The sequence below is a fragment of the Cynocephalus volans genome, chromosome 3 (genome assembly GCF_027409185.1).
Source record: "Cynocephalus volans isolate mCynVol1 chromosome 3, mCynVol1.pri, whole genome shotgun sequence".
NCBI classification, from domain to species: Eukaryota; Metazoa; Chordata; class Mammalia; order Dermoptera; family Cynocephalidae; genus Cynocephalus; species Cynocephalus volans.
This window is the reverse complement of record NC_084462.1, coordinates 176,072,375-176,216,553: the sequence shown is the minus strand read 5'-3', so window position 1 is coordinate 176,216,553 and position 144,179 is coordinate 176,072,375. Positions and strand designations below refer to the sequence as shown.

General features: G+C 38.6%; 1 protein-coding gene across 5 annotated transcripts; it reads right to left on the bottom strand.

Moving 5' to 3' along the window:
* Positions 1 to 43,232: 43,232 nt before the first annotated feature.
* Positions 43,233 to 142,185, bottom strand: VRK1 (VRK serine/threonine kinase 1). Of its 5 annotated transcripts, none has more exons than XM_063090852.1 (14): positions 142,104 to 142,185; positions 94,137 to 94,301; positions 89,665 to 89,720; positions 82,196 to 82,265; positions 81,201 to 81,288; positions 75,976 to 76,084; positions 75,750 to 75,842; positions 73,354 to 73,486; positions 72,409 to 72,529; positions 72,050 to 72,108; positions 64,396 to 64,574; positions 48,255 to 48,345; positions 46,966 to 47,037; positions 43,233 to 43,643 (listed from the first exon to the last, which is right to left on the bottom strand). In XM_063090852.1, exons 2-14 carry the CDS (start codon positions 94,294 to 94,296, stop codon positions 43,612 to 43,614), a joined length of 1,263 nt encoding a protein of 420 aa, XP_062946922.1. In that variant the 5' UTR covers positions 94,297 to 94,301; positions 142,104 to 142,185; the 3' UTR covers positions 43,233 to 43,611. The 5 variants fall into 5 exon arrangements, with proteins under 5 accessions (XP_062946922.1, XP_062946923.1, XP_062946924.1 ...); XM_063090853.1 differs by having other exon boundaries at positions 48,255 to 48,342; XM_063090854.1 differs by having other exon boundaries at positions 75,976 to 76,078.
* Between the last annotated feature and the right edge of the window lie 1,994 nt (positions 142,186 to 144,179).

Genomic DNA, 144,179 nt, shown 5'->3' with positions numbered 1-144,179 from the left:
CTAAACAAGATTTGGATGCAGAACCAGACTTCTGAATGGTTCTTAAGAGGTGGGCTGGGGAGGGGGGTTATACGTTAAGTACAGACCATGATGGCCTTTAGATAATGGACCTTAATCTGAAGGCATGAGGGAGCCACAGAAGGCTTTAGAGTGGAGAAGTGGCACCATCAGTGCTGTGAATGTAGGGTGTAGGATGGATTTGGGGAGGGAAGAAACTGGAGGCAAGAAGACCTCCTAGGGTGCTATTGCTATAGTTCAGGCATGAAGTAATGATGGCCAAAACCAGGGCAGAGGTGGTAGTGATAGAAAGAAGGGGATGGAATTGAGAAACATTTTGAAATAGAACTGACAGGACTCAGCAACTGGATGTGGGGGAATGAGGGCAGTCAAAGATGACTTATTCAAGATACCTTTGTTGTTTTAATGTAAAATATAAATATGAACACACAAGATCTTATATTCTTTAATACTTATCTGATTGGAAGAAACAGCCTGCTATCTCTCAGCTCCCAAAGACTTACAAGGGCTCAAGACAATATTAATAATGATGTATTTTATAGTATATGAACTTTGCCATCTGCGGTGCAGTCATCAAAAAGTCAATATGAGTACATTGACAAGCTTGTCAATGGTGAAATTAATTTTCTTTTCTGCTGCATCACTAAACATAATTCCAGAATGTCATGGTAATATTCACTGTCCATTATCATGGCTGTGAGACAGAGACAGTCAAGTTAAAATATGGAAAGAAACGACTATGTCACAGCACCTAACACGCAGGAAGCACACGCGCTTGCTGTAACAGGCATGTATCCCGGCGGGTACACAGCCCCCGATATCCTGCCTCAGAATTTGTCACATTTGCAGCCAAGACACCTCTGTCCTTTGAACATGAGAAAATGCCTGGTTTTAACCTATACCCAAGTGTTCTCTACTAGAACAGATGGTCAGGCCTAAGATGAGACCTTAGGGATCAGAAAGTCCAGCCTCCTTGTTTGAAAAACGGAGATAAAGAGGGTTACAGAGGATGCCACACAGCAGAGCCAAGATTCAAACCCCAGATTTCCCAAGTCTGGAATCTGGTCGCAATGAGCAGGCCTCACTGTGGAGGAGAGGGGAAAAGGGCCACCGTCTTGCTGAAAGAAACCATAGGTGCTTGGTCAGTCCAAAACGTGCAGAAAGGGGGCGGGCTCATTCAGTCAGTCACTGGACAACTGACCATTGAGCATCTGCTATGGACAAACACTGTCATAAGCCTTAGGGACACAGCAGAGAACCAAACTCATAAAGCCCTGCCCTTGCAGAGCGTACCCTCTGGTGGGGAGAGACCAACAGTGTGTAGTGAATAAATAAATAAACAAGGAAGCGCAGGTTGTGATGAACATGCTGACGGAAATCAGCAGAGTGATGAGGGACAGGGCAGCTGGAAGGGTGGCCCAGTGTGGACAGGGGGACCTCTCTGAAGAAGGGACTCTCAGTTTTGGGTCCTCTGAGCCACTCCTCCCCAATGAACAGTGAAGGAAGGACAGCTACCATTTCCAGGACACTCCCTGTTTCCCTTGGCTTCATGTGAGCTTGTTTAGACCTCACAACAGCCCAATAGGGTAGGTCCTGCTGTCCCCATGGTACTGTCGAGGCCGCTGAGGCTTAGAGAAGAACCAGGACAGTCCAAAGCCAGATGCCAAGTAAGAGGTGGGTCCAGGACCCACATTCAGTCTGTCTGACCCAAGGCCTCTATCCTTAACCCTGCCTCACAGGCAATTTTGCTGCTAAGTTCAACATCTCCCTGTCTGGGTCGTGTTTTTCTCTCAGCTCTTGACTTTCCAGAATCCAGGCCTTCTGAAACCCCTTGCAGTTGTGAGGGAAGGGCTGGCAGATTCTCTCACAAGCATGCATCAGCCATGAGAATCCACGGGGACTGCAGAGCCTCGCAAAGACACCGCTGTGACCTCGTGAGGCTTCAGTAACCCCATGGCCTTTGCTGAGCCTCCCTCACTTCACCTCTAGAATGGGAACAAGAACACGCACCCTGCCCATGTCACAGGATACTGGGACAATGGGACAGATGGGAAGTGTATTAATGCTAACTCATGCATAGCCTTTGCCACAGCATGCTCTTGGGGTGTGCATGTATGTGTAAAGCACCTGCAGTGTGCCAAACACCAACGCTCTTATTCTGAAGATGGCCACATGGAGACCCAGAACGGTTAATGACTCATCTATGCTAAAGCCAAAGCTAGAAGTCAGGCCCTTCTGAGATCAAAGCCCATGCTGTACCTCCCCAGGGAGAAATCTCCTCCTTGACCAAGGCACACACCCCCACGCCACCTCTCTGCCAGGAGTCACAGAGCCTTCCCTGGTGCCCATGGGGGCTTTGCTGGGTTGCTCAGGCAGAATGAATAGCAGCAGCCACTGATGCACAGAGCCTTTAGAAGACATGCTTTATTCCAAAACTGGACTCCCGTGGCTTCTTCATACACGCCAACACAAGGACATCTGGTGCTGGGCTGCACCTACCTGGCTTTTTCTTTCCTTGTCGACAAAGGAAATTGCCTCTTAAAAGCGAGTGGCCTTTCTTATTTTCTCACAATGTTTGGAAGGGTTTTTGGCCTTCTGGTTGACAACGTGGGTGACAAAGATAGATTTTCTGAGCAAATATTTTTGTTGTTTGTGCAGCGGGAAGCAGGCAGCTGGGTAATGGAGCCCCTTTGGGAGAAAAGCTGAGGACCGTTCTTTTTTGCACCTTAGTCCTTTTGGGCCATGCCACTAATTGGAACTTACTGTCCCATTAATGAGTTTTCTCTCCAGAGATTCATATGACCATTTCGACTCTAAAGTCCCTGCCTAATGAACTATTGAACAAGAGAGAGCCCACACAGCTTTGTCTCAGAGGACCCCTGTTCAACATACAGCAGTCCCCAATTAACCCCTGGTTTAAAAAACAGAGTGGCAAAGCAACTCTCAGGCCAGTCCCTGAAAAAAGGGATAAATTGGTATGATGTAATTTCTCTCCCTCCCTGAAAAAGGCCAGCATGGCCACCATCTGAGCAGTGGATCAAGGGCTCCTCAGTGGCCAAGAGTCAGTTTCCATCCTCAAGATGCCACATCTCCATTTCAAGTCATTAGGGGCCTGACAGTGACCCCAGTGGGCGAGGCTTGCAGGACCAAGTCTTCCAACATCTCCTTGGCTGCCTGGAAAATGGGAGCATGGTAAGAGTGGAGTCAGCAAAAAAGGTCAGTCCCTAGGGATGCCCAAGAGGAGATGCACATAAACGAGCTCCTCCCAACTGGAATGGAATAAGGATTTCTTCTCCTGAACCTCCTTGTTTTACCTTATGTACAGCCCGCTAAGGTTCATAAAACCTCTCAGTCTAACTGAAATGCAAATCTGATCAGTCCTTCCCAGCTTATGATCATTCAATGGCTGCCTATTGCCCTCTGAGTGAAGCCCAAGCTCCTTAGGGTGTAACACTAGGTCTCAGTCTGCATCTCCAGTCTCACCTCCTCCCATGCACCTCCTCACACTCAATTTCTAGAAACACTGCACTGCTTACAGTGCCCATGTGCCCCTGCCGTTTCACACCTGGGCTGTGGCCACAGCTGTGCCCCTCCTCAGAGGTCCTCTGCTCACTCCTTTCCATCGTTCAGTCTCACTTAAGGAAAACTTTATCTCCATGAGGAAAAATTCTCATACTAAGCCCTCCACTCCCCCAACTCATGCCCGGGCTCAGTTTATGTTCTCTGGCTCCCTTTCCACAGGAGTCTACACTGGCCATGGACACCACAGTGGCTGCAGAGACCAGAAACCATTTGCTTTGGTGTCTCTCCAACTAGACCAGGGTTTCTCAACCTCAGCAATACTGACATTTGGGGCCTGTTAACAGTTTGTTGAGAGGGGACTTACTGTGCATTGTGACAACCAAAAATATCTCCGGACATTGCCAGATACCCCCAGGGGGCAGAACGGCCCCCAGTGGAGCACCACTGGGGCAGACTGTAAGCTCTTGAGGATACTCAGAGCAAGAGTGTGGGTCAGAGATTTGTGAATATGGTCCTTGCTGCCCTCTTCACCAGCCAAGTGTGTCCACAAGAAAGTTGCTTTCCCTCCCTGAGCCTCAGTTTCCTCACCTGTCAAAGTGACAGGGCTGCCAACATGAACTGCAGTGATTGATTCTGACAGTCAATACACATTGCTCTACCACTGGCTGGATGTCTTTCTTTAAATACACAGGAAGTTGAGTGTTAGATTCAGAATCACCTAACCATTGTTAATCCCTGCCAAGTACCAGACTCTTTTTCACATTGCCATCTCATTCAATTCTCACCCTTACTACTGTCAACATTTTACAGGTAAGGAAACTGAGGCACAGCATCAACTGATGCACTCAAGATCTGAGTCATTACCTGTTGGAGCTTGGGTTGGAACCCCATCTCTGGCTCCAAGAATTGTGGGGTCTTTCCATCCCATCCTGAGTGGTGACCCCTGTCCATCCTGAGGCCTCGGCTTCATGCCAGTTCCTACAGGAGCTTGTGCCCATAGCACTTGCATTTCTCATTATGACCCCATCCCACATCCCCACTAAGCCATTAGCTACAGCAGTGCTGAGATCGTGCCTGAGTGTTCACCACTTTGTCTGGTGCCTGACACAGCACTGACACTCACTGTATGTGTAATGAATAAACGAATGAATGAATGAATGAGTAACGAATAAAGAGAAGAAAGGTGAGCTAATGGGACTGAACTCTAACCAGGAACACAGTGGCCAGCAGGCCAGAGAGAGTCTCCTCAGCTTCCAAATGGGCTTTTTCTATTCAGGTGTCTCCAACCTCTTCCAGAGTGTATGAGTCAGTTTTCTGCTACTGATAACAGAATACCTGAAACTGGGTAATGTACAAAGAGCAGAGGTTTATTTTGGAGCTTGGGAAGTCCAAGGTCCAGGGGGCACAGCTGGTGAGGGCCATCTTCTTGGTGGGGGCTCTGTACAAAGTCCCACAGCAACGCATGGTATCACATGGCAAGGGCTGAGATGCACGAGAGGACTCCCTGACATGCCTACTTGCTCTCCTTATAAAGCTCCCAGTCTGCTTTCTGATAACCCATTAAATCATTAACACATTAATCCATAAATGAACACTGTTAAAATGGGGACCAAGCTTCAGTGAATTTGGGGGGAACATTCAGACCATAGCACAGAGACACTGCTGCTTTATAGTAAAAGCAATGCACCACATCAAATAGGGACGAGCATTAGAGGCAATATCCAAGCCTGAGTTTTTTCAGAAGTGTGGCTGAAGCCTATTGACGTACAGTCAGGCCAAGGCCACAGCCCAGCCAGAAACCTGCCAATGGTCAGCTCCATTGGCAAAGCCATCCAATAGCCCATCAGGTCAGTGGATGAAGAGAAGCTTCGCCTGGATGCCTAGTCCCTCTGACTCCTTCCAGCTCCTCCACTCCCTCTGGGCACTCTGAGCACTAAGCCTGGCCTCCCACTGTTCCATCTCCCCAAACGCCACCAGGCCCTGACCACTGCATTCAAATCAACTATGTGCTCCTGCCTGGGCTCTAAGCCTCTGCCTACATGTGGCTTCCTGGAAAGGCCATCCTTCCCCCCACCTCTGACTAGGCTTCATCACGCCTGCATCTCCCTGGCATAAGCCTCCTTTGTCTGCACCACTATTGATGACCATCAAACCCATTCAATTCTGAGCTCTTTCACAGCAGCATCCCTGTGGCCTGGCACATCACAGATGCTCAGTAAATACATGATGAAGGAATAAACGCATTTTACGCAGGTGCCTACTTTTGGCTATGGTGACCTGGTGCCACTGGACACTGGCATTTCTGTAAGCCCCTCACCTGGCTCCATGATCACCAAGCAACCTCCAATAATGACTGCCCCTCTCATGAGGTCCACCCATGGATAAGAACACCTCAGTCCTAACTCAGGAATTCTGAACAACACAGTGCTCATAATTCTCACTGTCATCAAGCAAATTGGATTCTGGTTTCATAAAAATAAAACCACATACCAGGGTGACTCCCTTGGAGAGGATTATCTACACACATTTGCCAGCGACTGTCCTCTATCCTGGGACAAATATTGCGATGGCTGTCCCTTTGTCTCCTCCCCTCCCCGAGAAAGTCAAGGAGGGCGGGAAGAGGAGGAATATCTATGCTAACCTCACATCTGAGTCTCATCTCTTTGCAAAACAAAAGCAGTGTTTACTGAAAAATATTTTACAAAAGAATCTCTTCCCACAGGAAGAAAAAATACAATCATCCTTTTAGAGAAAAAAAATACATAGTTCCTTAAAAACACAGCCATACCCCACTTACGGTCTGTTTAAATGCATTTTATTAAGATTTATAGCACTTAATGAAGGTTTAAAGAATAGCACCATAAAAAATACCATTTTAGTGTAAAAGGGTTGGAATATTTCTAATCCAAGCCAGTAAAAACTCACCCTTCAGTGGTTTATGAAACTTGAGTTCGTTGATGTGGCAGCGCTCAATTAATGTCAGGCCGTATGGATTTCAATCTGGCTTGAAATATATTTAAACAAATGAAGTAGATACAAATGTTGGCTCTTTGGCCAGCCAGAGCTAAAAAATCCATTTTCTATCCCATTTATAATAAGAGCTAATTTGAATGTAATTTATCTAAAGCACAATGTTTCCTAATTTTTACGTGCAACCATTACTTATAGTTTAAGTAATAGTTATATCCATGGATCTCAGTGCACTTAATTGAAAATGCATGTTATTTAAATGCAAGACTTAATCCTTCAAAAATAAAAGCATTATCCTAAAGAATAATTGAATACTCAGACTCAGAGCAAGAAAGAACTGGGGGGAAAAGCTTTTTTAAAAAAAAAAAAAAACCCTCCCCTTTAAATACAGCACTTCTCTTTGCGTGATATTAGAATTATGTCAGAGTGAAATTAGCCACTCTCGACCCGTTATTTCAATTCAGATTACCTCTGCCTCTCATCCAAGTGTCAGACTTGGCACTGGAGTCAAATCCGTCTGCCGAGGAGTGACATGTCAAGGGTGACAGTGACAAATTGTCACTAAGTGAGGAATAACACATGACAGGGCATGTGTCCGTAATGAGGCATACGCATGCCAGTGAGCCTTGGGACGCGCGAGGCTGAGGGCGAATGCTGGAAGCGCTCCTGGTGCTGCAAGTTCTCATTAGGGCCTAGTGCCTCTGTGGATGAGGGTTTCCACCATTAAAATAAATAAATAATAAATAAGCTCCTAAATGAACAACACACGGACAAAGCCCTATCTTTTTTAAAAAAAAAAAAAAAGGAAATCTAAATATTTGTGAAGGTGGGGTACTTAAAATAAAATAAAGCCTTTCTTCCTGACTTCTTCCATCTTAATGATTTGTTTCTTCATGTCCTCTTTTAACTTCACAAGATCAATGAAATGCAAACTCCAGAATGAAATGATTCTTCGTTTGTGTTTGCACACATATTTCTATGAGCACTTCGACAGATGGTCCAATTTACCAAGTGGAGGCCATCACAGAGACATTTCCCAAAGAGCATGTTTCTTACTGGTCTCCAGTGCAAATGACTGCATTTTTACCCTAAGCAAAATGCAAACTGTGGGGGGGGGAATAAAGACAGGTAAGTTATGTCATTATGAAAAATTAACTCAAGAGGCCAAAAAATAGGAAGGATAATGAAAGGGAGATAAAATCCAAACCCCTATTGTTTCATTTTGTTATCCTTAATTTCTCATATGGGATCTCTGAAATTGGTTGTCCCAATGAACAGTGAGGTTTTTGAATCCAAGTCACATGGATGCATAAAGAACTGTTGGATTTTATTGGATGGATAGATAGCTGGATGGATGGATGGATGGATGGATGGATAGGTGTACAGAGGGATGGGCACAGAGGTAAGTCAGGAAGTGATGTCTCACAGGTATGGCTATGGCAAGTCCTCCAGGGAATCTATGTCAGGTTAAGAGCTTAGATGGTGCCCAAGGTGGAGGTTTGAAGGTGGGAGTGACATGGCTAGGTCTGCATGGTAGAGAGATCATGCTGGCTTCAGGGTGTGCAATCAATGGAGGCAGATGAGCATGGAAGCAAAGGGACCAGGGAGGAGTCCACAGCAAACTTCCACATATGAAATAATAAGGCCAAGAGAAAGTGCTGAAAGAGACCAAGAGAAATGTACAGATTTAAGGGATTTTAGAGAGAAATAATCAACAGGAATAGGTTAACTGGTTAGATTTGTAAAGGGGGGAGACAAATTCTGGATGATTCCCAGGTTTCTAGTAGATAAGTGGGACCATTGATCGAGACAGCAATACAGAGAAAGAGCAAATTTTAGAAGACAGTGGTAAACTGACCATTTGGAAAATGTTGAAATCTTAGGAAAAAATATAAATTTGGGAGCCCTCGGCACACGGTGGAAATTGAAGATGCAATGGTGGAAGAGAGAACTCTCTGATCAAACATGCCTTTTAGCAAACTTGGAGAGGATTCCAGGGGCAACATCTGCATGTTTTTATAGTACACATTATCAACATGCAGCTCTATATTTTTTAAGTGGCTGCACCAAACTGGGACGACAAAATAAGGTCACTCTCCCATCAAATGCCCACTGCAGAATAGCAAAAGATTAGAAACAGCCTAAATGTCCACCAATGGGTACTTACTAAATTAAATATGTTACACTCATCAATAGAATACATTTGAATCATAAAGAAAGAGAACGTGTATATGTATCAACATGAAATAACCTCAAAATATATTATGAAGTGAACAAATTAAGGGCAGAACAGAACTGGTGTCATTGGTTGTCTTTAGGAAGGGGACAAATGGCTGCAAAATAGGGGTGTGTAGGACAATGTTCACTGCTACCCTTTCCTACCTTTTGAATGTCCAACCATGTCCTATTCAAAAGAAATGCATGATCTATTCCAAAAAAAAATTCATAAAATAATTTTGTAAAAATCTTCATTAATATTGACTCAGAGCCTCCACATACCCATGCAGGAACTTACACACACACACACACACACACACACACAGTGCGTCCCAGCATTACTGAGAAGCTCCAGGCTGCCGTCTTGTTTCTCTTTGGACTTTATGTGGCAATGGTGGCTGCCAGTAGCCCTAAGAAGGTCACGTTCCTCCAGGCAGAGCCTTTTCCCCATGGTGGCCACTGCTAACACTGCCCTCTGGCCTCGGGGAGGTGCTGCTGCTTTGATTCCCTGACAAAGCTGAGACGAGGTTTTAAGATCTTTTAAGACAACGGGGAAGCCTCAAGCCTAACGAAGCAAACTGAACATCTGCTTCTAAATAGGGAGACCTCGGAGGCCACAGACCCTGCTGAAAGCTGCTTTACCTTCCAGTCCAGGGACCACTTGGCTCACACCATGGGAGTCCACCTCCAAGTCCAGGCTATGTCCCAGGAGGCCCAGAGAGAGGAAATGGTTAGTGGGAGTCCCACCACCCAGCAAGCATTTCCTATCCAAGGGTGGGCCTCTTGCAAGATGACTGACAGTGAAAATAGCCACTCCCAGTGGGGCACGGCCTTGCCTTTGGCCCAAGAAGGACAGGAGCCCCAGGCACATTTGGCAGATGTGTGAATGCACAAAGACTTCTATGTGAGCCTCTCTCCAACTAAGCAGCAGTGCAGTAAGGAGCAGGCGGGAGCACAGAGCAGTTCAGGGCAGCACGAGGATCCTGTGCCAAACTCAGCCCTGGCAGGAATAAGATTCCAACCAAAAGAGAGGCTCATGAAGGCGCCAGTCCACCTAACTAATTTCAAGTGTTTGGGGAAATCAGAGAAAATTTGCTGAAGACAAATCCTAGACCTCCAATTGGACAACTGCTCTTCCTGCTCAGGGCCTCTTAAGTCTAGTTCTCATGCAAATGTGTCCCCAGCCAGCCCTGCTCCTCCAGTGATCTGCCCTCCCTGCACCAGCCCTCACCAAGGGGACCTCAGACAATAGCACCACGCGGACCCCCCGCCCCCCGGCTGTCCCTCACCCTCAGCAATGGGTGAGTCTTCTGAGTTTATAGATTTCAGTTGTGCGGCTGGGGGTGAGCTGTGAGTTGTGGGTCTGGCCGCTGAGACACCTGCCTGACTGCAGAGGTCCCAACGGAGGGATACCCACTCCAGGGGCATGGGGCGGACACTGACTATGTCCCACACCAGGGTCTGGGTACTGGGGAAAGAGCTGTGAGCAGCCCAAAAACCCTCCGTGTTCTGGAGCCAGCATTGGAGATAGACTGCATAAAACAAGTCAACAAGCAAGAATGACAGAGAAAATGATTACAAATTATAATACACAAACCCCTGGAGCCATACAGGGGCCACAGGAGGGTGATGTCTAGAGTTGGTTACAGGATGGGTGGTCAGAGCCTGAACTCCCGGGAGGGAACACCCAAAAGCAGAGGGAGAGAAAGGGGAGAGAGGCTCGCAGGAGAGGGTGGCTAGTGATCCAGGCAAGGAAGGAGCGTGGTTTAAAGGGGCCAGAGAGGAAAATGAGGCTGGTGTGTTCCACAAACTGAAAGAAAACAGTGTGCCTGATGCAGAGTGAGCCAGAAGGAGAGAGGAACCGAAGAGTGGAGGACCCGACATGCAGCCTTACGGTAGCCTGGGTGGGATTTTACTCCAAGGCCAGTGGGAAGCCCTGGAAGGGTTTTAGCAGAGGGACAACCTGCTCACTGGCTGCAAGGGTGGGAAAAACAAGCTCAGCTTGCATTCAAATTTAAAATTTTCAATCATCACAATGTGAAAAAGATAAGCCACAAACTGAGAGAAGATGTTGCCACTCATATCAGCAGCAGAGGGAAAGAATCCAGAACATATATAAAGAACGTCTACAAATCAATCAGAAAGACAAAAAAAAAAAAAAAAAAACCAAGCAGAGAGACTTTGAACAGGCTTTTCACAGAAGAAACACCAATAGCCCAAAACATACGGAAACACAAATAGCTCACCAAAAAAAAGATGTCCTGTCTCAAACATACTTGGGAGATGCAAATTTGTTGCCCATAGGTTTGAGAAGTTGTGGAGGGCCCGACAGGGACACACAGCCCATCAAAAGCAGTTGTGGTTAAGAATAGAAAAATAACGTATTGTTGAATGTATTTATATTATGTCTTTCAAATGGCTACCAAGTCGTTAGGACATAACGGGTATTTTTTTTGGATGAGGGGTGTGTGGAAAAATTTCTGAAACAGGAAGAGGGCCGAAACTGAGAATGTTTAGGTACCTGTGAGTAAGAGCAGACAGGACTGTCCTAGAACGAGCCCATGAGGCCACCCCCTGTACCAGGAGGTGTAGAGAAAGCAGAACTAGACAAATCAGGGACAGCATTTTGCTAAGGGGTGTGATAGAAGAACAGACAGTCTTTTTCCTTGGGGGCCATGAGAGTGCCTCTAAGTGATTTTGTCAAGCTCACTCCAGCCCGTTTCAGGAGGGTGCGGGCACAGTGTGGCTGGAAAGCCAATGGGGTACAGAGAAAATGGCCCAAATCCCGAGTAGTGGGTTGAACTGTGTCTCCCAAAAGAGATATGTCCCAGCCCTAATCCCTGGAATCTATGAATGGGGCCTTACTTAGAATTAGGAGTCTTCGCAGACATAATTAAGTTGAGAATATGAATACGAGATCATCCGGGATTTAGGGTGGGCCTTCAATCCATGACTGAGATTCGTATAAGAGAAAGGCAGAGGGCAACTGGAGACACAGAGACACACAGAGGAGAAGGCCATGATGTGAAGACAGAGGCAGAGACTGGAGTGATGCTGCCGCAAGCCAAGACACACCAGGAGAGATAAGGAAGGTCCTTCCTGGATCCTTCAGAGGGAGTGTGGCCCTGCCCACACATTGATTTCGGTCTTCTGGCCCCCAGAACTGTGTGAGAACAAATTTTCATTTTTGTAAGCCACCCAGTTTGTGGTCATTTGTTATGGCACCCCCAGGAAACTAACCCACCCTGTTTGGCCACCTCAGAGGAGAAAGCAACAGAGCCAGCCAATACGTGGATCCACCTGCCACCAGGAGGCGGGGACTGGGCTTTGTTCAGAACTCAGGATGGGGCCGTGACATCATAATGCCAGGCAAGGAAACCAACCAACCGAATCCAGCCGTCTCTCAGCATCATTACCAACTCCGGGCCTCTATGTAGTGGCCTCCTGATGCAGGCTCACTTTGTTTCTCCAAGGTCAGCAGTTTATTTGGGGGATGTGACAGGCATGCACATAGCCAGGTTAGGCACGAGGAGGCATGAGAAGCAGTGGGAGGTCCCTGTGCTGGGTTCTGCTCCCAGCTCCCCCGTCTGTGCTGCGTGGTTGGTGTGTCGTTGCCCTCTCTGAGCACCTGTGGACCCCGTGGGCCAGTAGCCTTGAGAAGTGAACCTTAAACACCTTAGTTTTTAAGTGGAACATTAAAACCCCCAGCACAGGGCCCTAGTGTGTTTCTGTTAGCCTCAGACTGCTCTAAGTGGAGTCACCGCGTTGATGGTATCCCTACCCCAGCTGAGAGTCAGGAGGTGGGGGCGGGTTTCCTGGATGCATTGCCAGGGCTGCCATAACAAAGCACCACACTCCAGGCAGCTTACGCAGCTGATGTCTGTTGTCTCACAGTTCTGGGGGCTGACCTCTAAAATCCAGGTGTCGGCAGCGTAGGCCCTTTCTGGGTCTGAGGAAGAACCTGCTGCATTCTCTGTCCTAGCTTCTGGCAGCCTCAGGTACTCATCGTCCTGTAAATGGCCAAATTCTCCCTGGGTCTTCACGCCATCCTCCCTCTGGATGTGTCTGTATCCAAACTCTTCCCCTACTTTTTTTTTTTTTTTTTTTTTGGCGCTGGCCAATACAGAGATCTAAACCCTTGACCTTGGTGTTAGCAACACCATGCTCTAACCAACCAAGCTAACCAGCCAGCCCCAAATTTCCCCTTTTTATAAGGACACCAGTCATATTGGGTTAGGACCCACACTAATGATCTCGTTTTAACATGGAAGACCTCTGTGAAGACCCTTTCTTCCAATAAGGTCACATTTTGAGGTACTGGGGGACTTCAGCATATCTTTTTGGGGGACATCAATTCAACCCATAAAACTGGAACCATCACCACTGAAAGAATGTGGTGATCCAGCTCTTCCTCACCTGTAACCAACTAGAGGGCACGGATCCTTGCAGAAGTCAGTCAGCCATTTATTGCTTAGGGAGGTAGGGAGGAGGATCAAGAAGAATCTGGGGTGACGATTGTTGAGCCATCATAGCAAGAGGTGAAGTGCATGGCCACACTGCCTGGGTTTGAATCCTCTGCTTTGTTCTTTACTAGTCTGTGACCCGAGGCAATTTTCTTATACCCCATAAGCCTCAGTTCCTTCTTCTGTAAAATGAGAATAAAAAATAGTACCTATCCAACAGGGCGCCGTGAGAATTAAATGAGAGGAGGTAGTGACATGCCCAGCACAGTGCCAGCACACAGTTAGCCCCCAATAAACGGTAACTATCACTAGTCTTTACGTGCCCAGTTTCTGGCACATCATGAATGTTTAATTCACGTGTGGTGAGTGAGAGAATAAGGGAATATAAACAGATAAACCAATAAATGGACATCATTTTACAGGCTTGGAAATGACCACTAATGTTACCTGCCCATGGAAAAAGCAAACGTGCCTGCTGAGTTGAAAAGATCGCCCATGTCATCGTTCACCTCCTCCCATGAGTCCTCCGTGGGCGAAAGGAGGTTCATGGCTGCTCCCACTGTCGACTGGTAAATGTTTTACACTTATTTATGAGGCAGAGCAATTATGTATAATTATTCCATAATGCAAATACATTATGAATACTTGCAGCACCGTTTTTCCCCCTCCTCCTAAGGAATCTGGTTGAACTCTGTGTTAAAGATATTTCATGCAATTGAAATTTGTGCAGGAAGGTAAAAAGAGCTTTCGTGACTGGAGGTGAAGGAAATTGCAATAAGCTTTCTTGTTAAAGTAGGAATGCTGTTCTAGGAAGGACTGGGAGGGGCTATGCCACGGCAGAATCATGCATGTCAGAGCATCAAGCACAGCTGTGCTGTGAAATCAGGACCCCAGTGATGAGGTCCCCACATACCCAGTCCCTCTCTAACATGCTACCTTTTTATACCTTCACAGCACTTGCCACTTCTGAAATTATCTTTACTTGTTCATGTGCCTGTGGCTTGTCTCCCCCACCAGAAGACAGAATTGTTGGTCCAGCTCACCAGTGTGTCCCCGTAGCCACAGCACCTAGAAGAGGGCCGAGCACACAGTAGGCACTCAACAAATATTTGTTGAATAAGCAAGAAAATAAACGAATAAGTCACACCCTGAAGGGAAGAAAAGGAGAGAGGAATTTTTGTTAAATGAGCACTTGCTATATGGTGGTTACATGATCTCATTTAATCCTCACTAGCCCTTCTGGGGTTCAGCATTTTACCCCCCACACACAGATGAGGAAACCAAGGTTTAGAAACATTAAGTGATTTGCCTAAGATCACACGGGTCCAAAGTTGTGGAGATGAGATTCTCAACCCAGGCTGTAGCTTTTTCCCTCTATAGACTGTCTTCTGCATCAAACATCAGATGCCCCAATGAAAGGAACATTTTGTATGGGCAGCCAGAGCATCATAAATCACCCAATCGAACAGTCCTGCTGTAATAGAAAAGGAGAGATCAGATACAAAAGCCGTTTTCAACAAGGAAATGAGGATCCGAGTAGCTGGGGGAGGCCATTCATTAAGGGAGCTCATTTTCCTGACAGCTGAATGGAAACTTGAGCCATAGACTCTCAATCTGAACTTCGACTTGGCCTAATTCCCTATCGAGTGACGACAGTTTGCCATCTGTCCTGGGTCTGGCCCTCAGAGGACCCCAAAGGGCAGATCTGATCTCCCCCAGCTTGGCCTTGACATATACACCCTATCTGTTCCTACTTAAGAAACAATAACAGCATTTATTCTACTGTTTCTCTCACAGATGGCAGGACAGTTGCCGGTTCCCTTATCCACCACTGCACCCAAGAGTGTTGGAGTTGGGGGGTCACTTTACAGTGAGGATAAAGCTGATAAAAGCACTCATAGGCAGAGAGTATTTTAACTGGGCTGTGACAGATGAAACTCACCCATGTCTGCCCTAAGTGTTGGCTGATGGGGCCATGCACAGAGAAGGTGGACTTGGAAATCAAGCAGATTGTGTGGCTTGGATCCTCGCTCCCTCACATACTGGCTGTGTGACCTGGAGCCAGACACTTTACTTCTCTGCTCAGCTGTCTTCACTATAAAAATAATTTCTTCCCTGTGGAGTTACTATGAAGGCTTAATTTAATGGGGTAATGCATGGAAATTGGCTTGGATATGACATTGAAAATGAGCATCATAAACAGTAGATATTATTATTATCACATTACACAGACTATCAGCAAATGTCTCTTAAATGCAAGAAGTCTCTGCAAATCCTTTTCTTTGTTGAACTAACCTATTCCCAGAACTCATTCAAAAAGTCGGTTTAACATAGAGCTGTGAGAGCCTTTAGATGTCATTTGATCTGCCCGTTTTACAGATGAGGACAATAAGTCCCAAAAAGGAGAAAAGAGTAGGCCAAGGCCACCCAGTAAGTCAGCGGCAGAGCTAGTAGTAGAACCACAGATCCCAGAATTTTTCCTCTTAACTTCCCAACCTCTACACATTTTGTGTCAGTTACTATTGCTGCATAACAAATATCTCCAAAACGTAATGGCTTAAAACAACAACAATCACTTTATTATCTGTATTAGCTTACTGGGACTGCCATAATGAAATACCACAAGCTTGATGGCTTGAACAACAGAAATTTATTTTTTCTCACAGCTCTGGAGGCTGGAAGTCCAAGATCAAGGGGCTAGCAGGGTCGGTTTCTTCTGAGGCCTCTCTCCTTGGCTTGTAGATGGTGCCTTCTCACTGTGTCCTCACATGGCCTTTTCTCTGTGCACGAACATCCCTGATGTCTCTTTGTCTTCTTATTAAGACAACAGACCTATTGATACTAATTCCATTCATGAAGGCTTGTGACCTAATCACCTCCCAAAGGCCCCACCTTCAAATACCATCACATTGGGGATTAGGTTTCACCTATGAATTTTGGGGGACACAAATATTCAGACCATAGCAGGGCTACAATAAACCAAAGTTCTGCCTTGAACTGCCTTGATCTCAAAGGAAATGTTTTACTTCCTAAAACTATGAGACTAAAACTCCAGGCATATCATATTAGTTAAAGAATCCCTAGCAGCAAGCAAAAGAAAACTCACAAGTGATTAAGTGTTGGGCTCTAAGCACAACAGAGGTTTATTTTGCACTCATGTAAAGCCCAAGGCAGGGTTCTGATTGGCAGGTGTCCCTTCTCCAAGGGGAGAGTCATGGATGCAAGTTCCTTCCATCCTGTGGCTCCTTCACCTTCAACACATGGCTTCTAACATTACCATGCTCGACTGCATCACATTTGCAAAACGGGGAAAAGCATAAAGGATGGGAAGGAGCTGGGGCTGTGGTGGGGGCAGGCAGAGCATGGGCCAGGACTGGAAGAGGAACCCATCACCACCTGCAACTCATTGTCTAAAACCCAGTCACATGTCCACACCTAACCACAAAGGGAGGCTGAAAGCAGAGTCCAGCTGCATGCCCAGAGGAAAGGGAAATGGGACTGGGGAAGAGCTAGTCGGCATCTGCCCAGGGGAAGATTGGGAGCTCCAGCAGCTCAGTTATGTCATCCAGCACCCAGGCTCTCCCCCTTTCCCTCCTCTGCCCACACAGACACTCTGCCAGTGGTCCAGGCCAGCCCACTGGAGTCACCCTTGACTCTTCAAGCTCCGCACCCTACAACTAGTCCATTAGCAAATACTGCATCTCCAGGCCCTGTCCCTTCTCCCAGCTTCCCTCACCCTGGTCCAAATCACCACTGTCTCTCACCTTTGTGATCACTGTCTTCTCCTCACTGGGTTTTCACCTGCTCCTGCTCCCTCCTCCAGCCCTTTCTCATCACAACAGAGTGAATAATCTTTTAAAATAGAAGTCAGAGATTTGGTCCACTCCAAAACTGTCTACTGGCTCCACACCTCACCCAGAGCAAAGGCCAAGGTCTTCAGAGTGACCCAGAGGTCACTTCCCCCCAACCCACTCTCCATCACCTCTCAGACCTCATCTCCTCCCTGATCCTTCCTCCATGCACTGTGCTCCAGCCATTCAGCCCCCTCACCACCCCTCTGACATGACAAGCATGGTCCTGCCTGAGGACCCTTCCACGTGCTGCTCTCTCTCTCTTCAAAGCATGGCTACATCCCTCTCACTTCCTTTGGGTCTTTATTCCAAAGTCATTTTCTCAGGGAGGCCCACCCTAGCAAACTCATCTGAAATTTCAATGCCCCTTCACTGGTTTAATTTTTCTCCTTGGCACTTACCACCATTGAACAAACTACAATCTTGCTTACTTCTTGTCCTCCCCTACAAGAATGCAAAACTCCATATGAGCAGAACATTGTGTCTATTTTATGCTCTAATGTATCACCAATGCTATGAACACTGTCTAGAACATTGCAGTCCCTCAATAATGTCTTAGTTGAATGAATTAATAAAAGGCCTGCCAGGGCAGTTAGGACTGTGTATCACTACTTCCTCCCAACTCATGCCTAGCATGACAAAGAAAAGGGATTTTTTAAAAATGTTCCTCTAGCCATGAAATATAGGCTCTCTTCTTCTGGATCTTTATCTGACTGGGCCAATTTGGGAGACATGTCTACACTAGACTAAGATCCACTATCTTCAGTGAGTTGGCTCTTGTTTATAGGCTCATCCCTTATGGTTGCAAAATGGCTGCCACAGCCCCAAGCCTTATAGCACACTGCAGCATCCAAAGCAAGAAGCAAGAAGGACTCTAGCAAAAGGAACTCCCCATATACAACTTCTTTTTTTTTTTTTTTTATCAAAGACAGAAATCTTTCCCATAAGCTTTCTTATGCATCTGATAATCCAAAACTGGAACACATGACTACTCCTAGCTGCAAGGGAGCCTGGCAAAGGACCTATCAGGCTCTTTGAGCCTCTAAAGCTGAAGGTGGGTGAAGGTGAGGGGTGTTTGGGATGGGTGCCTGGTAGGCAGCCTTACTTAAGACCATATCAGAAGTAGGACACTACAGGGCCTGCACGGTGGGGATGCCCAGGCCAACCTGAGATGTGCCAGGAAGAGCCAGAGCTAGCATGACCTGCCCAAGTTACATTAGTTAGTTAGGGCAGATATGGGACTTCTGCTGAAGGCTCCCGTGGCCCAGCCCAGCTTCCTTAATCCAGTTCGAATAAGTCCTACTCCATGAGAAGTAAGGTGGAAAGTTCTGCAAACAGTCTATAAGGCAAATGTAACAGGGTCACAGGTACTACTCACCCCTTCAATAAAAAGAGGTGCAAAAATGGAGATAAAACACTTGACTATGAATAATAATGGCTTTTTTTGGGTCAAATCCTGCATTTCTGCAATGACTCTGTGGTCCTCTCTGAAGTTAGCAGCACATTGACCAAGGCAGAAAGGCTAAGGCACCGTTCACCCACCCATGACATCCACCCAAGGCTATTTCCTTCCTATTCAATTTCCCTTCTTTTCACCACTTGATATACTATAGTACAATATTTTTTTCCTGTAAAGTACAGCTATTTTATCAGTATTACAAAGCACCTTCAATTTAAACTCAACTTGTAACCACAGCCAAAGACTATTTTGCTTTTAGTCACTATTATGTGGAATGTTATTCATTACTTTTTTTTATTTCCAGCAATACATTTTCTATCAATCTGTATTTTTGTGACTTTTTTTTTTTAATATGAATGAATTTCTCTACACCACAGTGTTACATGAGTAGACAACACACATGCTGAACTCCAGAATGTCTTTGACTTCTCGGGAAAGGAAAAGCAAAATAGAATTGAACAAACTCTCTATTTCCTGGCCCATCCCCAGGACCTACAGAGACCCGACTTCCTCCATCCCTTCTCCTACCTCCTGCTTAATGTGAACGAGAATGTATGGTTCCCACAGGGAAGGATCAGTCTTTGTGGATGTCCAAAAGCTTTTAGGTGCTTAGGTCTAAGATAGACAGGAGTTTGTGACTCTGGATGGCACCAGGTGTCACCCCCATCAAGTGAAGGCCTGATCCCGCCAAGCAAGCAGTTACAAGCGTGAGGAGCCTCAGCAGGTGGGAGTCAGGATTCAGGTGCAGATCTTCATTTTCCAAGCCTCGATGAGTCTCAGAGAGCCTCCATGTCTGCCTCTGCAGAGTGGGAATCATCTGTGGTGCTGAGCCAGGGCCACAGTCTCTCCTTGTCAGGGTGCTTGGACAGCTGTGAAAGGCTCTGCACATGAGAGCTGTAGTTGTTCTCCAAGAGAAGCAGAACCCTCCCCACCCCCTGACAGGGTCGTTGCTCTCAGGACATTAGAGTTTGGGAAGGAAGGCAAGAAATGCCTCCTGTCCTTCATGTCCAATTCCAATGCTGCTGCCTCCAGGAAGCCCGCCTCCCCCAGGAAGGTGTCCTCATCCCCCACACCTGCCCTGTGCACCAGGAGCACCTGGAAAGCAACCTCCTGCTGCTCTTCTCACATCAAGCTTTGTTTCAGTCATTGGTGTGGGGGTCTGAGTGCCTCTGCCATGACCAAGCTTCCCTCATTCATCTGCAAAAGCCCAGAGCCTAACATCTACTCAATGCTCAGAAAACACTAGTTGGCTTGATTGAGACACCCAGCAGTGCAAACACAGACGGTTGTCACTGAACAAACGATGTAGATTTAAACAGCCCCACCATCAGGTACAGCAACTGCAGAGCTGAAAAGGGGTCTTCTGAGCGCAGTGTGAAAGCTCCCTCAAAACACAGCTCTTTGAAGAACTGCTTTAGAGGAAGGCAAGGCAACAGGACATGGCAGAGATCATTTGGCAAAGCTAAATTTTGTCATATCCACATCACACTGAGAATTTGTAATTAACTAGCACCAGGAAGACACATGACAGTTTACAAAGAGCTTTAGGGGACAGAAAAGAAAAATGTATTTAAAACGTCTAAGGCAGCAATGGATTCATATCTAGAATGTGCAAGAAATTCCTGCAAATAGATAAGAGAGCAGACCTAACAGAAAAATGGTCAAAAGAAGAGAACAGGCAACTTATAAAGGAAGAAAATGAAAGAACCAATGAGTGCCCAGATGCTCAAGTGTGCTAATCAGAGAAATGCTATTTAAAACAAACATCACTTCACACATATTAGATTGGCAAAAATTAGAAAGCTGAGCTATGCCAAGTGTTGGTGAAGATGTGGGATATGGCACTGCCTATCAAATTAGACACCTTCTGCCACAAGCAATTCCACTTCTGGGTTTACAGCCCACAGGGATTCCCAGACTGGCCCCTAAGGAAACACATGAGGGCCATCTCTGAAGCGTTGCCCTATTTCACTGAAACCAAGGCTCACTCCACCACGAGACCCAACGGTACTGTATGTATCACTAAGAAAGGAAAATGTGCTGCCAATTACACAATGACAAAACACTTTTTTATCATTTCGAATTTTTTACACTCACTGAAAGGGCTCTTTTAGCCTGGTTTAGATGATTAGATTCTTAAAATTATTTTTCACCATTTGGCACCTATGTAAAGGAAAATATAAGTGGAACAAATTGCGAGAGGCCTTCCCAGCCCTCCTTCCCACCCCAAGCCCAGATCTTCTGAACCACCTTCTGACTCAGCATCGTCAGCAACTGTCCTTTTCCACATAGCGTTGCCTTAGAGGCATTAATCACAAAACGTTTCTTAAGAGAGCTCCACTATCGTCTCCCAATCTTGTTCTAATCTACAGGCGCCCCTTGCAGCAGTCCCAGCACTGGTGCTGATAATGTGTGGAAGCAGGCAGCCAGTGGCAGCTGAACCACCACTGCAGATAGCACACCTAAGAGGTCACCCAGTTTGAGAAAATAACCAAAAACTGTAAATCTTAGAATCTCTGAGAAATGGTACTTGTGGATTTGGTGGCCATCTGGCAACAGTAGGAAAGTGAGGTGGGGATGCCCCATGGAGCACTATGCCACAGCTAGAAGCACTGGACAGGAGGTACAAACACAACCACTTATGTACAAAAAATGTAGATAAACAAGAATTCCTGTTACACTCATTGGAACAGTTGCCTACGCAGAGGGGAGGATACAAGGACAGGGGAGTGGGGAGAAAGTGGAGAGATGACGTAAGCAATTCAAAACAAGAACAGTAATGACAAAAGCAAGACAGGGGTCACGAAAACACACAGCGAGAGGTACACGTTCGGCTCACTTCAGCCTCAGAACGCTTACCATCCACCATTCATTGGTGGGAAAACTGAGGCTCTGAGAGAGAGGGCTGAAGAACTAGGTCCAAGAAAGGGAGAAATCACAATTAGTAAGCACCTACTGTATGCCATTTAGGCTCACAACATTCTGCTAAGGCAGCCATGATTCCCTGCACTTTACAGAGGTGGAAACTGAGGCTTGGAGAGGGAAACTCTCCTGCTTGAGGACACACAGCTCATGAGGACCAGGCTGAGATTTGACCCTGGGTGTGAGGCTCCAGAACTTCAGAGTCTGTCCACAATTTGCCTTTTTCTCTATGTACCCATCAATTGCTCAGGCCAGAAAAGGGAGGCAAAAGAAATTTCAAGGAATTAGAACCCAAGGCCATGTAGTGAATAGAAAGACTCTGTACACTGGGAGAGCATGGGGAGGGTGTGCACCCATCAGTGAGGAGGAAGGGAAATCCCATCTCATGCCATGGAACTAAATGTGTGGACAAAGAGGCCTGGCCAGGGAGGGCTGCAGCCACAGGGGCAGGCTTGCTGGAAACATCTGTCCTCCAAGCCCCCGTCCGTGTGTCCTTCTTCCAGCCACCCAGGAACACTGTTATGCCCAGTCTGGGAGGAAAAGACCAATGCCCTAAGGGATGGCTCTGATACAACATGGTTAGTATTAAATTACCTGGAAACTGAAAGTCAGGGAGGCACCTCAGAAGAAGTGATCTTTGAAAGAGATTCGAAAAGAGCAGTAGCAGCAGCCTTAGCAAGGTGGAAAGGAACATTTTTGGAGCATGAGCAACAAATGTAGAAGCACTGTGCCAGGTCCTTCCTCGCGCTTAGTAGTCCCACAGCCATCCTATGCCATAGAGACAGGCACTGCCTGCCTTTCACTGACAAGAGATCCGAGGTTCTGAGACATATAAACACTCTCTCAGGCCTGTCCAACTTTCTGTTACATCACAATGCCCTGAAGACATTCAAGCCGAAAGTAACAGCTGGGGCAAATGGGGCTGTCAGAAGCAAGGCAGGCTGGGAGAATCTGTAACAGCCCCATGCAACTGGAGCCCACAGGGCAGAGCGGGGCAGGTAGGTGGTAGTGAGGTGGCAGGTGACTCCAACTCCTCTGCAGCATCTCTCCCTTTCCAACATATTATTTATTTTACCTATTCACTTGTTCTTTCTGTTTCTCTCCCATTGGACTGGAGGCTCTGTGAGGGCAGGGATTTTATCTGCTTTCTTCTCTGCCACACCCCCAGAACCTGCACACAGTAGGTAGACCTCAGTGAAAGCTTTGTCCAATGAATAAAATCACAAAAGGCTTTACATCCCATGCCATAGGAGTGTAGCTTCCTTCCTGAGGTCTTGGGGTGGCTATTGGAGGCTCCAAGCAGGGCTGTGACATGCTTGGATCTGCCTGGGAGCAGCAGTGGGTGCAATGATTAGGAACGTGGACTCAAGCCCAGCTGCCGCGGTGAGCCCTGCCCCTACAACAGACCAGCCTTGTAACCCTGCATAAGCCACTCAATCTCAGCTTCCTCATCTGCAAAATGGGTACAAAAATATCTCCTTCTCAGGGGTTTTTGAGGATGAAATGAGTTGATGCATGTGGTGTTTAGAACAGCACCTGGCACGACAGTAAATCTACCTAAGTATCAGCCATTTATCAGTGTTTGCTGCATAATAAACCCACCAAAATTAGTGACTTAAAATATTAATAATTTATTTAACTCGTGATCACGTAGTTTGGCAATCTGAACTTACCTCAGCAGAGAGATTCTTCTGCTCGTCTTGGCTGGCAATCAATGACCTCAACTGCATGTCAGAGAGCTTTCCAGGTGCAGCTGCAGTTATGGGGGTAACTGAGCCATGTGTCTCTCCCACCTTCCCACAGGTCGTCTCAAGCTTGCTCACGTACTGGCAGTCGCAGTGTTCCCAAGAGCAGAAAGAGAAAGCAAACCATAGTGTGCAAGAGCAATTCATGCTTTTGCTCACAGCATCTTGCTAATATCCCACTAACCAAAATATGTCACGTGGCCAACCCAGCTTCAAGGAATAGAGAAAAGACTCTACCTCTTGATGGAAGGGGAAGCATTTGTGGCCATTTGTGCAATCTACCACTGCCCTTATTATTTCAGAAATGCCAAAAGCATCTAAAGAGAACTCGGGAAGACTGCCAATGGCCAGATTTGATGGAAGACTGGAAGGAAGCCCTACCAGGTATGAGAAACAGGAAACCAGCCATCCAAGCCCTATTCCTACTTCCCAGCCCTCGGTGATAAAAACCAGTTATTTTGAGTAGTAAATGGACTAATGCCAGAAATTGGTTTCTGCCCTGTCTCAAATGGCCCTTAAACTTTGGAGATAGAGGATGAAGCGCAGGCTCAGAGCAGATGTCCCGGGGAGTGCTCAGAGCCCTCTGTCTGAGGCATCTTTCCGAGGGTGGCATTCCCATGCTTCAGCCTCCACAATCCAGTCAGTAACAGCCTGATCTCACTTATCTCCTTCTCAAACAATAATTTTAAATCAACGAATCCTCCTCTGACATACTCCTCCCCCATGATTACTGAGCTCTAGACATGGGGAAACAGGCATTTCTCAACTAAGCCCTCGATCAGTGATTACCATTATTGCATAATTGGGGACATCAGAAGCAACAGAGTGCTGCAAGCTGCCAGGCCCAAGCTCCCTCTCAGATGACACTGTGAGTTCAGCTGCTAGAAGATAGGGAAATGTGGCTAATTGAGACTAAAGACTGCTCTGCGTAGCTTTCTAATTTTCCACAGTTCCTTTTTATTCTGCAGTGGTCTCCTTTTGGTAATTGACTTTCAAATACTACTTGTTACATATCACACTTAAACAGGAGTATTCCTGGCAGGGTTGAGCTGCACAATGGATCTAGAAGTGGATTTCATTAGGGGAATCAGCTCTACATAACTTAGGCATCCCCCACAGTGCCAGGCACACACTGATGCTCAGGAAACATGAGCCCATGAGATACGTTCACACGGTTATCTGTGCACAGAAATCATGGCATCACCTGTGTGTACATACAGCAACCATGAACATGATCACAGAATTCCCACATCATTTTTCTCACTTTACATGACCCTGTGAGTTTAGAAGGACAACTGATAAATGAAGAAACTGAGCTCCGTCAAAGTTGGATCGGTCATTCACAATGCGTGTTATTGCACATCTACTCTGCCAAGCACTGGAAATACAGACTTGAATAAGGCAACCTCTGCCTTCCAGATGTTCAAAACATGAGGGCATGGGCAGGGGGAGATAAAAAGGAAACAAATTATAATAATGCAGTGGGAAAGTCTACAACTCAGGGATTTATACACATGTGAAACGGGGCTGGGAGTAACCCTGTGGGGATTGAGGAGATGAAAGTCAAGTTGAGTCTTGAAGAATGCCTGGTGGACAGGGGCTAAGACACACCTGTTAGAGCAGTAGACAAACACTGCCTATCGCTGGAAAGAGAAGAGGTTCTCCAAGACCCATCTATCATGCTGAGGACGTGCAGATTGTGACCTCAAGTCGCTGGCCTTGACTCAACACCTATTGCTCCTGTGGCTGTGTGCTATCCAACTGTTTGGCAATATCTAGTACGTCTACTTCTGTGCTGCCACGGAAGCTTTCACAATATCCCCTTGGGAAGCTGCACACTCATTCCATTGGGGCTGTCATTGCTCCAATCTCATTTGGATTCTTATTTTAGAATTGCCGCTGGAGTCCATTTACAAGCCATATGACAGTTTTGCCTTTATAGCAATACATTATAGCACTATATTCCCCAGCTCGACTATTCATTTTGTCACTAGGTCTGGCTCCAAAGAATCTGAAATATTTCCAAACGTTAAGTCTACCTTCAAAGGCTGACGATGGTCACTGCACTGAGCCTGTTTAAAGACATGTGCTCTTGGAGGAGGAGTCTGCCACTTTCTTCATCCCTGCCCAGGGGAAAGAACCCTCATCTGATTAGTCAGCTACCAGAAGTGACTGGGCTGCTCTGGGCAGGGTTCCTGGTGCTGCAAGACACAGGACCTGTGTATCTACGGGTGACACTTGCCCTCCATTCGTGGGATTATTAAGCTGACCCCATCCCCACCTGACCTTGGGGACTGAGCCAAGGTGTGCGCTCTCCTCTCAAAATGCTCATTTTCACTTCACATTCTTACGGCACCAGGCCTGCCAGAGGAGCCTCAGACTTGGGTTTCGGGAGCAGCAGGAGGCTCTGCTTACTTTGATAGACAACATATTTACTAAGATACAAACAATGTGGAATGTTTGTTTTAAAAATTCTGGACATTGATTAAAAGCCACACCTTGTATACAGTCGAGTCTGGGGAGGGTAACAAAGCATTTTCCATTAAAAATGTTTGTAAAATCCTTTTTAAGAAAGGTGCATGATTCTGAACCCAGAGAGGTGATAGGGACCAAGAGCCCATTTCTAGACCAGAGTACTAGTCACAAGCATCTCCGCCTTTGGGCGGTTGGCACCTATCTTCATGCACAAGGGAGTCTCCCGCCATCCCCAGACTGGTGTGTAAGCTCCCAGGCCAAAACCATCACCTCAAGGAGGAAACTTGGTCATTCTGTGATGCTCACTTTGACTCTCAGAATTCCATGCCATGAACTATTGAAAACAAAACCTCAGAACCATACAGGCATCAGAGAGAAGGACTGGCATTTCTGGGCTAGGAATTACAGATTGAGGCGCCCTGGTGAGGTCTGCGGGTCCTGCTCCTGAAGACAACCAGGCGGCTGACTGACCTGCTTTCCATGAGAGCTGGTGAGCAGCGTGACACCGTCACTCACCAGGAAAAGTCACTTCCCAGAATACCACATGCTGCAGGTAAGCGGAAGAAAGGTCAGAATGATGTAGGTACGCTTCTCATAAACCATTTCGTACATAAAAATTGCCTAATTACTGGGACTACTTGGAAGAGCGTGTAACATTCCTCTGAGCAGCCAACCCACAGGGCTGGGTAAGGGGCAGAGCACAGCTCAGAGGAGTGTAAACACAGCCGACCTCAGGCTTGTTCCAGCTGCAGAGAAAATACCAGAATTCTTTATGGCCCACCCCAGCCACGTTATTACATATAAAGCAATAGCTATAAAAACAGCACGAAAACGTTATATATATGAGTCTTTGTATTCATCTCATATTTAAATAATGTGATTAATAATTTTTTACCCTTTGTCCTTGAATTTTCATTATGAAGATTCAAAAAATATAAACCCATCCATCAGGTTTGGAAGCATACATAGTATATTATTTGAATGAATTGAATTTTGTTGACTTCTGTCTGTTCAATCAGATTTTGAAATAAGATGGGTGAACATCACATCCCTCATTGTCTCTTTTTATTTTGCTTGGTGTCTAATCTTTGCCCCGACTCTGCAAATATGGGTTCCTGATCATTCAAACAACAAATCCCTTTTGAAGCGATACAATCCTTCTTTTAAAATCACTTCGTAGTTCATTTATCCACCCCCCAAAAATCATATGTTGAGTGCCTATTATGTTCTCCACAGTGGGTATCAAGAACGAAGTCAGCAGACAATGATCGTTCCTGTATTTCTATGAGCTTCTTAGGAAATGACAACATATAGATATAATTATGAAAACAGCTGTTTATAAATGTAAAACAGGGAGCAAAGAGGAGTGATATTATAGCCAGATTGATGGGATCAGGTAAGGCTTCCCAGAGGCAGTGGGGCCAGACTCAGAGAATCCATATGAATTAGTTAAGTGGAAGAAGAGAAAGGGCTTTGGGGGCAGAGGGAGGGCCACATGCAGAGACGTAGAGGCTGGACCGAGGGAGTGGCCCATCTGAAGACCTGCAAGTAGTCTCTTTAAGACACATCACATCCACATGAACTGTGAGCAGCAAGCCCTTCATTTCCTGGGACTGGAGGGGGCCCTCCCTGTGCCTGCAGCATAGTGCAGCTCTCTCCCGGCCCAGCGCTGCCCCTCATGGCCCCATAACTGTGGTGTGCTGGGGCTGACTGGTATTAGCTGGCAGTGCTGATTCCAGGCACCTGTTTCCAATGCTTCATTCCTTGACGTCAAGTCGTAGATAGAAATCAGTCATGGTGGGAAAATTTACACCACAGAAATCAGCAAACTACAAATCAGGATTCTCACCCCTACCCCGGAGAATTGTTGTCCACAGCTGTCAATCATCACTCAGTAGACTTCCTGAACACAAGACTCCTTCCCATCTCAGGGTCTATTTCCCCAGGACCCAAGTTAAGACACTAGGTGACCTTAAGTGGGGTGCATCTGCAAACCAATCCTGCCATGGCCACTGTGACTTTGTGCATTTCACCTAATCTCACTGAGCCTCAGTTTCTTCATCTCAAAGTGAGAGGTTTGGCCTAGATCTATGAGTTTTGGGCTGTGTTACAAGAAGCGCTGGAGTGCTCAGATGTCTGTAAGGTCGTAGAAAGGATGTCACATCCCTGGGTGGCCTGAGATACGAGCACTAGAGGCCTCATCTATAAAATGAGGACAAGTCTCTCAGGCTGTAAGGAGGAGTAAATGAAATGAGTGAACAAAAAGTTCCTAGTCCGGTGCCCAGCCCAGAAAAATATCTCTGCATCTGAATGAAAGGTTACTATACAGTGCTCCTGGACTGCAGTCCCACGACAGCAGAATTCATTACTGACCCAGAGCCGACCTAGCAGCTCAGAAATGTGTCAAATGATCAGATGAAACAGCCGAGGTGTCTTTGCATAGCAGAACATAGCACGGAGAGAAATGATCACCAACCAATACAAAAAGATTTTCACTCACACTTTTTCTTTTCTGTTGCCAACATAAACAGAAGACAATTAAGAGGATCCTAGGAGAAGCTTTTAATGGCCAAACAACTAAATAAAACCACTGCTTTAGGCCTACTTCATTTTTCTTCCCAAGGTAAGGCTACTGGCTGGTGCACAGAAGAGGGTCTGCCCTGGGTTTGGTCATCCTTCTCTTGCTCCAGAGAGATTAGTTTTACCTTCGTCCAGCTACAGTTGAGAGCTGATTGTTACTTGGAGTGTGTTTGCTGCTGCGGTTCTCTCCTTGTGGAGGCTAATGAAGAGGATTTCTAGTAACCCGAGACACAGAAGCATGCCTTTCTTGGAAGCAGATGAAAGCCTTTTATCTTTAGCATTCTGTTGTTCTCCTTACTGATTCCCAAATTATGTGTTCAGGAATACAATCTAAGATATTGCTACTGTGTAGCTGTTTGGCAATGCACTTTCCTGAGCTACTTTCTCATATTATTTGAAAATTAGCAACAGTTGCATTTCAGGTGGGGTTTAGCAAGTAAACATACAGAATGCCCAGCTGAATTTGAATTTCAGATAATGAATAATGCCTTTAGTATAAACATGTCCTAGGCAATATTGAGACATATTTATACTAAAAAATATTTATCTGAAATTTGAATTTAACCAGGCATCTGCTATGATTTGAATGTGTCCCTCCAAAATTCATGTTGAAATTTAATCCCCATTGTGGTGTTATTAAGAGGTGGGGCCTTTTGGAAAGTGATTAAGTCAGAGCCCTCATGAATGGGATTAAATGCTCTTATAAAAGAGGCTTCAGAGAGCTGCCTAACCCTTTCGCCCTTCTTGCTGTGAGGTACCTTCAAGCTAGAAGGTACCGTCTATGAAGCGGATAGCAAGCCCTCATCAGACCCCAAATCTGCTGGTGCCTCGATCTTGGACTTCCCAGCCTCCAGAGCTGTGACAAATACATTTCTATTATTTATGCAGTCTAAGGTGTTTTGCTATAGCAATAGGAACGGACTAAACATCCTATATTTTATTTGGCAACTGTAATTTTAGGTGACTTCAAGAAATCAATTTACTCTTTGTAAATTTGTGACTCAGCTTGAAGGAGCTTTGGTCATTCTTCTGATTTTGTTATGGGGGACATGCATCATTGTAAGCCGTCTCCTCTTGCCAACTCTAGTTGTTCCTGTGTAGTGGCTAGCAGAGGGCCATATAAGACAGGATGGAGTGTGGCAACATGACTTGAAATGAGAACTTGCTAGCTTTAAAACATCATGAATTTCAGAGGTATTCCTATAGTAGGAAAAAAAGCAAAGAAAAAAAGTCCACCCCAAATTCACACACATTGAACACAACTTCTGCCACCTGGAATGTCTTCTAATTGATCTCAATTACTGCCCCATCAGTACTTCCTGCTGCTTTGTCTATCATATCCACGTTCTTCTGAAAATGGAGGGTATCTGAGTTGAGAAGAACCTCTGCCTTTTCACGTACTGCTTTATTTCTGAATTTGGTGGCTGACTTTCCAAACAAGGACAGAGAATTATGTTACATGTGAGAAAGGAGGGGGCAGGGAGGGAAGGAAGAGAGAGATTGAGAGATCTGAAACTGTGCAGCACAGGACTCACACCCTCGGCTGTAGACAGAAGATGCTTAATGGATTCCCACCTGCATTCCTGGACCAAACACCAGAAGAGAAATATGGGGGCATCCAAAAGTTTCAATGTTTCTGTTGACTGTGGTAGCCGTGCTATCACAGGTCACATTTCTATCACTAAGGCTTGCACCCAAGGGAGTTGCTGAATGAGAAAGTCCATTGGTATTTATAAAGCAAGATATCTTTCCACAAACTACAAGGAAATTCAAGTCTCATTACTCAAAATTCATGATTTATTGTTACTTTTAACTCCCTATTGTATAGGTGTGAGAGCCACTCATGTTGGTCACCATGTATATCTGGTTCTCCTTCCTGGTGCAGCTTGGGTCATGGAAAATGGGAAGAAGCAAATCCCTATAATTATTTTTTAAAAGATTGGACAATTTTTTAAAGCAATTTCAGGTTTGCAACAAAGTTGAGAGGAAAGTATAGGGATTTCCCATATATCTCCTCCCCAACCCCATGCACAGCTTCCCTCATTATCAGCATCCCCCACCACAGTGTTTCATTTGTTACAACTGACAAACTGCCACTTACACATCATTGTCATGAAAGTCCATAGTTTACATTAGCGTTCACTCTTGGTGGTGTACGGTCAGTGGGTCTGGACCATTATGGTATCATCCCTGTGATTTTTAAGCCAGTGAGATTATGGAATTGCATGTTACTGCAGTATGACTTAGCCTACACTGACTAATACAGTCAGAGTTGAAAATATTTGGGGGGAGCGGTGCAAGGACCAGGTTAAAACAGCTGATATAGTATCAAGTTACTCACAGAGATTGTGGCCGCAGAGGACAGCGGCTCTGGAGCCAGACAGGTTTGGGCTCAGATGCCATCGTACAACTCATTAACTGTGACTTTGGGCAAGTCACCTGACTCCTTTAAGCATCAGATTCCTGGAAAACCATAGCACCTTTGTCACAGCGATGTTATAAAGATTAAATGAAAAAAAATGCATGTAAAATAGCACAGTCCAAGGAACACAATAAGCACTCAATAAGACAGTTAATATTAATAACTTTTTATTTGATTATCAGAAGATTGAGGTTCTAATGTAAGAATCCCCACAACAGTATATCTAGCCATCTCTGCTTGAAGTTTCCAGAGGTGAGGAACTCGCAGCCTCGGGTCCGCTGGTTCCATCTGGACTCAAATAGCTAGCAGTCACTTCTCTGTATTGGACAACCTCCCTTCAATTTCCACCTCACTGGGCCTAATTCTGCCTTCTCCAGTGACTCTGAAGAGCCTTATTCTCCTTTCCCATGACAGACTTTCAAATATTTGTAGACACTGACCTTCTCTACCGCGCTTCCCATCACCACCTCTGTCCTCCTCTCCATTTAGTGTAAATGGTCCAGTTTCTCCTTCTCTGTGTATAACATGGTTTCTTAACCATGCCCCCACGCTACCCAACCTCATTTGGAAGCACTCCAGTTTTGGAGGTGGTGGTAAACTGAAGCCTCCCGTTCTTTTCCCTGTGATCTGCTGTTGAGCCATGCTTTCTTCAGCCTATTCTTAGGTATTTGATTTTTTTCCCCTTCATATAAATAGCTGAAAGATTAATTTCAATTCCTAGTTTTCCTCATCTTCCAACCATTCATTCATTCATTCAACAAATATTTCTCCCACACCAACCACATGCCACTGTACTTGGTACTGAAGCTAACAAGATCAAGACAATTTTCACAGGCTGCTGAGGGAGACTGACTGATAAGTGGAAAAACTGTTCGGATTCTTCTGTCTCTTGATACCATCCAAAGTATCAATTGTTTCACCTGCAAACATGATAAGCCTGACATCTATGTCTCCATGTAAAACAGGATTGAAATGTGGACAGGACTGAGCACCACAGCAGGACAGTAATGACTCCTCTGAGTGAGAGGCATAAGCCAGCTACAGCTCCACCTGAGGGTACCATGTGTGTTTTTGCACTTTTCCCAGGCCCCTTTGCCTTCTTAAAATAAAGTTTCACTCTTTTTATTCCTCCTAAGTATTACCAAAGTAAATACACAAAGAAAGGAGGGAGAGAGAGAAGGAGGGAGGGAGGAAAGGAGAGAGGGAAAATAAAACTTAAAAAGTGAAGGGAAGAGAAAGAAAAGATTTAACTTAGCATTATCTATTTAAACAAGTCCAGAATGAGACAGGATGTAGACATTTGAAGACGAGTGCAATATTCACCCATTTCAGGTCTCTGGCACTTTTTTACTTTTTCTCAGATTACTCAGAAATCCCCATCAGTGCTTCTGTCATCACACACCAGCACATTCTAGCTGTCCCCTGGTATGCAACAGGTCAATGCTTGGACACTTGGGTCTTTTTGAAGTGTGGGACTATTCCTCCTGACTTCATACTTCCCTAAGCTTTGAGCACCCCATAGGGAAGTATTTTCCTTATTAGGAAAACTGAAACAAATTAACAGGTAAACAGTTCTGCTTGTTCTTTCATCTGCCAGCATTAACACAGTGCCTGATAGTGGGTACCCACTAAACATGTTAGGTGAGGAGGAGAGGGTGGAAGAGTGCTAACTGGCCCAATAGAGCAGAAGATGCCACTGGGAGGCTCCCCTGAGCAGCACGGCACTCAGATTCCTCTCAGAGCTGGGGAGAGGCACAGGGTTGAAAACAAAGGGGTTCATTTGGACCCAGCCTTCCTTCCCCATTCAGCATGGCCTAACAGTTTCAAAAAAATGTAAAAGCATCGCTAAAAATGTTGGAGGATAAAATAAAGGGAAACTCTAAAAAAAATAGAACAAAAAAATAAAGACGAAGAATAGGAGAGAGGTCCAACAAATAACAGCTAAAAGTTCCAGAAACATAAGTCAGAGAAATTGCAGGGGAGGAATTAATAAATAATACAAGGCACTCTCAATCTTCTCTAGGGAAACTGAACAACCTGAGAAAAGACCTTATGATATTCATATGGCAATACAAGATTTCTCTGGTGCACTGCTTCAAATCCTCTCATTCCAGCCCAAGCAGCAGTGACCAACTCTGCACAGGGTTCCACCAGCTTACTGTGTGCAACCTGATGACCCCTCTCCATTCCTTCTCTGGGGATTGCATGGGATGCCTACCAGGAACAGTGGGCATTCCACATGTGCAACTCAGAAGTGTGGGAAAGTTAGCACCCAGAGACGATTGTGAGATGCATTTCATATGCTCTTTGGAAGGTCCTGCAGGATGAGTGCCAGTCACTCTTAGCTGTGCCCAAGTTAATGATGCATCCATGTCAGTTCTCCCTTCTTCCCTGTCTTTCCTCCCTTGTCCCTCACTTCTCCTTCCTGGGATCACATTCATAAATAAACTAACTGCATGTGAGCCTTTGTCTCAGGCTCAGCTTTCTGAAGATCCCAGGTTAAGAGACAGGGTTCTTTTAAAAATGGCCCACCTGAGAAGCTAAAAAATGACAGCTTCAAACCACCTCCCCTTCACACGGACTCAGAACTCCCAATCACATGCTCAACGTCTCACTCCTATATATGAACAGCCAGCCAACAATCACCACACATTTGGGAAAACCATCTAAAATGAAAGACAAAAACCAAATGGTGTAACTCAGAGAAATAGAGACTATGTAGGAACAGGAAAGCTTCCAAATATTATAATTAAAATCCTTACGATTTTAACCAGGATGGTTTAAAACCAGGATAATCCTAAACCAGGACTTAAACCAGGATATTAAAAAAATTTTTTTAAAATTTCAAAAGGGAGGGGGACATTAAGCAAACAAAGAGCTCCTGAAAATTAAAAATGTGATAGTAGAAATTTTTTTAAAAATCAGAGTCAGAAGAGAACACTGAGGAAACCTCCCAGGAAGTAGAGCAAACAAGACAAAAGAGAAAGGCTGTATAATGGAAGTTCCAAAAAGAAACAACAGAGGGAAGGGAAGAAAGGAAATCATCAACAAAACAGTGCAAGAAAAATTCCCAGGACATATTTTCTAATTAAAGGGATACACCAGAAAACAGACCCACATCAACATCAACATATCCTAGTGAAATTTAGGAAATTAGGGGAAGAGAGCCCTTCAAAGGGCAAGGGAAAAAAAAAAAAAAAAACAGGTCCCATACAAAAGACTTGAAGCCAGAATTTCAAGTTTGCTCAACAGCAATACTGAAACCAGAAGATATCAGAGCAATCAATGCCTTAAAATTCTGAAGGAAAATTATTTCCAATCTATAATTCTCTACTAGTCAAGGGGAAAGGGAGAACAAAGACATTTTCAGACATGCGAGATTTCAAAAAATTGACCTCCCACACATCTTTTTCTCAGGCAATTAATGGAGAATATGCTCCACCTGGTAAGAGGAGTAAACCAAAAAGAGGAGCACACTGGATCAGGAAACAGGTGATCCAACACGAGAGAGGTGGAGAGTAAACCCCAGGGTGGGGGAGAAGGAGTGTACCATGAAGACTGTTGATAGATGTGTAGCAGATAAGCAGGGCTTTGATACCTGTGCCAAGGACTGTGCTGGGCTCTAGCATCATAATCACTTCCCTTTCCCACAGGTAAAGTTAAAGTCTCTTCTATTATTGGAAATAACTAAGAGATTTTCAAAGACGATGATGTAAAACTGAGACTATATGAGACAGTCTATATTCCCTAACATCATGAGTTCACATTAAAATCTGGTATTTGACCCCATAGCTTGGCTAGAGCCTTTATCCCAATAAATTGCAATGTAGAAAAACTACCATTCTCATTTTCTGACACTGACACACACACACTCACAGATATGCAGTGTGAGTTTAGAATGCTACCCAAAACTATAACAAAGTTAACTCAAGGGAGAACGTAGAACTAGGTTCTCCCCAGAGTTAACTATTGTAGCGAAAGAAAATTTGGGGGTTTTTTGCCATGGATTCTTTTGGCTTTTAATGTAATAAATAAAACATAGAATTGTTTTCTACCCAGATTCCTTGGCAGTCCATGATCTTCAATTTAAGACTTTATTTACCTTTATGATTTTTGTATCATGTACCATGTATAATATAAATATATATATTTTTTGATACTATTCCAAAAATGAGTATTTCCTAAAAATCAGTTAAAAACTACGTAGGGGTTGGTGAGGTCTAACATACATTGCACTCATTTAAAGCCCACCAAGACCATCAATCAACAGCTACAGGGTCCTCTTAAAACTCACAGCAGGGCTGGTTCCTGCCTTCAGAATTTCATGGGAGAAGCTACCAAGCCTGACTGACCTCTTAGAGAGTTTGTAACCTGATTTTCAAAGTCAGTTCTATTTTTATCAAAGGCCAATTAGTTACATATATATTTTAATAGCATATTAATTTTACTGCACATAATCTAACACTGGATAAAATGGCCTCTCTTGCCTTTTTCCATCAGATTTTTGATATAGAACAAAAATCACCAGACACCCTGCAGCCCTTCTGTGCCTTTGCTAAGACATGTGAAGCTCTCAACCTTTGTCAGTAAGGCCATACTTTCATCAGTGGCACCTCAGCCATATAGCCAAAGGCTGGAAAAGTAAATGCAGATCAAAGATCGTATGTAGACATGGAAATGTAATTACGATGAATGTTTGGGTTTCGCTAGAATTACCTCCACCCAGATCTTGTCTGCCGGGTGGCCTTCTGTAGGGAAGACGGCACCAACAAAGGTAAAGCCTGACAGCAGTTCTGAGGGTGTTAAAGAAAGCTAGCTAACTGTAGAAGAATGGCCAAATATAGGTAGACAGAAAGTACTCAAAACCACTTGTTACTTAAATAAATGAAAGTTTAAATTATAACTCCTAGAATCTTCTGAATAGGGAAATAGAAAAAGCCATCATTTGGAGTTCTTAAAAAATCTGTATTTTTGAAGCAGAAAAACTATTCAAAACAGGCCTTCAGCCAGACCAGGCAGGTGGGGGTGGGGAACCGCTTCAGATGCACTTGGCTGAGTCAAGGTGACAAGACTTATTTCCCTACTAGTTTCTCTCCACATCTTTATTCCCAGGGTTCTAATGATTCAGAGATGAAATGTAAATGGAACATACCCTGTACTAATTTGACAGCCTACATCACAAATCATAAAAATTTTTGAAATTAAGTATGTTTGAAAATGGAAAACAGACCCAATGTCTCAATTTGGAGAAAGTGGATCTAAATGTAGAAACTAAAATCATGGAAACTAATTTGCTAAGGGTGGGGGAGTGTTAGAAATGGCCTTCTGATTTTAACCATAACAATAGGGACTAACAATCAGGCAATGAGAGCTCTGAGCCTATGTGCTGGCCAGACTACAATTTTTTTTTTTTTTTTAAATGTCTGGCAGAATGCTTTACAAACTAAACCCAGCAAGACTACAATTCTACCAGAAGGTGCCTCAGATGGTTTTGCTAATAATTTTGATCAGCTGAAATGGAGAAAAACATCATTTCAATTATTCACTTCTCAAAAACCGTCAATTTTAAGTTGGAATATTAAATGCCTTTCTTCATCACTGTCAACCAAATAAAACCAAACCCTGAAAGAACCCTTATGAAAGGAAAAAGGGGGTAGAGGCAGTGATGTTTCTAAATATGGAAGCATGCTAAAAATCTTGTCAACTTTAACTACTCGCCACTCAGAAGTAAGTCCAGCTTACAAGTAACTTTGAGGAAAGTAAGTTCCTTTAGAGAACTCGGGGAAGGCTGGCATTGCTACTGCTGCAAAGATCTAAGTGCGAACTACCATATATTGGCTTTTGTTTTAATAGCCTTTTAACCAACTTTGTTAATGGACTGAATGCAATTTAGATATGGAACTTGGCTAAAACGTAGCTTCAATTGGCTATTAAAATTTAAGAGCCAACTAAGATAGCTAATTACAAAAAAAGCTCCAGTGCTAATGCTAAGCAGAATTAGTAATAGCAAATGACAGTCTGTCTAGTCTTATTCCCATAGGGAAAGAAACTCTTAACTGAGAAGTCAACCAGACAATGTGCAGCAAACCTAATTGCATTACTGGTATTATGGCATACAAATCTGGCAGCTCGCTGGGATAAAACAGGGAGTAAAGTCTGTCAAACTCAAGTCAGAAAGCAACTGACCCTCTTTTACATACCAGTTATAGCAAATTCTAGAAAATTTTTTTATTCAGACTTGATGGGTAAATGCTTTTACTGAGGAACATTTCTGTAAAACCCTAGCATGGACTGAGGAATAAGGATGTAAGGAAAAAGACCCTCCAAAAACACAGTTCAAAAGGAAAAGATTCTTCACCTATGCAGATTTAGATTTTCCCTTTAGATATTTAGTTCTAAAAAGGCAACAATAAATATCTGGCTGCAAAAAAGTTGAGCTTAGAGGGAAAAAATGTTCTACTTCTTTGCTTCATTACAGATACCCTCATTATGGCATCAGCTGAAGTGCAGACTAGCTCTTCTGTGAAGATTTATCATGTGTGGTGGCCACTTTGAATCGGAGGTACTGGAGTCTTTAACATTCCCTAGTCAAGTGTCTCCCTGCTGTGCCTGTAAATGTCAGTCCAGTTTTTTCACGGCTGTGCGCACAGATTAGAAACAGCAGGAGAGCTTGGGAGTATGACTACAATACCAGTAAGGACACTTGTCTTCGTGGCACTGCTCAAGTGATTCTTGGAATGCAGGACCCTGCTGTTTTCTAATATTTACACACAACTGGAGTCATCAAGAGCGGTAAATGCAGTCTAAAGGCAGCTTGCTTCTTTTGTGTTAGGGACTTTACATTCAAATACGAATATCAACAATAACACCAAAAAAAGGTATTTTTTTAAAAATTTCATATTTCCCCTCAATTTTGCTGCTATGCGACCAACCAGGTATTATCATGACTGTTCACTTAGCTTGACCCTCCCTTCCAAACACTTTCTATGTGCATCATACAGTTCACTGGGAACAGCAGGTGTTTGGGATTCTTGACCTCAAATTGTGTTTTTGCAGGCTGTGGTTTCTCTGACCTCTACAGGAACAGACAGGGCCTTGGAAACCATTCTGATGTAATTTCAGCCACCTTTGCTTTCTGAACACTTTACATGACTTATCAAAGACTTATTTTGAGACTGCAGCACCTGGAATACAGACAGCTTGTCTTTCAAAAGCCTGGTTAGGAACTTTAAAAAAAGAACAAAAAATATCCCCACTGCTACTGTACGCATATCTTAAGAAAGACCTAAATGACCCTTATTTACATAGGCTAAATTACATATTTTTGTCATAAACTTTTAAATATCTCCCAAAGGTTATTAGACTAGAAATTTGAAGGGGTGGAGCACAAAGGGACGAGATCATACACCTTGACATCTACGATGTTAAGCAGATTAGGATATGCCCAAAATGTTCCATAACACTAAGTGAAATAAATGACAAGAGAACAGTCTGGGTGCTTTTTGAGGGTGTGGGGATGAAGAACTAAAATCCTCAGAACATGAAAGGTTTTCTCAAGGATCGTGAAGGCACATTTCTTTACCTAGAAAAGATCAAGAAGTAAACTACTATTCTCTCTTCACCAGGCAATCTAATAGAATCAATATGTATTTCCCAATTGTAACTTTCTTTGCAACATATTGTCCTAGAACTTCATAGTCTTCAGGTTTAGCAAACCCTTCAGTTGCTGTATTCTGACTTTTAAGCTCTAACACATATTGACCCCTTATGCGGAAAGTTTGAGAAAGTGTGTAGGGGCCTCTCTCACATCTGAGGATTATACCAAGGACCACCATGAATTTCTGTACTATGATTTTTGCATCAAGGTCAGAGAGAATATTAAATATAGCAATTTTTCATTTTTAAAGAAACTGTTGTCCAGGTGCTGTAAGGTATTCATTTTATATGTGACCACTCTGCACTTGCTTCTAAAAGATACTAGACGCAGAAAGGCAACCTACAGAAAAACAGAAACAGATTTCAGACTACTGTTCCACCTCCTTTCCCCTCCATAGTCTGGATTCACTCCTTAAACTCCTTCCCACTTCTGCATCCCAGGCACTTTATCTTATTATCTTATAGATCATCTCCAATTATACTTCTGATATTTGAGAACAATGTTCTAACAAACATTGGACTTAAAAAGAGGAAAGTTTTTTTCTAAGATGATTTGCAGTGGTTCATAAATAAAACTGAATTTCCTCAATGCAGACTTCATGACAAGCCAAACTACAAAAATCCAGAAATGCTATTCAGAAGTTGCAAAATGCTACTGCCATAATAAAACTCACCATTCATGTGTAACCACGTCCTTAGTACAGTGGAAACAGTAAGCATTTTACTTGTACAATAAGACACAGTGATGGAGAGTTGTGTAAAACATCTGGTCAGTGGTATACTATATAGAATTACTAATATTGTGTATGAAGCTATATTTATATAAAGATCCTTTTGCAATATTGATTCTTTAGTGTGTCTTGTACTCTATATCGGTGCAGCTTAATAGATGAGAATGAGAATAACCTGTGGGACAAGAACTACAAAATCTTATCTATGCAACTGTTATAACTATGAAAAAATAAAAGATAAATCAGGACTAAAAATAACATAGCCAAAGGACAAGTTTGATTTTTGTAATGGCAGCGGGATCTTTTCTTTGATTTCTGTTAATGTGGTTTGGGCAATAAATAAGAATTGATAAGTAAAGTGGCATTAATTAAATCAGTACCGTGCTGGCATAAGAACAGACAGACAGATCAATGAAATCAAACAGTCCAGAAACAGATCCTGGTATAAGAACTTAATATGCAATAAAGCAGTCATCACAAACTGTGGTACTGGAGCTACTGGTAAGCTGGGGAGAAAAAAAAAAATCCATTGTGATCCTTACCTCATGGCATACATACACTGAAATAAATTCTATATGGACTGAAAATTTAGAAGCTTTAAAACAAAAAGCCTAGAAAAACCCATGGTAAATATTTCTGATTTCAGGGCAAAAAAAAAATTTTTTTTAACAGTGGAAGATTAAAGCCATAAAAATTAAAAATATGTCACCAACAAGTAATCAACAGGAAAAAGTGAGCAGCAAATATAAAAAAGGATGAAGGCAATCACTGCATGAATAGTACACACAGACATACCAAAGAGAAACTAGAATGGCTTGTGTAGTGGATTGAATATTGTCCCCCCAAATCTCCCTGAAACTGGAATTGTGTCCCCCAAGTTTTATGTATGAGAAACTTAGCCCCCCACTGTGACTTCTTAAGAGGGTGGGAAATCCTATTATAATTGAAAAGTGGAGCCTTGAAGAGGTGATTGTACAGTACTGAATGGATTAAAAATGGTGGTCAGGGGCGTGGTTCTGAGGGCTTTAAAAAAAGAGGAGAGTCTCTTTTTCTCTCTCTCTGCTCTCTCTGCTTCCACCATCTTGCAATGTGAGATCCCTGAGTCACTGTCACAACCAGCAGATGGGCTTTGGACTTCCCAGTCTCAGAAATCGTAAGCAATAAATTTCATTTTCTTTTTAAATCATCCAGTTCTGTGTATTGCTATAAGATACACAAAACAGACTAATACAGCTTGTTCACATATAAAACACTGTTATGGTCACTAGCAATCAAAACCTATTTACCTAATCAAATAACAAAAGTAATACTTAATGTCTTCGTTATTTGGGGCTGCTACAACAAAAACGCCATGGACTAGGTGGCTTAAACAACAAACATTTATTTCTCACATTTCAGGAGGCTAGAAAGTCCAAGATCAAAGTACCAAAAGATTCTTTTCCTGGTAAGGGCCCTCTTCCTGGTTTGCAGACTGTCACATGGCAGAAAGAAAGATCATCTTTCTCTGTCTCTTCTCATAAAGGCATAAATACCATTCATGTGGGCTCCATCCTCCTGACCTAATTACCTCTCAAAGGTCCCACCTCCACGTACCATCACACTGGGGATTAGGTTTCAACATATGAATTTGAAGGGGACACAAATATTCCGTCCATAGCAAGGATGACAAAATTGGGCACTCTGATTTACTGGTCAAAGTGTTAACTGGTATACTTTTGCAAAGCAATTTGATAATATGCATCAATAACCTTCCATTTCATAGTCCTTGACCCAGTGGTTTCCTTTTGAAAATTTGAGGAAATATTTATATATGTCAACAAAGATTTCTGCCCTATTGTGTTCAAGAACATTGTTTATAATATCCAAATACTGAAAACAATTCAGTGTTCAATACTAGGAAAATGGTGATAAAAATATAAATCCATAAGAAAAAATATTATGGAAATATTAAAGTTATATTCAGAAAGTATCTATAATAACAAAAAATATTTAATATTAGGTTTAAAAAGCAGGATATAAAGTTTTATGTAAGGTATAAAGACAAAAAATGCATTTAAAAGACTGGAAGAAAATGTGTGAAAATATTAACAGTGGTTGCCTGTGGGTGATAATATTATGGCTGGTTTGACTTTTGACACTTTTCTGTATGTTCTAAACTTTCTACAATGACTATATTATTAATACATCTTGATAAAAAATATAGGGCATAAAAATAGAATTTTAAAAAATAAACAACCATATAATGCTGAACTGTATATACACAGATACATACGAATATATACTAATTATTTATATTTCTACCACCAATTTATTGTTACGCAACTTGGGTCTCTATACGCACAATTTAGTAATTCAAAGAAATAATCAGGGTTTTATAACTCTCCTCTATCAGTATTTTCCTTGTTTGGTCACTAATGAAGAACACCTAGAAGCTATTTTAATTCGGGGCTTAGCTGGTTACCAACGATTCATGAGTTGCTTTCTAGAAAATGGAGAGCACATATAAATCCTGTGTGAAAGACAAGAGTCTGGCTCAGGTTTCGGTCCTCAACAGACTAGAAACACTCATCTCACTAAGGACTAAGTAAATGGCGGAGAAAGCAGGACAAAATGGTGTAAGAATACATGTTAGAATAGGGGAGCTGGATTAAGAAGGGAGAACAAAGAATGGCAAATCCACTCCATTCAGGGACTGGAAAGAAAATAAAAACAATGCAAGATAAAAATAATATAGAACTGAAAAGGGCAATAAAAATAAAAGCGTAATTCTGAATGACAAGGAGGCTGCTTAACCATTTCTTAAAAATAAAGGAAGTAGGAAAAAACAGTACAAGGTAGGGGATAAAAGAACAGCAGGGTAAGGAATGAAGCTGATGAATCAAACTGGCTACAATGGCTAGTAGTTTTTCATTAACTTCTGTACCCCTGCCAATATAGCAACATTCGAGAAAATGCCAGCACTTGTTTAAAACAATATGTGAGAAAATATTTGTTCTCTTAATATTTAACCAACAGGTTTTGCTATGTTTTTGTGTTTTGAAAGATAAAAATGGCTAAGGCATATACACAAAAACACATCACATATTTTATCCTAAGTTAAGCATCAATGTGTTTAAAATAGAACCTGAGAGTTGATTTAGGTGTTACAAATAAACTCAGGACCATAACGTTTCATTTTTAGTCTCAAAATCCAGCATTCTACAGAAAGCAGGAGTTGTCTCTGCCCCAAATCTAATTCTCTACTCTGTAAAAAGACACAGAGAGCACCAGAACTTCAGCAGGCATTAAAAGATTAACCTTCAAAGGAAAGTCTGGAGACATGTTTTGCATTTTACAATATCTGACCATTACAATGAAATGATCCACAAAACAACTAAATATCTGTATCAGAGAACCAAAAGTTACTGTCTTTGTGTTGGTTCAGAGTTTCTCAAACTTGGTACAACCTTGACAATTTTTGGTATGTCCACATCCTACATGTACAATTATTTACTTAATATTGTCTTCAAATCAACTTGCTTTTTAAAAACTGAAATATCCATTTTAGGTTTGTCCTAAGCAGTAGAAAAATTGCCAGTTTAATGTGCTAGTTACATTTTGGATACATACTAAAACAGTTAAATGTTTAAATAAAACTGTATCCATACACCACCTAAAAACATTATATATGCTCAAGTGGTAAGGTATACCACACATTAGAAAATACAGTTTAATCCCAATTACTTTAAAAAAGTAAATTTTGTGGAATGTATCTTAAAATTGTTCATAAATATGTTAAAATTCCAAGCTTTTGTTCCAAAAGCAACTAAATATATTCCACATCTTAAAATTGCTAATCACTAAAACTCTAAAGTGCCTATTACATGCACAAAAATGAAATTTGCTTTGATCATGCCACCACTTGACAATTTATCACCTGTTTTCTTGTCATATAGCTTGCATACTTACCTAATTCTTATGTAATCTAACTTTCAACTGTGTACATTTTCTCTCTCACAGATACATTTACTCCACTTTTTCTTTAACATTCCTTCCCATTATTTGTACCTTCTGCCTCACATAGCAGGTGCTTAATAAATGCTTGTGGAACAGCAGAACAAAATCAGTACAAACCAAACCTTATGGCCACAACAAATTGTGTATTTGCATCAAACAAAAGAGACCTTTATTTTAAGTTTTACATTTCCTTAAAAATGAGGACTTTGTCAAACTCTGGGAAATGCACAATGATAAGAAAATATGTGTTTTAGTAACTTTTCTTATACGTACTCCAAAATCTCAACCACATACAGCTTGGGAAAGCTTAGAGAGTATAACCTGAAGATTTTGGAATTTCATAAATTCCTCTTTAATAAATTGTACAAAGTATTTATTTTAATAAAAAAGTTTATATTTTTCAAAGACATAGGTATTCACTACTCCCACCCACAAGACTCACACACACACACACACACACACACACACACACACACACACACACACACACACACACACACACACACACACACCACTTAAAATAGAAAGGAAGAACAGAGTCAAATGAAAAAGAAGAAAAGAGAAGTTGGTTCACAGCATGTGATTTACTTCTGGACTCTCTTTCTGGTTCTTGAACCTTAAAGAGAAATCAAAGAAATGTAAATCATTAATCATTAATTTACAAATGGAAAATTAGAATAAAAATATAAATATTCCCATATACGGTTATTAATATTTAAAATTCTAATTGACTCTGATGGTTTGCGAAGACAAAATTTGCACACAAAGATAGAACTGTTAATACTCTAAAAATCTTGGAAATTCTGTAAATTTTTTAATATGTCAAAAAATATGCTAACAAAGCGTACCTTTTAGTCTTAAGCCATATAAGAATTCTTCCACTGGTAAAACATATCCAATTTACACTGGTACTGAAATATTTTTACCCAAAATTTTTATTGTAACATTTAAAACATTAACTCCAAATGTAAACTATAACAAGATAACAAGATAAGTATGCATTCCTTGGGGGAAAGTGATGAGGTTAGGCATATTATAAAAAGCAAGACATTTTATTCTAAATGAGTTGCTTTTTAAAGTCTATTATCTATACTCTTGAGGCGGCACAGCACTGGGCGATTCTAAAATTGAAAGCCTTTCCACTAAGAATTACAGAGATCTCAACTGAGTGACCTTCTAAAAAGGCATAGCATCTGATACTGGTCTAAGTCCCTTATGACAGTTCCTATCCAACTATTCTCAGGTTGGAATAAATCTGTGATTCTCTACTGGGAACATGAAAATTCTGCCTCACCCAGGAGACTTTTCCCCCAACTACTACCCCTCCGCCCACTCCACCTCGAGCCAGCAGTCACAGGATATACTTCAGCCCGATCCCGGCTGCCCAGTGCTGGCAAAGTAAGTGGCCATTTCCTTCCCATTGCCTCATGCTTCACCCTGCCAGGATAGAGCAGTGGCACCAGAGTGAGGGGACAGCGTGGTGGCCTATAATTAATCAATGGATGCACTAAACAAACAGACCAATCCTCCTTTTTGAAAAATATAAAACATTCTTCAAATCTGGGATGAAATATCTACCACACATGTGTAATAATAAATAGTTTCTAAAGGTTTTCCGATTATGGGTTTATTTATTTAACTGGAAGAATGTCCTAAAAATTCATGTTTTTTTTTAGTTTTTCCAAGTTATAGTTTCTATTCAATTGCCATACAGTTCAATTAAAGCAAACTTCAAACTTACAAAAATATTCTTTTTTTGTCACTCATAATTCATAGCCTACATACCATAGCTTACTTAAAATTTTGAGTTTTTTCTTAAATTTTTATGATATAGTCTTCTATTAAAAATATCCCATGGTAGATTATTACATTTTTATTTCAAGAATTTTGAAATTCTGAGCAGAAAATTGAAAATGTTGTGATCAGGAGACTGGCATAATGGGATAATATCACAAAATCAAGGTCAATAATCAACAGTATAATACATCTCTCTCTCTCAAATTTTGAATCTATAGCCACATCACAAAGAACACTAACAATGATATAGCTATATTCAAACAGTATTATTCTCATTAATGCCCTAATTTGACATTTTACTCTTAAATTATGTATTGCTGCTGCTTAAGCCCTTCAATCCAGATCTAAATTTTCTCACTGCAACCAAAAACGCTACCACCACCTAATATTTATTATATAATCAGTACTAAGCACTTTGCAGACTTTGCTGCACGTATCAATTTAATATTTTCCTTAACAATCAATCTATCTTTTCTCTTTGATTTAAAATATAACCATTTTCATAATACAATGCAACTAGTAAAAGGTTCAGTTATAACACTAATGGGTAAAATTTGATATTTGAAAAATAACATATATAAGTTTGGGATAGTCTCCTATTATTTTATAATATTGCAGAAGGAAAAAACAAGTGGGAAATACTGTTGCCCTTTAAAATATCTATTCCTTGACCAGTAATGCTCTCCCTCAAAGAATCCTCAGAAATGGTCCAAAATCCAAGTTATTAAAAAAAAATAACACCAATAAGAATAGTTCCATTTTATGAACAGGAGAGACAAAGTATACTAGTCATAAATATCATGGCTACATCAACTAATTTTTAGTACAATCCTGAAATATTGGCATGGTTTTGAAATGCCAAAATATGCATGCATGGTCTTTTAAGGCTTATCATTCGTGAAGGGAAAAATTACTTGCAGCAAATAACCAAATTTTCTCAATTGGTAAAAATTATGCCTTGCATAAAAATAAAAGGATTAGAGGCCTCTGTTCTTCATGAAAACCACCCCATCACCCCCTCTCTTTCTTTGAGAAAACCTACACAATACACATTTTGAAAGCTTTCAGAATGTGTTCTTACACAATAGACCCCCAACTATTCAAAATGAGTTTAGGTGTATCAAGAAAATTATATACGTTTTTAAAATGGTCTAAATAGATATTAAAGGAAAGTTGCTCCCATTTTGCTAGGCACAGCATTCTGAAAGATCACACAGTGAGAAAAATCTCTTACCATACTGTAAACCATAAATTGTGTTTGAAAATAAAATTGTTAATGAAGAAACTGACATTTCTAAAGCTGCTGTTAGAGGTAACCATTCTTGAAACACATTTATGACAAAATCTTAAAGCCCTAAAATACATAATTCACTGAATTATATTATACTCAAAAAATTTTTTAAATTAAAAAAAAATTCACATGTAATAACATGCCGCCTTCTTCAAGTTACTTCAAACAGATAAATACAAATATATACATTTACATGAACCCTTGGCTTTTATTTTTTTGCTAGAAGCAGCAACATTTTACTATCTCGGGTAATATTTCTCTCATTTATGAACATTTTAATAGTAAAATACCTTAACTAGCCTTGTATTTTAGGAAAAAAATTAATTACAATGGGCAAATAAACAGCATTTAAGTAAAGCAATTCAGAGTTTACATGAATAAGGAGAAGGTGATTATTCTTCATCTTGAAAAGTTATGTCAAAAAAATATGAACTGTTCTCCTTAAATTATCTATGAGTCTACACCCTTTTGTCATTAATAAAATAACAAAAATACTAACAGATTTTCTCATGGGAAAAATATCAGTATGAGGAGTTTAAAATTTTAGGTATAAAAACATTTTTCAAAATTATACTAAAAATTAAAATAATTAATGTATCAAAACAAATACCTCTGGTGCTTATTAAGCAAAAGTCAGGTAACAAATGATCTCCGGGCAGTCAGGAGAGGCATTGAGTCTGCCCCACACACAATGTGATTTTACCTTAGACTTAACATGTTATCAACTTTACTAGAACGATGTAGGACTTTTCCTAAACTAAAATTGCAAGGTTTAGAATTTAAGGGATTTTTTGAAGGTAAGAATATCACTCTATCTTTATAAATGCTCCTGAACTTCGTCCCCACTCACTGTGATATCTGCTGCTGCTAGGCCCTGGCTCAGACATGCTTCGATGTATTTCTCCTTGGGACTCCTCACTTCCTAATAACAAAATAAACAAGACAGGGGAGGAGGAAAAATAAAATAGTAGCGAAGGCTGCAGAAAAAAGAGAGGGACTACTTCAAAACCTTTAGCCTCCAGAGTGAAGTTATGTATTCCCTCTTGAGACATCTCAAGTATTCTCTTGAGTGAATGCTGATCAACCTAAAGATGTTCTATCCATAATGTATAACAAAGAAAATGTTAGTAAAATCAGGGTGAAGATGATTCTCTTTGTAAGTTGAATACTTTGTTGTCCACAAACATGCACCAGTGCATTTTGTCAAAAGGAAGGTAAAATACATCTTTGGCCTGACTCAATAGTGCACTTAACACTTTCATGAAGTTTCTACCAAAAATAAGCCTTTTCTACTATAAATCAAGAAAAATTTCAGGACCAACAAAACTATAAATAAACAAAAGGCAAAAAGGAGAGAAATCTTTTAAAAAAAAAGTTCTTGTGGGCAGCATCGAATCTCTCTTCAGAGTCAAGTCAATCATCTCTTATGAAATCTGGAACACATACATTCTCTGGCCATTTATTAAATATACCACAGACCAAAAACCTTGTTTTTGCCCTTTGCAAATGTTGTCTTTACTAATGTCATTTCTGGAATTACTCCATTATTAGAAGTGCCTTCAACACCAATTTATAAGCCACCTAAAAAATGATTACATGCCTTGTTTTTTGCTTCAAGAGATTTAAAAAGTGATGATTTGAAGGTTTAATTCTTTGCCTCCTAACTTGAGAAAAAAGAAGAGCTGGCAGACTTCATAGGGAGCAATCAGGCAATGTGAGCAAGTAGAATTTGACAGTTGCTGCCCATGTACAAACCATCTGACTCCTGACACTCACTACCATCCCCAAAGTTATGTGGACCAGTGGAGGAAGAGGAAAGATATTGGCCTGAGAGTTAAGAGTTCTGGTCTCTACTTCTAACGCTTTCACAACAGCTCTGCCATTTAAATGCTCGGTGTTCTCAGGCTCCAAATCTGCAACATGGTGGTAGCTCCACAATCCCAACTTCATGATTATTGTGAAGAATAAATAATACGTGTACTAAAGACATTGTGTACATTACTATACAAATATAAGACCTTATATAATATTTTATTATAAAATCAAAATGTTATGAGCCAAAGTTAACCCCTCATCTAGTGGGAGGAAATGAAATTTGTAGCTATCATCAAAGAAGTTAAGCAAAACTCTTCAACTTACGGGTTTGTGTGGCCTCCTCTGTCTGTGTATTTGACCATTCCATATCTTCAACACTAGATTCTGTGCTTTCTTCAATTTCTTTCTTTCGCTTCTTACACGTAAAAATTTAAAAGAGAGAGAAAGAGATGTGGTCTGATGATCAAATAAGTAAATACACAACCTTACCATACATATGTGAATGTACAGTTGACCTTTGAACTACACAGGTCTATTTATACAGATTTTTTTTCAATAAATACTGTACAGTACTGTAAATTTATTTTCTTATGATTTCCTTAACAACATTTTCTTTTTTCTAGCTTACTTTATTATAAGTGTACAGTATATAATACATATAGCATACAAAATATGTATTAATCAACTGTTTATGTCATTGATAAGGTTTCCATCAACAGCAGGCCATTAGTAGTTAAGTTTTGGGAGAGTGGAAAGTTATACGTAGATTTTCGACTGCCTGAGGGGTCAGCACCCATAACTCCCTCATTGTTGAAGGGTCAATTGTATATAGGTGTGGGTACATCAACACATACAGGAAAAATATTCATAACTTCAGGATATGGTTACCTAAGGGAAGGGATGAGGGATGGAAGAAAAAAGTTAGTAAGAGAACTTTCAACCATACAGTTAGTCTGGATGGTGAGTGTATTTGTTATATCCACCTCTAACTTTTCATGCTTTACATAGTTCATCATTAAAAGCTATGTTTTAACCATCAGGACTGATGATACAGAAACTTTCTTATAAAATAAAGTGTTTTACAAACTTGCTATCACCAGTCAGGCCAATAGTATTTATTCTCCCCATTTTACAATGTTAGTGAGGGTGTTGGAGGGAGGGTAATCTACTTGAGAATTGGAAAAATATATTTATATTCCTTGCCCCATATGTTATATCAGTGGTTGTGCCACATAACACTGGTAGTAAAATTCCATTCATGAATCAGTAATGGCGAACTTCTAATAAATGTTTCCCTTTTGGCATACTTTTTATGAAAAGTTTAAATAAGAGGGCCAAAAACCTGACTGTAAATGAATAGTCTTAAAAGTACAAAACTCTCCTAAAACCTCAAAAACCACTTTTTCCACCATTTTCCACCATTCTCTCAGGCCTTTCTTATATTTTATTTATTTTCCTAGTTGAATGTTACTTATGTTCTGTCACCATCCAGTCTTCTCAAATGTCCATTCAATTCGTTTTTATTATTTTCTATCACTACAACATTCTCTAAATAGTCCAGTCCCATGTAAAGGTTTTAAATTACTTAACATTTCTGTATGTAGGTATGACTATAGAGGGGCATTAGTAATACATATAAAACCTTATATTTTTCATATAACTTTATCTCATGTAGTTTCAAATTTAAATGTGTTAAAATCCAAATTTTAATTCAAAGCTTCTTTAGGTTGCCTAAAATAAGTTTGTATCATTTAGGAAACCATCTGATATGTCCTAAATTTCACAGATTCACAATGCAATAAAATGTCCTTGTTTATATTTTCTAACAATTAATATCAAGTTAAACGTCTTCATCTGAGAATGTTACTTGCTGCAGACCATTTTGTGGATAGCTATGAAAGAGGATAATACCTGCTGACAGCACACTGCTCTCTTCCTAATGGCAACCTTGGGTTCTGAACTCTATTCAAGCCACATTATCTTAAAACCTCCAAATGGCCAGAAGTGTTATTATCTATGTATCACAATTAACCCCACTGTTTCAAAACATTCTTAAGGTGGCTGTGGGAAGACTAGATACCCACCATGTTCCTAAAAAAAACTCTTTACACATACAAAAGTAACAATTGACTAAACCTTAAGAAACTTCAAAAACTCATTCATTTATCAGATTTGTATAAGGAGGTACTGCTTCTCAAAAATAGCTATTAAGAGTGGCTATAACTTCATATAACTGATGAGAGAAGGGGAGAGTGCCTTACATCTTTCTTTTCCAAAGTGTTGCCTTCATGATTACCATCTAAACCCTGCTGGGCTGAACAGATTGGTTCGATAATTACATACAATAACTGCAGTGGGCAGGTAACCCTCAGCTGGCACAGGGCAGCTCCCCTGTGAGAACTTCCATATGCAAACTGCACTGATGGAGTGCATTAGGTACATCTTTCCTGCCGGTGCACAGGCCTGATTAACGCCAGCCAAGACTCCAAGGTTAGCATGTCAGCAGATTTGTGATGCATTAGGCAGGAATAAACACAGACACTTTTGTTCGTTCAGACCAAAATTAAGTAGGAATATTTCAGTACTATATTGCTTTCCATACAAGAAAAAATACATTTTCCAGCTTTTGGAGGAGAGATTTTTAAATGCTTATTATAAAGGGAGCTATCCAATACATTCTACCCAAGAACCTAGTGCATTCATCTTGTTTTCAAGCTTATTTAATAAAAAGGAGCTTTCTTAATCTCTATGCAAGTAAATTACATAGGAATGAAAATCAGACAATATTCAACCAACAAAAGAAACACCTGGGCTTTCAGCAGTATGCATTAGGTAAAGCACTGAGTTGCATTAATCCATACGTCAGCCGGGAATCTCCTGTCCAACTTTTCTGACAACGTATGCAGTTTGGATAGAAAGGGCCAATGGTCTACAGAACACCAATTATCAAAATAAAACTCTTCAAGTTTAAAAGTATCTAAGAGTGTTATTCCCTTTATAAGGCAATGAGCAAAATTCCAAATAATTTGCTGCCACCTTCTTTCTTATGAAAATCTCCAAACGCTTCATTTTGTTATCTGTCAACATCCTTAGGCATCAGATGATGCATATTTTGGTTCCCTCTGGACAGAAAAATGGCTTCACAAAGTGACTATGCTAATCTCTGATTTTGTCACATTCTATACCAGGTCTCACAGGTGCCTTTGTGTTTATAAATGAAACCAAAATATCGTATGACACACAAGAATAACTTATAAAATAAACTTGGAATAGGGTTTTCTTTTAATTCAGCACAGCTAAAATATCTTCAAAAAATTAGGTTATTTCAAAGTGAATTAGCGTATATATTACACTTTATATTTTTGAAGTGTTCAGATATGCTAGGCTAAAATTTAGTTAATTAGCAGCTTCTCACTTCCAATTTAGAAACAGGAAGGCAAATCGTCTTGATGCATTTGGACTGATAATTTCCTAATAGTATAAACACTGATTGGAGACCAGTTATAGAACTAAAGCTGTTCGACAGAAAAGAGAATAAAAATCTTTGGAGGCGAAAACTAAAGATCAATTCACTGTTTCACAAATCTCTAGATGCTTTTAACAACCTCTAAGAAAAGCCAATCAGATTCGTGGCAATATCCAAAGGAGATGAGTACTCAGGCAGTCTTGTTAGGGTCTCCCCCTCCCCCACCTACTACAAAAGTCATACATGTTTATTTTAGAAACTTGGAATATACAGTCTAAAATTTTTAAATGTTTGGTATCACACATGTCAAAGACCTCTAAATAGAAATATGTGACTGCACTAATCAGTTAATCTTATTTTATTTATTTGATTAAGGCCACTTGAAGTCACCATGCAATTTATACAATTTATAAATTACTATTACATTCCTTAATAATAACTAAAAATAGGTTATTAGTTATTCAACAGTATCTTTTAAAAAAGGATACATCTTCTGTGAAGGTAAAAAAAGCAAACACGTGTTATACCACAATATTTACAAAACTAGTGGACTTAGCTAAAATCCACTATATAGACAGAAAAGAACTAAAGCTGCAAACAGGAGAAAGCCAAGGAGAATTTGATTATTAGTGTTTCTCAGCTGGGAGTGGTGGAAAGACTAGAACTCAGAACTCTTTATGCTTATTACAATTTCCTTTCCACAGCACTATGCTGCCTCCCTATGTGACTTTTAAGTATACAGCAGCGGTTTCTAGCTGTGTTTTTAATGCATTTTTTTCTAAAGAGTTATAGTACACATATTTTTGCACTTTGTGTGGACTATTTTCACACCCTTTTCTATTTCTCTCCTACTATGTATGCTCCCTGAGGGTAAGGACTATGGTTTTTCTCATTTTTCTAACCCTTGCTGAGCTTATTAGCATGGTGTTTTACACATAAATATCTATGGCTCTGTACCCATAGAGCAACTATTCAACTATTAATGTAATAATAAAGACATAATTTCGTATCTTACTGTAAGTTCCTCAAAAACTATGTAATATTTGAATCGACATTAACTAATTACAGATATGTTTTAGGAAAATGCAGGAAAAGGTCATATATAATTAGAAGGAGGAGAAACAAAAAGATAAAAGGTGGGTTAGGAAATGAACAAGTGACTTAAAAAGAGGGACAGATGAATTTGAAGAATCTAAAAGTATTCTGCTAGAATGCATTAAAATGATTTATTATTTTAAATGAGTTTCAGTGATGAAGACTGTAATAAGAATAATGAATATTGCAATTTCCCTCCACAATAGCATTGACTGACCTCCGTTTGAACAGAGGTGAAGATCACTACCAAGTAAGTACAAAGCATCTATGGTATGCCTGGCACTGTAAAGTTGAAAAACAGACACTATAAAATAGATTAAAATAAAAGCTTCTATGAAAACATTAAAAACACATATTAAATTTCTATAACTGTTTGTCTTTATGCAAGCCCTGTAAGAAATCCTTTCAGTGTTCTGTAAATGAGTATTCTTAAACAAGTATCCAATGTAATCCCACTTACATGGAATTTCATACAATAAAGTATCAATCCATATGTCCATATAACACACACATGAATTCACTAAATTGACAGTCAAATCTTGTTTATTATTGTTTGTTTAAATGTAGATCTCTCTCCTGTCGACACTTTAAGTTATCTACTCTGCAGTAGGAAGTAGAAGTACAGCTCAAGTAATTTTGCTAACTATTAACAAGTCTGGGGAAAGATAATACCAAAGGAAAATATTTAAATACATGTCTAACATAAAGTTTGAAATATCTATGCTCTTCACTAGTTCAAGCTTTCCCACTCTTACAATACCATGAAGAATTAAGAATTGACTGCAGTTATCCGAAAATGGTGCACCAAAATCTACTGCTAATTTACAAGTGTACCACAAAATACTAATGCATTTGTACACTTTGTCAGAGTAAATAAATAAATAAAAACTTTGTCCGGTTGGCTATCAGAATTGATTGCTTGCCATAGGCAATACATTTTTTAGCAAAAGCACTGCTTTCACAAAATAGGCATAATTTGTCTACTTGCTTATTATGGAGCATATGTGTGTGCCTTCAGTTAGGCCTTCTGAGGAATTACAGAAAGAGCAGCTTTAAAGCACTACTGTCACTCATTCTCCTAGAAAAAACATTCAGTTAAGGAGATGAGCTGAGAAACAAGCTAAACCCTGATCACATGATCTACAGGAGTACTACATGCATGAGAACTTATTTTCATGAAAATTTCATATAATGATAGCAATCACAATCTAGAAAGATCTCCCAATGGTACTTCTGAAAACAGTAAATTCAACTTCCAACTTGCTGGCAACAATGGCTTTTTCACGACTTTAACATCATTCATATCACAAAGATCATGAAATTTCAACATGATCAAATTTGTAGTCACTTAAGTTAAAAAATGTTTCCAGAGATTCAATGAACTAAGGTCTAGAAGACTAACATGTCAGTGAATTCTATGTTAAAATCAACATGACACCTCTTCATTCAGGTTTTCCTCTGAGGGTTCCATGATTTGTACCATTAATGTCAAAAACTCTAAGCAAAGTTTCAAAGACAATTTATGGAGAAAAGCAAATGGGTGACTAGTTATGCCTTAATTATCTTTAATACTTTATGCCTAAAATCATTAGGAGATTTTTAAGTGCCTTGAGCTTGTCTGAGGAAAAAATGTTATATAAATGCATAATAATAATGGTTGAATGGTCCTGGATAAGTCACCTAGGCTCTTTAAGTTTTAGTTTCATCATTTGTGAACAGATGTATCTTACATCAATGCTGCAAAGTATATATATCAGATAATGTAAAAGTCCTGACAGAATATAGAGTACTACATTACTGTTCAGTGATAACCTAAAGTTTAAAGGGTTGATATTCTATTACCAGTACCAAGTACAATCAAGTCCCCTGGGGAATTCTCACAAAAAGAATTAAAAATACAAGACTTTGAAAGCTATAACATTGTAAACTAAGGCGGCTAATATTTATAAAGATAACTACTTCAATGAAAACCAAACCCTATATATATACTTGGTGGGGAATCTGTTCCACAGAACACCTAATTCCTACACAAAAAGGCAAAAAATAGCAGATGTAGAACTCTTTGGTGGTCAAGAGTCCTCTACTTTATATCAAATACCTATTATCCATAGTATCAATCAACAGCTTCAGAGAAAAAAGTTAACTATAAACTCATTAATTTATGTTTTTAATAGAACTAAGTTACAGAGCTACATTTTGGAATCTTTTTTCATAGTAATTACCATCTTATCTTTCACTGCAAAAATCAACTTTTACCAATTCACAATCATTTATTACTCAAAAAAATCTACTTTAACACACACTCACCAAGCAAAATAAAAGCCAGTCTTCATTCATATCTGCCTAACACTCTATTTCATAAACTGAACTTTTAAGGATGTAAGATCTTAGTTCCAAAAAAGGTGTTAATAGATTCAAATAAAAACATTCCGTATGTTATTGCCTCATTATCAAGAAACTAGAAAGACAAGAAAACTTAAATAGCAGGTGAGATAACAGCATTAACAACACTGCAGTTAACATTTATTGATCACTTCCTATGTGCCTGCCACTGTGCCCGCACTTCATTTATCTCTTTTAATCCTCACAACCGTCTTAAAAGCAGGATAGATTACATTATTATTTCCACAGAAAAAGATTTTTAAAAATTCATCCTTTATTAAAAAGAAATGCACAGAATAATCTAACATTTCCTAAGAATTGGCCATGGTATCAAAGAAAAATGAACTCCATCTAACATTGTCCTTTGAGATCTCAATTTTGAGCAGCAAGTCTTGTAAGCAGGTCTGTTCAACACTTTAACAAATTCCCCTGGGCACCATTCAAGGCATTTATGATACCAAAATTTCTTCTCTCCCTCTTATAGTAAGGTACTTATATACACAAAGATCAAAACATAGCATCTATGTGTCATTGCCCACAACAAAACTGGTTATGGGGCTGATAAATGCTACTATTTAAAGTCTAAAATACCCAATATCTGCAATGCTTATTTGCAAAAGGGCTGTTTTCTCACAGAAGCTAGAATTCAGACACTCAACTTTTGATTTGCAGTGGCTGTCAACTATGTCTGCACAATGAAATCACCTAGGATGCTTTTAAAAAATCCTGAGGCCTGGGTTCCACCCCCAATCTCTTTGAATTAATTGGTATAAGGTGTGGCCCAGGTAGCGGAATATTTTAAAGCTTCCAGGTAATTTTAGTATGCAACCCAGGAGGCCACCAACAGCCTTACAAGCATCTGCTTTAGAACAACCTGAGGTAAGGGGCTGGACAGTTAGCTCAGTTTGTTAGAGCACAGTCTTATAACACCAAGGTCATGGGTTTGGATCCCAATACCGGCCAGCCTACCATACACACACCTACCACCAAAAGAATGACCTGAGGTACTTGTGGGGTTATAGGGCTCTCCCAGATTAGACAAAGAAACTGGAGAAGCAAGGAGTACTGACACCCAGAAAACAAGTTATCTGATCATAAGTCTCACTCATCTCCTGAAATCACTGGAAATCTGTAACAAAAATGACATTAAATTAACAGGTAAATAGTCATTCCAATATGAGCGGAGGAACACTCTATTAAAATTAGCCAATCAACAAAAAACACAAATAGGTAATAAACACTGACAAAATCTAAGGAAAATGGCAAAACCAAAAAAGAAAGACACTAAACTCAAATAAAATAACTAATCCGTATGCCAAAAGAGTTAATATAAAAAAACTATCATAATTACTATTCTCAGAGACTTAGGCTATCACACTAATAAAATAAGAATAAGATGACATATAAAGAAAATAACCAGTTGCCTTAAAATATAAAACACGTTTTTCATCTGAAAAACAGAACAGATGAAACAAGTGAGCTAGTAGAAGCCCACAGATCCACTCAGAACAGTGTTAAGGACAGAAAATTTGGTAGAAAATTTGGTAGAAAAGTGAGGAGATGTGGAGAAGAGCCTCCAGAGTTCCCAGAGTCATGCAGCAGGAGTTCTTGAGGGAGAGAACAGACATAGAAAGAGAGGAAATACATACATAAGAAGATAATTTTTTCAAGTTCAAGAGTCAAAGATAAATTAAGTCTTTGGATGAAAAGGGTCCATCATAAAGCACCAAGAAGGATAAATGAGGTTTAAAAACAAAACAAAATACACACACTTATTGTGGTGAAATGCAGAATGCCAATATAAAGAGAAAAGTAAGAAGCTTCAAGAGTGGAAAAAACAGAAATCTAACAAGAAACAAAAATCAGCAAAATTGGATACTAGAAGACCACAAAGCAATGTGTTCAAAATTAAGAACTCTCTACATGGCCACATTACTCTTCAACTAGAGCAAAATAGAGACATTTTTGGACATTCCAGGATTCAAAAAGTTACCATTCATAAGATCTCTTTAAAAAATGTACTTGAGCATAAACTCTGAAAAATAAATCCAGAAAAAGGACATGAATGACAAAAAGGTAATAAAAATATCAGATAGACTTAGGATTAACTCTAAATAACTAATAATATAAAGTATACAAAAACAAAAATAAAAACACCAGAACTAAAATCTCAGATGATTGCAATATGGGAGATGGTTTGTGAGAAGCTAAGAGGGTAAAAGTAAAAGCATGCTTGGTTTACTCCTGTGGGAACAGGATCTAGATGTTAAGGAGACCAATGTTATAGATGTGGGGAAAGAATCAAAAAGTTCACACACACAAACAAGTTAAAATGTGTTAGAAAATAAGTACGGGGCCATTTTGAGGATAAGATTTCACGACTTCCCTCCACCTACAATATCAAGAAATGAACCCAAAATAACAATCAAGAAATATTTCAGCAGGAAACAGAACTGACATATCTTCACACTATAACCTTTGGAAAGTGATGACCAAGAAGTTTGTCAGACACTTCCAGGAAGCAATGTGTGTCCCTGCTATGCACACTGAATCATATTGGAGAGAAGAATGTAAAGACCATTCTGAAATTTTTCACCAATAACTCCCAATTTAGAAGATGTAAATAAGGTAGCTGGAAAAAAAAAAAAAACACTCCATGTTCCCACCCTAACTCACCAAAACCAGTATCTATGATTTTGTTTCTTCCCTAGCTGGGAAGAAGCCTTGAAGAAAGAGGGCAGAAAAATCAAAATCATTTATTCACCAATAAACAGGGAATTACCAGAACAGATGACAAAAGAGAAAATAAGAAACACATAAAGAGATAAAAGTCATGCAGAAGACAGCCTACAAAGTCTCTTTTTCACTGCGGATTAACTAACAATGCCCATTAACGGATTCAAATTTTTGTCTCCTCTGGCTAAGAAGAGAATGGAAGCAAGTACTGGGGAAAAACAGACAATTTGGCCTATACATCACCAGAGCCTCCCTTAATATGCACCCTTAGGCAAAGAAAATGAATTACCTACACCAATCCCTCAAACCCAAACTATGAAGGAAAAAAAAAAAACGGTCTCATAAGATAGGAAAGTCAAAGATTCACAAATACAAAAGAGAAAATGAAAGAAATATTTATAGCATGTAAAAGATAACTAAATACTCCACTCTGAAAGAAAACATAATCCTCCCCAAAAGAAGAAAATTTTATAAAATGTGCCAGAGGCTTAAAAAAGTACACTTAAAAATTGAGAAAATGGCTTTTAAAAAGGAAAACAAAGGTATAACAAGAAAACTGCATAGCTAAACAAACAGAACAATAATCATTATAGAACTTACAAATCTCTCTATATATTTTAGAGATAGCAAAAAATACAGCAGACATAGCTGACAACTGAATGACATGATGAAAAGATTTGGGATAATCAGACAATGCAAAAGAAATAGACTAAGAATTAAGTATTCAGTAGAAAATAGACAAAATTTGTGTATAACTTCTACAGACAATAAAGTACAAAAATTACTGAGATAAATGAAAAAACATCTAAATATACATAGGGGTATACCAGGTTCATGGAAGAGAACACTGTAAACACGACAGTTTTCCCCAAATTGATTTATAGAGTCAGTGCAACTGGAAATTAATAAGCCGATTCTAAAATTTATATGTAACTTTAAAAGGGCCAAGAATAGCAAAGACAGTCTTAAAGAAGAACAACAAAGTTGGAGAATTTTTACACTATCATATAACATTATGAAGCCAGCAGTTCAAACAGTGAGCCACTGTCACAAAGATAGACAAGCAGGCAATGGTACTTCCCTCTCCTTGAATCCTTACACAAAAGAGACTGCCTGAAGTAACCTGATGTTAACTGATCAGTTATTTTCCTATTGTTTGGTCTCCCTGCACCCACTTTTCAAGAAAAGTAACTGAAATGACTGATCCATTTTTTGTTTTTTGCTTCTGCTTTTTTCAGACTTTTCTGTCTACAAAGCCTTTGTTATTTGCGTTTCTCTGACTCTGACAACAGTGTTTCACACACTTGGCTTCCAATAAACTGTACAAAATTATTTCTGCATTGACAGCCTTAATTTCTGTGGACAGTATCCAGAAACAGACCCAAATACATAAGGTTACCCAGGGGCCCACTGCAATGCTGTGGGGACATTAGGATCTTTTTCATAAAAAGTTCAGATCAACTAGATATCCAAAGGGGGAAAATAAATATTGACTCATTCCATGCACAAAATCAATTTCTGTTAAATTGTAGACCTAAATATGATGAATAAGATAAAATTTCTTGAAAATAACATAATATTTTCATGATCTTAAGGTAGACAAAAATAGAAATAAAAATAAAAATAGAAATAGAAACAAGGTAGACAAAAATAGAATGCAAAAAGCACTAACCATAAACAAAAAGACTGATAAACTGGGCTTCATTAAAATGAGCTCTGTTCACCAAAAGAAACCAAATTAAGAGAGTGCAAAGATAAACCACTGACTGGAAGATGATACACGCAATATATATATATTGTACACAAACAAAGTACTCCACTCTAGCAAATCAAAAGAAAGCTGACAATCCAATTTCTTCAGGGGACAAAAGACCTGAAATGTACTTCACAAAAAAAGGATAACCAAGGCTGGTGAGCATATGAAATAGTGTTCAAAATTAATATTCTTCAAAGTGATTAAATTAAAATTATATTAAAAAAATCAGTACACACCCACCAAAATAAATAAATTAAATATAATGCAAATAGCTAATGTCAGTGAGCAACTGGAACTCTCATAAGGTTCTGATGAGAGTGTAAACTGACACTGTAGCTTTGGAAAACTGCTTGGCAGTATCTACTAAAGCTTAACATATGTATAAACATGTCCTATGCCTCTATGGTAACTCCATCATGTATTACAGTAGACCCACCCCTTATCCATGGTTTCTTTCTATGGTTTGTTACCCATACAGTCAATTGTGGTCCAAAAATATTAAATGGAAAATTACAGAAATAAATATAAGTTTCAAATTGCACGCCATTCTGAATGGCACAATGAAATCTCACACCATCCTGCTCTGTCCAGACTGAAACGTGAATCACCCCTTTGTCCAGCGTATACTCACTGCATATGCTACCCACCCGTTAGTCACTTAGGAGCCATCTCACTTATCAGACTGAAAAAGCAAAGTATAGTATATATATGGTTCAGTACTATCTGCGGTTTCAGGCATCTGCTGGGGGTCTTGGAATGTATCCCCAGAAGAAACTACTTTATACTCAACATGAAATAAATATATATGTTTTCTTAAAAAAAAGTATAAGAATGTTCTTAACAGCATTATCACAACTGCCAAAAACTAAAAGCCATTCAAAGATCCATCAATATTAGCAGGGATAAATAAATTATGGTAAAGTCATATTGGAGTGCTACACAGCAACAAAAAACAACAAACTTTTGTTACATGCTACAGCATGGAACTCAGACATAAGATTAAATCAAAGACACAAAAGCATACATACTATATGATGCCATTACTACAAATTTCAAAAAAAAGTGGCAAAACTAATTCTGGTAATGATCCATGTCTTCATCTGGGTGATGTTTAAATGCATATGTTCACTTTGTAAAGTTCAAATTCCACGTTTATTTATGCACTTTTCTGTACATATGTAACAATCCCTTAAACAATCCTTAAACAATCCCTTAAACAATTCCTACAGGTTTTAAAAATTTAGGGGAAAAAAGATATTTGACAAAATTCAGTCAAATAAGAGAAGGTTCAAAATAAAGAACTCAATAATAGACCTAAGGAGGAAAATTATTAGTAAACACTGAATCCACTTAAATATAGAACTATGGCTAGCCATTAGAAAACAAATATATCAACTTCAATAATCTAAATTTATATAATTAAAATACAGTTTATTTCTATTATTATATCATGCTAAAACAGATAAATAGAATTTCACCAAATTTAGAGGGTATGTTTGGGGCAATCTGACAAACTATAGGTTTCATGGTATAAAGACTGCAAGAGGTGTGATCACCTCAGACAGATAGGAAGAAAGCTGTCCACTAGAGCAGCTGCAGGCTACTGATTGGCAATGGAAGGCTTTTGCTCTTATTCAACTCTTTGTACCCTGTTCCAGGCTGAGTGCCAGCAGGGATTCATTTAACAATGGTTAATGATTTTTCAGAGAAAATCTAGAAAGGCCAATTAGCATAATATAACTAAAAAAATAAAATTTAAAAATTAGAAAATAAAACAGGAAAGAAAGAAAGAAGGGTATATATACATCATTCACAGGGAGCAACAACACATACTCTCTGAAAATAAAAAACAAAACACAAATTGCAGGGCCATGCTCTAGACCTACTCAATGAATCTCCAGGGATGACACTCAACATATTCCAATCAACAGCCCTTTTTGCTGACTTGGGCAGGCAACTTAATCAAAACCCTAGAAGAAAATAGTTAATGGAGGTATTAATGTCCTTGTAACTTGCTGAGCTCTTTCCAGTAAATTAAGCTGTTCTTAACCCAGACGGGACAGGGAAGAATTCTTTAAGGATGGAACTACATGTTATTGACCTTTGTGCCCCTAGAGACCTAGCCTAGACCAGGTACATAAATTAGACCTTATACATAACTGCCGAATGTTGATTTTAGAGTACACATTGAATTTAATAACTTTTGTACTGTACTACCTGATTCTAAAGAACGTGTTTAGTTCTAATCAACAATGAAAATTTTTGGCTTTGTACTGCTTAAGGGAAGATTAATACTCAGTCTCTTTCTTCTTCTGCCTTATGTCATCCCAAAATTCTATGCTTTTTTTTTTTTTTTTTAAAGATGACCAGTAAAGGGATCTCAACCCTAGACTTAGTGTTGTCAGCACCACACTCTCCCAAGAGAGCTAACCGGCCATCCCTATATAGGGATCCGAACCCATGGCCTTGGTGTTATCAGCACCACAATCTGGCCCCTTGAATAAAACAAATATAATAGAGATATACTGAAAATATTTCCAAATAAGTAAATTCATATTTTACCCTAGTTTCCAAATACACTACACAATAATCAAGCATGACTGCCAAAAATTGGACAGAAACCTTGCTTCATTCCATTGTTGGTCAATTCCTACAGGTTTTACCATAAAGGATATCTCTTAGGAACCTAAAGAGAAATATATATTGAACTTATTAAATCAAATCCTTTCCAAAATAGACTTAAGTCTGATAAATACAAAGCACATATACTTTATACTTTAACCAGAGCAAAAAAAGACATCTAGATCAGAGACCTTGCTAAAAAAGAGACAGCATACTGGTTTCTTAAAGGAGAAAGATTTTCCTTGCAGGAAGCCCCCAACTTTTTGGTCAACAGAGCTCTGCTTTTACCTGTTTTAGATAGGAAGCATTTACAATTTATTTGAAAAAAGTGTTATGCAACTTAAAAAAAAAAAAAAAAAGCTTAAAATAAACCGGTCTGGTCAACTCTTTCACTTTACAAACGAAAAGACAAAAAGCTAACAAAATTAGTAACTCATTCAGTTGCATGGCTATCAAGCAGCTTTGTGATCTTATCTATCTAAATCTTAACTTTGAATAATTTGTTTTTAATACAAAATTTAGCACTGTATCACCAATTACACAAAAAGCAGTAAGCTAATGAAGCAAACCTCCTAAAAGTTCAACTGGGTATTCATTTCCCCCTCCCCAATGAAGCTTCATGCATGTAGGGGATGATTCAACAGGAAATCTCCTGCCTTCTGAACTACCCAAGGACACAAGAGAATTATAAGGTCACAGATGTTAGCTCTACAGCAGATTGACTTACTCAGCTGTAAAGTCAGCCAACCTGCAGAAACCAAATTTTCTTCAGCGCATAGGTCCCAAACAACAAGAATTTACAAAGGAAGGGAGAGTTGCTTTGGACAAGTTCTCATTGCAGTGGAAATCTTTATTTCTCAATCAGCAAAATTTCAGAGAAAAACACTGTATAAGCTAGCTATAACTATTAATGCAAAGAAATCTGTCCTGAGCAATAATATGAATGCTGTATGTTTATGGCATGTATGCAAAATACAGGTTTACTGCCCTACTGAAAAATTCCACTCAGGCTTCCATTTTACCCTCTTCATTTCAAACCTGGATATGACTTCCAGCACATTTGCTGACCACAAAAATGGAGCAGATGACATTAAGACAAACCTGGTGGGGAAAAAAAAATATGTAGAGGCATGTGTACAATTTCAGGTTCTATGATGAAATTACAAAGAGACCTATTTGCCAAAGAAAGTCAAATTCATGATCCAATTTCAAAATTTCTATCTCCTTTGTAAGTCAAAAAGACTTATGAAAATCTTTTAATATGCTGCTTCTGATATTAAAGAAAGAAAATTTGTTTTTAACACTTTCTCACAGTTTGAAATATGAGATTTCCAAAGAGATTAGAATTTACAGAGTAAATGATGGAAAAAAGGGTCAATAACGATAATGTAAAAATGGTTTTTCTTCTAAAAGTAATTTTCCTTTACCATATTAAAAAAACTAACTTTTTATTAAATAATTTCAGATTATGAAGGAAATCAGTAAGTTTATCAATAAATCAGTTATCAAAATTAATCAATAATAGGGCCAACCCCGTGGCTCACTCGGGAGAGTGCAGCGCTGGGAGTGTAGCGGCACTTCCGCCGCACGCGGGTTCGGATCCTACATAGGGGTGGCCGGTGTACTCACTGGCTGAGCGCGGTGCGGACGACACCAAGCCAAGGGTTGCAATCCCCTTACTGGTCACAAAAAAAAAAAAAAGAAAAAAAAAAAAAGAACCAATAATAACTTCATGCATAACTATGAAATCTAAATTTTAAAGTGCTTCCACAACTTCTCTACATGCTTGTAAAATACTTCTACCATAAAGTTTATTATCTCTTAAAATTTCTCTCCAAAAAATTAATCCCCTTATATGCAGATATACAGCTTCACATAATGACATTTCTTTAAAGAGCAAAATAATGTTCAAATGGTAAACACACCACACCAACAAACAAGAAAACTTTCAAATGGTAATTTCCAAATGGTAATTTTTTAAATACCAATTTTCAAATGGTAAATGCTTTGACCATAACCACAAACAGAGAAACTGAGAGACAAACAGTGAGAAACTGAGACAAGATCAACCATAAGAGATGACTTGAGAGAAAAAACACATAAATTATGAATTCAGTGCTCCATAAAAATCCCTCTGCCAAATATCAGTATCCCAAGTAAGAATCATTTTAGAAAGCTAATAACTTGCTACCAGAAATAAGAAATATAAAAATATTTATTTTTCTACAACCCCTAATACATTTTTCTGTATAAAAAGTTTGCCTTTACACAGTGGTCACAAATATTTAATTGCCAAGCAATCTGTCATTATTTTCTTCACTGAGCTATTGCTTTACTTTCCTAAAATTAGTATTTGTTGCAATTATAACCACAAGAAGTCCAAAGGACAATTTAATAACAAAATTCACCTTTGATATTGTTTTTACTTTCAAACCTCCATTCTCCACAACACTGAGGTCCAGTTTGCCATCATCCTTACTCCCTATAGCTTTTAGTCCTTGCAAAAGAATATCTCGTAAATTTTGATAAACAGGTTTTTGGGTATAGTCCAGTAATTTCACTGTTTCCATGTAGTTAGCAATTTCACCTAAAAAAAAAAAAATCATTTTATAACTTTAAATTACAAATCCAAATATATTTATCTCCTATTTCTATGAAAAGCATGATTATAGTAACATTAGAATGCAAACATACAATGTCTTACGATATGTATTTTTTTCCAATCACTTCTTCAGTGAAAAGTATGCTTTTGAACTAAGGAACTTGTAAGATAAGTCACATAACAAACTCATTTTGAGATATAATGTAAAAACATTTTTGTAATTGTGAGGGGCAGTAAGACAAAACACATAAATTTATGAATTTAAATATTCACAAAAATAACTGCTACAGGTTTAAAGCTATAAAAAATACAAAAGGACCTAGAATAAAGACTATGAAAGTAAAACATCCCTAAGTACAATGAATATCATACCCAACATTTTTTTTTTGCCATAGAAGCAACCATTGTTCTATAGCAGACAGCTGAATTTTTCGTGTAAATGAGAAATAAAACACAGGTTGAAGAAGGAAGCAAGACCTGGTTTTCCCATAAAAAAGAAAAACTGGCTTCTGAATAATAAAAGATTTACTGTACACTGAGGCAGAACAACATCATAAAAAGAAATCCTACTAGTCAAGATCAACACTTCTTAACATTAAAAGTTTATTTTGGGGCTAATGACTCACATAGACCTTTCCCCTGACCTCCAGACTTGCATATCCACTGCCTTGTATATTGGTTCTTGGAAGTGTAATTGTAATCTCAAATCCCAACATATCTAAATCCTAGCTTTTGTCCTACCCCCAGAACCTGCTCCCTGAGGTTTTCCCCACCTCAATCACTAAGAATTCCATCCTTCTAACTCCTCAAGCCAAAATCTCAGAGTCAGGCACCCTTGAATCTTCTCTTCTTCTCATACCTCACATCCAATACATGAAGAGATCTTGTCAGTGCAACATACACATACATATACACATTCATTAATTCAAATATTTATTAAGCACCCAAGATGTGCCAGGCACAACTCTAGATACTTGGGATATAGCAGGAGAAAAGAGACCAAAATCACAAACTTCCACTTTCTTCACCTGATAAAGGGAAACTACAAAAAAAAAAACTAAAACAAATATGACACATATAATAAAATATTGAAAATTTTCCCCCTGAGAGAAGAAAATGGCAAAGATGTCCACTACTACCACTTCTGTTCAGTATAATAGAGTAGTCATGTATACTTTTAGCCAGTACAATATGGCAAGAAAATAAATAAAAGGCATAAAGAGTGGAATGGAAGATGCAAAATACTCTTTAGTCACAAACAACATGATAACATATATAGTAAATCCTAGAGAATCTACAAAAAACTACTGAAACTAATATGTAAATTTAGCAAGGTCACAGGATGCAAAGTATATATAAAAATGTATCTTATTTCTATATACTAGCAAAAAACAATTAGAAAATAAAATTTTTTTTAAAAACCACTTAAAATAGCATCAAAAACATGAAATACCTAGCAAAAAATATATTTGGCCCTACATTTCCAAGCATTCAGCATCCATGGATTCAACCAACTATAGATAGAAAATATTAGGGGCTGGCAGATTAGCTCATTTGGTACAGCATGGTGCTGATAACACCAAGGTCAAGGGTTTGGATCCCCATACTGGCCAGCCACCAAAAAAGGGGGAGAGAGAGGGAAATATTGGGGGGAAAAAAAGAATGACTGTGTCTATACTGAACGTGTACAGACATTTTTTTCCTTGTCATTATTCCCTAAACAACAGAGTATAACTATTTACATAACATTTACATTGTATTAGGTATTATAAGTAATCTAGAGATGATTTAAAGTATATGAAAGGATGTGCATCAGTTACATTCAAATACTATGCCATTTTATATCAGGAACTCGAGAGTCCATGGATTCAGATATCTGCGGGGGGTCCTGGAACTCATCCCCTCTCTGCAGATACTGAGAGGAAACTGTATAATGAAAGATGGGCAAGATTTTTGTAGAAAAGACTATAAAACACAGTTGAAAGAAATTAAAACCAAATTTTTTTTTTTTCCCTTGACCGGCAAGGGGATCGCAATCCTTGGCACGGTGTGGTCCACATCACGCTCAGCCAACAAGCACACCGGCCATCCCTATATAGGATCCGAACCCGCAGCCTCGGCGCTCCTAGCACCACACTCTCCCGAGTGAGCCACAGGGCCAGCCCAAGACCAAATTTAATGAAGGATATACCGTACTAGTGGATTGGAAGACCCAAAAGTATAAAGATATCAGTGCTCCTTAAAATCAGTCTATAAAGTCAATTCAATCCCAAAGTTCCAACAAACTTGAGGGAGGCAGTGTGGAACTGACAAGGTGATTCTAAAATTGAAACAGAAATGCAAAGGGCCAATGTAGTGGATTGAATTATGCTCCCCCAAAACTCAATGAAGCTTGAATTGTGTTCCCAAGTTTCAAGTATTAGAAACTTAGCCCCCACTGTGAGTGTTAAGAAAGTGGGAAATCCTATAATGGTAATTGAAAGGTGGAGCCTTGAAGAGGTGACTGGATTGTAAGATCATGCTGTAATGAATAGATTAAAAATGGTGGTCAAATGCATGGGTTTGGAGGGCTTTAAAAGGAGAGTGAATGAGAAGGTTAGTCTCTCTCTGCCTCCACTATCTTGCAATGTGAGACCCCTGGGTCACTGTCGTCACCACAAAGACCCTCATTAGACATGTTCTCTGGACTTTGGACTTCCCAACCTCCAAAAGTACAGGCAAATAAATTTTGTTTTCTTTATAAATCACCCAGTTCCAGGTATTTTGTTATAAGCAACAGAAACGAACTAATTACAGCCAAGAATAAGAAAGTAGCAAAACCAAGTTTAATGAAAAACAATGCTGGAGGATTTAAACTACTGGATATCACTAGATAACACATTCAAGACAAAGCTACAGTAATTGAGACAGTTTAGCTCCACCTGGAAGCAGGCAAGCAAGAGGGCACGCCAGGGGCCTAGGCAGAGGCTGAGGGCAGCATCTCCTGCCTGAAAGGAAGAGGAGCATGACAAAAACACCACTTCCAAGCAGGGGCCCACCACAGCTACTATGCAGGCAGCCCACCAGACCCCTGACTGTAGTGACACAAGGAGTGTCACCAGCAGAGACTGGAAAAAGAAGAGGACGTCGCTCTTCTCAAACCCCTTTCCAGAGTAACAGAAGAAGCAACTACTCTACCAGATGACCAGACATCAATGTACAGATCCTAGAAATACAAAAATCCAAGAAAATATGACACCACCGAAAGAACACAGGAATTCTCAAATACCATACCCTATAGAGCAGGAAACCCTTGAAATGACTGAAAAGGAATTCCAAGCAACAATCTTAAGGAAACTCACTGAGATATGAGAAGATTCAGTTAGACAACATAATGAAATAAGAAAAAAATTCCAGGATATGAAGGTGGAAACGTACAGAGATTAAGACCTTAAAAAAGAATGTAGCAGAATTCATGGAACTGAAAGATTCACTCAGCAAAATAAAAAACATAACAACAGCAAGCTACATCAAGCAGAAAATAGAATTTCTGATCTTGAAGATAATCTTCTCAAAATAACCCAGGGAGACAAAAAAAAAAAAAAAAGAAGAAGAAGAAGAAAAAGAAAGAAAGAAAGAAAGAATTTTAAAAAATGAAGAAAATCTAAGAGAGCTAACAGAAAACCTTAGACGCACAAACATTCAAATCATGGGGGTTTCAGAAGGGGAGGAGAAAGGAAAAGGCATGGAAAACCTATTCAACAAAATAATAATCAAAAACTTCCCAGGTATAGGGAGAAACACAGACATCCAGATCCAGGAGGTTCAAAGATCCCCAAATAATTCAACCCAAAAACATATTCTCTAAGACATATTATGGTTGATGGAGTTTGGATGTATTGTCCCCTCCATGGTCTCCAACGTGGCAGTGTTGGAAACTGATTGAGTCCCGGGAGCAGATCCCCCTGAATGGATTAATGCTCTCCCTAGGGGACGGGGGATTAATGAGTGAGTTCTCGCTCTATTAGTTCCCACTAGAGCTTGTTGCTTAAAAAGACCCTTGTACCTTCTCTCTCTCCATTTCTTTACCGCATGGCCAGGCTGCAAATTTTCCAAACCTTTACTCTCTTGCTTCCTCTCGCCATGTGATCTGCTTGTACCCGCCGGCTGCCTGCCACTTTCTGCCATGAGAAGAAGCAGCCTGAGGCCCGTGCCAGATGCAGCTGTCCCAGAATCGTAAGCCAAATAAACTTCTTTTCCTTACAAATTACCCAGTCTTGGGTATTTCTGTTATAGCAACACAAAATGAACTAAAACAATAGTCAAACCGGCAAATCTCAAAGACAAAGAATCTTAAAAGAAGCAAGAGAAAAGCATCAAGTCACCTATATGTGAGCCCCTATTCAGACTAACAGCAGACTTCTCAACAGAAACTCTACAGGCCAGAAGAAAAAAACTGCCAGCCAAGAATACTCTACCCAGCAAGGCTATCCTTCAGAAATGAAAGAAAAATAGTGTATTTTCCAGACAAACAAAAACTGTGGTAGTTCACCACCATACGACCAGCCCTGCAGGAAATCCCCAAAAGAGTCCTGCCATCAGGAAACCGAAAAATGATAATCACTCATCTTACCAGCTATAGTTCTGTTCAAACTGTTTTTTTTTTCATAATTCACTCTTGATAGGTGTCATGTGTCTAGGAATTTATTCATTTCATCTAGATGATCTAATTTCATAGTATTCCCTAATAACCCTTTTGATTTCTGTAAATTTGGTTGTAATGACCCCTCTTTCATTTCTGATTTTAGTTATTTGAGTCTTCTTTTTTCTTAGTTCCTCTATTTAAAGGTTTTTCAATTTTGTGGATCTTGTCAAAGTACCAACTTTTGGTTCCATTGATTTTCTCTATTTTTTTTTTCTATTTTCTGTTCCTTTTATTTATGCTCTAATCTTTACCATTTCCTCCCTTTGGTATGTCTACGCTTACATGGTAGTCTGCTCTTTGGTAGTCTGCTCTTCATTTTCTAGTTTCCTAAGGTGCAAAGGTGATTACTGATCGGAGATCTTTTTTTTTTATTAATGTATGCATTTACATTAAATAAATTTCCCTTTTAGCAAAAAAAAATATATATATATATAAAATAATTTTTTTCCAGTCATTTTTTGGAGGTATATCTGGAGTTTAAACATACCTAGTTATTTTTAGTTAGTGCAGTTTTTCATCCTGCTTTTTCTCTTAATGTTATATCTTGAAAACTTGTCTTAAATACTCTGCAAAATTATGATTTTAATAACTGCACTATATTACACTTTATGGAGGTTCATAATTTACTTAGCCATTCTCATATTGTTGGACATTCAGTTTATTCCCATTTTTTGGCCTTTACATAACTGCCTTCCACATTTAAAAACAATATATTTCCTTTGATTATTTGCTTACAGTTTCAAGTAGGATAATTGATTGAAAGTGTATGAACATTTTAAAGACTTCTATTTATGAATCCAATCTGTTCTTCAAAAAAGTTTTACCAATTTATATTTATATTAGAAGATTCTGACATTGTTTCTCTCATACTGCCAGTATTATACAGTATCATATTTCTCAGTCTGAGAAAGGAAAAATATCATTTTTCTGTTTTAATTTCCATTTCTATGAACATTATAGAATGTATTTATTAGCCATTTGTGTTTCTTCTGGGTGTGTGACTTGTCTGCTCATGTCCTTCACCAAATTTCTGTTAAGATTTTTCTAATTTACTTTTAAGAGTTCTTTATGCATTAAGCATGTTAATCTTTGTGTTAAATCTGTTCCTTATCAATTGACTTTAAATTCAATTTGTGATGTTTTCCTTTGTGTGTATACTGAGAAAATAATTTTCTATCTAAACATTAAGTAAAAAAAATTTTTTTAAAAAAGAGAGAGAGAGAGATAGCGTGGCCCAAGAACAGACAAAAAGAACAATTGAAACAGAAGAGTCCAGAAATAGATCCATAGAGCCACACTTGATTTATGACAAATGTGACACCATAGGGAAAAGTATGGTCTTTTTAAGAAAGGCTGCTGGGTTAACTGGATATAAATAAAGGGGTGAGGAACAAATTTGATCCCTGCTCATATAATACATAGAAATCAACTGCAGGTAGACTATATATCTGTATGTATAATTGGCAATCTATAATTATCAAAATTTGGAAACAACCCAACAGCAGAATAGATAAATAATGGTATAGAAATACAATGAAATGCTATATAGAAATGAAAATAAACTACTGTTAAACATGCAACAATGGGGATGAATTTTACAAATGTAACACTAAGTGAAAGAAAAGGGACACTAACAGAACTACACATTAATTTCATGAGGGCAGTGATTTTTATCTATTTTGTTCACTGTATGATTCCATTTCTGTACATTTCAAAAACAAATCTTTGACAGTGGAAGACTCATTAGGCCAGGAGTGAGAGACTACTACTGATTGGTAGGGGGCACAAGAGCTAATTCTAAGAAGGCTATATTGTATTTATTGTTATGGGTGTTGGTCTACAAGTTTCAACAGCATAAAGTCAGGGCAGACCTCCCTGTAAAAAACAAAACTCAGCAAAAACTCGAAAAGACTTCAAAACATATCCACACTGACTACTTCTCACTACTTCCACTGCTACTTCCTTTGCTGGTATTACTGTAGTAGCTTCTTAACTTGCCTTCTGCTTATGCCTTTCCTCATTCATTTAGTAGTATATCCTCACAACAGAAGATAGAGAGAGTCCCCTTAAAGATAAGACAATTCATGTCACTCTTCTATCTCAAATCTTACACTCTTGTTCAAAGTAAAAGGCAAAGTCCTCATGATGTCCTAAAAGGAGTGGAACATATGTCCCTTCTGCCTAGAACACTCCTCCTGGACTTCTCCTTTACCCCCTCACCTCCTTCCTACAACTGCTTAAATGTCACTTCTCAATGACGTTGACCCTGGCCACCCTATTTAAAATTTCAGTTCTCTTCCCCACTTTACTTCCCACCTCATTCCCACAGCCCCAATCCTATTCCCAGTTTTCTTCTTTTTCCACAGTACTAACCATGTAACTTACTGTAAAACTCACTCACTTATTTACTATCTGTCTTTCCCAATTAGAACGTTAAGTTTCATGAGGGCAGGGATTTTTTTATTTGTTTTGTTCACTGATGTATCCCCAGTGCCTAGAACAGTCCCTGACATACAATAAAGCCTTAATAAATACTAGCTGAATGAATAAATGAATTTGCTTCCTTTCCCAAAAGCACTGAATAATAATTGAATAAGGATCAAGAATTCATTTAACAACCTAACTTTGGACAGGAAGTGTTTTTTTGATAACAGCAGTACAATAATAACATTTAAAAATACCTATGTTCTTACATTAAGGAATATTCCATGAAAATCACACATTTTCTCCACCCCAAGAAAACAAAATCTCTATAAACATTTAAGTCTTTTCTTACCTGGCTTGTTTTTCTCAGGAAAACATTTGTCCATCAAACCTGCAATATTTTCTCTGTATCTGTTAAAAATTAAAGAATGAGTTATTACTATTTGAAGCTTGATGTCACAGAATATCATTAATATTTAATAACAGTAAATAGCAGATTAACCAACATTGTGCCACATCCTAAACATGCTTGCAGACATTCTTCTAAAATAAATTGAACAAAAGTCCAAAAAAACTCACTGTTTAACAAGTACCTTCTTATTTCTACATTAGTATCAGACAAAACTACAGTTCCCATCAAGAAATTCTGACTAAAAACATTTGCCTTACCATGATTTTACCCAAAATAATTTATTTTAAGTTCTCCATTACCTAATTTTAGAATCTCTAACATAGTTAGGATCTTTCAAATTATCCTCCCAAGGAAGATGGCCACTAAGCCACTGGATCATACAATAACCAAGTATTTCCAAATCACCACGTCTTGATGGGGCTACAAATACAAAAGAAAAAGGTTAGGCACACTGAAATAATTTTTAATGTAAAATTTTGAGTATATATAAAGCAATAAGATAGGGTAGTCATCTCTACCCTCCATTTTTCACAAAATTTTGACTGCATTTAATAAAAATATTGAACAGTAGGCAATATAAAAGAAATAATTTACCTCCAACTAATAATTTACTTTTTAACACCCAAATTGGTAACTTTAGGGTTTCAAATTGAGACTATAAGTCAAAGAAATAAATTATAAAAGAATAATACATTTAATATTGCCCTTGGAAAACTTGAAGACATAAAAAAATGTTATATACTATTGAGAGGCCCAGCCAACAAGGTGTTTGAGACCCTTCAGTGTTAGGCACAGAAAAGAGAAATGACTGCTGAAGAAATAAGCTAACAATAGGTGACAAAATAAAAGTTACCTATTATAAAGTTGTACCTGCATAAGAAACTTACAGACTTTAGAAATAAATAAATAAATAAATAAACCAACATCTGATTAAGCTAAAGAAATCCTTGCTGCAGCTCTGCAAACCACCTTACCATTACAACCTTCTTGGTTATCTCTGAAGGGTGAGAGAAGAGGATAGAGAAAAGAACACAAGAGAAGAATACAACTGTGGCACAATTACAGAAGTATAACCTCTGTCTTTTTTCTCATCCTGCCTTGCCACTTCAATTCTTATTTATTTATTTATTTATTTATGTATTTATTTATCTACCTATTTCTTTATGCGTAATTAAGAACCAGGCAGGAGGACTGTGATTGAAAACATTTGCGGCGTACTTCTCATTCAAGAGCCATTGACATACCCACGCCATTGTGCGCGTCGATGCTGGTGAACTCAATAGTGCCATCGTGACATCTTTTGGGGTCCTCTTTGTATTCTTTATGAACTCCTTCTGGGCAGTACCGATAAGCAAGACCATAATCTACCAAGTACACCTATAAATTTTCAAGCACCATGACAAATTAAAGCTAAAATCATTGCACATATACTCCTTTAAAGCACAGAAACAAAATACTGTCATTTGAGGATGGATTCACCTTTAAGACCATACTACAGCACCCCAAACAAGTTAGATCCAAAATGTAAACAACAGCAAATATTTAATTCTGAAAGATTTTTTATTTTTAATAAAAATGTTAAATGACCATGTAGCTACGGTCTGAATAATATCACTTGACTTTATATATTTTTTAGACAAGTATATGCTATACTTGTAAGTAATCTTGGCTTCTCATCTTCAGCAAGGACGACAAATCTTTTACTTCTTACAGAGTCTAAAATAAAATTGAGCGCAGGGTAAACCATCAATGCTTGTTACAAAACAGCCACTTTCCATATAGAAAAGCTTATCGATTTTAAGGCTGCTAACGGAGCTGACGTAGGATACATTATTTATCTTCTATTCCTCTGTTTTGTCACTTGTAAAATAATCAAATACCAATTTACTTCATAGAAGTATTTCACGGATTATAATAATGATGTGAATAACTTTTAGATGAGGCTCTTATCTACATTTAAATACTATTCATTAAAGTCAAGTCTTCATAATCAAAACTAAATTTTAATATTATATACACACAAATCCGTAGGCATATACATGTGGGTCTGATTAGCATACAAAGCTAACAAATTTGGCCTTCTTCTACTCTGCAGCCACATATTACACCTTTAATTCTAGGTAACTATCATAAATGTATGCTTTTGGGCACAAGAGGAAAACTGAAATAAAAATATGAGGATGGATCTAGCACCTACATCCAATCCTGGAAAAATATTCCCATCCAAAGCATATGCCCAAAGGATAACAGAGCTGCAAAATATTTCCATATAAACAAAAGGCAGCATGTTTTAGTCAAGTGCAAACTGAAATAAGTTGTATTTTTATTTTTTATACTGTACAAGTCCAATCTACTTCAATTAGTGAAACCCTTATTGTTCAGGTCCTTAGCTGTGTTTTGTTTTTTAGTTTTTAACCTAGAAGCATTTAAAACAAGATGGCTAGAAAGAGCTAAGATGAATTAATTCTGTGACTGCCTTTAAGATTTCTTCATTAGCGGGGGGGAAGAAGATATAACAACCACAATTATTTGAAGTTGAAACGACAAGCAAACAGAAAGGACATTGTTGGGGGGGAGGGGGGAGGGAGAAGGGAGGGAGGTTTTGGTGATGGGGAGCAATAATCAGCTACAATGTATATCGACAAAATAAAATTAAAAAAATAAAAATAAAAAAAAATAAAAAAATAAAAAAAAAAGATTTCTTCATTAGCATGCTATGGTATAGCAACTTTCTTCTGTTACATTTACATAGATCCCCTATATCCACCATAACCAACACGGAAGAAAGGGAAGCAAAAATATAAGATGAAAGAAAAAGAAAGAAGAGACAAAGGAAAGGAAAAACTAAGCAAATGTAGTTAAAGGTAGCTTTGAGAGAAAGAAGAAAGAAGTATAGAGTATTGAAAAATAATTACACAATTACCAAAGTAACCAACACATTTAAATCATCCTTTTTTATACAAGATCAAGTAAGAAGTGAAAACATACATTAAGTACAGTGGCCCAACTATGAATGTCAACCTTACTTTTACCAAAATCATGGAAATAACTATAAGAAAATTGTATAGATCCCTCTACTGACCCAAATAAAGGTATAACATTAGCTTTCCTCCTTTCCTTAGAAAGTAAAAATTACAAAGAGAATGTAATAAACTAAAAAAAATGCACATTTGAATTCTAAACACTAAGCGTATACAAATTTAGACAGCTATATTTCTGTAAACCAATTGATTTGAATAATCAACATGTTAAAGACCAAATTTTCCAAGTAACAGAACACTTATATTTGATGGATTTCTTGAACAAAGGAAATAAAAAAAGTGACAAAGCAGACAGGCAAACATAATTCACTGGTATACTATATAATTTTAAGCTTCCACCCCCAAATAGCTATTTGAAATTCACTTTGTATCACAAGCACTTCTTCTGAATATTATTTAGGGTAAAATAGCCAACTTGATAAAGTGCCAACAAATCACATCAAAAATGTAGAATGTTAACTAGCTAAAAGTGTCAAGAAATATTATTACCATATCTACTTCAAAAAGTAAAACTTCTCTCTATCGGTTTAAAAGTTCAAAGCAACCATATTTGTTTTCAAACAACACATTTCAAATAGCAAAAAAAGTTATAAAACTACCTGGTCAGGATTCTTGTAGTTCAGAAGAAGATTTGAGGCCTTGATATCTCCATGTACATACTCATGCTCGTGAATATATTCCAGAATATCCAGCTATGAAAGCATCATACAGAATAAATTAATGCAGTACCTAATGCTAACCAGCAGAGGACCAAGCTTCAACACAAACTAGCCTTTACTGTATTAAAAACATTTTTTTTAAACAAGAAGAACATAGCTCACATACAATTCTTAAGCTCAGCTGCAACACAGTTTTCCGAGAAAATCTTCTGGCATTTGCTTCATATATTTTCTGAAGGTCACTCCCAAAGCGATCCATTATCATAAACCTATAACTGAAGACAAACAAGAAAAGTCAATGAACAAAATAACTAAAAAACCTACTTTGCAACAAGTACTCTCCTTTCAAAGTAATTTTTCCAAAACAATGTTTAGTAAGAAAGTATTCTGAAAAAAAGAAAGAAATACAAACATTTGAAACAATTTCTCCCAACTAGAAATCTCAAGAGTTCAGAGTGCTTTCCTGTCCTGCCTTTTACCTAGAAGGCCTCTTCCTGATCTCAGCTAGTTATAGGAAACAATATTCAATTTAAGGTAATGCCTACAGAAAGAACTCAACAGATTCGCTCACATTAAAAATAAAACAATCAGAATAAAAATGACAGCATGAGTTTTCTCATAGCTAAAGTTAATTTATGTTTCTAGACATTAGCTTCCTTCCTGTGACTGTTTTTCTCTATTTTAAAGACACATTTCAGCAGTATCAACATTCTGTTAAAATCAAGACTGTCACAAGATGCTGTAACAATAGTTAAATTCAATAAAATTGTTTAGATGGCATAAAAAGGATTGTACATTAAACACTCAATGGCCAAGATTTGGGGAAGAATAAATTTGGGAAAAATGTAAAGATTTCTGGTTTTGCCACTAACCAGCTATGTTACCTTGGCCAAGTTACATCACTTCCTTTGGCCTAAATTTTCACAGGAATGAAATGAGAACGTAGAGACTCACCCTTTCTAAGGTCTTTTCTAGCACTCAAATCCTAAGATTCAATAACCATAAGTTTGTTGTATTTCAGTATCACTGAAAAGCATCACCTATTTGCAGTAACACTTTCAGCTTTTGCTCCGAGGTCCACCTTTATCTTCAACGGTTTTTCAGATTCCAACTTGTCTGGTTAAATCATTCAATAAATCAGTAAAAACCAAGACCACATTCAAAACATATCAAGATACATTCCAATGGGGATAAGATTATGAATCATCATCATCATAACAGCTAGCATGTACTGAACACTTGGTGTGAGCACAGCACTACTCTCACGCTTTAGATGTACTAACGCTTTTAAACCTCACATCACCCCTATAACGTAGGTACTCCTATCATCCCCATTTTACAGTAGAAGAAAACTAAGTAATTTGCCCTCTAGTATGAGGTAGAGCCAAGCTTTTGACCAATGCACTATGCAAACTGAAATAAATATATGTCAGTAGGATACAAAAATCCCACTTACATGTTATAGGCATCTATGATAAAAATACAATATGACAAGTTCAACAGGGAAGGCAAGAGCTAACTAACATTAAAAGACAACATGCCAAATAAAAAATGCAGGATTCTATCCATTTTTGAACTGGAAGAGAATAAAAAATCATGTTGTCTAAACATGTTTTAATAAATAAAACATTAATTTATTTTTAAATACCTATTTTATAATATTTTAATAAATAAAATAACCAATGTCTATGCAGGTAATTTGTTGACAGTCATACAAGTAATTGCCTGCAAAATGTATTCATTCATGTAAGATTTCCTGGTACCTTCGCCTCTAAGATAACAAAAAGGGAACAATAATTTTGACTTCCTGATTTACTTTGTATAACAGGTTTTAAAAAGTTGAGAGATGAGACCAGGACCCATGTACATGTTTGCTTTTACAAAAAAGTGGTGTGTGTAATTATTATAATCGTATACAGGTAACAAAACTAAAATCTCTGCTGACAGTCTAAAAGAGGGCTAAAACACAATTAATTCAACATGGGATCTATTAATATATCACATTAAGTAGATCTTTGTTTTTATTCACAGATAACTCTGCCACTACTCTAAACAATCCCGTAATCTCCTCACCATTTCTAAATTATAAACATTAACTGAAGCATGATTCTATACACTGCATGGAAAATGTTACCACATTCTTCTGGAAAACTCTGTCACTGAGTAGTAAAATGAAAGTTATTTCTAAGTAACTCTTCTAAAGTAAAACCTCTGAAGTACACTTTTCTGGGGACTTGGGTAAAATATGCAAGTTATGACAAATATAAATCAGTATAAATGATCTAATAATGACAGCAGCTAACATTCTAATAAGTATTATATACATATTAATTCAAATGAGTTACAGAGAAAAGTACAGATTTCTGGCAGGGAAGGGGGCTAGAAGAAGGATCTTACTTTCTTTTTCTCTACTTTTACAAGACCAACATGATTATTTTTTAGAGCTTCAACCTAAAAAGTAAATCAATACCTTACACATGACTCTCAATTCTTTATACATGTCTCTTTTTAAAGGAGACATTTCTAGCAACCTCATTTTATAGATAAAAGAGGCTGAGAGTTAAGGTCACCAGTAGTAAGTGTTAAGACTTAGACTAAAGAGTATCTAGTTCCAGTCACTGCACTCTATGGCACCTCTGATCCATGCCAGGGAAATTCGCTCAGTCAGCTTAGAGTCAACCTTCGACCTCTCTCAGGCCCCAGTCACTTCACAGGAGTCACATACACATAAGCCCTGTTTAACTGGCTCCGAGATTTATTATAAAATAGGTGATAAGAATGTATATGGTAAAATGTGCAAAGACAGTGTGGGTGACTTTAAGAAAAACTACCATCCCAGGATGGCCCACTGGCTCAGTTGGTTAGAGCGCTGTGTTATAACACCAAGATCAAAGAGTTCAGATCCCCATACCAGCCAGCCACCAAAAGAAAAAAAGGAAAAGATAAACCACCACTCCCAAGCAAAATACCACTGTTCCCAAACAAAAATACTAATAAGCAAACAAATAAAACCAATAATAATAACCTCAATGATAATGATTACAACTAACATTTACTGGGCACTTACAAGGGTATTTCAAACAGTTCATGACAAAATAGAATTAACAGATAGTACAGATCTTTCCATGAACTTTTTGAAGTACCCTTGTACTGTGTGCCCCTTACAATTTACATGTTTTCATTTCATTTCCACAATAACTTCATAAAGTGAGTATTATTATCCCCACCTTCAGGTAATTTGAGAGACAGAAAGTAGCTAGTCCAAGACGACACCTGACAGAGTCAAGTACAATCAATATCATGCTAGATTTGTTCAGTGATGTTTCAGTTTTATTGCAATATACTTTTTAAAAAGAAGTTTATACTGAAATTATGGAGGTGGGATTGTGTTATTCCAAGTCTAAAAATGCTCTAGCACTAGGTGTACTTTTCTTAGAATTATCTCTACAAAACATGGTTTTCTGTAAACTAAGACTTTTTAAGAATGTAACACTATCAAATATATTTGCTTTCTAGCAAGTCATCTGTAAGGGTTTCTCCTGTCTCACCACCCTCTAGATAGTCTCTAACTCACCATGTAAACCAGTCCTCGAGTGTCACTTTCACCATCATGCCATCTTGTCCCCTTCTTCAATAGTGTGTGGTGGCTCCTGACTACCTACTATATGTCAGCTCCAAACTGCTCTTTCCTCTCTGGATCGTCATTATCTGCTTCAGTCTTTCTCCAAGTTTATTTTCTTCTCTCTTTTACACACAAGTCCTCTTCCTTTGCTAACGAAAGATGGCCATCAGGGCACACAGCAGGATAGAAGCCTATCCTGCCTGTGTCCATGTTAAGCTTAGAGTCAACGTGAGATGCGATCCCTCCTCTTCAATGATTTTCTAAACCCACAGGTCTTAACATTTAAGGGACTAAAGACCCTTTTGAGAGTTAAAGCTAACACTTACATATGTTATTCATATATTCAAAGAATTTTACATTTAATCTTCCTTATTAAGTGGGTAGCTATTACTCCATTTCACAGACGAGGAAACTGAAGCAAAAAGAAGTAACTTACCCAAAGTCACACAATGTGAAGGACAAAACAGATTTGATACTAGGCAGTCAGACTTTAGAATTCTTGCTCTTAACATATTTAACTAATCGTTGCTCTATAATATTTCTCCTGAAAAATCTCATAAAAACTATGGAAACTTATCCCAGCAAAACCATACATATATATAAAAAAATATATTACATGTGATTTCAGGGAGCTCCCACACTCCCTAAGAGACACATGGATTCCAAGCCAACGATGCTGGTTGCCTACCCAGCAACTACCCCTCTCTCAATCCTAACAGAGAACCAATTTGGTTCAGGCATTCCACCCTCTTCCACATGCTTCACCACGTCAATGACTGTGAATACTATGCCCCTGCCAGTGACTGGTTTAAGAATGAGCACTGATAAAATTCTGACTAAGAAAACACAATAACTCCATAAAGTGAGTACTCAGGCCCTGGTCACCTCACAGGAGCCACATACACATAAAGCCCTGTTTAACTGGTTCTGAGCTTTATTATAAAACAGGTGATAAGAATGTACATGGTAAAATGTGCTATGACAGTGTGGCAGGAAGTCTGCCATAGGACTCCTGGGAAATGCTTCCTTGCCAGGAAAGTGAAACTTACAAGACGGGATACCGTTTTCTGCCCTTTTTCAGGGGTACCATGTCTGTGTGTGAAACCTTGAAATGGGGCAGCCACCTCGAAACCATTCAATGGAGAACTAACAGAGAACAAAGCCAAGATGAGGAAAGCAAAGGTGCAAGATAACAAACTTGGGCCCTTGATGATTGCTTAAGATGCCGAGTCAAAGTCTTCCTTTACTTGCAGCTGAAAGCACCCTAAATAAATATACCCCCATTTTCAAACTAAATCTACTCTTTAAGTTTCAGCTACCAGCCTTACTCCATGAAGTCCCATTCATTTATTCAAATATTTTAAAAGGGTCAATTATGCATCAAAGTAGTAGAGGTTTTCTCCAATTCAACTATGCCAACAATGTTCTCTCCATTCTCTGAACTCCTAAGACATGTAGAATCAGAATCACACAATTCAGCACTTAATTGCTGTTTCATGTTTGTTTGCTCTCATCAGCTAGATTGAAACCCTCATAAAGAACAGAATTCTAATCTTCTGTGGGTAGTCTATGTATGTAATATGAAATACCAAATGGAATCCTGACATGCTCTTTTTTCATAAGGACATGGGGGGGTTGTTTATTTTTAAGGGCAAAAAAAAATAAGACCTAGCAATATTGTAGGTGCACAGTGAATAATTCTTGACTAAAGCAACTAGACAGTGAATGCTCAAAAAAAGAAGAAAAACAAACCATGTATATTTTTTTACCTTTTTCCACTTTTATCATGTAGACCAGATCCCCAATACTTAGGAACACCCAGGTATTTCAGTTTACGGGTACGAATCCACTTTTGAACTACAAGTTAAAACAGATGCTGTAATCTCAATTGTTATACATAAATGATAATTTTTTAAAAAAATCATTCAGAGCAGAATGTACTTATACATGTAACAAGATTTCACCTTTACTCACAAAAGTGAATTGTACATTATAACTTTAAATAAAGTACTTTATAATCAAAGCATTTTTATTAACCTACAAAATTTTGTTATACTGCCCTTAACATTGTCTTTAAAATAAAATCTACAAAAAGCATTTTTTTAAAAATCAAAACTAAAGTACTGACGTTGCAGTTAATCTCTCTAATTATGTAAATCTTTACTTGCTTCCACAAGAAGACCTACTTTTTATACCGATCTAAAAGATTTTTTTCTCCTCAGTCTAAATCTTCAACCAGGAAATCAAAATGTAGGAGAGATGGAAGGCTTCCTTTGGAAATTGCCAAGCTTGATACCTTCCTACCAGGAGACTCCTTGGATTCTTAGAGGAGAGGGGAGGGGAAGGGATACGAAGGGACATGAAGGGAGAGGAGGAGAGAAGGGAACAGAGTAGCTAGAAGAGGTTCTGCTCTCTACCTTGAAACTCTGTTCCATCTCATCAATTACAGCATCAACCCCAAGTTAGAAAAATACTCAAAAAGATTTGGAGATCCTTGGATTAGAGTTAATTCTCAATATTTAACAATATTTCCTAAATATCATTTATTAATTTTATTCTATACAAGTATGTCAATATAGGTGAAATCTTGCTATAACAAACCTATTAAACAACCAGAATTCTTTCACACAAATCGCATTTAAATGGAATTTATTTATAAAGCAAAGTTATAACATAAGACATAATGGTCTAGTCTTGGCTTAAACAGAAAACAAAAACAGTGGTCATTTTAAGAGTGTGATCATATGTGCACTGTATCTCTTACTTTGCTCTGGTTTAGCAGCTCGCTGGTAGAACTTTAATTCAGTAAAAAGAGGTCCATTATCACTGGGTTCCTTAAAACATAAGAGTTAATTAGTACTAGCAGTAGTGAAAATTACTGAGTTATTTTCAACGAACCTTCAAAAAAGATAACAAATCAGTTTTTCTTTTCAAACTAATACTGTAATTTTGATACTTAAGTTTATAACTATGTTAAAGATTGAGTCAAACTCCTTAGAAATGTTGAGAGAAATATAAGTCCATAATCTTATATTTCTCTCAAGTTCCTTTTCTATATGTGATAAATTATCCAAAATCATATATACAGCTCAGTCTTTGCAGAAGTTTAAAAAAACATTTAAACTAATTTTCATCTTTATTAAGCTTTCCCTTAAGCAAAGATCAGCAACCATGTTAACTGTATCACCACAGGGGTACAAGATATTCCTGAGATTTAATAAAATTTCAATATCTGATTTAACCAATTAGTGGCAAAATCCCATTCCTTTCCTGTTTCTCATTACAGTTATATCTAGTTTATCAGCACTGCCAGAAATAGAACTTACCACCATGAAAAGCATTCTGGATCTCCAGAATGAGCAAGCCTTGTCCATTTAACTATATCCTTTGCTTTCTAGCATGTTTTATAAACCAAAGTGCTCTACAACTTATTTCCCACATGATAATTTAAAGTTGAGAAGAAAATGGGGCTCAATAACAAATGTTCTCTACCAACTTTACTAGACTACATTCATTTCATATTTTTAGGGATATTAACAATTAAAATTATTTATAAAGAGGCATACATTCACAAAAAGGTATTTATACAATCAAGAAATAACAGCCTGTTAGGAGTTTTGCCTTGTTAAATAAATATGAAAAGGTGGGAAAGATCTCTTAATTTTGTGAATTACTTAAATAGCAAACTTTGTCTGATTAGAATTAGTATTAAATAAAAATTACTATTTATTTAATGTTTGATACTTTATGTTTTTTGTTTATCGGGAATCAGACAAAAATTTTTTCAATCAGTGAAAACTTCAAATGAGGAAGCTAACCTTTAGGGATGCTTTTCTTTTTGGGAGGTATAGGAAGAAAATTATTTTGGACAGAATATCTGTGTAGTTGGAGTTCAAGATTCAATAGAGCATTAGGAGAAATGATAAATGAGGCCTACTACCTTAACTGAGAGAAAATTTGTGAAAATAATCCAGTTTTTGGTTACTAAAGATGCCTTTTGCAAACACTTAAAATACGTTCGCTTTTTTTTTTTTTCATTCGAGATTCCCTCAACTGTCATAGAATTTTGCTTCCTGAGTTTACATAAAACCACTCTACACAGTTCTAATATCTCAGGTTTCTTGTAATTCAGAAAATAGGAATCCCCAGTTAATGTACTTATAGAAAGACTTATTAGCCAAGTTGCAAAGAGTCAGGCAGTACCTAGTTATCAATGAGCATTTAACAGCGAATAGGCAACATATAACATTGGATCAGAACCTGAAAATAAGTTTGCTTTATCTGTTACAGGTAAGTATACTTTTCAGCCCAGCCTTGGAAGAGAGTGGTATGCATGGGCTTAGCATGTCATCAACTCCTTAAGAAGTAAGAACTAAGCAATATACTGAAGTATAAATGCTGAATCCCTAACTTATGGACTTAGCACCTCAAGTTTCTCCATAACCTGTGGCTCCTTTCCCAGCAGCAATGATAGAATGTTCTGAGCCGTGGCTGAGAACAGGCCTTCAGCAGGAGTCATAGAATCAGAGTAAGAAACGTTAATTCAAAAGAAGGAATTTGGTAAAGTTACTCTCCAAAGGCTAACTTTTAGAATAGCTCATAATATAATTCAAGTTTAAAAGGGGTTTTCCTCAGACAAATCATGGCTTATTACCATCAGTATAAAATTCTGAATTTATTCAGTTTCAACCTATGTCATATCAACTTTAATTTTCAAGCTTTCCTTCAGGTAACAATTTATTAAACTTAAATAATGAGAATCAACCATATAAATCAGGCTATTATAATGAAGGCCACTACAATGAAGGCTCTTTGAGCTCATTTCATACTTTTTCTAATCCGATAAGCTTCCATTATAACAAAACAAAGAAGCTATTTCCTTGGCATTGCACTCTAGCCAAAGCTAGCTATTTCTGTTGAAGAAAATACCTTAACTCATAACTAAAATTTTATTAACATATTTCAAATTTAAAGTACTTTGCCAACTCTATAATAGCCAAGATTTAGAAAAGAAATTGGTACTGACATTTTAACTAGAATATCACTAACCGTTTCTTTAAGACTTCTAAGTGTCAAAATGAAGATGACAACAGAAAAAAAAATTTAAATGTGATATATTTCAATGGCACCATCTAAAAGCAACTGGCTGCCATTTAAAAATGAAGCTGTACAAAGTTTCTTCTTCCTACCAAAAAATTATGATATATGAGTTGAAAATTCAGGTCACTTCTTATAACATCAGTGAGGGAATTCAATCATCAGTCCGCAAACTTCTTTCCAGGGAACTTTGAAATACAGATTTATATCACCTCACACTGGAAAAGGACCATGATTACAAAGAACTGTTAGGATTCTCAATCCAAAGCCTGACCTCTGCCTCCAGTTCTGCTACTGACATGACTGCAAAGGGTGAGTGCAACTCAAAGAACTAACGTCTTCTTCAGTCTGTTAGTAAGAAAATAATAAAGAGAATTTCTTTCCCCTTGCATTATCCAACTTATCATCAATTTACCATTTCTCGCTGCACATTTACTTTCCTGAAATAAAACAGTGTCTCAGTTATCTAGGGGCAGAAAATAGAAGTATACTATCTCTGATGACCCAGCACCACTACTCCACAGCTGATCCTGTAGGTCAAGAATTAAGGCCCCAAACAAAATCAGAGACCATTATTTGGTAGGAGGAAGAATATTTTTAGTTATGTGCCTAAACATCTATCTTGAATATGTTATGTCTTAACTTCACCCAAGTGACAAATTTAAGAAATTTGTGGGTTAACTATTTGGAGCTCCTTCATAGACCAGATATGTATATTATCAGCAGTAACCAAATTTTTTGTCAAGTCTTCCACATTAAAGTGGAAACCCATACCAGAAGCACAGGGTACTTGCAAGTTCTTAAAGAAGAAAAAGATCACAAAACAAGGATAAAAATGTGCATGAACACATGATTCCACGTAAAATAATTAAGGTGTTCTGTGTGCCAGATTCTACCAGTGGTTCTCAGCCTTGATTCACACAAAAGAATCACATGGGGAGCTTTACTAAAAATACCAATAACCAGGCCCTGTATCTGGAGATTCTGATCATACTACAGAACCAGGATTGAGAACCATTGTCTGATATGCTTTTATATTATTAAGTCTAATTTCACATTAAAAATCAATTTGTTTTTATTTCTTAAGTAACATTTGTAATTTTTTTTCTAATAATAAAATACATGCTCATTTTAGAAAATTTGGAAACATTTTGATATATTTTCCTCATATATAGCCATTGTATAAAATGACCTCCCCACTATTATATTCTGCTTTTTTTAGTAATTAACTATAAAATTTCCCCAGAGTAGTACATGTTCTTTGAAAACATGATCTTTAATAGTCCCTAATGTTTTAAATGGCAAATGTTCATAAACAGTTCTGATTTTAATATTGGAAAGATTTGGAACTCATTTTACATGTTTGTATTTGAAGAAGCATTTCAATTTTTAATAATATAAAGCTATGAGAAGGCAAATTATGAACGAACCATTCTCAATGGTGCAGACAAGAGAGAAAAGCGAACAGCATCAGGAAGTTGAGAGTAAATAAATAGAAAGGATAGTAAAAAGGGGGTGCAAAATCATGGCTAACAAGTAAGTATTCAAAAAAATAAATAAAACCAGCAGTTAAGGGCGTACAGGAAAAGCAAAGTTTAAAACAAGATTCTTATCAAATAACTTAAAATCTAGTTAGGGAGATAATCACATTAAAAAACTAAAAACTAGTGCCACAAGAAGGATATTAGCATGTAAAATTGTAAGATAAATGTTAATACAATGAGTGCTGTAGGAGTTTGAAGGAGTTCAGAAAGATATTAGGGAGAATGAAGCAAATAGCAGTTACTAAATTTCCCGTTCAAGGAGAAAGAGAAAGTCAGTAATACTGTTTTGTTTATGATATTCTTCCAAGATCACAAACTACAACACTGAAAGTTACTGAAATATTAAATGCAAAAGAAAAATCAACCAAATATTTATCATCGTCCTAATTACAAAGAGAAGGAGTAATAAAAGACAATGGAAACAGAACTGAATTAGGAGATAGGAGATGCAGACACTGAACTGTGATAACAAAGTCGTCTTAAACTTAGAAATTTTAAGCACATAAAAAATACCTGTTCCTACCTGTGTTTTTCTTTAATTATTAAGTATGTAAAAAGGGCAGTAAAAGTGAAGTTACACTGAATAACCACTGAAATACTTCTAATTATTCACGATGAAGAAAAATATCATAGATCAAAGATAAAACACTACTTAAAGAAGCTCAGGGTACACAGAACAAAAAGGACGTGATTATAGGCCACTTCCACCTATAAGATATGGCACTGGCACACTCTTCTTCCAAGACATGGAAACTCTGCAGATTAATCAACTGCAAAATGGTCGGAGGTAACCATATCATTTGAATCCCAAAATTATGAACCGTCATAACTGGACTTGCTTTCTTCTCACAACTTTTGACACTCCTAAGAAACTAATCTTACCCATAGATTCTAATCTAATATTTTAACTTGTATCAAAGACAAATGCAGATAATATTCTGGAATTCCATGCAAATGACCCAATTTAATAGTAAGAACTTTAGTACCTCTGAGTTAGTAGCAAGCTAAATATTTCAAAAGGAATGTTATTCTACAAATAAGAAAGAAGAAAAATCCAAAACAAAACAGCATCAAGAAAAGGGAAATAGCAAGAGAAACAAAGCCCTGACAAACAACTTTAAAGTTATCATTTTACTTTGGCTTCACAGCACAAGGAAATATCTGAGACCCAATTAGCCCTCTCACTGTAAACAAATATAAAAGTGCACACAAAAAAATAGGAAATTACTATTTTAAGAAATAAGACAATAGGTAGTACAGGACTGTGACCCCCTAAAAGACAGAAAATAAAGTGAGCCCCATGACAGCCCTGGCTTTCCCCCAGAGGCTTTAGGAGTAAAAATTTAGGAGGAGACTTAGAAGACTATGGAGCAAAAAGTGGGAGACCAAACAGAGTACAGCAACATAACCCCGATACCAAAACTAAACAACAGGATTAGCACATTTTAAATTTAGAAATAGTGGGAAAAAAAATTAAAAACCAATATTCCTCATGAACACAAAATCCTTAACCAAATATTAGCAAATCAATTCCAGCATTATATAAAAAGCATAATACATCATGCCTAAGTGGGGTATATGTTAAGCATACAAAGTTAATTCAACACTCAAATATCAATGTAATTGCCACATTAACAGAATAAAGGAGAAAAGTCCTATGATCCATATCAATACGTGCAAGAGAAGCATTACGAAAATGAATAGGCAGACCATAAACTAGAAAATATTTACAACACATAAATCTGAAAAGGACTTGTATCCAGAATAACTCTCTTACTACTCAACTATAAAAAGGAAAACAACCCAGTTATTTAAAAAAAAAAAAAAAATGGTGGTGGGGGGGAGTGAGCAAAAGACTGAGGAGGTACTACACAAAGGAAAATATGTGAATGGCCAGTAAGCACAATGAAGAAGTGATCAAAATCTTTAAGTCATCAAGTAAATGCAAATTGAAACTACAATGAGACACTACTACACACTCACTATAATAGCCAAAAAAACCAAACAAATCTCACAATGCCAAATAGTGGGGAGGACATGGAGCAACCAGAACTCTCATATATTACTGGTCAATGTGTAAAATGACACAACTACTTTGGAAATCTGTCTGGTACTTTCTCATAAATTTAAATATACACCTTCCCTATAAACCAGCAATTCTACTTCTAGGTATTTATCCAAGAGAAATAAAAACATATATCCTACAAAAACATCTGTACAAGAATGTTTATAAAAGCTTTATTCATAATAGCCAAAAACTGGAAACGCTCAAATGTCTATCAACAGAGCAATAAAATGGAACAAATGATTGATACATCAACAATACAGTTGAACACTTAAAACATTATGTTGATTTTAAGAAGTCAGAGACAAAATTATATACTGTATATAATACCACCTATGCAACTTTCCAGAACAGGAATAACTAATCCACGGTATTTAAAAATAAATAAATAAATAACTCTTTTAGATAAGTGGTTGCCTCCAATGGTATGGGGAAGTAGGGGACTGAGTGGACAAGGACACAAGGAATCTTTTTGGGAAGATCAAATTTTCTATATTTTAAAAGAGGTGAGGATCACACAGGTATGTGCACTTGTCAAAAGTTGTCAACCTGCTTATTTAATATCTAATATATGTACTTCTCTGTAAAAATAATGCCTCAATAAATTTTTTTTTTAAGTTGAAAAAAATCACAATCAATTCAAATTCAAAAAAGTTGGCTCCTAAGGAGTCAAATATATTTCTTTCTGAAAAAAGAGTAAAACGAAATAAAAAACTTTGGGGTAATTCTAATTCCAGGGTTTTGTAGCCTTTGCAGGGAGGAGTTATGTGTTAATTTGCTCAAATTAGCACATCCTGTTAGTTCTTCTATTTAACAAAAGCATGTTCTTCACAAGTATCAAAGAACTTTGGGGCAGTTACAAATGTTGGTAAGGAAGAAGATATATAATTCATTAAAAAAACAAAATAAAATAGTAGTTAATATATCTTAATTCACCAATATATAAATTGACCTGGCTATTCAAAGTATGCTTATGTCAGATGGGATGTTGCCAACCTTTACACATTACAAACTAATTTCAACATTAGTATAGCAAGGAAGGTCCAATAATCATAATTAAATAAATAATTCAATTTACAAAAATGGAAGGGGAAGAGAAAAAAATTGGGAATAAACAAAAAGACAAATATGACCAAGTAAAAGTCCAGAAGCAAATGAAAAATAAAATACAATAAAATTATATTAAACTAATATACTCTTGTAGGATATAAATATAAAAAGCACCTGTAAATAGCTGAAATAAAAAGAATGAATATTTTTATTCCACATCTACATACCTCTATGCTTTCATTCATTTGTCCCCAAATACCAGTGCCACTCTAATTCAAAAGAGAGGAGAGGGACTTTTTGAACTCAAGTTATTTAAAACTATAAAGCTCCTTTTGTGTCTCATTAAATATTTATGAAACTATTAAAAATGTAATGCGTATGGTTTAATTAATTCTAGTTATCAAAAAAAGATGTTTTATAAAATAAATACTACATTAAATAAACAGAAAAGAAAAGAATTAGCTAAAATTTTCTTACCACTTTTACAACAAAGGGTGCATCACTGCCAACTGATTTGGAAGAATTCATGTCAGCTGTTTAAAAAAATGAAATATGTAATATTAGAATAGCATTATTATAAATATTATATTAATATTTAGGTCTGTATATGTGTAACCCCTTGATAAAATAAATTTCAGTTCCCAAATGTGTGTTTCAGAATATCATTATAGTATATTTCATCAATTTGAAGACTTTTTATTCCCCATGTTTTTAACATGTCCAAAATTAGAATGAATCATACAATTTCTGGTTTCTTCAATTTGATCATCAATTAAGTATGGGAAACTTTAAATTAAAGTTAAAGATTTCTTTAATTCAAAACTACTCATGGCCTTTGATGATAATACATGTTGTGAATTCTCCAGTGGAAAACTGACGCAATTTCTTAAATTTAACAAACTATGGAATCCTGAAGGAGCATCCAGAGGGTAAAAAACTAAAGGGGGGTGGGGGATGTAAAACTCCAAAAAGCACTAGTCTAGAAAAAACTCATCTAGATCAATAGTTCAGGATGTCAGTACTAGAGCTTTTAAGTGACATCCAGAATAATTTTAATGTGGCTATCATTTTATTTCATGCAAATAGAGATGCACAGTTGCCCCAGAATACTGAGTTAGAAATATAAGGTTGTCCATATTAATTAAACAAATATTTACCAAGTACATATTACATACCAAATTCTAGGAAATAGGGATTTAGCAGCGAACAGGAACGAACAATCCTTACTCTTATGAAGCTACCAGTTTGGTGTAAGTTCCAAACAACAAATAAAATATAAAGTATGTTTGATGGAGATAAGTGCCATACAGGAAAAATTAAGCAGGAAAGGAAGGTAGCAGTGTTGTACCTTAGTAAGAGAGACCTCACTGACAGGGTGTTATTCAAGCAGTGGCCTGAAGGCCAGAGGGAATAAGATACAGAAGTATCTGGGTAAAGAGTATTCCAGGCAAACCAGCACAAAGGCCCTGATGTGGGAGCGTGTTTGAAACGTTTGGAAAGCAAAGAAGCCAAAGTAATGGAGGAGATAAGTGAGGTGAAAAGTAACAGTAGATAGACCAGAAAACCAGCAAGGAACCAACACGATGGGCTTAATAGGTGACATAAAGCTTTTAGCTGTTACTATGAATGAGATGAGAAGCCACTGGAAGGGTCTGAGAAGGGTACTGGCAAGACTGATTTTTAAAGACTTCTTTGGGCTTCTTTGTGGAGAATGGAGTACAGGAGGCAAAGGCAGAAGCAGGCAGGTCAGTCAGGAGGCTATACCACCACTCCAGGGATATCAATTATACCTCAATAAAGCTACCAAAAGAAAATGTCAAAGTCTTAATACAAAAACAATGTAAAATGTCCTATGAATAATTTTAATTACATTTTAAATGATTTGTGTTGGACATATTGGGTTAAATAAAATATAATATTTAAAAAAATTTTAAAGCATCATATACAAATATCAAGAAGCAAAGGGCAGCATGATGGCCGAAGCATAGATTCTAAGGAGATAAAAGAGATAAAGACAAAAGTTACATATGAAAGGTCTTATATGCCATTCTTAAAACTTTATTCTAAAGGCACTGGGGAGCCATTAAAGGAGTTTAAATAGGATGGTCATGTGATCTGATGAACATGCTAGGTCATTCAAGCCACACTATGAACAATGGGGTGCAAAGAGGTAAGACTGAGTGTTACAGGTTAAGAATCCAGAGAAGACACGATAATGACCTGACAGGGCTGGCTGGTTAGCTCAGTTGGTTAGAGCTTGGGGGTTATAACACCAAGGTCAAGGGTTCGGATCCCTATGCCAGCCAGCCACCAAAAAAAAAAGATAAATAAGATAATGACCTGACCTACGATAGCGGCAGGCAGCAAAGAGAGAAATGAATGGACCTGGAAGTCACACAGGTAAAGCAATAGGACTAGATGAGGTTCTAGGGATATTAGTAAAGGAATATTCAAGAATGCCTTTCTGGCTTAAAAGGTGTCATATATTCAGACAATCCTCTCCTGATCGTAAGAGGATCAGGAGATGGAAGATGATATAAGTTTTAGACATCCCTGCGGGACATCCAAGTAGAGATACGTTGTACCACTGGCTATCTGCCGGGACTCAGGAGATTAAGTCCTAGGCTACAGGTAAAACATATAGAAATCAACAGTAAAGAGACAGTAACAAAAGCCATGAGATCAATGAGATCACCCAGAGAGAATATACAGAATGAAAAGTGAGAAAAATAAGAAAAGCTGAAGAACATAGAAGTACCTACAAACATGAGTAGGTGCAGCCAGAGAGGTAGGAAAAAAACTAAGGGGAAGGTATGTATCATGGAAGACAATGAAAGCAATATTTATGAGAAAAAAAGATAAAGAGTATCAAATGCAGTAGAAAAAAAAAAATCCAAAGAAAATTCAAAAGCAATCTTTTAATTCCTTAACAGAAATAGCTGATGATGTTGAACATGGCTGTTTCAGGATACCAGTGGGCACAGAGAGATAAATGGAAGCAGCAATTCTCAAGCAAATCCCTCTTTCTCCAGATTGGTCAACCCAGGTTTACAGAAGTAAAGTTTTATTACAGACATCTGTCAAACAATTGGATATTAAAAACACTTACTATTGGAAGGCACCTTTTGATGATAAATACAGATAAAATGGCTAGCACACATGCAAAGTCCCAAATTTGCAAAACGTTATAAAAACAAATTAATGTAAAATGAAGAACCTACTTGTTTAGAGACAAGTGCCCACTAACACAGGATGTCATAAGTCTGCACATCCTACAGTGGAAACAGGTTTTATAATCTACCATTTCCTCTAAATCACAAAGTCAAAAATATATACCTGGCTACCTGCTTTTTCATGGTTTATGAGGAATTTCATGTTAAGTCAGATATAGCCTCGTTCACTGCAATGGGTTTGGCTCTCACCAAACCAAAGAATCAACATATTTCCCAAACGTAGGTGCCACAGGAATCATATGTATAAAGTATAGTAAAGAAATGGTTTTTAAGCTATGCTTCATGAAAACAGCCCCAAAGACTGCAGCTGACCAACTGCAGCCCATTGGTCTTGGAGAAGGTTAAGTGTGAGCTCTCTTGAGTAAGAGTGGTCTCAAACTTATGCATCCATCAGAATTAGCTGAAGGACTTATTCAAACACACTCCTTAGCCCTCTCCTTACAGTTTCTCATTCATAGGTCTGGGATAGGGCCAAGAATATGCAGTGCTAACAAGTTTGCAGGTAACACTAATCTATGCCATAATATTCGTATTCTGAGTAAGATATGGCTTGAAAGAAAGAATTCTACTGCTAAAAATAAAATTTTATAAACTTCCATGGCAGAAATTAAATGATTAAATTGAGATTAAAGGTGGAGTAAGAACATAGAATGGAAAAGTTAAACAGAAATAAAACAAGCAAACATGAACTGCATTGTACCACCACCGATATTCTTAGTGAAGCAGACAGCATTAGAAGCAATCAGGCAAGATATTCTTTAAGTCAATAATTAAGTTTATTTACACAATTTCAGGATTTCACAATGGGTCCTAATAGAGTTTGGATATTATTGTCCCCCCCAAACTCATGTGGAAATCTGATCCCCAATGTGGCAGTGCTGGGAGCTGGGTCACAGAGGCGGATCCTTTATGAATGGATTAATGCTCTCCCTGGGGAGTGGGGGTAGTGAGTGAGTTCTCGCTTTATTAGTTCCCGCGAGAGCTGGTTGTTTAAAAAGACCCTAGCACTTCCTCTCTCTCTCTCTTGCTTCTTCTCACCATGTAATCTGCTTATACCCACCAGCTGCCCACCATGAGTAGAAGCAGCCCAAGGCCTGCTCCAGAAGCAGCTATCCCAGAATTGTAAGCCAAATAAACCTCTGCTCTTTATAAATTACCCAGTCTCGGGGATTCTGTTATAGCAACACAAAATGGACTAATACAGGCCCACAAAAATTTCAGTGTAAGTATGCTAGTTAACAGTACATTTACTCAGACCTAATATGCAATTTCTAGGTCATTCCTCTAATTCCACTATGCAACTATTAAGGTTGTATAGAAAAAAAAAAGAATCCACACCTATAAAAGATATGCAAACCTCTAAGTTAGATAAACACACAGGAAATAAATCTTAACTTGGTGGAGAGATGGGGGAGGAAAGATATACATGGCTTTCTTTGGCTCTCAAGAGATTAAAATTATATAGAATATCTTAAAAATCTAAAACCATAGTGCTCACTAATGACAATATTACAGACTCTTTATCCTCATTTTATGTTATGTTTAAATTAACAATTTCTTTTCCACTCCTATGTCAGAGATGCATTTTCACTTAATCATAGAATATTGACTGCAAATTATTAAGAACATCCTGTAATAGCTCATAACTGAGAAACCATTGTGATAAGAAAGGATATAAATATTTGGATTGACAATTAGCGGTAGCCATATACTTACCAAGATAAATACAACCAAAGCCACCTTGGCCAATGGGTAATCCTAGTTTCCATTCCTTTTTTGCCATGTCAGTTACAATTTCCCCAGCTGCAAACTTTTCTGCAAGATGTCTCTTTGCAGGGCCCTGTCTTCCACCTTGAGCTGCTTTTACACGAGGCATTTCCACTATAATGTAAAACAAAGCAACAATCAGAATTAACAATCTTAGAAGAGTTCAAAACATTTTTCCCTAAGAAAAGTTTCTATGCAACACAGATACTGTTCAAATTCCTACTTTCTCCAAAACTTAAATACAAGATACCTGTTAAGTCTGCTTTATAATGGCTGAAATCCTACTTGATTATCTCACCTTTGGAGAGGAGACAATAAGTAAAACGATCTGTATAACTTAAGTAAATACTTGGTTTTAGGTTCCAGTGGTATAATATCACCTGTAACTAAAAATGCTATTTGACAAAAAAGAAGAAAAGAAAGTAATTGCTCTCTGTTGCTCTCAGAAGCTGAAGGGGAAAGGCACATCCACTTAGAATGCATAATTTATAAAAACGCAACAAGGAGTTTATAAAGGTCAATACTGATGTGGTTAGTACACAGTACAGAGATGGAAAATATAAGACAATTAATTTAACATAAGGGGAAAAGGCAAGGATACTTAGGGCACAATAGTAGATGCTTTACATAGGTTCCCATCTACCCTCACAGCTCTATGAAGATTAAATAGCATCCACATTTTATAGATGAGGAAATTAAAGCTCAGCAAGCTAGTAAGTGGTGGAACAACAGAAATTTGCACTGATAGCTACCTGGCTCCAAAGGCCCACCAACATGCTCCACAATTACAGAAGTCAGTATAATGAAGGAGCACATCTTTCAAGAGTGACAAGGAAAAATTGTGACTGTTTAGTCATTTGTGTTCACAGAAAAGGCAAAGCTGGTGACACCCAGCATTCCTATGCTTCCCCTTTGAGATGACCGACCCTCAATTCACTTTCCTCACTGACACGTAAGTTTAGTATTACGTTTAGGAAAAGCAGTGTTTTGCTGTGAAAAGAGCACTGGACTGTAATCAAAAGACCTGGATTCCAGGTACGATACCAGTTAGCTGGTTAATCTTAATCAAGGCACTTCTCTCCAGGCCTTCAGGTATAACTCAGTTCATTGAGTGAAGGAACTCAAAGTATATTTGTATGCATGCACGCATGTGTGAACGTGTGTGTATTGTGTGATTTGAAACTCTCAGTTCTACAAATATTAATTGGAAAGGATTTAAAACAAATACTTCTTACGATTCTACAGTTCCCTAAGATGTAGTAGAGATATCTAGAGATACAGTAAAGAAAGAAGGTTAATAAGAATTGTTAAGATAGTCTACAATATATGAAATGACTGTTCAGATGAAAGAAGTCTGTTAAGATGTGACAATTTACATTATATAAGTAGTGTGAAGCTTAGATACACTAAGTACATACAAACTACACTAGACTGAATATTTTTAGCAAATACCCATCCATCATCACCCCACACACACACGAAATACACATATGTAAATGTTCTTTATTAATTTAACAAAAAGGATTTTTAAATTTAATTTTTTCCTACAAAATACTAATGCATCTTTGTTGTCTAAATCTTTGCTAAATTAAAAAAACATCTTCAATATACCGCTTATTTCTTTAAAACCATTAATTCTCTTAATTAATGTTTTTAACGACAGTAAAATCTTGCTGAATGGAACTACAGTGCCAATCACGATAGCCCATACTCAAAATATCAAAAAAGGTGATCTTACACCTATGGTATTAGACCAAGTAAAATAAATAAATAAAACACACAGTACTTCCAAATACTAAAATGGATGGCCTTTGAATTTTATCCAACTTTATTAAATCATCACAATAATCTCCTACTTAATCATTTCCTTATAGTAGTCCAAACAGCTTAAAATAAGTGAAAAAATATATATATTTAATTTTTCTGTAACTCAAAATAGTGACTGGACAGTCTTTGTGCTTTTCTAGACTTCTTTTCCAGAAGTGACAAAGATACCATATTTTAAATGAAATATTCTGGCTCAGCATCTACTCAATCAATATACATGTGGTCAATAAATCATGTTTCTCCTCAAAATAAAGCTGCTTGATTTTATTTTTAGTTTTATTCCTGTAGCCAATTGTAGTTGAAACTAACTGTAATAATTAAGGTTTGGAATGACTTTCCTTCCTAAAAATAGTCCCACAAAACATTATTGCCGTCAGTCAATTGACTACTCTTATAAAAATCACTGCTCTTGAAGGTTAATACTGAACACAGTGGCGGTGGCAGCACAATTGTTTAATCTCCCTGAATTCCCCCATAAAACCATGGAGTACAACTGGAGAGCAAAACTCAAAACCCATGGATATCATCTATAACAAAACTAGGAGACAGCATCCTCTATCTTTACAAATGTCAAAATGTAACTGGGTAAAGACAAACCACAGACATCAACAATATCTATGTAGTGTCAGCAAATGTTAAAAAGGAAGCAGAAAGAAGTACGGTGCCTCTGACGAACCTGTGAATACCAAAATCACTAGGAGCTACTTCTTACAAAGCCCAAAAGACACTGTAAAGACAGCAGCTAAAACTAGGAAGGGTATGCCACTCCACTAAGATCAAAAGAGGCTGGAGCAGGCTGGACTCTCCAACTCCCAAAACTAATCAGATACACATCCCAGGTCAAAGGCCCAGGCTGAGAAACTGCCGGGGATGGAATCCAGAGTGACAATCTCAAAGACAATACAAATAAAGGAAAAATAAAGTTCAAATAAAAGTGGATCTATGAATTAGCCTCCATATTTTGGAAATACACAGAACAAATGAAGAAGGAGCTCTAGAGAATGACAGTCAACCTAAACCACACCATCTAAAACTAATTGCACATAAAGAAAAACTAATTACATATAAAGCTCAGCAACAGAAAAGGATCAAGCCTTAGTCCCACACAAAGTAGATTTAAAAAAAAGAGAGAGAAACCATCCCTTCAGAAAAGCACATAAGAAAAACATGCTTCCCAAAATGCTGACAGGTATAAACTAATATTTCAAAACAAGTTATATACAAAGACTAACATGAATCAGAATTAGAAAAATTCTGAAGTCAGGTGATAGAAGAAAATCATTAAAAATAAAAGCCAAACTGGCCAGTTAGCTCAGTTGGTTAGAGTGCCACAGTCACGGGTTTAGATCCCCAAACCAGCCGGCTGCCATAAATAAATAAATAAAAGCCAAAATCACTTCAGAAAGGAAGACTAAATTACAAGAATCATAAGACAATAGAATTTTTTAAATGACTTGAAAGAAATAAAAAAGAAAAAGGAAAAAACATAAAAAATCAAAAAGGACAAAACGATAAAAATGTTTTAAGAGAAATACCACAAATTTAGAACACAGAAAAAGAAAAGCCAATATACATATAACAAAGAAAATGAAAGCAAGAATAGAACACTAAAAAATGCTTTAATTCAAGAAAACTTTCGTGAACTTAAAAAAAAAAAAAAAAGTGAAACCACAGCACATACAGGAGAAAAATCGACCCAGAATGACCATCACTAAGACACAGTCCAGTAAAATTACTGAATTTAACAGGCAAATAAAATATCCTTTTAGCATCCAGGCCAAAAAGCAGATATTTTATAAAGAAAATAATATCAGATTGTCATCCCTTTGAAAGCAACACTTTATGCCAGGAAAAAAAAAAAAGAGAGAAGAAAAGAAAGTAATATATTTAAGACTCAAGGAAAGAAAACATGAACCAAAGATTTTATACCCAGCTAAATTTCAAGTATAAAGACAGAAAAGGGTTATCAACATGGAAAAAGAGAACAAGAATCTACTAGAGAACAAGCCTCAGATATCCACAATGATTAAAGAAATGTCAGTATCAGTGAGCAGAAATACATATTTTTGCAGAACTGAAACTCAACAATGGTTATAAAGGAGTAACAGTGTATAACAAACATGTGTTCTAACAATGTAGATATAATACAACCATTAAAAAAGGAGACCATATGCCCCCAAAAAAGCAACTTTCCAGTAATCGTATTGTGATGGTACTTGGTTTTTTAAACTAAAGCTATTATGTGCATAAAAGTGGAATAATGCAAATGAGTAATTATGTGATACCCTTACTCTATCACCCCCTTGTGTCTTTAAAAATCAGGATTCAAATATGTAAGAAAGGACATAGAAATGAATGACAGAAGAGGTAAGGTTTAAAATGCAGTACTTGGGAATATTTTTAATACAGCAGGTAGTTTATCTTTTACAAAAAGCATATACATACAAACATGCATACAGACACACATACTTGGTATTTCCTAGTCCCCACTCACAAAAAAAAGCTTAGAAACAACAACTAACCCAGTAGCAAGAAACTTCCAGAGCAAAAAAATTATATTCTTGAGATTCTGTTTCCAGTTAAACCAGGTTCCTTAAAGAAATTATTGATTCCAGGTCTGGAGTTGGAAATGTACAAGATAAGCTTGAAGCATCTTGTCATACTAGATGGCAAGGATGCTATCAAAAACTACTGGGATTATGTCAAAAATGTCTAAGGAGGCTTTTTGAAAGATGTTGCCACTGACCAAAGATGTGACAATTTGAGTCAATAAAAATAATAACCACAATGGATTAAAACACATAAAATGGATAAATCTAAGAGTTCACAATAGTAAGAAAACCTAAGTCATAACCTTTAAAGAATAATAGAAAACCACTCAATTACGAAAACTGGTAAATAAAGGGGAGAATCAAGCATTTATCCTCACTTTCCTATATGAATGTACTACTGGGCAATCAAATAGAAGATAAAGAGAAATTTCTCCTTATAAAACTATTTCATCTAATAGGGCTGACCAGTTAGCTTACCTGGGTAGAGCATGAGACTAAAGTCAAGGTGTCAGATTCCACTAATAAACAAAGAAAAATGGTTTTAGATTATCACTTCTATCTCCTAATGAATTAATAGGTCCAGGCATTAAGCGCTGACTGCTACTAACATCAAAATATAAGAGATATCCAGACAATATATGTCCCCAATAAAGAACATTTATGAAATAACATTGCCAAAAATAAATAAATAAATAATAAATTGAACTTGAATGTGATCAAACCTACTAATTCACAAGATATGAAGAGAATAGAAGAACATAATAAACTATAACAGAAATGCAATCAGCAAAATCCTGACTGTAGGATACACTACAGAACATAGGAGGGTACTTCAAAAAGTTAATGGAAAGATTCCTGTTACCTTTTAATTCTATTTATCCAACAAACTTTTTGAAGTATTTTCATAATCCCATTTTTCAACAAATAAAGGGGAAAAAAAGGACTGGGGAGAAGAAAACTAAATTTAAAAAGACTTAAAGCAATATATCTAAAACATAACAAAATCAGGCAAATCTAAATCACAGCGTTCAGGGACACACACTTCAGTGATAAAACTATAAAGAAAAACAAGGAAGTGACTACCATAAAAGTTACTTTGGGGAAGCCATAGAAAGGTTGCAATTCGGGCAGGCAGCATGATAGTCACAGTTTAATTCCTTGACTTAGGTAGTATTATATGAGTACTTTATAATTCATTAAGTCTACATTTGCTTGTTAAAGTTTTTAGTATTGTGTAACATTATACAATTTTAAACATTAAAAAAGAACTGCTCCCATAATTAATAATCACCAAAGGATCAAAACTGGAAATCTGATACTTAATGAGTTTCCCAATCCCACCCCCCCCCCCAAAATAAAGAAAGAAAAAGAAAAGACTCCTAAGCAAAATCTGTACTACATTTCTTGTAAACCATCTATTAGTAACATATGCCCATTTTTCTCTTGGATTATTAGTCTTGCTTTTTATTTATAGGCTCTTCTTATATATTGTGTATTAATTGGCTCTTTGTACTGCAAATTGTCTTCCCCATTTATTTGACTTTTGACACTTTATTTTTAGCTTTTGGATTTTATGTCACTCTTAGAAAGACCTCCCCCAATCAAGTTATTTTTCTTAATATCCCATGTTTTCTTTTGGTTATTTTATGGTTCCTATTTTGCTGGTAAAATTTTGATCTATTTTGGTATAAAATATGAGTAGGAATCCAGCTTTTTCCAAATACTTATCCATTTTTGTGTTTTTTCTTTTCCTCAGTCATTCAAACACATTAAGGGGATCCAGTGTCCAAAAAACTTAAATATATCACACCAATCCAAGTAAACCAAGAACAAAAAAAATTCACATAAAGTTGTTCATAGGTAGGTCCCAGACGACCAGTTTATTTCCAAAAAAAAGGAAAAAAAAGAAAAGAAAAAAGAAAAAGAAGAAAACTAGATTTATCAACTAAGCATTTGAAACTAATTTATGAATGGGTTAAAACCTCCCTCACCTCTAAGTCTATTTCACATAAATGTTAAGAAGTCATTGAAATATACTCTGCTACTCTGATAGAGACTTTTATGACTGAAAGACTCCCGCAGTGGGTAGTCAGTCAGTTCAGGGAGACCCTCCCAAGGAACAGCGAGACCACGGCTTCGGATGCAAAAACAAGAGGTTTATTGAACACACAGGTACCCGGGCGACTCAGTCTTTCGAAAGACTGGCGCGCCGAGTAGAGCTCCTGGGTCCTTTTTATAGCAAAAAGCGCGGGTACAGAAGCGAGAAGCAAGGTAATTGGTTAGTTTAAATCAAGCCAGGGGTGAACTTCGGTCAAGTGGGAGTCCTTGAAACAGCTGAGGGGCACTCTTGAAACTTTAACTGACTTGTCTATTTCTGGGAACTATCCGCCCTTTGCCTCGGGCCGGGGCCCAGGTGCATAACCACAGATATCCTGTTTGACTCTGTTCCCCTTGTTTCTTAACTTGACTTTTTGGCTGTATTTTCCCTATACCCTTGTAAAAAGCACTTCCTTCATTCCCCCATTTCTCTTGTGGATCGCTCTAATCTTAGAGCGGAATTAAAAGTTATCTTCGCCATTTAAGGTTTGGTATTTTTGCCTAAGGACCAGAATCTTAACTGCACTTACCCTATCATTGATGAATTGGACTAGTCTATTGATGACGTAGGGCCCAAGGGTGAACAACAGAAGGAGGAGTAATAGGGGCCCGGCGATGGTTGACAGTAGGGTGGTCAACCAAGGGGAGTTATTTGATCTGGTTATAAGCATTTTCATAGTTTGAGTCAGGAGGCCTGACTCTTTTAGAGGCCGGTGCATCAATTTCTGGAATATCCCAAGCCTCGAGACCCGCCGCCAGGGCACATATATCAGGGGTAAGGGAGGGCCACCAAGTCCAAAGGGGGTGGACTTCTGTCTTGAACCAGACAACCTTTCCAGTTTGGGACAGTACCTGCCAGGTGAGGGTGTTGGGCTGGTTAGGGTTATTACTTGGTAGGCTTGCTCCGCCGCCGCCGAATGCGCAACTTAAGAGGATTATCAGTCCTCTCCAGCTCCCAGGATTCATCTGGTACGGAGGGTGGCGCAGGCTTGAGGTGAGAAGCATGTACCCAGGCTGCAATGCCATCAACTTTTACTGCGGTCGGGGTGGTCAGCAATACCAGATACGGGCCTTTCCACCGAGGCTCAAGGTTGCTGGGTCGATGGCGTCTGACCAGCACTTGGTCTCCGACCTGGAACGGATGAGGGATGGCCACGGCACCTGGCTCGTATACCTCCTTGATCTGGTCCCAGATCTGGGTTTTTACAACTTCTAAAGCCTTTAAGTGAGTAAATAAGACAGGAAGAAAGTTATCATCGGGACCCAGTGTTCCTCCCAACTCAAGTATGGGGGGGGGTCCCCCGTGGAGGATTTCATAAGGGGTCAGACCAAGCTGGCCAGGGGTATTCCTGGCTCTGAACAGCGCTAAGGGAAGGAGGGCCACCCAGTCTTTTCCACCGGTCTCTAAGGCCAATTTAGTTAAGGTCTCTTTGATGGTTCTATTCATTCTCTCTACTTGACCTGAGCTCTGGGGCCTATACGCACAATGTAATTTCCAATTTATTCCCAGTTGTGTGGCCAGTCCCTGGCTTACCTGAGCAACAAAGGCTGGGCCATTATCTGACCCGATCACCTTAGGGATCCCGAAACGGGGCAGGATTTCTTCTAGTATCTTTTTACATACAGTCAGGGCCGTTTCAGTTTTGGTAGGGAAAGCTTCTACCCATCCAGAGAAAGTATCTACAAATACTAGCAGATACCTGTTCCCATACCGGCCAGGCTTTACCTCTGTAAAGTCTACTTCCCAGTATACGCCGGGTCGATCTCCCCGTTGTCTTTTTCCGGTCTCTCGGTAGGTGGTAGTCGCATTAGTCATGGCACAAGCCGGACACCGATTGGCGACTTCTTGAACGGTGGACCGGAGATTCGGGATGGAGAGGCTGGTGCGGCTCGTTAGTTGAAGGAGCTTTTCTGGTCCTAAGTGTGTTAGCTGATGTAACCGCTAAATGAATTCTTTTCCCTGGTCAGGAGTGAGCTCTCTTGGCTTGGTCCTAGCTTGAGCAGGCTCGATTGGCTCTTGAAGCTTTATAGTTTCTGCTAGCACCCTGACCGACAGGGCGGCTTGTTTTGCAGCCTCGTCGGCCCTCCGGTTCCCGGCCGCCACAGGGTTATTTCCTCTCTGGTGGCCCGGGCAGTGGATAATGGCGACCTGCTGTCCGTGTAGATGTTGATGTTTTTTTCTTCGGCTAGGCGTAATGCCTGCGTCAAGGCGATTAGCTCGGCCTTCTGGGCTGATGTCCCTTCTGGCAGGCTGCTTGCCCATACCGTCCGTTTGCCATCTACGATGGCGGCCCCTGCTCTCCGCTTACCTTCCACAATGAAGCTGCTACCGTCTGTATACCAGGCAGGCACTCCGGGCAATGGCTGGTCCTTCAGGTCCCGTCGAGTCCCAGCTTCTTCAGCAAGGATTTCTGAGCATTGGTGTACTGGGGTGGATTCTGACTCGACTGGTAGTAGGGTAGCTGGGTTCAGGACAGCAGGGGGCGCGAAAGATATCCTTTCGTTTAGCAGCAAACTCTGGTAATGAGTCATTCTGGCATTGGTCATCCACCGATTGGGGGGCTGCCGCACAATACTTTCGAGGCTGTGGGAAGCAATCACAGTCACATTTTGCCCCAAGGTTAACTTATCAGCGTCTTTGAGGAGGAGTGCCACTGCAGCAACCGCTTTTAGGCAGGTTGGCCACCCACTGGCCACTGGATCCAGTTTTTTTGATAGATAAGCTACTGGCCGTCGCCATGGTCCTAGGGTCTGAGTAAGCACTCCTCGGGCTACACCGGCTCTTTCATCTACGTATAGAGTAAATGGTTTGGTGAGGTCTGGGAGAGCCAAGGCGGGGGCAGACAGCAAGGCTTTTTTTATGTGGTCAAAAGCCTTTTGATGCTCCTCAGTCCAGGTAAAAGGAATGTTTTCCCTTGTCAGGGGGTACAAGGGTGCAGCCAGGGAAGCAAACCCAGGAATCCAGAGCCTGCAGAATCCGGCAGTACCCAGAAATTCGCGGACCTGCCTGGGGGTTGTGGGAGTAGGGATCTTCATAACTGTAGCTTTCCGGGCCGGGGTCAGCCATCTTTTTCCCTCCTTGAGCAGGTACCCCAAATAGGTGACCTCTTTCTGGCATAACTGGGCCTTTTTAGCTGATACCCGGTACCCCAACTTACTCAGTTCCTGCAAGAGCTTTTGTGTCCCTCTTTTGCAGCCTTCATATGTGGGAGCTGCCACTAGGAGGTCGTCCACATATTGGAGTAATATGACCTGGGGGTTGAGAGCCCTAAAAGGAGTTAAATCCCGGTGGAGGGCCTCGTCGAAGAGAGTGGGTGAGTTCTTGAACCCCTGTGGCAGCCGTGTCCAGGTCAGCTGACCAGCGTTACCTTTTTCTGGGTCTCTCCACTCGAACGCGAACAGTGGCTGGCTGTTGGGGTGTAGTTTGAGGCAAAAAAGGCATCCTTGAGATCCAAGACTGAGTACCAAGTGTGACTAGGCGGAAGGGAACTCAGGAGGCTGTATGGGTTTGGGACTGAGGGATGAATGTCTTGCACCCTTTTGTTAATTTCTCTCAAGTCTTGGACTGGCCGATAGTCATTGGTCCCTGGCTTTTTTACTGGTAGCAGAGGGGTGTTCCAGGGCGACTGGCAGGGCACTAAGACCCCTAGGTCTAAGAACCTTTGGATGTGGGGTCTGATGCCTTCCCGGGCTTCTTTAGTCATTGGATACTGTCGGACGGCCACCGGTGAGGCACCCGATTTCAGCTCTACTACTACTGGTGGGACGTTATTGGCCAGTCCCATACCTGTCTTTTCTGCCCATACGGTGGGAAAAAGTTGGAGCCAGGATGGGTCGATGGAGGGAGAGGCCGGCTTTTCATACAGCCGGTATTCTTCTTCTAGGTTTAGGACCAAGCACATGGTAGAGTGATCTCCCCATGTTACTTGTGGGCCCTCTGTAGAAAACTGGATTTGGGCCTTTAGTTTGGTCAGAATGTCCCGGCCCAACAGAGGAGCAGGGCACTCAGGTATGACCAAAAAGGAATGGGTCACTTGTTTATGTCCAACCTTTAAAAGTCTTTGTGTGGTCCAGGGGTAGACTTTGCTGCCGGTTGCTCCTACTACGACTGTCCGCCTGGACCCTACCTTCCCCATGGGTTGGGTCAACACCGAATGTTCAGCCCCGGTATCGACCAGAAACTCGATGGGGGTCCCCTCCACTGTCAATGTTACCCTAGGTTCGGGGAGGGGGTCCGAACCTTGACTCCCCTAGTCGTCTAGGGATAGAACCTTGGCTTCTCTGATGTTCTTTTTCCGGGGACATTCTCTTGCCCAGTGACCCTTCTCTTTACAGTACGCGCATTGGTCTTTGTCTAGAGGGGGTCTTCCATCCCTAGGTGTTTTCTTTGCCCGGTTGCTCAGGTTCCCTGTCTGCCTATCTCTAGACCCTCTTTCACCTACCACTGCGGCCAAAATCCTAGTCAAGTTTTTTTTTTTTGGCGCCTATCGCGCCGTCTCTCTCTCTCTTCTGTCTCTCTTTTTTCTCTTTCTTGTTTTTCCTCTTCTGTCTCTCTCTTGTGGTACACCTTTTCTGCCTCTCTCACTAAATCTTGTAAGGAATAATCTTGGAGCCCCTCTAGCCTCTGCAACTTTTTCTTGATATCTGGGGCTGCCTGTCCGATGAAGGCCATTGCAACTGCCGCCTGCTGTCCCTCAGAAGAGGGGTCAAACGGAGTGTATCTCCTATATGCCTCCATCAGGCGTTCCAAGAAAACCGAGGGGGGTTCTACCGGTCCCTGCAAGACCTCTCTTACCTTAGCCAAATTGGTGGGGCGCCGGGCTGCCCCTTTGAGACCTGCCACTAGAGTCCGGCGGTAGACCAGAAGACGCTCCCTACCTTCGGCCGTGTTGTAATCCCATTGAGGTCGATTGAGGGGGAAGGCCTCATTAATGAGGTTCTCGAGTTGTGTAGGGGCCCCGTTGTCCCCGAGAACGTTCTTGCGGGCCTCCAGAAGAATCCTTTCTCGCTCTTCAGTGGTGAAGAGGATCTGGAGTAGCTGTTGGCAATCGTCCCAAGTGGGCTGGTGAGAGAACATAAGGGACTCAAGAAGTCCCGTGAGTCCTGCTGGTTTTTCAGAAAAAGACGGGTGGTTAGACTTCCAATTGTAAAGATCTGCTGAGGAAAAAGGCCAATACTGTAGAGGGACCAAGCCATTAGGCTCAGCTGGGGGCCCTATGGCTCGGAGGGGCAAAGCTACGGTGGAGTCAGGACCGGAGCCGTCTCTCGGACTGCGAGGTTGGCGGCTCCTAGTCCCCGCAGCCGGTCCCTCAGGGCTAGGATCACCGGGCGCTCGGCCTGGTGCCGATCTGTTTCCCTGAGGGGCCAGAGGGGGCAGCGGAGCCGCCGGGTAAGGTGGGGTTTCAGAGAGAGAAAATAGGTCATCTGGTGTCGGGAGGACGGGGGGTTGGGGAGGGGCGGAAGGCTTCCTTGTAGGTGGCCTTTGAGTATTTTCTGATCCCGAAACAACAGCGACTTTGCTGGAGGGTGGCACCCAGGGAGGGGGATTCTGGGCGAGGTCTTGCCATACCACGACACAGGCAACCTGGTCCGGGTGTCCTCCGGTCTCCTGAAAAACAATCTTTTTAACTGCAAAAATGACAGTAAGATCAAAGGTTCCCTCTGGCGGCCAACCTACGCCGAATGTGGGCCACTCAGACGAACAGAAAGTCTGCCATTTTCCTTTTTTGATCTCCATGGACAGATTGTGAGCCCTGGCTTTGACATCTTTCCAATGATCTAGAGTAAGGGAGAGGGGCGTAAGGGCACTTTGCCCCATCTCGAAAATTTCCAATAGGGGAACGACGACGCAAAGACCTATCACAACTAAGACAAAAAGAAACCAGAAACGGCGACGAGACCGAGTGCCGTAGAAATAGAAGAAAGAGTCCGATGGCAGAGCGCGCCTCCCGAGACGCGGTGAGACCAAAACACAATAATCCTCTGCCAAGGGGTCCACCAGGCGTCCCTGGTCCTCCCCTGATCCTGGGACGTCTCCCAGGATTGCCGGGTGGCGAGCCCCCGAACACGTCTGTTCGCTACCCGCACTTCGCTCCCAGAGCGACTAACCCGGAACAAACTGAAACCAAAATGCGCGCGCTCAGAAAAGACAGTCGAAATCACTGAGTCAGACACAGAGACGAGACACAGAAACGAGACACAGAACGACTGCTGGCCAGCTTACCTCCCGTTGGTGGGTCGGTGGTCCCTGGGTGGGGGTCTCCGATCCCGGACGAGCCCCCAAATGAAAGACTCCCGCAGTGGGTAGTCAGTCAGTTCAGGGAGACCCTCCCAAGGAACAGCGAGACCACGGCTTCGGATGCAAAAACAAGAGGTTTATTGAACACACAGGTACCCGGGCGACTCAGTCTTTCGAAAGACTGGCGCGCCGAGTAGAGCTCCTGGGTCCTTTTTATAGCAAAAAGCGCGGGTACAGAAGCGAGAAGCAAGGTAATTGGTTAGTTTAAATCAAGCCAGGGGTGAACTTCGGTCAAGTGGGAGTCCTTGAAACAGCTGAGGGGCACTCTTGAAACTTTAACTGACTTGTCTATTTCTGGGAACTATCCGCCCTTTGCCTCGGGCCGGGGCCCAGGTGCATAACCACAGATATCCTGTTTGACTCTGTTCCCCTTGTTTCTTAACTTGACTTTTTGGCTGTATTTTCCCTATACCCTTGTAAAAAGCACTTCCTTCAATGACACAAAATATTTCTTTAAAATGTACCTAAATGAAACTCCCTTTTGTGGCTTTTAATGGAAAAAGATGTGGAAGCCTTCCTTTTGGTGATGCCCATGATCTTAGTCAGCCTCAGACAACTGATGGCTATATCAGTGCTCAGAGGATGCTTCTGCTGGGTACAGTGGGAGACAACAGCAGTAGATTAATAAATAAACACTCAACAATTTATCTTTTAAAATGTTGAGACACAAAAGACTTAAACAATGCAGCTGGTATACTACATACTTGTATAGGGAAATTTAACGTGATAACCATTCCTAGAAAAAAAAAATTATATTTGGTGGTAGTTATGATTTTTTTAGTGTGTTGCTGAATTTTGTTTATTAATATTTAGGAATAAAATTGATATAAGAATAATCTGCAGTTTAATTTTTTCCACTATATTTATCTGTTTTGATATCTATATTATGCTCATTTCATAAAAAGCCTTTGGAATCTTTTCTTCCTTTACAAAATCTAAAGATTTTAAACAGCATTTGAATGAGCTATTCCTTAAAGATTTTGAAGACCTCAACTATAAAAGTCTGACAATACCAAGTGTTGGCAAGGAGGCAACACAACACTGTACACTGCTTCAACCATTTTGAAAATCTGTTTGATGGTAACTGCTGACCTAGCAATTCAACTTCTTTGTCTATACCTAAAAGAAACCAAAGCATGTCTACCAAAAGACATGTACAAGAATGACAACAGCAGCTATATTAACAAAAGCCACGAGCTGGAAATCCACATGTTCATCTAAAGGAAAAGGGGTATATAGGTTGGCCAGTTGGCAAAGTTGGTTAGAGCACAGCATTGCAAAACCAAGGTCAAGGCTTCAGGTCCCCTTACTGGCCTGCCACCAAAAAAAAGAAAAAACAAAAAGGCATATTATAAAGTAGATGAACCTTCCAAACACTTATGTTGAGAAAAAGAAGCTAGACACAAGAGGACATACCTCATTCCATTTATGTGAATGCCAATAATAAACCAGAATAATCAATGGTGACAGAAGTCAAATAGTGGATAACATTTTGGGGAGGAAATGACTAAGAGTTGGAAGAAGGTAGCATGAGGTGGGTTCCTGGAGATCTGGTAATATTCTATATATCCTAATCTTGGACATGTTTAGTATGTCCACTTTGTAAAAATTAACCAAAGTGTACACTTATGTAAAATTAACACAGAAAATTACAAAAATCATAAGTGTTACAAAAGCCAGGGTCCATACAGGAGATAGAAAACATACAAGTAATTTAAACAGGAAAATTTAATATAAAAAATTATTAATTTGTAAAAGCCTGTTAACTACTAAAAGGGGTAAAAGACAACTCTAAGGAATATCAGACTAGCAAATGCAGGGAGCAATTACTGTCTCCAAGGCTAAGGAAGAGTACTCAAGAAAGGAACACTTCATTGGATAGGCTGTGGTAATAGCCAGCTGGATGGCAGAGTTCTCTGGAGTGCCAGTGGGCTGGAGCTGGTCCACAGAAACTGCCCACTGGAGTAGTGGTAGGACCAAGAAGCTGCCTATTGGGATGCTAAAAAAAAACTCACAGGAGAGTAAACGCAGCTGTCAGCCACACCCTAAGAGAGAAACATGGACAAACAAATAAAAACAAGCACACTTCCTCTGCCAAATCTTGCAATATCCCTTCCTCATCTTCTATTGACAAAACCTTACATTACTCTGCAAAGGAAAAAATATTTACAGGGTCTAGCTCAAGTATCACAGAGCAAAGAAAGGTGAATTTAGAATTGTGTGGCAATAAATTGATAACCTGCACAAGGATAGATTGATAAATTTTTACATATGTATATATACTTGTGTGACAACCAAAATATAGAACATTTTTATCCTACCATAAAGCTCCATAGTGCCCATTTCTGCCAACTCCCATTCCTGTTCTTCCAAACAAAAGCTTATCAGTGTGCTTCTCAGGGTGTGCCAGTTACTTTGGAGAACACAGTTCTGCCAGCTTTTGTGCCTCAGACCCGAGAGTGCTCCCTTTCTGCATCCTCCCATACCCCTATTTGACCTTCACCACATTTAGCAGCCCTTTCTTTTCTAATTAAGGGTTACAGAAGTCTCTTAGTTTCTGAGAATATGAAATGTGTGTTTCTCAATCTCCTTTTGCTTTTCAGCTGATTTCTGAAAAGGGGAATTACTTAAAACCAGAAGTCCTTGCTCAAAAAAATAACATGACCACAGCCTCAGTAAGTTAGTGAGTTTTCTAAAGAACTTAAAATATTAATTTGAATTAAACAATCACTTCAGTACAATATAGGTTTCTAATAATGAAACCAATACCTGCATTAAGGTTTCCATTAAAGAATACACTGGAGGGTACAAACCTTAACCAAATTAAATCTTTCTGCATAATTTCAGCTCACTTGGCTCAATACAGATGTACTATTATCGTAGCCAATGCAACAGAGAGGTTTCAAAGAAAAAAAAGTTTATCATCACATTACCCATTACATAATCTGACCACTTCTTTTCCCTTTGATATTAAATGAAATGCAGATGCAAATGAAAAGCACATCAAGATGCAAATCAATACTGCCCTTTGCTGAAATCACTCACTGGTATATCCCATATTAGCATATTCAACAAAATTTAATTGTAAACAGAGTAATTATGGTACTAAAGTTATTAAATACACAAAGCAAGCTTGGAACTATACATATTCAAATAGAATTTCAGTGGCAGATCAACTTTTATATCTGAAACAATACCCTAATTAATAGTCAGCTCTGATGATAAAATGGTTCTCTGTTTTTCAGATAACATTCCAAAAAAAGTTCTGCTATGAATATTAAAATAAAGTTTTGTGAATAGATTCTAAAATTTCAATAGCTATATTTATCACAATATGGTACTGTATTTAGACAACCGGCATTTTTCAAGTCCTGGATTCAAATTTGAAATTTTTTTTGAATCTTCTGCTGAAGAGAGGAAAAAAGATTGAGTGAATCACAACAATGATACTTACACTTAATAAGCTCTATGAATTCATCATACCCAAACTGGAAAATTACAATGCTGTATAAAGCTCATTATACACTGGATGACTACTCATAAATTTTCCCTAACAGAGTTATGCACATAAGCTCCTTTAGGGGGTAATATATTTTTATAAAATTTTCTTTAAAGTCATAAACTTCTCTGATATGTTTCAAACTGTACACAGACACATTGATTCAAGGGTAATTTTGGACAAGCTGGACTATTTGCCATTCCATTAACATGGAACAAATATATTCTATTCTTATCTCCACTCTTTGCAGTGAAAAGCCTTTTCTCACACATAGCCCTTTCATACATTTATTGTAATTTTTTCCATATCCCTCAGTCAGATATGACCTCCGAAATTTCAGTATTGTTTGTACTTCTTACTGTATGTGATAAATAAATGTTCCATATAAATTTATAAGCTCCCTGGATATGAGAACTGTCTTAGTCACAATACATTGTACTTGTAGGAATTCAATAAGTTTATAAAATTAAACAGCAAAAAAGTTTCTTTCCCCCAAGTACCTGATGTCTAACTTTATGATTAACATACATCACCCAACTGCAGTGCACACTGCCACTCCTTTTAGAAGCCCAAGAACCACTCTACAATGAGCATACCAAACCTTGTTTAGTCTTCCTCAAAACTATAATTCTCCTTCCTAACTCACAATTCTCAACAAATGATCCACTCTAGTTTGGAGAGAAAACAGAAGCTTCAGATGGGAATTCTCTTATCTTTCAACGATTCAAACCTACAAACCATGTGCCTGTACTTCAAGCCAATCTTTCATCCAGTCCTAGCTTCCTTCTCTCCTATCACAATTTAAAGAAGCTATCCTCCTCCTATCCAACAGCAAGTCCCTCACCTTTCGCTTTGTATCCCATTCCCTCCAACCTTCTCAGGACATACAGAATTCATTAATCCTTCTCTCATAATATATTCAAATGTCTTCCTCAACTAGATCCTTCTCATCAGATTTTAAATAGGCTCATGACTCTCCTATTTTAAAAAAAGTTTCTTATTCTCCTTCCACTATCCTATTTTCTTTTTCCTTTCAATGCCAAATATCTCAATAATCGTCTTTACTTATTTACATTTCCTTTCTCCTCACTCACTAAATTCACTCCGTCTGGACTCCACCTTCATAACTCCACTTTAACAACTATTGCTAAGGTCACCAGTGACTTCCACGTCACAAAATTCAGCTGATATTTGTATCATCTCATTTACCTGTTTAGCAGTGCTCAACACGACTGCTCGTTCTTTCTTTCTTGAAATATTCTTTCTTTTGCTTTCACAATACAATACAATCCTGGTTTGCATTCTACCATTAGTCCACTCACAGTTCCAGGTAATTTGGGGGATACAACGAGTTCTTCTTTCAAGAAATGAGCTCATTATTTCAAGGAATTTGTTCCACTTGTGATACACAGTTTTCCAGGGTAGAATCATGTTAAAAGGCAGACCACCTACACTTCCACAGCTTATACCAAAATACAAACTTTATTATAATAGAATAAACTATATATACATTTTACAAAAAGTACTGTTAAATAAAATTAAGATCTCTGGAAATTCAGGATGGAGGCCTATACTGAAAATATATATTCTTGGTGACTATGGAGTTACCTCTCCCCCCAAACTCATACACAATTGAAAAAGCATTATAAGTGGCATTTTTTCAAAGGTTGTTTTTATAGTTGTTAATTATATAAATCTACTAGTTTTCACAGCAATAAATAAACATTAACTGTGAATTATGTAAATTTATGAAGAAGAGTAACGACATGGTTTGTTCATTCATTCATTCACTCTACAAATAATTTATTGATAATCTACCATGTGCCAAGGCCCTTTTTAAGCACTTGTAAGCCCTGAAGGTCACTGTTGGACTCTGGCAACAGGGTAAACATACTTCTACAAGGTTTTGGAACATATGGTACACTTGCATTTTAACTCACAACCAAAAATTATACTCTGAACATCTGAACCAAGATGCATTCTCCCACTGACCTAATTGTCAACAAAGTTCTTCCAGTTTTGATATTTTTTGCTAATGGACTAATGTATTAGTCCATTCTCTAAATACATTCCGCCTATTGACTAAACTATACAAGCCCGATAGAAATCCAAAATTTTAAGTGCTTCTGTAGTGCCTTTGTCACAAAAGTCACCTCAAAGTAGGAATGGGTTTGTAATAAATCAAATTCCATTCCTAAAAAATAGAAGACAGGACTAAGCCCTAATACCCGTTAACTTAAATGTTAGTAATCCAATAGTGTTATTAAATTGTTTGCAACTTTTTATCAAAAAATACAAAAACTTTTACCATGCTACTAATCTTTTTAAATTTAAAATAAAAATAATACTGAGTCCCATGGAATTATTCATTATTACAATGTATACTGCCTGCTTAATTAATTCATTTGCTCAACAAATATTTATTGACGGCATACTCTGTTTATTACAATGTATACTGCCTGCTTAATTAATTCATTTGTTCAACAAATATTTATTGACGGCATACTCTGTGCGAGGAACTGTTCTTGAAGACAGGGATAAAACAACAAACTAAGCATACAAAAGCCCTCCCTCACGGAGCTTATATCTTATTCAGGAGACAGATAATTTTAAAAGTTAAAACATGTCATATGCCTAATGGTAGTAATAGTAAAGGGGGGGAAAAAAGCAGGTATAGGGAGATGGGGGTGAAGAGTGAAATTTAAAAGCTGGTCTGGTAAAGCCTCACAAGAAAGTGACATTCAAGAGACGTGAACCATGCAGATGGCTCTAGAGAAAGGGTATCCCAAATTGAGGGAGAAGCAAGTGCAAAGGTGCTAAGCCAAGAAGATGCCCGGCTTGTTCTGGAAACAGGAAGGAGGCTAGTGCAGCTGGAGAAGAACTAGCCAGGGGAGAGCACTAGCTTGTGAGAAATGCCCTCACCCATCCAACGCCAAAGGATGGACATGGAAACACAAGGTACAGCGAAGCGAGACTTTAATAACTGCTTTGCAAGTCCAGGTGCCTGTGAATGGGACAGGCACACAGCAAAAGGCTGTAGCAAGCAATTTATTCCCTAGTACACAAGTCCCTCCCCCCAGTTCCTCATTGGCTGAGAACTATGGGATGCACAATCTTCCCGGATAACGCCCAAGATTTATTACCCCAATTTATTAATCCCTTGTAAGAAATTTCTTTGTCTGAGGGCTAAGGATAAGCTCTCAAAAAAGGCCCACTAAAACCCTGTGAAAGGAGAAACACCAGCGAATGAAGAAAACCATAGGGGCTAGTAACTAATTACCATCTCAAGGAGAGCTCTATCTGAACCAGTCAGACAACTTTGGGGCTGGGCCTAACTCAGTTAAAACACTGTCAATGAATCACTTAAGATTATTTTCTTACATAGCTGAAGTCAGATGTAAAAGGGCAGAAAGGTGACGAACATGTCCAACACACAGGCCACTATAAAGACTTTAACTCTAAGTGAGCTGGGATATCATTGCAATGTCATGAGCAGAGAAGTAACATGCTTTGACTTTCCTTTTAAACAGATCATTCTGCTTGATGAATGAAGAATAGACTGTAAGGGGGGCAAAGGTGAAACAGCTACCAGTTATTACAATGGTATTGCTATTGGAATGAGCAATGGTTGCACTCATCTTTACTAAATAACGTCAATTTTTTAAAAAACTGCACTAACTTTTAGCCACTAAACAGAGCAGGCAGAATAACCTAAGAGTTTTGGGGTTTGTTTGTTTTTTTTAAGTTTACACAACCTGCCCTCCCCTCCAAAAAAAACAAGTCTGTAGTGCCTAGTAGAAACAATTGATATTAGCGACAGATGGTCTAGGAAGCATGATAAATCATCTCTTTAGATTTTCTAAGCTCTCTCTCTATAGTAATTTAGTTCACCAGGAAATTAAACACTTGAACTCATTTATTCCAAAGGCATTTATAAAACACTTCCAAAATATGTGCCGGAAACTGTGCTAGTGGCTAGAAATTCAAAAATGAATAAAATGCAACCTATGGCCTTAAGAAGCTGCACTTAGTTTCATACAGAAACACCATCACAGTCATGACTTTATATGATACCATCAACGTCAAACAAGGATCAATAAAAAGCCTCCCAGGAAAAGTGTTTCTGAATCCTTTTATAAAACTATTCACTAAAAACAGTGAAAAGCTGCCAACATGTACAAAATCAAACCCTATCAGGTTCATGGTGAGGGAAAAAGTACCTCTTCCAATGGTGCAAGTTTTTAAGACATCAAGAGCTATGAAACTCCTGTTTCCTCTTTTGCAATGAATGCCAGGAAGTTCAGAGCAAAATTATAAAGTCAATTACATAACTAGCATCATCTAAGGCAGTAATTGTCAGTCCTGGCTATCCATCACAATTACCAGTAGAACTTTGGAACAATACAAGTCCTACTCAACAACAACCCCAGCCTCTGTATATTTTAATGCTGCACAGGAGACTGCAATGCACAGACCGGACCTTGGCCTAGATATTCTCACACACCTTCCTTTCTTCATTAAGTCATTCATTTTCAGTGTAACTGCTCTGTTACATACAAGTCTATTGTATTTGAGGATTTTAACAAAAACCCCCTTCAGTTCATTTTAGAATTTGGCTCAAAAATATAAACTAGCAAACAAATGATTCAAGAGGAGCCAAAAAACATCACTTTTTCCCATCCCATTGTATCCCAAGGCCAAAATGACCAACATATTTCAAACATACTTGGGATTAAAAAGTAATTACACATTTGCGTGTAAATGGCTTCCTGCCAAACTATAGTAAGTCAAAAAATAAAATCAAATAAGAGATAACCAGTGATGAAGAACTTCATCACCTCTTTTGCTAAATTACATCAGGAACAATTGGAAAGCAATACATCTAAAGACACTCCTCTTACAAATGAGCCAGCTAATCAGAAGTTGATTAATGCATTTGAATATTGCTAAGAAACCATTTGAAAAATAAAATACAAAATCTTGAGTTTATACAGCCACTTCCCAATAACACAGAGGGTCTTCATATACTTTCTTCATTTTTATCACACAAATCCTACGACTGAGACAGAACTGTAAGGATATCCATGAGGAATAAAAATAAACTTATTACCAATACCATTTAATATAAAAACCTGAAGCACAGAAAGGCTAACTGACCCGCCTCAGGGTTTTTTAGGAATATTCAGTCAGTTCCTTGGTTTCACTCAGAGAACTATGCATATCTATAAAACATAAAAAATATTCACGGCTATATGGTACTTTTAGTAACATTAACAAAATAAGTGTCAAAATATAACACAACAAACCATGAGATATAGAAATGAGCCTCTAGAGATAATGATCCCAGAAATCCATAGACTTCTTGAAAAAAATTAAGCTAAACTTAAACTGTGATATAATCTCTAGCAACAATTGTCACACTAGTCATGTTTTCACACCTAAGCTGGAAAGGACTAGGTGAAGACTCACACTTCTAACTTTGAAAAAGAAAGTGGGTATCTTCAGAGAAGAAAAATTTCTTCCTAGTCAGAAATTTTTTACTTGTATTAGAAGTGATTAATATTAAATTATAAAAAATTTTGGTACAGTAAATAAAATGCTTAAAATATAGTATCAAATTGTATTTCTTCAACTTTTACGAGTATTTCTTTAAACAATTTCTTAAAGTTCTAAAAGAAGAGCATGTTACTACAGAGTTAATTTTTAACTGAGAACACAAAGTATAGTACATTTCCAAACACAAGCCCAAGACAGCTCACTGCTACCACTTCCCCCAACAAGGGAAGGATAACATCAAGTCTCTGCTGTGTACTTCTCTTTCTGACTTTTGATGTGGTGGGTAGAAGATTCATCCCTGAGTCCCAACAGGTCTCCCAGAACCAACAATGAAGAAGACACTACAGTGACATTCATTACTCCTACAGAGATTAGAAACTAGAAAACTACTACTCTGCCTATGCAAGAGCGTCAGACCTAAGAGAGGAGCAAGCCTAAAGATGGCGACTTCAGAGAGAAGTGACACATGGCTCCTTGACCCTAAGCCCTACAAAAAGAGCTAAAAGGAAGGCTTCTTTATGTAAAGCAAACACAAACTTTTCTAGAATTAGAAATTTTAAACTATATTGCTAATATTTTTAGATAACATTTATCATATTTTTTAAATTTTGTAAATGACAGATTTCTCATTAGTTCTATGTGGGAAGTAAAAGTAACTGGCAAACTTTGTTTACAATTAATTCTCTGGGTATTCACTATTAAGTCTATCAATATACTACACAGGATAGCTACTGAACATTTTTCCTTATATATTCTTGGGGCAGGGCTCTCAGGGAGGGTATTTCCAAATACTCTAAGAGGAAATTAGAATGACCAAATAGTCAAAGTATACCAGAAGTATACTATAGTCATTTTAAAAATCATGAAAACATAAAAGAACTTTTCAGAATCTCAGAGGCAAGGTTATTCTAAGCAACACACAAAACAAAACACTCAAGCCATAAAGAAAATTGATAAATTTGACAAAATAAAAATAGAAATTGCCCACAAGCTAAAAAAAAAAAATACCATGAACAAATTCAAAAGACCAATGAAAAATATCTGCAAAACATGACTGTGGGGAAAATAAGAGATAATCTAGTCAGGCTCCCTGACATTTCTTGTAAACAAGTTGTGTGTAGGTGGAGTTAGTGCTCATGTGCACCAATGTATCTTTTTAGTTAATTGCTATTGTGTGCTCTGCAGTTTGTGAAGCAGAGCCAGCAGCAGAGTTCCCGTCTAAAAATAAAGCATATTTACTCTGCTGGCAGCTACTCAGTTTCAGGGGGGTTTTTTGGACTTTGCCGGTAGCAGTTGAGTTTCTGAGTTTCCCTTCGTACTGCTTAGCTCATAGTATTGTGTGTGCTGAATAAAGACTATTCCTTCTTCAACCAAGGCTCCAAGGACCTTATTGCCGATTACCTAGCTCACAGACCTGCGTGTGAAGTGTTTGTGAATGGGCTCAAAGGGTCTTGTGAGCTCCAGACCCTAGCCCTTGCTCTACAATGACAAAGGCTAATTTTCTTAGTATTTAAAGAGCCCTTTAAATTATTAGGAAAAAAAGACAAAAGCCCAACAAAAAATTGGAAAAATGGCAGGCAAATTCACAGAAAAAGTAATACAAATCGCTTTAAAAAAACAAACCAACAAAACACAACTTCTTACTAGAGAAATTTTGAAATATGCACAAAGTAGAGAAGTGATACGAGCACCCAAATATCCATCACCCAGTTTCAACAACTATCAACAAATAGCCAACTTGTTTCCTCTGTGTATTCCAAACCACCAGCCCCTCCCAAAATTATTTTAAAGCAAACCACAGACATTATATCATTTCATATGTAAATACTTCTAACAAGTATTTTAAAAATATAGCCACCATATATCATTGCCACACCTAACAAAATTAACAGTAATTCTTAATATCATCTAATAAGAAGTGTTCAAATCTCCCCAATTATCTCAAAACATCTTTTTATAGTTGATTTTTACACTCAGGACCCAAAGACTAGCAACCTCATCTGGCTGATGTCTTATAATTTCTGTATGAGTGCCACCTCACTCTTTTATGTTTTTCCTTCCCCTTGTTATTTGTCCTGTATAATCTCTCACATTCTGCATTTTGCAGACTGTGGCCCCACATTGTCGCTTAATCCGTTCCCCTGTATTTTTTGTTACTGATGTTGTTGCTCAAATCGTCCTACCTAGGTTTCAATGCCCTTCAGCCAGAGACCACCAGGAATATACTTATAGTTAAACACATGGGTTTATTACTTGTTGCAACAAGAGAAAACACACACCACGGGGAACTGTGAGGCATCTTGGTACGAGGGAGTTAAAAATCTATTATAGGATTTGGGCTTTGGTTTGGTCATTTAGGGCAGGGTCTAGGAAAGCAGGGGTTTCTCTACACTGGATGCTGTCAGAAAGTGGGGCAAATCTATGATTGGGTACCTCAATAAATCTTATCTAAGTGAGGGGAGACTAGACCAAAGATCAAGCTGTAATGGGTAAAGAAGCAACACTCACTTGTTTTGGCTGAGTATTTCACAGGTGACACAGTGACCCTGGTTTTGTGTGTGCTTTGTCTCATTTTATCATGATCTACGAGAAATTTTGTCTGGGGTATTTTATGGGATTGTTTATGTTTAGTAAAAGAATAACATGCCCTAGCTGTGAGGGCCAAGCCAGCTTTGGAATGTCAGAGGTGGCTCTTTTCTTTCAGGCTAGACAATGGAAGCCCCTTTGAGTTGTCTACTGTGTTCTTCTGAAATGGTCCCAACAGTCTTGGAGATTTTCCTTGCTTTCTAGTACAAGATGTTCCAAGTTCTTCCTTGGCATCTTCTTGTTCCAAACCTAAAATCGGCCACTTCTACAGGGGCTCTACAGAGCTATGAGACTATACTAATACTTCCCATTCAAATTTTAGATTATGGGATTTTTGCATAACTTCTCTGACTTTGTATTTGAAATATCTTTCCTCTTTCGCTAAAAATCTTGTTTCCTAACAATGTTAGGCTAAATACTTAAATGACATATTTTCTCTTCGAATTTTTTTAACTTTGTAAAACATTTACATGTTTCCAAAGCCAAACAATACAAGGAATGTTCAGAGAAGTCCAAAGCTATCCCTTTCCCCTCCTTGTTCTTTCCCTCCCCATAAGTAATAGTTTTCATTAGTTTTTGGTTTATCCTTCCTGATTTTTCTTTTTAAATAACTAATAAAACACATTTATCTGCATCCCCTGCTTCTTAGATAATAGGTAGAATATGATACGCCTTGTTGCCTTCTTCGTCACCATTTCTTTCACTAACAATATATCCTGGAAATCAATAGAAAATAGGCTCACCTTCATTCACTAATGAAATGCAAATTAAGTTACTATGAGACTTAATTTACAATTAAAATGACATTTTTCAGCTATCAGATTAGTCAAATTCAAAGAATTAGAAAATGCACTGGACTGGTAATAGTAAGAGGAAAAAAGGCACGTCAATTTGGCATTATCTATTACAATTAAATTTTTTCTATCAAAATGTTAAATGCACATCTCCTTTGGCTCACCAAGTCCACTTCTAGCAATTTATCCTATAGGTGTACTCACGAACTGTTAAATGTACATGAATATTTACTGCAGCACTGTACACAATAACAAAAGACTAGAAACATCCATAATTTACATCAAGAGGGGACTTATTAAATGAATGATGGCATATCCACAGAATGGAGTATTATGCAATTTTTTTACATGGGGTAGAGCCACATACATTAATATGGAATAGTCTCCATGATACATTGTTAAGTGAAAAATTCAAGGAAAAAAGCATGTATTAGAACATGGTTCATATAAAATAAAGAGACCTATTATACATATACTGCATACCTTTCAATATATATGACTGGCACCCCTGGGAGTTGTACAACAATGTACCCCTAGGCATGTATATATAGCATATTACTAGGAGGCTATATAATCAATTTATAGTAGAGGATGCCTTAGGGTAGGAAACTTATCTTTCATCATTTGCTCTTTTATACTGTTTAAGTTTATTATTGTGCACATATATTAATTTTTCGATTAAGGATTCTTCATTAATGATAAAAATAACTTTATTAAATAAAATGTCAAATAACTCTTTCCAACGTTTTCAGTCTGGAATTTGCCAGTGCTTCTGTAATATCAGGATCAGCACAAGTCAGCCCTACCAAGTTAAAAACACTGCAATCAACTATGTAGAAAAACAATTCTCGATACCTTCATTTGCAGACAGGATCATGCCTTCGAGTTTTGATGATAAAGATTAGGGGAGTCTTTAAAGAGAAATGCAGTCCCTCCCTAAAGGGTAATACAGCCTCTGAAACACCAGTAACTGAAAATGAATACTGACATGAAGTTTTTACATTAATACGATCATTTATTTTTGCTCAATTAATCCTAAATGAGTAAAAATATGAATGAATGTATCTGTATCAGGAAGAATCAATTAACCACTAATTATAAGTTACAGCTCTTACATATGAATAAACTAATATATTACAATTAATACCATCACTATCAAGCATCTACATAGCAGGCTGTATACTGGGTAATTTAAATGCATTATTTTTAATTCTTACAATAACCATAAAACATAGGTATTATTATAGTGACTGTATACATAAGGAAAGTGAGGATAAGGAAAATTAATTAATTTGTCCATGGCCTCACAATTAGTATATAGCAAGTCCAAGGTTCAAAAAACATGTATTGAAAGCGTCATTTTTACAAAAATGCCTTTTTGTTAATTAAAAGAGAGTACATACTGCAGAATAAATCATTTACAAAACAAGAAGTCTTCAGGTGGGAAAATATCTACTTTAATAACTAATATAGTCATAAATATAAATACATAAAAATAGTATAAAAGACCACACAGAAACATACTCATATTACTATAAATATGTATCCCACAGCCTAACTCTGTTAAATAAAAAGAAGTAGAATGACTTTCAAAGATCAAAAGGACAAAAGAAATAAAATAAATCACTGATGTAAATAAAGGTCTTCAGGAAAAAGTTCTTAGCTTTTTTAAAAAATAATATATTGATACAAATTCAGTTGAAAAAAATTTGATGTGATAAACCATTACAGAACATATAAAATTGTTAAGATAATAAATAGTATATGCATTAAAAATAGTGCACTTAATCAGAGACTATCTTCTAGATTCCAGTGCAAAACCTTGAAGATTCTAAAATCAGCTTCTTCTGCAATCTCAGCATCTGAACGATGCCATTTTTGTTATCATTTCTTAATGATCCAGACAAAATCAACTACTTAAGAATCTAATTCTGCCTACATGCAAAAGGAAATAAAGTGAAAATCCTAGTCAGGACTGAGCAGTATTATAGAAGCACCAGACTATACATCCTTGCACACATTTCACCACACTTGTGATACTCTATTACCATTAGCTGTGCATATGTCAGTCTCTTTTGACATTTTGAGAGAATCTGGAAGGGACCATCTCTTACTCACCTTGGCATCCCTCAAGTCTCACATACCTGCCACTTGATGAGAAACCAACAGATATTTCTTAATAATGGGCTGAATTAAAGTCATGGTCCAGGTCTACCTCCTGTGAACCTAGAGAAGACCCAACTTTCTCCAAGTCTTTTTTCCTCACCTATATAAGGACAGGCTTGGATTAAAGCCCAAGCCAGGTAAACTTACCTACTGATTTGCAGGGGAAGAAGCATAGTTCATTTTAGACGAGTATAAACCACAAAGGAATAACCAGCATATGTACATTTTCCAGTCTAACGTAATACACAATTATGTAGGTTGCCAATGTAAGTTGTTGTGAAGAGAATGCAAAGGGTCTTGAAAACCCTCTTAATCCTCCTGCTTACTAAATAAAGAATGAACAGTCCCTGAACAAAATGAAAGAATAACAAAGAAAAAATATCTTTTGAGTTGAAACTAAAGTGAACATTAAAAGGTTAAGGAACTCAATAAAAAAAAAAAAGACAAAATAACCCAATTTAAAAATGGGCATAGGATTTTGACAGACATTTCTCCAAAACAGATAAACCACCATTTAGCACACAAAAAGGTGCTCAACATCATTACTCATTAGAGAAATGAAAATCAAAATCACAATGAGATACCAATTCGTACCCATGAGGATGGGTATAAACAAAAGACAGTAACAAGTACTCATGGGATTTGGAGAGTTCTGAGCCCCTTACACATTGCTAGTAAGAACGTAAAATGGTACAGCCACTTTGGAAAAGAGTTTGGTAGTTCCCAAAAAAGTTAAACATAGAGTTACCTAGGTAATACTCAAGAAAAATAAAAACATATATCCACACGAGAATTTGTACACAAATCTTCATAGTAGTATTATTCATAATAGCCAAAAAGTGAAAGCAACCCAAACGTCCTTCAACTGTTGAATGGATAAATAAAATGTGATATATCCATACAATGGAATATTATTCAGCAATAAAAAGAAATGAAGTACTAATGCTTACTATAACATGGATGAACCTGGAAAACTGGCTAAGTGAAACAAGCTAGTCTCAAAAAACTACAAATTGTATGATTCCAATTTTGTAAAATTTCCAGAATAGATAAATTTATAGAAACAAAAAGCAGATTAGTGGTTTCTTAGGGAAAGAGCAGGGAATAGAAAGTGATTGCTAATGGGTAGGAGGTTTCTTTTAGCACTGATGAAAATATTCTAAAATTAGATGATGGCGATGTTGCAGTCCTGTAAACATACTAAAAACTACTGAACTGTACCCTTTAATGAGTGAATTGCATGATATGTGAATTATATCTCAGTAAAGATATTTTAAAAAGGTTAATGCATGGGAAAATGTGATATCAAGAATAACAAAGGAAGGACCAATAGCTACACTGGATTATGCCATTCTATGGAAACTAAATTAGACCTTTTGAAAGAAGGGTAGAAACCCAAAAGCAGGCCACTAAGAACACGAAGGAACTAGCAAATGGCAGATTTTCTGTTATGTCAGCCAAGGCAGTTCCTGACTTATCGTCCTAGGGATACAGGCATAGTATGTAAACCTGATATAGCAATTTGGAAGGTATGACTTTCCAGGAGCAAATATACAGGACAGGTTAGAGAATTTGCCAAGACATGAAACTATACTGTATCTGTGATACTTAAAAGTTCAAGTAGGAAACTAAAGGAAGGGACAAGTAAAATGAATAGTAAGTGCAGATGACTTTCAAAAATGGAAGTGGTATCCTGATCCACAACTTACCAGAACAGAATGATGAGCTCCTGGCAAGGGACAGAGTATACCAATAAGATTGGAAGAATATGTTTGGGCAAGAACTTGCTAACATGATCAAGAAAGCCATCAGCAGCTCAGATAAAGATGTATGTGGCATACTCATACCAGAGATAACATAAAGCTGGGGATGTCATGAACAGTTTGGATAAAATCCAGATACAAGAAGATTCTTACAAGCCTCATAAAACTGTAAAACTAGGTAGAATGATCTAGCAAACCAGAGCCAAATAAAAATCAGAAAACATTTCATTTAAATCCTTCATTTTACAGATGAAGCTAAGGCCAGAGGGGTTTTAAAAAGAGCCCAAGTTCAGAAGGCTCATTAAAGGTATATTAAGGCTAAGAATACAAGAATCCAAACTCCCAGGCTTGTGTCCATTCAACCCAATGCTACCTGATCCTACTTGTACAGATAGCATATGAAAAACAAACAAACAAAAAAGAAACCTTGACACCTACCTCACAACACCCAAAAATCAATTCCTGAGGACTTAAACTTAATGTGAAAGGCAATACAGTAAAGTTTCTAGAAAGTAACATAAGAGAATATCTTCATGACCCTGGAGCAGCAAAAACTTCTTAAATAGGACACATAAAGCATTAACTATAAAGAAAAAGATTGATAACTTGGAACTGATTACAGCTTAGAATTTCAGTTCATCAAAAACACATTACAAGAGTGAAATGACAAGCTGCAGGATGGGAAAAGATGCTTACAATTCATATATTCAACAAAGAATCATATTCAGAATATATAAAAACTCCAACACTTCAATTTAAAAAAAAAAAAAAAAGACAGACAACCCAATTCGTTAAAAATGAGCAAAAGACTTGAACAGGTACTTTACAACAGAAGCTATCCAAATGGCTAACAAGCATATGAAAAGGTGATGAAATCATTAGTCATCAGGGAAATGCCAGTTTAAACCACACCAAGATCTTCTACACACCACAAGAACAGTTAAAACTTTTTAAAAACACAAAGGTTTAATTGACAGTATCAAGTGCAGACAAAACCACAGAACAAGTGTTGGCAGGAGTATAAACTGATATAACCACTTTGGAAAACTGCTTGGCAGCATCTATTAAAAATAAAGATATGCATACACTATGACCAGCAATTCTATCCTAGACATATGAGAGTACTTCGAAAAGTTCATGGGAAAAAAAAGATTAAAAGATAATACAAATCTTTGGGGAAAAAAAGATTAAAAGATAATACAAATCTTTGGGGAAAAAAAGATTAAAAGATAATACAAATCTTTCTGTGAACTTTTCAAAGTACTCTTGCATACCCAACTAAAGTAAACACATATTTGTACCAAAAGATGTGAACAAGAATGATTATGGTATCATTATTCATAATCAGCCAAAGTAGAAACTATTCAAATATCTATCTACAATAGAAAGGATAAATAAATTTTGGTATATAATTTGCAGTAGATTTAAAAAAACAGCCACAAATTCTTTAACACCTCCCATAAAGATGTGAGGTCTATGTTTTTCCCCTTAAATCCAAGCAGGCATGTGTCTGTGCTAACCAATACAGTATGATGGAAGTGATACTATGTGACTTATCAGGATAAGTCATTCTAAGGAAGCTTCCTCTGGAAATTGAGCCAACATGCTGTGAAAGCCAAGGTCTCATGATCCCCCAAGTAGGTGCTCCAGTCAACACTCCCAGATGATCCTGGGCTTCAAGACATCCCAGCTGAGGGACCATACATGTGAGTGAAGGAGCCTCTAAATGATCCTAGTGACAAGCCATCCCCACAAAATTCCTAAATCACTGAATCCAGGAGCATAATAAAACGGTTGCTGTTTTATAAATACCAAGTTTGGATGGTGTGTTATGCAGTAATCAATGAACAAAACTAGTGCATTACACAATAATAACCAGAACTATCGAGTTATTAAAAAAACACCAACAAACTACATGTGACATGGAAGAATCTCAGACACAACAATGAGCAAAGCAATTCTGGCAAAAAGGAGTACATAGGGAATCATTCTATTTACATATGAGTTCAAAACCAGGCAAAGCAAATCTATAGTTACAGAAGTCCGAACGGTGGTTACCTTGAATGGGAGTAATTTCTGGAAAGGGGCACAACTGAGTCTTCTGGTGTGGTAGAATAGTGAATATCTTGATCTGGATAGTGGTTATTATAGAGCGTCCACTTTGTTTAAAAAAAAAAAAAAAAAAAAAAAGCTAAATTCTTAAGATTTATGCACTTTTTTTTGTTACACTTCAAAAAAAACTTTTTTTTGTTACACTTCAAAAAAAACTTTTTTTTAATCAGTAGAACTTGATAACCAAATAGAAGCAAGGACGTGAAGGAGAAATAAAGGACGGCTCCAAGTCTTCAGGTATGATTGACTGTGCCACTAACGGAACAGTTAAAATCATGCAGCAAATAAAAACAGGAGCAAAAACCAGCAACCATGTCCCCTTTTGTACTCAAGTATTTACCACAGCACTTAACAGTCACTTCAGCTTCCAAGACACTTCTCTCATTTTCTCCTGCCTCTTTAACCACCCCTGCTTGGTCTCCTTTGAAGCTTCTTTTCTGACCAGCTACCTCTTAATATTGGGATTCACCAGGCTTCCATCCTCAATCCTCTTTTCAATATACACACACATGCACGCACATACTTCTTTCTCCCGTACTTCCACTCTCAGTTGATGGCATCATCATATACTTGTTCTTTTAAGCTAGAAACTTCCAATTCAACCAAGAACCAGAATTCCAGAATATCTTGAAAAGCTGCAGTTAGCTAAATCCAATAAAAAGAAATTTAATAGTATAAATATAAGCTCCCTAAGTTGGACCCCATAACTAATACATTAGAACAGACTGAAGAATATATGGTCTAGATAGATCTAACAGTTTTATATAATTCTAGGTACAATGTATGATGTGATCATCAAAAGGATATAGCTGATATCAATAAAAATAGAGTATGTAGAAAAAGGAAGGTTATATTCTTCCCTATAATAACAGAAGAAAAGTACTATATCTAGAACAAGACATGCAACTCAATTTTTACTTATCAAGTTATGCCTGGAATACTGCATTCAATTCTAAGCACTACAGTATAAAAATGGAATTTAAAAAAAGGAAAGCCACCAACGTGGTGAACTGACATGAAACCATGCCATCTAAGGAATAACTAATGAACTGGAGAGGTTTCAACTAAAAAGACTGAGAATACTTGATGACTGTCTTCACATATTTGAAAGGATGTTATGCAGAAGAGAGATTCAGCTTGTTCTACATGTTTCCAAAAGACAGAATTGAGCTGAAGGAATAAGAAAGTAGTCTTTCACTCAGTGTAAGAACGAACTTCCTAAGAGTCAAAACTTTAATAATGAAACAGGATAGGCTGTCTCTAGAGCTGTGATCCTCAACCAGGGACGATTTTGGTCCCCTGGCCAGGGATGCTGATAAACATCCTACAAGGGGGAGAACAAGTCCCCACAGCAAAGAACAGCCCATTTAAAATGTGAATAGTGAATGGTTGAGAAATTCTGCCCCACAGGTAGTGAGTACTCTAAGACTCACTCCATTGTAGACCAGACCATGATATGAGGTCTAATAAATGACTTTCAAGAATAGTGGGAAAGGAACTGAAAAAAGCTTTTCTATTTCAGATAAGTCTCCAGAGAAAAATACCTTCAAGTATGTCAAAGTGATGATGATGATATTATTGAGCACTTACTGTGGCCAGACATTACACTAAGTGATTCACACACACCTTTCACAGTTAATTCTCACAACAAACTTATGAGATAGGTATTATTTTACATTGTTTTGATGTTAAGTTAGGTTACCGTAATGTCATACAGCAGTCAGTACATGAACTCATATCTACCTGACTAATTACATACATCACCATCAAAAGCATAAACATTAAGTGACTTTCAAAGCTTCTATACTCTAAAAAACAAATAAAGAGGCATATATTCCAAAAGTATTATGACAATGTCTGAACAGATTTATACTCATTGCAAACCTAGTTGGCCAAGAGAAAGAGGAAAGGATTATTTGAAGTAGTCCTGTGATAAAAGAGAGAACAATTATCCTGATTGTCCCCAATTGCCTACTTCTGTAAGAGCCAAGAAGCTCTTATATATCCACGGAATCTCAGTCAGAAGCTGGGATTAATGATGACATCCCTTTATCCATAGGCGTGAAAGCTCAGGACGGACAGACGTTTGAACATCCCCAACTGGGAATCCTGCCCTTAACAAACACACTAGATGCAGATACATGGTTTCTTGGCTGCCTATACTCACTCCCATCTGTCAGGATGGCAGTGTGCCTGCTCACATGTTGGTCAAACTGTCACTAGGGCATAGGTGCCAAGCAATGATAGTTTTAAATGGGCAGCTTGCAATAGCACTGTAAGAGTTTGCTCTTCTGTAGAAAAAAAAGAAAATCCTGTGATAATACTGAAGGGTTGCAATCACAAGTGAAATATTCTTGGTCAATCTCAACATTTCAGTGGAAAAAACATCTAGACAAGTTGAAAAAAATCAGACTAACAAAGTTAAATCAAACAAAAAAGGTACTTTGAAGACAAGTAAGTTGTTGTACTAAAGCTTTTCACACACTGCCAATCTTTAAGACATGTCAGAGTAAAATCAGAGTAAAGTGCAGTAAAATCCTTTGCTCAACAAGTCCACTGTTGTTTTTTTTTAAATGGGCTATGCTTTTCCATGTTCTAAGAGTAGAAATGCACTGATTTCTAGTTAATTTGCCTGACATTATATAAGTTCTATTTGTTGGCTGGTTATTTTTAAAAAGACAGAAGTCTAATCTATATCCAAGAAAATCTTTTAAATGCAAAAAGACAGCAGAAACCAACTGAGATTCCCACTGAAGAACAGGGGGGAAAAAAGTATAATTTGTAAGGGAAAGAAATCAAGAACTGCAGTGGGTGCTAAGAAAACAGAAACCGTATTTTCAGTCACGAATTAGAAAATGAAGACTCAAGGGCAGAACCATAATCTGTTGCCTGTCATATCCCCCCAACTATAACCAAAATGTTCTTATACTACGTCTAGGTTCCTATTCTATCCTTAAAGATCTTTTGGATTACTGGCATGAAGTACAGAATGTCTTTACTGTCTGGAAATTCCTCCCTAAGACTAACATCCTAATGCTGCAATTTCAGCCATTTGTTCTCTCAAATTCAATCCTCAGTGATTTTGAAGAACAGCTGGTCATCATCATTCTCTGTATAGTTCTTCATACATGAGTATCAGGACATACTGGTTAAATAACCCCTGAGTCTCCTCTTTGCCATAATAAATAAATCTGATTCCATTAACTATTCCTCTTTGGACCAATTTATCTACTCTTTATGTTTTTATCATTTCAGTTGCTCAACTCTTGAACCCCTTTCGGGCCTGATAAGAAGTCATCCACATCAACGACGAGCCAACAGAAACTACTACTTGTCCCACATGTACAAGTTACTAAAATTAGCATTAATATGAAGGCGTTTGAGGGCTGGCCAGATAGCTCAGTTGGTTAGAGCATAGTGTTATAATACCAAAGTCAAGGGTTCAGATCCCCCTACCAGTAGCCGCCAAAAAAAAAAAAAAAAAAAAAATGAATAAATACTTCAAAAACCTCAACTTAAAAAAAATCTACCTACCTACCTACCTATATATGTGTGTGTGTGCGTATACACACACACACACACATATATATGAAAATATAAGAAGGAGTTTGAAAGTCCAGCAGAGTTGTCAGTATCCATCACTGAGGACAGTGGCAAAAAGCCTGAAATCTATTATTACCCTTCTAGAAAACACTAGGGACTTAGAACATTCTGAAGTGATCACTTTTTTGGCTTTCTGGTAGACATCTGTAACACAAAGTGGGAAGTCAAGTTAAGGGTCATTGTCATATCCTGTTCTTCCTATCAACATATCACTGCCATGCATGACCCTAAAACAACTTCTCTTAAATACCATTTCTACTATGTCATTTTCCTGCTCAAGGACATATTGTACATCCTAGTAGTCAATGAAACTGATTATAAACTCTTTCATCTAGTCAGCAGTTTCTATACTAAAGAACCAATTATCCTTCCTTTACTTCCCTCCATGCCTTCACTCAATGACTCCCCAAAACAGCCAGTTCTTAATTATTTTCCCTAAGACATGTCTTTGCTCATGCTATTTTCCAAACTGCTTTCTCACTTTTTTCAAGACTCAAGCTATGTCATACCTTCATAAATCTGTATTCATATTTACTTAATTGCTCACTCATTTCCTCCTGTCTTCATTTTGGTACTCAGTTGACAGTGTATGGCCAATTGGTTTTTGATAAAGATTAAAAAAAAAATGGTTCCAGGGGAAAAAAGGTAGTCATTTTAACAAATGGTTTTGCCCATCTTTTTTTTTTTTTTTTTTTTGTCTTTTTCGTGACCGGCACTCAGCCAGTGAGTGCACCGGCCATTCCTATACAGGATCCGAACCCGTGGCGGGAGCGTTGCTGCGCTCCCAGCGCTGCACTCTCCCGAGTGTGCCACGGGCTTGGCCCTTAACAAATGGTTTTGGACCAATTGGATATCCATAGACAAAAGGAAAAGAAAAAAGAACCAAGGCTTCAACCTCATATCCTGTGCAAAAATTAATCCAAAATATATCATATATCTAAACTTGAGACATAAAATTGTAAAACATTTGGAAGAAAACATAGGAGAACATCCTCCTGACCTAGAGTTAGGTAGAGAGTTCTAAGCCATGCATAACACCAAAATAAATTGGACTGCATCAAAATTAATAACTTTTGTACTATGAAAGACACTGAAAGTGAGTGAAAAGATACGCCAAAACTGAAAGAATATAATTTACAAATCATACAGTCATTCGCCCATAACAACGTTTTGGTCAACTAAGGACCACATATACAAAGACGGTTATACCATATAGCCTAGGTGGGTAGTATACTCTATGATGTTCACACAACAAAATTGCCTAAAAATGCACTTCTCAGAACCTATCTTGTCATTAAGCAATGCATGACTGTATTTAGCAAAAGTACTTATATGCAACACATATAAAGAATGCTCTATAATCAACAATAAGAAAACAATCCAATTATAAAATGGGCAAAAGACTTGAATAGACAAGTCACCAAAGAAGATATAAATGACAAATAAGTACATGAAAAGATCAGCCATTGAAGAAAGATCAGCCATTAGGGAAATGCAAATTAAAGCCATGATGAGATATCACCACACACAAAAAAATATCATCAATACCAAAGGGTGGTGAGAATGCGGAGAAAGTGGATCTCTCGCACCTTGAACATAGGATTGTAAAATGGTGCCGCAACACTGGAAAAACTTGGCAGTTTCTTAAGTTAAACATACACTTACCATACAACCCAACAGTTGCACTCCTGGGCATTTATCCTAGAAAAATGAAAACTTACATTCACACAAAAACCTGTACATAAATGTTCATAGCAGCTTTATTTGCAATTGCCAAAAACTAGAAACAACCCACGTGTTCTTCCATAGGGGAATGGTTAAATAAAATGTGGAACAGTCATACAATGGACAAGCATAATACAATTATCAAAACTAGGAAACTGGTATTGATATAGTTTTAGTAATTAAACTACTTACTCACATTTCAGTTTTAATATCCTTTTGTGTGTGTGTGTGCATATATAGTTCTATAGGCATTGTAGCATGTATACAGATTCATGTAATCATCACCACAATCAGAACACAGACTGTTCTATCATCTCAAAGAAACTCAGCCCTAACCCCATCAAAAACTGGTCTGTTCTCCATTTCTATCATTTTGTCATTTTGAGAATGCCATTTAACAGAATCATACATTTTCAGGTTGGCTTTTTTCACTCAATACATTGCCCACAAGCTCCATCCAAGTTGCAGCACGTACCAATAGTTTGTTCCTTTTTGTTGATCAGTGGTGTTCCATTGTATGGCCATACCACATTTACTTAGCCATTCACCCATGGAAGGACATGTGCATTGTTTCAGGGTTTTGCTGAAACAAAAGCTGCTATAAGCATTCATGTACAGGTTTTCATGTTAACATAAGTTTTTATTTCTCTAAGATAGATGCCCATGAGTGCAACTGCTGGGTCGTATGTCAAATGTATGTTTAGCTTTTTGAGAAACTGCCCAACTAATTTTCAGAGTGTCTATACCATTTTACATTCCCACCAGCAACATGTGAAAGGTAATTTATATTGAAAGTCACGATTTCTAAAATATTTTCCACAAGTCTGTAAAACCAACAATAGGCTTCTTAAATGTTATCTGAACTTGATCTTTTAAAAAAACTAGTTTTTAAAACTTTTTTCCTGATTCCTAAATAATAACTTTTTTCTTATTAGCTCTAACAAAGAATTTATAACTACATATAATTTATATTTTGATAGCCGTTACCATATTATAGAGTAAACTGCAATAAGTAAAAAACAGCAACAACTGAAGCCTACAGGAGAAATAGTAAAAGTTTCTGTTTCTGTGTCTTCCAGACATAGTCTATGAAGACTAAAGTTTCAGCACCTTGTAACACGTATTCTTAGGAAATGTGATCACAATGCACTAGTATATAATACAGTGTCATCAAATGACAGTTGCTTAGCTGTTACTTGGTAAAACTATCTGAGACAAGCAATCCAAAATAAAGCTGTAGTTATCTTACCTGTAAGATTTCTACCTTCACAGTCTGTTTTTGAATTTTAGATATAACTGACAATTAAAGATAATGTAGTTTATTTTTGGTTCTTAAAACAAGTACCTGTGTCTACAGCAGACATATCTGCTCATATGCAAAAGGCAGCTGGAAAGCCAGTCCTCAAAGAGAAATAAAGGCACAGAAAAAATTTATAAAACCCCAGAAAGGAGACAGAGCAAGCGCCCGACCTGGCACAGCACTGTGAGTGATCCCTGGCACAGCTCTGTTCGGGGGGTGAATGCCCACGCGGCTTACGCCTGCACCACCAGGCCACTCACTGCCCCGGTACTGCCTCCATTTTCCCAGGTGCGGGCAGCTCCGCCCTGCTCGACCATCACTGAGCCCATTTGCTTGGCCTGGCGCGGGGCTTTCCGGACCCTGCGGGCCGACCTCCTCTCCCACTCCCTCCGCGGTTCTCTGGCAGGACTGGGGGTGTGGGGCGTCCCGACCAGTTTTGGGAGGGCTAGGAAGTACAGGCGGGCCGACTGTCACTCTACCACACCCTGGACTCCGGCCCCGGTAAACTTCCTGTTACTGGGAGGCAGATACCATCTCTGCGACCACCAGTTTGGAAAAAAGCCTAACGAATTTCTGGTTGGGAATAGTGTGTGGTAGGAGAGTTCCCAGGTCCGCTTGAACCTGCCGGAGAGCAGGCTGCAGGCGGGCACTAGACTCGGTTTATACCGGGGGGATACAAAGGTGAACAAGACCCGAGAAAGATCTACACAGTGCTACAAAGGCACCCAGAGAGACCGGTCGTCTGTGCCTAGCAGAAACCTGGTAGACTTCCTGGGCGAGGTGGTGCTGAGCAGGGTCTTGAAGGCCCAGCTGATAGACGAGGGGTGCAGAAGACACATCCCAGCCCAGCAGTGTGCACAGAGGGGGGAGACGTGCGGCCAGGGAGGCGGAGACTCGACAGAAACCACACACCCGGTGGGGTCGCCACTGCACGATCTAACAGCCTGGGCCAGAGCACACGGAACGGGGAGAAGTCCTGTACAGAAAGTGAAAGCTCAACAGAGATCACACACCCTGTGGTACGTGATCCACCAGCCCAGCAGAGTACAAGCTGACCAGAAAGGTGGATCCCCGGAGAAGCCCAAGACCCGAGGCAACCACACACACAAGACACTAGAGGCCAACTGAGCAGTCACGGCGGGAGCCATACCAAATTGGCAACCACAGCAACATCCTAGTTAGCCATTAGTCTTAAACCGGTGGACTCTGAAACCCCCTGCAACAATGAATAAACACCAAAAAAAAGACACCAGAAATACAAAAAATCAAGAAAGTACACCACCAAAAGTTAATAAATCTCATACTCTAGATCCTATAGAACAAGAAGCCCTTGAAATAACTGACAAGGAATTTCGAGTGATAATTCTAAGGAAACTGAATGAAATACAAGAAAACTCAGCTAGACATCATGATGAAATGAGGAAAAGTATACAGGATCTGAAAGAGGAAATATACAAGGAAATCAATGTCCTGAAAAAAAATGTAGCAGAACTTGCTGAACTGAAGAAGTTATTCAGCGAAATAAAAAACACAACGGAGAGTTTAACCAGCAGGCTTGTCGAAGTTGAAGAGAGAACCTCTGAACTTGAAGATGGGCTGTTTGAAATAACACAAGCAGACAAAAAGAAAGAAAAAAGAATCAAGGACATGGAAGAAAATCTGAGAGAGATATCAGACAACCTCAAGCGCTCAAATATCCGAGTCATGGGTATTCCAGAAGGGGAGGAAAATGGAGATTCCATTGAAAACATATTCAAAAAAATAGTGGCAGAAAACTTCCCAGGTATAGGAAAAATCACAGATCTTCAGATCCAGGAAGCTCAACGATCTCCAAACGTATTTAACCCAAAAAGGCCTTCTCCAAGACATGTCATAGTCAAATTGGCAAAACTCAGAGACAAAGAGAGAATCTTAAAAGCTGCAAGAGAGAAGCGTCAAATCACCTATAAGGGAGCCCCAATCAGGTTAACATCAGACTTTTCATCACAAACCCTAAAAGCTAGAAAGGAATGGGATGATATTTTCAAAATACTAAAAGACAAAGATTGCCAGCCAAGAATACTCTACCCTGCAAGGCTATCCTTCCGGAATGAGGGGCAAATAGTATATTTCTCAGACAAACAAAAACTGCGGGAGTTCACTACCACAAGACCACCCTTACAAGAAATCCTCAAGGGAGTACTGGGTTTGGTTCCTGAAAAATAACTACCACTGCCATAAAAACCTAAGAAAAATCTAAACCCGCTAGTACAATAAAAATGGCATTCATGAAGAGAAAACAAGCTAACAAAAACACTATCTACAACCTAAGGAACCAACAAACAAAGAAACCAAACAGTAAATCAGAAAGCAAGGAACAAAAGACACCTAAGACAACCAAACAACCAATAAAATGCTAGGAATAAATCAACACCTTTCAATCACAACTCTTAATGTTAAAGGCTTAAATTCCCCAATTAAAAGACACAGACTGGCTGACTGGATCAAAAAGCAGGACCCAACTATATGCTGCCTACAAGAGACCCACCTCACCCATAAAGATTCACACAGACTAAGAGTGAAAGGATGGAAAAAGATTTACCATGCAAACAGAAAAGAAAAACGAGCTGGAGTAGCTATTCTTATATCTGACAAAATAGACTTTAAACTAAAAACCATAAAAAGAGACAATGAGGGACACTACTTAATGATAAAAGGACTGATCCATCAAGAAGACATAACAATCATAAATATGTACGCACCCAATGTTGGAGCAGCCAGATTTATAAAACAAACTCTATTAGACCTAAAGAAGGAAATAGACACTAATACCATAATAGCAGGGGACCTGAACACTCCACTGTCAATATTAGACAGATCATCTAGGCAAAGAATCAGTAGAGAAACACAAGATCTAAACAAGACTCTAGACAAATTGGAATTGGCAGATATCTACAGAACATTCCACCCAACAACCTCAGAATATTCATTCTTCTCAGCAGCACATGGATCATTCTCCAGGATAGATCACATATTAGGTCACAAATCAAGTCTCAGTAAATTCAAAAAAATTGGAATTATCCCATGTATCTTCTCAGACCACAATGGATTAAAACTAGAAATTAATAACAAACAAAACTCTGGAAACTATACAAACACATGGAAATTAAACAGCATTCTACTTAATGACATATGGGTCCAAGAAGAAATCAAGCAGGAAATCAAAAAGTTTATTGAAACTAATGAAAACAATGATACATCATACCAAAACCTGTGGGATACTGCAAAAGCAGTATTGCGGGGAAAATTTATTGCATTAAATGCTCACTTCAGAAGAATGGAAAGATGGCAAGTGAACAACCTAACACTTCACCTTAAAGAACTAGAAAAACAAGAACAATCCAATCCTAAAGTTAGCAGACGGAAAGAAATCATTAAGATCAGAGCAGAACTGAACGAAATTGAAAACCAAAAAACAATTCAAAAGATCAACGAATCAAAAAGTTGGTTTTTTGAAAAGATAAATAAAATTGACAAACCATTAGCATGGCTAACAAAAAAAAGAAGAGAGAAGACTCAAATAACAAAAATTAGAAATGAAAAAGGCGATATTACAACTGATTCATCTGAAATACAAGGAATCATTCGAGACTACTATAAACAACTGTACGCCAACAAATTTGAAAATCTGGAGGAAATGGATAAATTTCTGGACACACACAAGCTCCCAAAACTGAACCGTGAAGACGTAGAAAATCTGAACAGACCAATAACAATAAAGGAGATTGAAGCTGTTATCAGAAGGCTCCCAACAAAGAAAAGCCCAGGACCAGATGGATTCACAGCAGAATTTTACCAAACATTCAAAGAGGAATTGACACCGATTCTTTACAAACTATTCCAAAAGATTGAAACGGACGCAAATCTCCCAAACTCATTCTATGAAGCAAACATCATCCTGATACCAAAACCAGGTAAAGATATAACCAAAAAAGAAAACTACAGGCCGATATCCTTGATGAATATAGATGCAAAAATCCTCACTAAAATACTAGCAAACAGAATACAGCAACACATACGAAAAATTATTCATCACGATCAAGTGGGATTCATCCCAGGGATGCAAGGTTGGTTCAACATACGCAAATCAATAAATGTGATACACCATATTAATAAACTCAAACACAAGGACCATATGATCATCTCTATAGATGCTGAAAAAGCATTTGATAAAGTTCAGCACTCATTCATGACAAAGACCCTCTATAAGTTAGGTATAGAGGGAAAGTATCTCAACATAATTAAAGCCATATATGACAAACCCACTGCCAATATCATCCTGAATGGGGAAAAGCTGAAAGCTTTTCCTTTAAGAACAGGCACCAGACAAGGATGCCCACTCTCACCACTCCTATTCAACATAGTGTTGGAAGTACTAGCCAGAGCAATCAGAGAAGAGAAGGAAATAAAGGGCATCCAGATTGGAAAAGATGAAGTCAAACTGTCCCTGTTTGCAGATGACATGATCCTATATATCGAACAGCCTAAAACCTCTACAAAAAAACTGTTGGAATTGATAAATGATTTCAGCACAGTAGCAGGATACAAAATCAACACACAAAAATCAGTAGCATTTCTTTTCTCCAATAGTGAACATGCAGAAGGAGAAATCAAGAAAGCCTGCCCATTTACAATAGCCACCAAAAAAATAAAATACTTAGGAATTGAGTTAACCAAGGAGGTGAAAAATCTCTATAATGAGAACTACAAACCACTGCTGAGAGAAATTAGAGAGGATACAAGAAGATGGAAAGATATTCCATGCTCTTGGATTGGAAGAATCAACATAGTGAAAATGTCCATACTACCCAAAGTGATATACAAATTCAATGCAATCCCCATCAAAATTCCAAAGACATTTTTCTCAGAAATGGAAAAAACTATTCAGACATTTATATGGAACAATAAAAGACCACGAATAGCCAAAGCAATGCTCAGCAAAAAAAATAAAGCTGGAGGCATAACACTACCTGACTTTAAGCTATACTACAAAGCTATAATAACCAAAACAGTATGGTACTGGCATAAAAACAGACACACTGACCAAAGGAATAGAATAGAGAATCCAGAAATCAACCCACACACTTACTGCCATCTGATCTTTGACAAAGGCACCAAACCTATTCACTGGGGAAGGGACTGCCTCTTCAGCAAGTGGTGCTGGGATAACTGGATATCGATATGCAGGAGAATGAAACTAGATCCATACCTCTCACCGTATACTAAAATCAACTCAAAATGGATTAAGGATTTAAATATACACCCTGAGACAATAAAACTTCTTAAAGAAAACATAGGGGAAACACTTCAGGAAATAGGACTGGGCACAGACTTCATGAATACGACCCCAAAAGCACGGGCAACCAAAGGAAAAATAAACAAATGGGATTATATCAAACTAAAAAGCTTCTGCACAGCAAAAGAAACAATTAAAAGAGTTAAAAGACAACCAACAGAGTGGGAGAAAATATTTGCAAAATATACATCTGACAAAGGATTAATATCCAGAATATATAAGGAACTCAAACAACTTTACAAGAAGAAAACAAGCAACCCAATTAAAAAATGGGCAAAAGAGCTAAGTAGGCATTTCTCTAAGGAAGATATACAAATGGCCAACAGACATATGAAAAAATGCTCAACATCACTCAGCATCCGGGAAATGCAAATCAAAACCACATTGAGATACCATCTAACCCCAGTTAGGATGGCTAAAATCCAAAAGACTATGAACGATAAATGCTGGCGAGGCTGCGGAGAAAAAGGAACTCTCATACATTGTTGGTGGGACTGCAAAATGGTGCAGCTTCTATGGAAAATGGTATGGAGGTTCCTTAAACAATTGCAAATAGATCTACCATATGACCCAGCCATCCCACTGTTGGGAATATACCCAGAGGAATGGAAATCATCAAGTCGAAGGTATACCTGTTCCCCAATGTTCATCGCAGCACTCTTTACAATAGCCAAGAGTTGGAACCAGCCCAAATGCCCATCATCAGATGAGTGGATACGGAAAATGTGGTACATCTACACAATGGAATACTACTCAGCTATAAAAACGAATGAAATACTGCCATTTGCAACAACATGGATGGACCTTGAGAGAATAATATTAAGTGAAACAAGTCAGGCACAGAAAGAGAAATACCACATGTTCTCACTTATTGGAGGGAGCTAAAAATTAATATATAAATTCACACACACACATACACACATACACACACAAACCGGGGGGCGGGGAGGAAGAAGATATAACAACCACAATTATTTGAAGTTGATACAACAAACAAACAGAAAGGACATTGTTAGGGGGGGGGGGAGGGAGAAGGGAGGGAGGTTTTGGTGATGGGGAGCATTAATCAGCTACAATGTATATCGACAAAATAAAATTTAAAAAAATAAAAATAAAAAAAAAATAAAACCCCAGAAAAAGAGTAGGATGGTGCTTTCCATGTCTCATTTTAGTCCCTTGCAGGACCGACTATATTGTTCCTGATATTGAGCTCTATAAGACACACGTCCTTCCAATATCAGAATGATATTTGTTTAAAAAGTGTATGACAGAACATTCCCAAATCTCAAACTAATTACCCTGCAATTTAGTTATATGACTTCCATCTAGCACATCTTCCCCCTTAATAACTATGACTTCTCAATAAACATTTTTGTATGTGCATATGTTTAATATTCATCCTAAATATTTGCCAGAATGAATAGTGTCTACCTTAATTTTCAAATCCTAGAGCACTCGTTCCTGTCCTATGGGCCAGAGACCCATGGAGAGATAGGAGTTATTGCAAAGAACCATCAAAACTCCATGTACTCACCTAAAGACTAAATAAATAATATGATTCACAAACATGTATTTTTCCAAATTGACAAAGATGCTGTGGCTAATAAAATTCTTAATAAATTTATTGAAGAATGTTAGTAAAAGTTATTTCTCGTCATTAGTATTTATTGATGAATATTAAAAATCTAACTCCTAATATGGGGGGCAGGAGCACACCTCATAACTATTTAGAGCCTCTAGACAGCTTTTCTTTTTCATAGTGTTGGGCATATGTCATTCAGAACAAGAGGAGGAAGATGTGCCTGAGTTTAAGCACAAAGATTTAAAACAACATTGGGAGAGACAGTAGGAGTAACTGGGAAAGTGCATGAAATTACTTCAAAATAGCAACCTCAGAACGTTGGGTGCTTAAATATCATTCAGGAACCAAGAGAGAAAAAAAATCAAAGGGCACGTCCCTTTTTGCATCTTCATAAAGGCAGTAAGAACATGTTCACAGGAATTTTGGTCAAAAGGGTCAAACATATCCTAAACTACAAACATATTGGTTACACCACCTGGCTAAATGCTTTGTCAAATTCTATCACCTCTCTAAATTAATTTTGCATCTATATTAAAAATTTTCAACATTTTATCATTAATAGCATAGTTTTTCAAATGTGCCCAACACATTTAATTCACTTCTTGTGTGCTGGATGTTAGATAAAGTAAAAAAGAATGACCTATATTAATTTAAAACAAAGAAAACTTGTCTCAAAAAAAAAAAAAAATACAATAGCAAGAACAGACTATGAACCTAGCACAATTCCTGGCAAATAGGACGCACATGATCTCTAGTGAATAAATGAGTCTATCTCTTCTCACTCCGAAAAATAACTTGGCAAGCATGTAAAATATCCTACCAGACTGAAAAATATTCTCCGGTCCTATTCAGTTACCAATCCATTCTCAGAACCCATCAAGACCAATTTTCATGAAAGCCTCACTCACAGGCACAAAGAGGCAGCATTTAATTCCCATTAGGCTCACTGCCTGATATATGGAGATATGAGCATTTGCACATTTGCATAAATTCAGAAGTCATCCTTCATTTGATATAAGGTAAATTTTAAAGCTTTGCTTCATTTTCAAATAAGTTTTATTTTTCAAATCCAAAATATTTTTAAAGTTTTATTTTTCAAATTAAAATCCTATTCAGAGTACATTATATCTTATCAGGGATGCCTTAAAGGAAAAAAATATGTAGCTGTCAAAATTAAAATCTTGTTTTTTCTTTTCTAGACATCTGGGACATTCACATATATTTATTAGTATTTCACATTAGCTCTCAAAATTTAAAAAAAGCTGGCCTATTTCCTTTAAGAAATGTAATTTTAGGGTCTGTCAACATTTTTAACATATTACTGTTATTTTTAAAATACACACTTGCGTACTGGAATAAAACTTAGCACAAGCTTTCCATATAACCATTTCCTGGGCACTTACTAACTTACCACATGCCAGGCTCTATGCTTAACACATTACTCCATTATCTCATTTGTTTAACAAATATCTTCTCATAATTTTTGCAGCACTGAGCATAACAAGCAGCCATTACACTGTAAAACTGATATTTGTACTGGATACTAGTACTAAATTGACAGTAACACCCAACACAAGTTTATTGTTATTAAATTCAAGTTGTGTTACTGTATTAACACAGAATCTGATCACCAATGTTGAGATGCACAGAAAATACCATCTGTGGTAGAATCAACAGAGAAAGCTATTATTGACTACTTCAGTTACATTACCTTCTATAGGTAGCAGAGGAACATAATCTTATCTACCCAAAAATTTAATTCCAATTACTACATGCCATTTTGAATAGCACAAACGTAACCTGTGTAAAATGACTATGTAAAAAAATCCTGCTTCCTTCTGAAATTGCTTTAAAATTGCAGATCAAATTCTCGCCCAAAATATCACGCTTAGCATGTCATAAAGCAAGGTGCCTTTATTCTGAACTCTTAAAAATGCTGCCCTACATTTTTTTTAACTCTTTGAATTTCAGACTCAGCAGAAGGGCAATTCCGGTAAAGGAAACAAACAAAAGAAATAATTAATGAGGCTCTTGAAGAGTTCCCTAAAATCACCACCACCGTAGCAAAACTGGTATTTCCAAGTTGTTCTAAGAAAGATGGAGGAAGGAAAGGAGGAGTCTACAAAGAAAAACAAAAATGGGTGACTTGAAAGAAAATACGTTAAAAAATGGATGGCCTCATCTATCTCCCCCCACCCTCGGCGACTCTTGTGCAGATTAGTCGAAAGTAACTAAACCACCTAAAAATTTTGAGACCAGAACCTAACACTATTTCGAAGGCAGAAAAAACTCTGGGTTGCACTTGAACACAGTTGCATCAGTAAAGGGTGCCACCCTGCCAGTTAGGGAGAGAAGAACAGAAGAGGAACTGTCCACAGCGATACGAATATCCCTCGTAAAAACCCACACGCAGCTCTACCGCCTTGCTCCATGCCTTCAAGTCCAGGCTCACCGGGCCTCTCTGTCCCAAGACAGGTCAATAATGGAGGGGCCTCACGGAGCCCGGGCCTGGATTGCTAACCCCAGGGGTGCAGGCTCCTTCTGCCTCCTCTGGACTCAAAAGTCCCATCCTCTGAGAAGCCCTCCCTGACCACCGGCAGGGCCCCGCCTCATTACCCGGGCCCACAATCGCCTGCACTCGCTTAAAGAAGCTCCTCAGTCCCCGCAAACCACCGTATCTGCGTGTACTCTGTGTTTCCCTGTCCTGCTCACCCGCGGCCCCAGGCTGGCACGCAGGCCCCGTTTCTCAGACGAGGCCCCGAGGCCGAGGAGGTGGTGCCAGCCTGACCGCGCTCAGATGCCCGCCCAGATGAGGAACTAAGACCGGGGGGCGGCTGGAGGAGCAGGCCTGGCCGTCAAGGCAGCTCCGGGGCCCCAGCGGGGCCTGGGGGACACCAGGAAGGAGCGGACGCCTCCGCAGGCTGAGGCGACGCGGCAGACCGCGGCCTCGCCGGGCGGCGCCTTCCGCAGCCCCCGGCGCGTCCGGAGGCCGCCCGAGGTCACGGCCGCCCGGAAGCCCAGAGCCGGCCCCAGCCCCCGACCGCCCCCCAGCCAGCCGCCCTCTTCCGCGTCCCAGGCTTGCGCGCGAGCTCTCGCGCCGCGTCGCCCACGGCCGCCCTACCCCAAGCCGCAGATCCGTCGCCTTCTGCCCAGTACAAACTTCCCGCCGCTTTCGCCGACTCGCAACTCGACAGACGCGCCGGCCCCTTCACACTCTGCAGTATGGAGCCTTCCCATTGGCTCTGGGGCGACGTGGAGGGGCGGGGCGAGCGGGAGCGCGGCCGAGTGGGGTGGGGCCGGCGCTCTCCCCGCGCCTCCCCAGGAATGCTGGGAGCTGTGGTCCGGCGCTTCCACAGCATCCTGGGAATTGGAGTCTCTGACCGAGGGCTTCTGGGAAATGTGGTTTCCAGCTTGATTCCGACCTCCTGATGAAATGCTGTACTCTCAATGGCGTAGGAATCGAAATAAAGATTGCCAGTGTTCTGAGTAGCTTCATTTATTCAGTAAGCGAGTTGACAAAGGGTTGGTTGTAAAGGAAGCCCTGTGTTCCCGTTGGCTGAGTGCCTCCCATGCATACTTGTGTTTTTCCACCGTCTTGCCCACCACCCCACAGTGCTTGTCCTGCGCAGCTTGGTTCAGTAGACTGTGGCCTGGCTCTGCAAGCAAACAGCCCGCACTTCAAATCCCAGCCCTTCCACTTTATAGCCTTGCAACCTAAGTTACTTAACCTCTATGAGTCTCAGTTTCCTGTTTCTGTCAGGGTTAAATGAGATAATCTATAGACAGCAGTTTGCGCTTAGTTGGTAATTGTTGATAGTATTGGTATTATTCTGCCCATTCGTTGCCATGTGTCTAAATCCTGTCTTTTAAAGCCTGTTTCAATGTCTACCTAACCCTGTGTAATATTATCTGTCATCTCTTTGTATTTATAATCAGTTGTCGTAGCCACCATCACCTATGAGACCGTAAGCTTATTTTGGACTGGGATGCTGTTCTAGGTCAAAATCACCAAAGCCATAAACAGGGAGATTTGCAATGAAGCTAATGAAGCATCAGCTCCAGGACCTCACTTGCAGGGTCCCTTCCAAAGCCCTGGGAAGGGACTTAGCAATTTGTCTATGTAGCTTTTTGGGTTTTTTATTTGCCAATGTAAGATATTTTTGTATGATTTTCTTACAATGGATCCCCCAAAATTGTGTGAGCTTGTATCCCCACAAAACCTGGAATCACTCAGTCTATAGGACAATGCAGTATTGTGCCTGATGTCTTCCATTTGCCCCTCCAGATATCGTCACTTGCTGCAGGTACTTCCCCAGCCTGGCCTCTGCCCCAGAGTGCTGACCTCTACAAACTACTTCAAAGTCCCTGTGCTCCCTGCTTCTGTTGGGTTTGGCCAGTGGGGAAGCTCACAGAAGATTGGAAGGAAAGAGAAAGGTTAATGAAGGTATGTATTTCCCCTGGATCTTTGCTGGGAAGGTCACATCCAGTTAGGTGGATCCCTCAGCTGAACATCACTGCTCCCTGGCCCTCCCTCCCTTTGTGCTTCAGGTCTGGAGGTGATAACTCCATGACTGCTGCTGAGCCACTAGTTTCTGATCCATCCCTTGTGGTTCCCTCCCCTATACATTTGTAAATAGTCTCATTGCAAATAAACCCTCCTCGAATTATTCTATTCCAAATGTGTAATTGCTTCCTCTCGAGACCCTGACGGAAACACATGCACAAGGTGAGCACTTGATGAATATTTGTTGGCAAAGAGGTCTCAAGATTCACACATTTCATGGGTATGGAATCCCCCAGCAAGATTCTGTGGCTGGAATCCATTGAGAGGAAGACATTACACACACACACACACACACACACACACACACACACACACACACACACACACACACACACACACACACACACACACAAAGAAGACTTGGAACAGGACTTATCTGTTACAGTGTGACCACGTACCTAACCTCACCATAGACATGAGGAACGTCCCTGCTTCCACACTGGGTTGACAATTGGCTGACCTTAAAGCACAATTAAATCAGCAACAGTGCATGGATCATTGCAAGGTAAGAATGGAATGTATTTATTCTGGAGCTCATGGCTCTGGCAACCTTAGTCAGACAGCTCACTGTTAAATGCTGCCTAAATACAACTATGTTCCAAGGCAGTTGCCAACACCTCCAACACCACCCAC

What these genes read in the sequence shown, in the direction of transcription:
- VRK1 (XM_063090852.1), bottom strand. Translation starts at nt 94,296, where the DNA reads ATGCCTCGTGTAAAAGCAGCTCAAGGTGGAAGACAGGGCCCTGCAAAG. An exon ending in CATGATAAAAGTGGAAAAAG is followed by an intron (nt 76,085 to 81,200) that starts GTAAAAAAATAT and finishes GTTTGTCTTCAG; the next exon opens with TTATAGGTTTATGATAATGG. An exon ending in CGACGCGCACAATGGCGTGG is followed by an intron (nt 72,530 to 73,353) that starts GTATGTCAATGG and finishes TTGTATTTGTAG; the next exon opens with CCCCATCAAGACGTGGTGAT.